The sequence below is a fragment of the Phoxinus phoxinus genome (assembly GCF_949152265.1).
Source record: "Phoxinus phoxinus genome assembly, chromosome: 25".
NCBI lineage: Eukaryota > Metazoa > Chordata > Actinopteri > Cypriniformes > Leuciscidae > Phoxinus > Phoxinus phoxinus.
In genome coordinates this window covers 921,155-1,052,288 of record NC_136900.1, presented here as the reverse complement: position 1 = coordinate 1,052,288, position 131,134 = coordinate 921,155, and the positions used below count along the sequence as shown (strand labels likewise).

Here is a 131,134-nt window from a genome sequence, read left to right as displayed (position 1 = left end):
CCCCTGCCCTCCCCACCCCACACAGACAGACACACACACACAGAATGGCAGAGAGACAGAGAAAGACACAATCCACATTCAAACCACAATATCTGACTTTCTGTTGGTCGGAGCTAATGACTGTAAATTAGAAAGTTGTTCGGCTTGATAATATCAATATACACGCTGAGTTTTGTAACTGTAGGTAAAACTATAACTAAGTTATAACACACTTTATGCATCCTTTTTTAATCATAAATTTGTTTCCTTGCCACGGCCAAACCGTTCGAGATATCAAAAATCCCCTGGCAATTTAGCATCTTCCATGTCTTGACTTCATGTTGACCGAGTTTCGTGGTCATTGGATGAATTCTCTAGGAGAAGTGTTTCAAATGCGAGAGCAAGCGTTCTCCAATCAACCCATAATAGCTGACTTCCTGTTGGGCTGGCGTAAAACTTGACCCAGGGAAAGTTGTTCGGCCCGATTAAATCTATATGTGTACCGAGTTTCATATTAATTCATGCAAGCGTGTTTGATATATGGACCAAGTTTCGTATCCCGTTCAAGGGGGGCGCTGTCGAGCCCCCCTGCCACGCCCGGGTACCAGCTTTAGCCCGGCCCTGATGGCCGTAGGTTCTGACCCGTGTGCAAAGTTTCAAGAGTTTTTGAGCACGTTAAGGGCCCCAAAAGACCCTGAAACCTTGAAAAACAAACATTAAATCCCTCACACCCCACAGAGACAGAGAGAGAGAGGGAGGGGGGGAGAAAATCTGCCAGAAATTCACATTCAAACCAAAATATCTGACTTCCTGTTGGTCGGAGCTAATGACTATCAATTAGAAAGTTGTCCAGCTCGAGGAGAAGAATATATGTACCGATTTGTATTACTGTAGGTAAAACTAATACCCCATTTTTGACTAAAGGTGGCGCTACTTAGCCCCTTACCACGCCCGTTTCTGAAACGTTGCACATGTCTATTAGACAATAAATGTAAAGTGTCTGTCGAGTTTCATGCAATTTCAAGCATGCTAAGAGTCTCAAAAACATAAAAAAAGAATATTAAAGTTTGATGCGTTGCCATGGCAACAGTATTTAAGATATCAATAATCCTTTCACAGGTCTACATCTGCCGTGTGTTTACATTATACAGATGAAGTTTGAAGCAAATCGGGTAAAAATAAGACGGTGAATACAAAGCATTTTGAAAGTGACACACTTCCTGCTGCCAGTTGGTGGCGCTATAACGTTGACTCACAATAGTCAAATCCATGTGATCGGCCTCTTACAACAAACACACTGCTGAAGTTTCATCAAGATCAGTTAATGTATGAGGATGTTATAACACACTTCCTGTTTCCAATATTCGCCATAAATTTGTTTCCTCGCCACGGCCAAACCGTTCGAGATATCAAAAATCCCCTGGCAATTTATCTTCCTCCATGTCTTGACTTCATGCTGACCGAGTTTCGTGGTCATCGGATGAATTCTCTAGGAGAAGTGTTTCAAATGCCAGAACATGCGTTTCCATACAGCCCATAATAGCCGACTTCCTGTTGGGCTGGCGTAAAACTTAGAGCACGAAAGTTGTTCGGCCCGATGAGATCTATATGTGTACCGAGTTTCATATTATTACATGCAAGCGTGTTTGATATATGGACATGTTTTTGAATCCCATTCCAGGGGGCTCTGTCGAGCCCCCCTGCCACGCCCGGGTACCAGCTTCAGTCCGGCCCTGATGGCCGCGGGTTTTTGAGTTTTTGAGCACGTTAAGGGCCCCATAAGTGGCAAAAACCTTGAAAAAAAAAATAATAAAGAAGAAGAAGAAGAAGAAGAATAACAAATAATCCTTAGAAGAACTTCTCCGGTTACTTAACTGTAACCTTGTTCCCTGAGAAAGCGGAACGAGATGCTGCGCTGCTTAGCGCATTGGGAACGTCTTTAATCGTGACCTGCTGTGAATATAGTGTGTAAACACGTCGATGGAATCGACCGGAAGTAATATAGCCTCGGTCGGTGACGTCATCGCCGCGCCCCCGCGACACGAGGCTATAAGTAGATGAGCCACAGGTGCAACGTCAGGATATTTTGTCTGAAGAGCAGTCCTGGGACATCATCAGCACGGCAAAGTAGCGCAGCATCTCGTTCCGCTTTCTCAGGGAACAAGGTTACAGTTAAGTAACCGGAGAAGTTCCCTTTCGAAAGCTACAATCGATGCTGCGCTGCTCAGCGCATTGGGAACGAGAATACCCACGCCGCCGTGCTTGAACATGTCTGGACTCCCACGGTTGTGCAGGTGTGTTTCACAAGAACGTAAGAAGGCCTAGACATTAGCTTGCGATGTCGACTCAAGGACATGAGAGCCCGGAGTGGCATGAACATCCAAACTATAAAATCTTATGAATGTGTGCGGAGAGGACCAGCCTGCCACATCACAAACAAACTGCAAGGGGGCACCTCTTGCCAAGGCAGCAGAGGAGGCGACCCCTCTGGTGGAGTGAGCCCTTAGACCCGTTGGCGAAGCTTGGCCGCGCGCCTCATAGGCAAGAGCAATAGCATCCCTGACCCAATGTGACATGGTCTGTTTAGTGGCGGTGGCAGCACCCTTGTTGCTGCCCCCATAACAAACGAATAGTTGCTCTGACTTACGTCACTGGCTAGTGCGGTGGATGTAGGCCTGAAGAGCACGGACTGGACACAGTCTGTGAGATCTCTCCTGCTCCGGCGTTGTGAACGGTGGAGGGCAGAAGGCCTCTAGAGTGACCAGATGTACAGCCGAGAATGGTACCTTAGGCAGGTAATCAGGATGAGGATGCAAAATCACTTTCACCATTCCTGGGGCAAAGTCTAAGCAGGATGGCGATATTGACAGAGCCTGCATGTCCCCGATTCTTTTTAATTCAATTCAATTCAATTCAAGTTTATTTGTATAGCGCTTTTCACAATACATATTGTTTCAAAGCAGCTTTACAGAAAATGCATTTCAAAAATATACATACAAAAATACAGTTAGTTAATCATAAAATTTAGGGCATAACATATCGCCGGCGTTGGGTCGTCTCTTCACAGGCGTCGAGTCGTCTCATCACAGGCGTTGGGGCATCTGAAGTCTCCATGAGGGGCTGGATACATAACTGGAGCTGACGAACTCTATTTGAGTTAACAACAAAAAAAGGCAGATGGGAAATAATTAGCGTAGCTGCTGTTCATAATATGAATGCATTTGATCTGATTTAACTGTAGTATAAAAGGTATGAGATGCATCATGTGAATGCTTGGCTAAAGAGATGCGTCTTTAATCTAGTTTTAAACTGGGAGAGCGAGTCTGAACCTCGGACAATATCAGGAAGGCTATTCCAGAGTTTAGGAGCTAGATGTGAAAACGCCCTCCCTCCTTTAGTGGACTTAGTTATCCTAGGTACGACCAGAAGCCTCGAATTTAGCGATCTTAAAGAGCGCGATGGCGATAGAAGATCTCTTAAATACACAGGAGCTAAACCATTTAGGGCTTTATAAGTCAGTAACAATACTTTGTAATTGATACGGAACTTAATAGGTAACCAGTGTAGAGATGATAAAATTGGTGTTATATGATCATATTTTCTTGACCTAGTAAGAACTCTTGCGGCTGCATTTTGGACTAACTGTAGCTTGTTTACGGAGGATGCAGGACAACCAGCTAATAAAGCATTACAGTAATCTAGTCTCGAGGTCATGAATGCATGAACTAACTTTTCTGCATCAGAAACTGATAGCATATTACGTAGCTTAGCAATGTTTCTAAGGTGGAAAAAGGCTGTTCTTGTGACATTTGAAATATGATTTTCAAAAGACAAGTTGCGGTCTAGTATAACACCCAGGTCTTTTACTGTAGAGGATAAAGTAACAGGACGTCCATCTAGATTAAGGTTGTATTGTAAGAGGTTTTGTGGGCAGTTTTTTGGACCAATCAGTAATACCTCCGTTTTATCTGAATTTAATAGAAGAAAATTACACGTCATCCAATATTTTATATCTTTAACACACTCTGTCATTTTAGATAATTTAGTGTTATCATCTGGTCTTGATGAAATATATAATTGAGTGTCATCAGCATAACAGTGGAAACTTATTCCATGTTTTCTTATAATATTACCAAGTGGCAGCATATAAATTGAGAATAGCAGGGGGCCTAATACAGATCCCTGCGGCACTCCATAATTTACTGATGTTATCTTTGATTTTTCCCCATTTAAATGGACAAAATGGTAACGGTCTGATAGGTACGATCTAAGCCAGCTTAATGCCTGTCCCTGAACACCAGTGTAATTTTGAAGTCGATCTAAGAGTATTTTATGATCTATAGTGTCAAACGCAGCACTAAGATCGAGTAAAACTAGTATTGAGATACAGCCTTGGTCAGAAGCTAAAAGTAAATCATTTGTAATTTTAACCAGCGCAGTTTCTGTGCTATGATGTGGCCTGAATCCAGACTGAAACTTTTCATAGATATCGTTTTCTAGCAAGAAAGAGCAGAGTTGAGCGGACACAACTTTTTCTAGTATTTTAGACATAAATGGAAGATTTGAAATGGGTCTGTAATTTGCTAGGTTATTTGGATCTAATTGTGGTTTCCTAATAAGAGGTTTTATAACTGCCAGCTTGAATGTTTTTGGAACATGTCCTAAAGATAGAGACGAGTTAATAATATTGAGAAGAGGCTCTTCCACTACAGGTAACACTTCTTTCAGTAGTTTAGTGGGTATTGGATCTAATAAACATGTTGTTGGTTTAGATGCAGTGATAAGTTTATTTAGCTCTTCCTGTCCTATAGTTGTAAAGCGCTGTAGTTGTTCTTGAGGGGCGATAATTGAGGCTGAATCATAAGACGCTGTCAAAGATTGTACATTTACAATTGTGTTTCTGATGCTTTCTATTTTCTCAGTGAAGAAATTCATGAAATCATTACTATTAAAATGTAACGGAATATTTTGTTCAGGTGATGTCTGTTTATTTGTTAATCTAGCCACAGTGTTAAATAAAAACCTTGGATTGTTTTTGTCACGGGGTGACAAATAATCCCCGGAACTAATTCCACAAGAGAAGTGTTCCCGCCGGGGCGCTTTCAGTGTAACACTGTCCCCGGGCCGGTGTGTGTGTCTGTTGTCATGACAACTAAACGGCAGATTGACAACAGGTGCGGGGACTTCACTTTGAGTGCCTGATTGAGGCCGCGCCAGTGTTTGGAGAGGATAAAACACAAGAGAAAGAGAAGGCTGTGTGTTCTCTCGCCGTGTGGGCTTGTTGTTTTCTTTGTCTTCCCCCGTCGATCTGGTGTGGTTCTCTCCCGTTGGGAAATGTTTGTAGAGTGTTGCAGCTGAAGGATTATCGTGAAAGAAGAGGAGTGTCGCTTGTGGGATCCGAGGGCAGTTTTGAAGAGTGGAATTCGTCGCCTGGACTGGAAAAGAGTGAGATGAGTGATTGACAAATTGAATCTCATAAACGCATGTTTTCTACACTAATTTGGATACTGGTTTGGAGTGCTCGGATCACGTTGTATACATCGCACTGAGTGAAATATACTGATTCCTTGTCGATCTCTAGCCTCCCCCTCGGCCATTGAAACCAGCGAAGTGAAGCCGCTTGTAGTGGTGAGGAAATTATTCACCGCATCTGTCCCAACTCTGACTATCATCGGCTCTTCAGATCGAGACCTCTGGGTGAGTGTTGGCCTTATTGTGCACTTTGAAGAGTGGATTTGCAGTGCTGGAATTGACGTTTCCCATCACGTTGCATGTTTGGAGTTAGACTGTCGTGTGTGTGTGGAAGATTTATCTTTGAATCGCCGTGCACTCCCCAAGTGTCATGCTGGTCTACCGTTCATCATAAGAGCCTAGTGAGATCGATTGTAGTCACCTGTTGGATGTCAGAAGGAAAAGCCCCCGTGTGCACACTACACATTAGAGCTGTTCACCTCGATCTGCAGTGTTGATTCTGTCTGTTCCAGTGAAAGCCCTGCTCAGCTTGTGACGCTGTCTCCTGCCACCCATGTGAGAGCTGTTCACCTCTATTTGAAGTTTTATGCTGTCTGTCCCAGTGGAAGCCCTGCTCAGCTTGTGACTCTGTCCCCTGCCACCCATGTGAGAGCTGTTCACCTCTATTTGCAGTGTTGGTTCTGTCTGTTCCAGTGAAAGCCCTGCTCAGCTTGTGACCCTGTCTCCTGCCACCCATGTGAGAGCTGTTCACCTCTATTTGAAGTGGTGATTCCGTCTGTTCCAGTGAAGGCCCGCTCAGCTCGTGACTCTGTCCCTGCAACACACGTGAGAACGGTTTACCTCTGCTTGAAGTGTTATGCTGTCTGCCCCAGCGAAAGCCCCGCTCAGCTTGTGACTTGAGTCTGTTGTAGCTCTGCAATCCACCTGTTCGTTACTCACCACTGTGAGTCTGGCACCAGCGCCAGAAGGAAGTGAGCTCCGACCGTCTACTCACCTGGGATACCCACTTGTTCGTCACTCACCACTGTGAGTCTGGCACCAGCGCCAGAAGGAAGTGAGCTCCGACCGTCTACTCACCTGGGATACCCACCTTGTTCGTCACTCACCACTGTGAGTCTGGCACCAGCGCCAGAAGGAAGTGAGCCCTGTCCATAAACTTGCCACGGCGTTGCCTTGGATCATTGGGAAGAGGAAGGAAGAGGAAGGAAGAGGATTTTAGATAGGATTTTCAAATTGTTTTTAGACATTAAATAAAGTTGTCATTCTTTCATTTCTGTCTCCTGCCTCCTCCTTTGACGCGCTCCTCAGGGTGATCCTGGTCCAGGGGTGGGTGCAGTCTGGCTTGGCCCACCTCGACCTGTGACATTTTGGTTATTTTCTATTAGTTTGCGGAGATGCTCAGCCCTGGCTGCTTTTAGAGCCTTTTTATAACGTGACATACTGTCTTTCCACGCAATTCTAAAGACCTCTAAATTTGTTTGTTTCCATTTGCGCTCTAAGTTACGAGTTTCTCTCTTGACAACATGCGTAGCACTGTTGTACCATGGTGCTTTAGTTTTCTCTCTAACCTTTTTTAATCTAATTGGTGCAACAATTTCTAATGTACAAGAGAAAATGGTGCTCATACTGCTAGTCATTTCCTCTAGCTCATCTGTTAGTTTGGGTTCACTGAGGAGCGGAGATAGATCAGGTAAGCTATTCAAGAATCTATCTATAGTAGTTGGAAGGATTGTTCTGCCTGGTCGATAACGCGGCGCAACATGACACATTTCAGCCGTACGTAGTATGCAAGTTACCATGTAATGATCAGTGACATCATCACTTTTAGAGAGGTTATAGCCATAAGAAAAAACATCTTTAGGGTCAGAAGTTTATCAGACGCTGACTCTAGAGGTTCAAAAGGGGGTCTCAACCAGACCCTCTAGGACTATTGCTAAGTCCCACGACGGGATCTTTGGTTCTTACGGGAGGCCTCAGTCATCTGGCCCCAATATTGAAGCGAGTGAGCAGAGGATGTCTCCCGAGTGGCACCCCGTCAACCAAGGCGTGGCAAGCCAAAGAGCGACCACATAAACCTTGAAAGTGGCAGGGCATGTGCCTGTTGATAATTTCTCCTGCAGGAAATCCAGAACTGAAGCAATCTGGCAGTTGACCGGATCTGCATTATGTACAACACACCACCTTTCAAAGACACCCCAATTGTTGGCATAACTCTTTCTAGTGGAGGGAGTCCTAACACTTAGAATGGTCTCAATAACGGCAGGCGAAAGCCCAGTGTCCCTCAGTTGGTACCCATCAGGGGCCAAACATGAAGATTCCACCGGTTGGGCCTGGGATGGAATATCATACCCTCCGCCTGAGAAGGTCCCTCCTCTCCAGAATCGCCCATGGCGAGCCGTTGAGGAGAGAAATACCTCCGAGAACCATACTCTGTTCGGCCAACTCACCGCTATCAGTAAGAGGCAAGACCCTTGCTGGCGAACTCTGGCTAGAACTCCTGGGAGCAGAGCCACTGGAGGAAACGCATACAGGCGCATTTTGGGCCATGTGTGCGCAATCGCATCCAGACCCAGGGGGCTGGGTGACTCAGAGAGAGAGGAGACATTGCGCTGTCCGCTGGGCGGCGAAGAGGTCCACCTCCGCTTCATAAAATCTGGTCCAGATCTGTTTTACTACATCTGGGTGGAATTTCCATTCCCCCATTGGTAATTTCTGTCCGGACAGTAAATTTGCTCCCACATTCAGATGCCCTGGAAATGTACACTGCCCTGAGTGACAGGAACTTTTCCTGGGCCCAGAGAAAATCTGCCTCACTATTCTGTACAGATTGCGTGAGCGTAGACCTCCCTGGTGATTTAAGTAAGAGGCTGCCGCTCTACCACTAGGACATGACAGCCTCTCAACTGAGGGAGAAAGTATTTCAGGGCCAGAAATACATATTCCATCAACTTGAGGCAATTGATTTGCTAGTCAAGATGATGCCTCCCCAAACCCTTGGGCTGGACGATCACTTAAGACCGCTACCCAGCCCGACAGGCAGGCGTCTGTCGTTAGCATTATGCGACGAGAAGACGCACCAAGAGTGGGACCCAAGGTGAGGAACCGGGGTCTGAACCACGTAGAAAAAGAACGAAGCTACAGCGCGTAACCCCTACCATAAACATGGATTTTAGAAAGAACACGAAGCGTTCAGCGCGTGACTTACCATAAACATGGATTTTTAGAAAGGACACAAAGCACCAGACGCGTGCTCTTGCCTCTATTTGCCCTTGGGAAATTTGAGCCACAAATTAAGTGGTCTCATGTGCAAAAGGCCCAGAGGGATCCCTGTGGACGCAACTGCCATGAAACCTATCCTGACCTATCCTGACATAGCCAGATGTTGCTTTAGGGTGTTTAAAAATTGTCTTGACACGCGGGGGACAGTTGTGCTCCTGATGGTGACAGAGTCCCATTTAAACCCCAAGCACGTTGGAGAGTGAACTCTCTTCTTAGCGTTGCAACTCAACCCCATAGAGAGAAGCGTGGATCGATATTGATGTCGAAAGCACAAGCTCCTGAGACTGTGCCAGTATCAGTCAATCGTCTATGTAACATGGCTAGGTCGAATGGAAGAACCCGATATTGGTAGGCTTCGCCCCCAAAAGCAAACCTCGGGAACTTCCTATGTTGTGGCAATATTTCTATGTGAAAATATGCATCTTTAAGATCGATCGTGAAGATCCAATCCTGATGATGAATTTGCAACACGATCTACTTGATAGTTAGCATCTTGAACTTGAGCGTTCTGACGGAACGGTTCAAGCCTCAAAGACCTAAAAACAGACGCAGTTCCCCATTTCTTTCTTGTGACAGCAGATGCGCATACTTCTGTTTTATGGTAGTGGGAACACACCGTTAAAACGAGGAGGGCAACATATTCCTTTTACTGTCTTTAGGACACAAAAAGAGATACTCGGCAGTAGCTTTCACACTGCCAAAGTCTCTTTAAAGGGTACCAAATTTAATATTTCGAATTGGGGGAATGTTAACTGTTCTGTGTCCTGGGCGATAACAGGAAACAACAGAACCTTCAACATTTCGCTGGAAACCGCTACCCCCTGAATCACCAAAGGTGGCAGGGATGTAACAGTGGTTTCGTGAGGGTGTCCGGTAGGAGCTGATTGATGTATTTACATGCCCTGTCCCAAAGGGACACACCCCCACAGACCTGGGACAAAAAACTCAGGATTTCTGTCTCTGGAATATTATGAGGCTGCTGAGCGCGACGAACCGGTCCCCAGTCCTTACGAGGGGGAACGCAACTCACCACACTCTGCTTTTGAGCCCTCTTTTTTTTTAAATCAGATCAGCCTGGTACGCCTGCAACACTGCCATAGTGTGCAGAGCAGCACCAGTCTGACCCCCACCACCGTGCATGTCATTATACACGGCATGTTGGGGAGTGCTGACTCCTTAAATGATGATGAGCCACAGAGAAGAGATAGCCAGCGAGCGTCTCTTCGGACTGGCACATCATCGTATGCACATGCCCCATGATAGTCTAATAAGGTTAAAAATAAATAAGGTTTTCCCCATGCACGAGTTAACGTCATGGAGATCCTCAAGGAGGACAGTCTAGCTGTAATCTGGCCACTGCACGAGTCACCAACTCGAGTAACCTCTCACACGCTATATCATAACGAGAGAAGTGCTCGGAGTCGGTACTCTCAAAGTCCATCATAATTATTTAGATGGCTTTTTCAATATCAGAATTAAATGTGGCCAAAGAACAGCCAGACAATAAATTATTACAAGCATTTGATATATTGCATTGAATATCTGATTTCTCATCATCATTCAATTCATCAGCAATAAATACAGCCAAATATCAATCAGACACGGTCTGGATGACAGGCTGTATTTAAATCTTTCATAAGATCAGCCTGGTATGCCTGTAATGTACAGCGCGGTACCAGCCTGACCCGCTGAAAATGCATGTGATAATACGATCCCAGGGGAGAGAAAGCCCGCGCGCGTCTCTCCAATCTGAGACAGCATCATATAATCGCGTGCCTTTGCACCCGCGATAGTCGAATTGGTCGACGTCGAGGGCACAAAGACACGTCATGTATATATATATATATTATATTTACATCTTTATTTATAATCTTCGAGTGTCTTTTTGTTGTGATCAGTGTAACGTTAGTCTGGCCACTGCACGAACGATCGCCCCGAGCAGTTCTCCTTTTATTATCACGGGAGGAACGCTCGTAGGCGGCAAACTCACGAGATTAAAGTCCTCTGCCCGAGCCAAAGAAGCGCTGAGGCACGCTTCGGTAGTCAGGCAAAAGGACATCGCGATCTGGAGAGAGAGCAAGCGAAAAGGACGCACCCGTCTCTCGTTCCTCAGCCAGATCGACACGCGAGCCCCACAATCGCATTGTAGGTGCCACCCCTTTGACATAAGCAAAGCGAACGCGAAGCACTTTAACTGTGAACATTCCACTGTGCTCGAATTCACCATGCTCAAACGCAAGGGCAGCTGCTCTTTCCCCAAACAAACAAAGCAGTGAGCGTGTGTATCCAGTTCTGAATAGGACGAGAACATGGAGGGACACAGCGCTTACTCTGTTGACACATTTCTCTTTCTCTTTTACTTTTTCTAAACTCATTTTTAGATCGTAGAGAGATGAGAAAGAGAAAATCTGCACACTGTCAGTGATAAACTAAATAACTCCTAAAAAATATCTGTAGTAGATAGAGAGGAGATAAATGCTTGCACACCAAACACAGAGAGATCTCTGAAGACAAAAGAACTGACGTTGCACCTGCGGCTCATCTAATTATAGCCTCGTGTCGCGGGTGCGCGCCGATGACGTCACCGACCGAGGCTATATTACTTCCGGTCGATTCCATCGACGTGTTTACACACTATATTCACAGCAGGTCACGATTAAAGACGTTCCCAATGCGCTGAGCAGTGCAGCATCGATTGTAGCTTTCGAAAGGGAACAATAGGGCTCTGCGCCCTTTCAGGGCTTGGGCCCTAATTATTTCAGAAATTGTCTAACGAATGATTTTAAAAACCCTAGACAATTTAGGAAACAGGTTAATAATGTACTTGGGAAATCTGGGCGGGTTATAACTAATTTGAACCTAAACAATGAAAGTACAGATGATCCAGCTAACATTGCTAATGCTTTTAGTTTGCATTTTTAGTTTGCAAGTTCTACTTTTCAACTTGATCTGGCTCCTTGTTTCCAGCCAGGCAGTTCTACCAGAAAGACTCGGGAGAATTATTTTAACAATCATACATTTATTGACAGCTCAGCAAGCTAATAATATGCAAAGTCATTTGGCGTAGGCCCCGTCCGTAGTGCATAATCCGAGGGTATCGGATCTGCAATTCCTGCCTGAAGATGAACGCAGGGGCGCAGCCGACCCCCCGGGAGGTATGGACAGGACCATCCTGGTGGTGGTGGGGAGGATGGGGGTAATCGTCGCTTCAGTATCTGCGAACTCAAACATGTGTAAGTACCGAGCTTTTATGCATTGAGCGTGAGAATATGATTGGATAGAAGTGAAGCGAAAGTTGACGTAGTAATTGAGTCTTCCCGGCAGAACTTGCGCTAAAGCTTCCATTTCTTTCTCATTTACGGAGGTCAGTCCAGCTGATGTGCAAAGGGCCAGAAGTGAACTGTCCTATTAAAATTGGTTCTCATGTACTAGCAGTGCCATTGGCCTCACTTTTCAACTTATCGTTATCTTCTTGTAAATTTCCTCTAGCCTGGAAAAGTGCTAAAGTTATCCCACTTCACAAAGGTGGCGATCCTGGATTTAGAAAATATTTTTCTACCACTACAGCACTTCTTAAATTTACCAATGGTGTGTTTTCGAGTTTTGATAATCGTATGTGGACAGGTGCATTAATCTTAGATCTAAGCTTTTGACTTAGATCTATTTTCGATATTTATCAATGATCTTCCGTGTAGCTGCACTGAATGCAATATCCAACTTTATGCTGATGACACGGTTATTTATTGTCACAAACCTAATATTTATGATATCAGCACTACACGTCAAAATGGTTTTGATTCAGTCCAGCGGTGGCTATTGTCCAACAAGCTTCTACTTAACAAATCCAAATCATATTCAATGCTTTTTCAAAAAAAGCAGAATCCTTCATCTGAAAATTCACTAAAAATTTAATTTCTTGATCAAACTCCCATAAAACCTACTAGGCAGGTCAAATATATTGGCCTTTGGCTTGACTCTGATCTTTCTTTTAGCACTCATGTACATAATATAACTAATAAGCTAAACTGCTCACTTAGAATTCTTTACCAATCAATTAACTGTTTTAATCTTCCTGTCAGAAAAATAATTGTTTCCCAACTTTTATTGCCAATCTTGGATTATGTTGACATCAAAATACTACAGCCTCCTGCCTTCAGTCTCTTAACACTGCCTACAATAGCCTGTGCAGATTTGTCCTCCGCTGCCCCTACAGAACACACCATTGTGAAATGACCATCAACTGTCCTGGCTGACCCTACCAGATAGAAGGCGTTTTCATTGGTTACAATTTATTTATAAATGTATTTATATGGACTATCCTTTCTATTTAAAACAATATCTAATTCAATTTAGCTCATTTTATAACTTGCGACACAATAACCAAATCTATTTTCTCATTCCTCAAATCAATAAAGAAATAGGAAGATATGCATTTCAACATAAAGCACCGTATGAGTGGAATAATCTTCCAATTTCAATTTGCTCTTTGACTTCCTTTCCAATGTTTAAAAATGCCCTGCTCAACATCTTCAGAATACATGCAATTGTTTTTTTTTGTTTTTTGTTTTTTTACTCTGTGCTGGTTTGAGGGCACAGGTCAGGACAGATGCTGGAGCATCATTATTATTGGTGGTCACTACTGCACTATTGCTCTACAGTGGTTACCACTGATAGAGTTGATACCCTTAAACGGGATTCAATTAAACCTTTTTTAAGCATGGTGCATTAATCCTTTACACTTTTGTGGGCTTACGTGTTTACTGGTGTCTAGATGTATGTTTCGGTACATACATACTACATGTGTTTACTCTGTTGAGGGATGAGTGAGCAACCTTTGGAGAGTCTTGTATGAGTGAATGTCTTGTTTGTATTATAGTTATGTATTATATATTTCTGTACTTACTATTATTGAAAAGTAAGTTGTTGTTGTTGTTGTTTTCTGTTTTATTTGACTGCTGCTGTAAGGTCAATGTCAATTTCTGTACTTGGACTCGAGGATCCCCTCGAAAACTAGATGGTTCATCTCAAGGGGTTTCCTCTTCAATAAATAAATGTCAAATAATGTGCAGATAAAACCATATGAAGCCTTGAGGCTTTCATTCATGATGCCAAGCAAACAAATCAAAGCTTAAATACATTGCAATTTGTCACCTTAACGCCATCTTGTGGTGGACTACAATTATTGCAGACACTGAAATTGGTGACTTGCAGAAGCACTAGTAGAACAGTGCAGCAAATTATCAAACCAAATATGTTGTTTTGTTTTTTTCTATTTCTGATATTCATGCTTCCATTTTTAAAAACCTGTATTGGTTATACGCTGGGATAGGCTCCAGCATCCTGATGACCCTGTGATGGATGGATATTGATGTTACCTGAAACATCACCCTTTAAAAAGGATTCCCTTTGTTTTTACCAAAAACACAAAATTAACCCTTTCATGCATAAATTATGACAACCTCAGTCAATATTTTTTAAATGTTTCTATTGCACTTTGGGCACGAAAACCAAGATTTAAAAAAATTTACACATATTTTCAAGAGATTTTCATGTTTGCATGTCTTTGATATCAGAACATGAGGTCATGATTCTATCAAAGATTTACCCTTATTAGCTGATAATTCTGATTATGTTCAAAAAATTTTTTTTTTAGCTCTCCTCTCTTAGAAAAGCTCAGACTGAAATCTACATTGATCTATCGATGTTTTCAGGCTGTTGAAAAACTAGTGATCAGGTGTTTTTAAAGTACGGGTAAAGTAACGCATTACAAGTAACATCATTGGATCATTTTCTCATCACATTTACAGCTGAACTTACCCTCTCAACCATCAAGACATCACGTCATATCACTTTTCGCAATATAAAAAACATTAATCCAGCTACTCTAACTACAACTATTGACTCGTCTTCAATCACAAACATCCACAATCTCTTCACCCCTGATGATTTTGTTTCTCATTACAATACTGGACTTTTAAACATTCTCAACACCCTCGCTCCGTTGAAAACTCGTCCTGTTTCATTCACTGTTTCCGCCCCCTGGTTCACCGCTGATCTTCGCCTTATGAAAGCAGAAGGACGACAACTGGAAAGACTGTATAGGAAATCTGGTCTCACCATACATAAAGAACTATACAATAACCACATTTTGCATTATAAGGATTCCATAGCCACCACTAAAACTCAGTACTATTCCAGTTTAATTACTGCTAATCATGGAAACTCAAAGTCACTTTTCAATATTTTAAACAAAAACACCCAACCACAGGATTCTTTGCCTCCCCATTTGTATACAACATACTTCTGTAATTCCATCATGTCATTCTTTAATGCTAAAATTTACAATATTCACCAACACCTTGACTACACTCCACACCATCTCCACAGCTTTTCTGACCCCCATCCACCCATACACACACTCTCTTCTTTTCACCTGCCCTCTCTCTCAGAACTCAACGAACTCATCCAGAAATCCAAATCGTCCACATGTCAACTGGACCCTCTACCTACACATCTTGTCAAATCCTGCCTCCCTTCTCTGCTCCCTATCATCTCTGCCATCATTCACTCATCTCTTACCACTGGAACTGTCCCCACATCCTTAAAAACTGCTGTCATTACACCTATCCTGAAAAAGCCTGGTGCTGACCCTTCCATTTTCAACAACTTCCGTCCTATATCCAACTTACCCTACATTTCCAAAATTCTTGAAAAAGTAGTTGCCACTCAAATACATTCTCACCTTTCTCACAACAATCTCTATGAACAGTTCCAGTCTGGTTTCCGCCCACTCCACAGCACAGAAACAGCACTAATAAAAATCACCAATGACCTTCTCATGGCAGCTGACTCTGGACTACTCACCATCCTCATCCTCCTTGACCTGAGTGCGGCCTTTGACACCATTTGTCATACCACCCTCCTCAAAAGATTGTCATCCATTGGTATTACCCACACTTCACTAAACTGGCTCACATCCTACCTCTCTGGCCGCACTCAGTTCATTCAGCTTAAGTCATTCAAATCCACTTCCTCTCCCGTCACTACAGGTGTGCCCCAGGGCTCTGTCCTGGGGCCCCTTCTTTTTATTATCTACCTTCTTCCCCTTGTAAATATTCTCCGTAAATTCAATGTTAATTTTCACTGCTACGCGGATGACATCCAGCTCTACCTCACCACAAAGCCCACGTCCACTCTTCCACTCACTACCCTCACTGATTGCATTACAGAAATAAAATCCTGGCTTACCCTCAACTTCCTTAACCTGTTAGCCTTCAGCGCCACTTTTGAAAAATCCCCAGAAATAGCATACCCAACCTAAAAAAGATTCAATTAATTGACCCTTTGTCCTAAAAGCTCAAGTACGGTCTCATTTGAAAGCTGACACCTGCCACTTTATTGGAAATGTAGAATGAATTATTGTCATAATGAAAAAAAAAATTATGAATAGCTTCAAAGTTGTGTAAGTTATTAGAAATTTATTTTTATGAAACATCTTCATGAAAATTAAATTGAAGTTGGCCCGTCAGCACTCTAGAAATGCACTCCAGCTAAAGACACATGTCTGACCATGTTATATTTAAAATTTGAAGGTGATAAGTCTAAAACTCTGTATTTTGTTAAATGTTTTTCAAGATCATCTCAAATGACTTTATTTTGAATTGACTCTAAAATGCAAACTTGTGTTTATTGTCATCTATTAGCATCTATTCAGTCTATTGTCTCTATTGTTTTGTGGTGCAAACGAGCCCCATTCAGTGTCACTCTCTCCTGCACACATTTACACCTTTCCAGCCGGCTTATGGCCATAAATATTCTTTTCCTTTGTCTCCATTATAATCGCTAACGACTGGCTAATCACGGTGTTTCACCCCCTAATTTCTTTCATAATCTTCACTTCACATTTGAAACTGTATCAAATGCCTTTCTTAAATAAAGAAATATTTCAGTAAGCATTCCGATTTAGAAAAAAAATCATAAAAAATAACAGCTAGATGTAGGGTTGCCAACTTTGTCACTATGAAATGAGGGACAAAAGGTGGGCTGGTTTTGTGCGAAAATACAGTGTATGATTTTTAGCCATTTGTCATAATGATAGCTAACTTAATAAAATATTAATACATAACTCTCGTGCCATGGCAAGAACAGTAGGTTTAATCTTAGTTTGTTCATTTACAGCAGTGTTAACACAGACAAATAGTAAAGGTAATAGGTAATGGTTCAATTAAAAGACTAAGACAAAACACTTGTGACTCCTTCACTATAGGTTAGAAAAATTCATGTTAATCTTGCATGTGACAAACTAAAAATAACATAGCGTCTGTATGCTGTATTTTTGCAGCATCAAATAGGAATCAAATAGCAGACTCAGAACATGCAACTTCTGTGCACACAAACAGTGGTGGGGAATAAATGCTTATGAATAAATGATTCACATTCTTATTTCATTCAAACTATATATGAGTTGAAAAACAAAACTTTACAAAATAAATAATTTAAATGCAAAAGAAGAAAAGAGGGGCATGCCTCTGGTCACTAAGTCTACTTTTTCCATGGATATTTTTGGCTGCCCTTGACCGATTCAAGCAGTCTTTTGTCCTTTTGTGCAGTCAGAGAAAAGTCCTTACATGACAGGTCACAGTTCACAGATATTTGAAGTTCATTTTTGATGAGCTCTGTGCTGCATCTGTTTCTTGAGTCTGACCATTTAACGGTCATCAGAGAGAAAATCCTCTCTACAAAGGCATTTGAGCCTGGCACACTGAGGATAAATGAGACAATCCTGAACATGTTGATCAAGTTGGCTTTCCCTAGAATTTGGAAAACTGTGACCCACTTCTCACTGGTGGATTTTGTGGTATCCTGTGAGGCTTTCTTTATTTCTTCCTTACTAGCACAAAACTCTTCATAGAGTTGGTCCATACTCACAGTCTCTGTCATTTTGAGGGCAACCACCACCTGCTCCAGGTCAGTGAAGGAAAGCTCCTTATGTAGGCCAATTGGTTTCAGTTTCATCATTACATTTTCTGGTGAGAAATCAAACCATTTGTCAATATATGCAATGACAGAGTCATAAAACTTCAGAAAGTCACATTTTTGCTTTGATCTCTGTGCTGCTGACACTTGTTTGTCCATCAGCTGCTTGGTCTGGTATCCAAAAAAGCTGTCTTCTTTCCGCTGAAGCATCTTCAATTTGAATTTTTCCACCTCCTCGTAAACATCTGTGATGCAGAGCTTTGTTTCTTCCAGCTTTCTAACGAGTGTGTCAAACACACACCCCACGTTGTGGAAAAAGCACAGATAAATCTCAGCAGCTGCAGTTTTTTCTTCGTCCTCAAAAGTCCTCCTCAGTGCCAAAGGACAGGTCTCCCCAAGGGACCTGAAGTATGAGGTGAGAGCTGGCCAGCTCTGCAGGAGACGATCAACAGCTGGATGAAGAGACAACCATCGCGTGCACACATGACGCAGAATTTCACGCCACTCAATGTCAACAAAGGCAAAAAATGCACGCAGTTCCTCTCTTCTGGAAGCAGATACTGAGAAGTGGCTGTAGACCTTTAAAACCAGCGACTCAATGTCCACTGAGAGCTGATCACAGGCGTGCTTGCAGGCGTTATGAGCTATATGAGCCGGGCAATTAGCTTTCAAAATGCGACTGTTGGCACTGCTCAATAACTGGTAAACAGAGTGGTGTTTTCCAAAGTTAACATTCGCATTATCTGCCGCATATGCTGTGATGTTTTTTATATCCAGTTCATACATTTCCAGGCAGTTCATCAGAGCTCGATGAATACCATTTGCAGTTTCATCACTATCTTCGTAAAAGTCAAGTAACTTGCACTGCACTCCATCAGAGACAGAAAAATATCTCACGCACACAGGAAACATTTTTCTATTTCCCTTGTTTGAGGCATCGGTGGCAACAGAGTAAAACACAGGCTCACCTTCAGATGGAGACAGATCATTCAGGATATCCCGCACAGTCTTTGGTCCTAAAACATTCATTGTGATCATCTCTGCTTTCGTTCTCCCCAAGCGCATCTTCTTCACAACATTTGAGTCTTGAAACAAAGCACCGTTTAGCTTAACAAGACAGTCGTTGCTGTTGTAACTGAGTCCATGTTTGACGGTGTGATACACGTATGAGGCTTCGCTTGCCGCTATTTTGTCAGTTTCCACAGTAGTTACCCCGAAGAATCCACAGATATTGCTTGCACCTTTAGCTAGTGTGGCCTTCTTGTGCATTTCTGTGGAAGCATGTTTAGTCAAGTCATTCTCACCTCCATGGGCAACTGAAAATTCCCTGCGACATAAAGTACAGAAGGCTTTTGTTGAGTCACCGCTGACTGGCTTAATCCATATATTTTTTACCTCCCAATTTTTATTGTAGCTGCACAGTCTTTTCTTTTTTGCAGGTTTATCCATATTTTATCCACATGCCAAATCGATTATCGACTTTTTTTTTGTGTGTGTGGAAGAATTGGCGCATTTACAACGGTATACTGATGCGCGTGAGAGGAGGGGGGCTGTGATTGGATGATCATGATAGGTTAGGTGTGACGTGTTGGGTGTGTGTGTCTGTCAGCGACGGTGATCATTCTCAAGTGTCGTGATCAGCCCTGCTCGCTGCTGTTGTATCAGTGGTTAGATCAGCGTAGTAGTAAAAAACGGGACAAGTGAGGTCCCGTACGGGACAAATCAATTAGGCTCAAAATACGGGACGTCCCGCCTAATTCGGGACAGTTGGCAACCCTAGCTAGATGGCAGGTGCAACTAGAGAGCTAGCTAGCATGTTAGCTTAGCACACCATCAATACACGACAATTTATGAGATTAAAACCCTGTTTGAGCTCAAAACTTACTTTATAGTGCAAGTCGAGTGTTTTAAATAATCTTCTATGAGCTTATTTGGCTTCAGAAAAGAAAATCAGACAGAAAATATATGATTTGATATTATTCTGCACTATTGTAAAGTCTATACCGATTAGCATTACATTATACATATAATCTATTATTATAAAAATACCTGACATGGCTCGAATAACACAGGTAAATCAAATATCATTGCAATCCTGTTTATTGTCTTCAAAACATCTTTATCTGCATGTTACAGCCATAGACATGGCGATCTCTCTCTGTTAGCTGCTTTGTTTATGTTAGTGGTGGCGTCCAGAATTGTCATGTTATGTTCTTCTTCATGTGCAGTGCACGGAAAATACTGTGTATCTCTGGCGCCCTCAGCCTGCTGTATGGATTGAAAACACAGTACATCAGAGTATCCAGCGCTCTTTATGTATACATCGACGCATTTGGATATAAATTCAATAAATATTATTCCTGTCTATAGAAATATGATGTAAACCTATGATAATATATCAATATTTCTCCAAATCTGCACATTTTTGAGCCAAAAGCCCTGAGGAACGTTGTTTTGTCACGCGTTCTCAAGACAACAGCACCGGAGTTTTTTTCTGAATGGAGCAGCTGACGCTCATAATTCATATTAAAGGTATCGACTCATTTTTTCATTACATAAATCCTGACACAAATTAAGACATAACTGTCACTATAAGTTTCTCAGAATACAATAGTGGTCAAATACTGAAACGTGAGACTTATATATTTTTAATGATGTATAGTTTGTCAAGGTAATAACATTAAATCTGATAGTAACTTTGAACTATTTAAAAAAAAAAACGCTTCAGAGCGTCCTCGCTCTGGTGAAGGTTAACAGGTTAAACTTAATAGTGATAAAACCGAGGTTCTCCTCATTGGTACCAAATCCACATTAGCCAAAACTAACAGTTTCTCCATCAAAATTGATAATTCCTCCATCACACCTTCCTCTCAGGTTAAGAGTCTGGGTGTCATCCTTGACAGCACACTATCATTTCAACCACACATCAATAACATCACTCGGTCAGCCTACTTCCACTTACGTAACATTAATCGTCTTCGTCCCTCCCTCACCCCCCACACTGCTGCCATCCTGGTCCATAGCCTTGTCACCTCCCGCCTAGACTACTGCAATACACTTCTTTTGGGCCTCCCTCACAAATCCCTCCGTAAACTTCAACTAGTCCAAAATTCAGCTGCCCGAATCATTACCCGAACCCCCTTCATACATCACATCACTCCAGTCCTCCAACAGCTTCACTGGCTCCCAATTCAGTTCCGGATCCAGTTCAAGGTCCTCTTACTGACATTCAAAGCCATCCACAACCTCTCTCCCCCGTATTTATCTGATCTCCTACATATTTCCACTCCATCTCGTATTCTCAGATCTTCCTCCACATTACACCTGTCTGTCCCACCTGCCCGTCTCGTCACAATGGGGAGCAGAGCATTCAGCCGCTCTGCTCCCCACCTTTGGAATTCCCTTCCACTTCATCTCAAAAACATGGATTCTTTCCCTCATTTCAAAACTGGACTCAAAACATTACTGTTTAAACAAGCCTATTCGTTGTAGCACCCACTCATCTGTAATTATACTTGATTTTAAATTGATTTTAATCTATTTTTGGTATAATTTTATTATTTGTTTATTGTAACTTTATGTATGCCTGTACGGTGACCTTGAGTGTCAGAAAGGCGCCTTTTTAAATAAAATGTATTATTATTATTATTATTATTAACATGCATTATGTTATGAAATTACTTTTTGATGTAACGAGTAAAGTATTGTGCATTTTTATGAGATTACTTTTTTATGTAACAGGTAAGGATACATTTAAGGATACAGGTAAGGATAAAGGTAAGGATACAGGTAAGGATACAGGAAAGGATACAGGAAAGGATACAGGAAAGGATAAAGGTAAGGATACAGGTAAGGATACAGGAAAGGATACAGGAAAGGATACAGGAAAGGATACAGGAAAGGATACAGGAAAGGATACAGGTAAGGATACAGGTATGGATACAGGTAAGGATACAGGAAAGGATACATGTAAGGATACAGGAAAGGATACAGGAAAGGATACAGGAAAGGATACAAGTAAGGATACAGGTAAGGATACGGGTAATGATAAGGGTAAGGATACAGGAAAGGATACAGGAAACATTACAGGAAAGGATACAGGTAAGGATACAGGAAAGGATACAGGTAAGGATACAGGAAAGGATACAGGAAACGTTACAGGAAAGGATACAGGTAAGGATACAGGAAACGTTACAGGAAAGGATACAGGAAACATTACAGGAAAGGATACAGGAAAGGATACAGGAAACGTTACAGGAAAGGATACAGGAAACGTTACAGGAAAGGATACAGGAAAGGTTACAGGAAACGTTACAGGAAAGGATACAGGAAACGTTACAGGAAAGGAAACAGGTAAGGATACAGGAAACGTTACAGGAAAGGATACAGGAAAGGTTACAGGAAACGTTACAGGAAAGGATACAGGAAACGTTACAGGAAAGGATACAGGTAAGGATACAGGAAACGTTACAGGAAAGGATACAGGAAAGGATACATGTAAGGATACAAGAAAGGATACAGGAAACGTTACAGGAAAGGATACAGGTAAGGATAAAGGAAACGTTACAGGAAAGGATACATGTAAGGATACAGGAAAGGATACAGGAAATGTTACAGGAAAGGATACAGGAAAGGATACAGGTAAGGATACGGGTAATGATAAGGGTAAGGATACAGGTAAGGATACGGGTAATGATAAGGGTAAGGATACAGGAAAGGATACAGGAAACGTTACAGGAAAGGATACAGGTAAGGATACAGGAAACGTTACAGGAAAGGATACAGGTAAGGATACAGGAAAGGATACAGGAAAGGATACAGGTAAGGATACAGGAAAGGATACAGGAAACGTTACAGGAAAGGATACAGGTAAGGATACAGGAAACGTTACAGGAAAGGATACAGGAAACGTTACAGGAAAGGATACAGGAAAGGATACAGGAAACGTTACAGGAAAGGATACAGGAAAGGTTACAGGAAACGTTACAGGAAAGGATACAGGAAACGTTACAGGAAAGGAAACAGGAAAGGTTACAGAAAACGTTACAGGAAAGGATACAGGAAACGTTACAGGAAAGGATACAGGTAAGGATAAAGGAAACGTTACAGGAAAGGATACATGTAAGGATACAGGAAAGGATACAGGAAAGGATACAGGAAAGGATACAGGTAAGGATACGGGTAATGATAAGGGTAAGGATACAGGTAAGGATACGGGTAATGATAAGGGTAAGGATACAGGAAAGGATACAGGAAACGTTACAGGAAAGGATACAGGTAAGGATACAGGAAACGTTACAGGAAAGGATACAGGTAAGGATACAGGAAAGGATACAGGAAAGGATACAGGTAAGGATACAGGAAAGGATACAGGAAACGTTACAGGAAAGGATACAGGTAAGGATACAGGAAACGTTACAGGAAAGGATAGAGGAAACGTTACAGGAAAGGATACAGGAAAGGTTACAGGAAACGTTACAGGAAAGGATACAGGAAACGTTACAGGAAAGGATACAGGTAAGGATACAGGAAATGGATACAGGAAAGGATACAGGTAAGGATACAGGAAAGGATACAGGAAACGTTACAGGAAAGGATACAGGAAACGTTACAGGAAAGGATACAGGTAAGGATACAGGAAATGGATACAGGAAAGGATACAGGTAAGGATACAGGAAAGGATACAGGAAACGTTACAGGAAAGGATACAGGTAAGGATAAAGGAAACGTTACAGGAAAGGATACAGGAAAGGATACAGGTAAGGATACAGGAAAGGATACAGGTAAGGATACAGGAAACGTCACAGGAAAGGATACAGGAAAGGATACAGGAAAGGATAGAGGAAAGGATACAGGAAAGGATACAGGAAACGTTACAAGAAAGGATAAAGGTAAGGATACAGGAAAGGATACAGGAAAGGATACAGGAAAGGATACAGGGAACGTTACAGGAAAGGATACAGGAAAGGATAGAGGAAAGGATAGAGGAAAGGATACAGGAAACGTTACAGGAAAGGATACAGGAAAGGATACAGGAAAGGATACAGGAAACGTTACAGGAAACGTTACAGGAAAGGATACAGGAAATGATACAGGTAAGGATACAGGAAAGGATGCAGGAAACGTTACAGGAAAGGATACAGGAAACGTTACAGGAAAGGATACAGGTAAGGATACAGGAAACGTTACAGGAAAGGATACAGGTAAGGATACAGGAAAGGATACAGGTAAGGATACAGGAAAGGATACAGGAAACGTTACAGGAAAGGATACAGGTAAGGATACAGGAAACGTTACAGGAAAGGATACAGGAAAGGATACAGGAAAAGTTACAGGAAAGGATACAGGAAAGGATACAGGAAAGGATACAGGAAACATTACAGGAAAGGATACAGGAAACGTTACAGGAAAGGATACAGGAAAGGATACAGGTAAGGATACAGGAAAGGATACAGGTAAGGATACAGGAAACGTTACAGGGAAAGGATACAGGAAAGGATACAGGAAAGGATAGAGGAAAGGATACAGGAAAGGATACAGGAAACGTTACAGGAAAGGATACAGGTAAGGATAGAGGAAAGGATACAGGAAAGGATAGAGGAAAGGATACAGGAAAGGATAGAGGAAAGGATACAGGAAAGGATATAGGAAAGGATACAGGAAAGGATAGAGGAAAGGATACAGGAAAGGATAGAGGAAAGGATACAGGAAAGGATAGAGGAAAGGATACAGGAAAGGATACAGGAAATGTTACAGGAAAGGATAGAGGAAAGGATACAGGAAACGTTACAGGAAACGTTACAGGAAAGGATACAGGAAAGGATACAGGAAAGGATACAGGAAAGGATATAGGTAAGGATACAGGTATGGATACAGGTAAGGATACAGGAAAGGATACAGGTAAGGATACAGGAAAGGATACAGGAAACGTTACAGGAAAGGATACAGGAAAGGATACAAGTAAGGATACAGGTAAGGATACAGGAAAGGATACAGGAAACGTTACAGGAAAGGATACAGTTAAGGATACAGGAAACGTTACAGGAAAGGATACAGGTAAGGATACAGGAAAGGATACAGGAAAGGATACAGGTAAGGATACAGGAAAGGATACAGGAAACATTACAGGAAAGGATACAGGTAAGGATACAGGAAACGTTACAGGAAAGGATACAGGAAACATTACAGGAAAGGATACAGGAAACATTACAGGAAAGGATACAGGAAAGGATACAGGAAACGTTAAAGGAAAGGATACAGGAAAGGTTACAGGAAACGTTACAGGAAAGGAAACAGGAAAGGATACAGGAAACGTTACAGGAAAGGATACAGGAAAGGTTACAGGAAACGTTACAGGAAAGGATACAGGAAACGTTACAGGAAAGGATACAGGTAAGGATACAGGAAATGGATACAGGAAAGGATACAGGTAAGGATACAGGAAAGGATACAGGAAACGTTACAGGAAAGGATACAGGTAAGGATAAAGGAAACGTTACAGGAAAGGATACAGGTAAGGATACAGGAAAGGATACAGGTAAGGATACAGGAAATGATCCAGGAAACGTTACAGGAAAGGATACAGGTAACGTTACAGGAAAGGATACAGGTAAGGATACAGGAAACGTTACAGGAAAGGATACAGGAAACGTTACAGGAAAGGATACAGGAAAGGATACAGGAAACGTTACAGGAAAGGATACAGGAAACGTTACAGGAAAGGATACAGGTAAGGATACAGGAAACGTTACAGGAAAGGATACAGGAAACGTTACAGGAAAGGATACAGGTAAGGATACAGGAAACGTTACAGGAAAGGATACAGGAAACGTTACAGGAAAGGATACAGGTAAGGATACAGGAAACGTTACAGGAAAGGATACAGGAAACGTTACAGGAAAGGATACAGGTAAGGATACAGGAAACGTTACAGGAAAGGATACAGGAAAGGATACAAGTAAGGATACGGGTAAGGATACGGGTAAGGATACAGGAAAGGATACAGGAAACGTTACAGGAAAGGATACAGGTAAGGATACAGGAAAGGATACGGGTAAGGATACGGGTAAGGATACAGGTAAGGATACAGAAAAAGGATACAGGAAAGGATACAGGAAAGGATACAGGAAACGTTACAGGAAAGGATACAGGAAACGTTACAGGAAAGGATACAGGAAAGAATACAGGTAAGGATACAGGAAAGGATACGGGTAAGGATACGGGTAAGGATACAGGTAAGGATACAGAAAAAGGATTCAGGAAAGGATACAGGTAAGGATACAGGAAACGTTACAGGAAAGGATACAGGAAACGTTACAGGAAAGGATACGGGTAAGGATACGGGTAAGGATACGGGTTAGGATACAGAAAAAGGATACAGGAAACGTTACAGGAAAGGATTCAGGAAACGTTACAGGAAAGGATACTGGAAAGGATACAGGTAAGGATACAGGAAACGTTACAGGAAAGGATACAGGAAACGTTACAGGAAAGGATACAGGAAAGGATACGGGTAAGGATACAGGAAAGGATACAGGAAACGTTACAGGAAAGGATACAGGAAACGTTACAGGAAAGGATACAGGAAAGGATACAGGAAAGGATACAGGTAAGGATCCAGGAAAGGATACAGGTAAGGATCCAGGAAAGGATACAGGAAAGGATACGGGAAAGGATTCAGGAAAGGATACAGGAAAGGATAGAGGAAAGGATACAGGAAAGGATACAGGTAAGGTTACAGGAAAGGATACAGGTAAGGATACGGGTAAGGATACAGGTAAGGATACAGAAAAAAGATACAGGAAAGGATACAGGAAAGGATACAGGCAAGGATACAGGAAAGGATACATGAAAGGATACAGGAAAGGATACAGTTAAGGATACAGGAAAGGATACATGAAAGGATACAGGAAAGGATACAGTTAAGGATACAGGAAAGGATACAGGAAAGGATACAGGAAAGGATAAGGGTAAGGATACGGATAAGGATACAGGTAAGGATACAGGTAAGGTTACAGGAAAGGATACAGGTAAGTATACAGGAAAGGATACAGGTAAGGATACATGTAAGGATGCAGGTAAGGATACAGGAAAGGATACATGTAAGGATACAGGTAAGGATGCAGGTAAGGATACAGGAAAGGATACAGGTAAGGATACAGGAAAGGATACAGGGAAGGATACAGATAAGGATACGGGTAAGGACACAGGTAAGGATACAGGTAAGGTTACAGGTAAGGATACAGGAAAGGATACATGTAAGGATGCAGGTAAGGATACAGGAAAGGATACAGGAAAGGATACAGTTAAGGATACAGGAAAGGATACAGGAAAGGATACAGGTTAGGATACAGGAAACGTTACAGGAAAGGATACTGGAAAGGATGCAGGTAAGGATACAGGAAACGTTACAGGAAAGGATACAGGAAACGTTACAGGAAAGGATACAGGAAAGGATACAGAAAAGGATACAGGAAAGGGTACAGGAAACGTTACAGGAAAGGATACAGGAAACGTTACAGGAAAGGATACAGGAAAGGATACTGGAAAGGATGCAGGTAAGGATACAGGAAACGTTACAGGAAAGGATACAGGAAACGTTACAGGAAAGGATACGGGTAAGGATACGGGTTAGGATACAGAAAAAGGATACAGGTAAGGATACAGGAAACGTTACAGGAAAGGATACAGGAAACGTTACAGGAAAGGATACAGGAAAGGATACGGGTAAGGATACAGGAAAGGATACAGGAAACGTTACAGGAAAGGATACAGGAAACGTTACAGGAAAGGATACAGGAAAGGATACAGGAAAGGATACAGGTAAGGATCCAGGAAAGGATACAGGAAAGGATACAGGAAAGGATTCAGGAAAGGATACAGGAAAGGATAGAGGAAAGGTTACAGGAAAGGATACAGGTAAGGATACGGGTAAGGATACAGGTAAGGATACAGAAAAAAGATACAGGAAAGGATACAGGAAAGGATACAGGCAAGGATACAGGAAAGGATACAGGAAAGGATACAGGAAAGGATACAGTTAAGGATACAGGAAAGGATACATGAAAGGATACAGGAAAGGATACAGTTAAGGATACAGGAAAGGATACAGGAAAGGATACGGGTAAGGATACGGGTAAGGATACAGGTAAGGATACAGGTAAGGTTACAGGAAAGGATACAGGTAAGTATACAGGAAAGGATACAGGTAAGGATACATGTAAGGATGCAGGTAAGGATACAGGAAAGGATACAGGTAAGGATACAGGAAAGGATACAGGGAAGGATACAGATAAGGATACAGATAAGGATACGGGTAAGGATAGAGGTAAGGATACAGGAAAGGATACAGGTAAGGATACAGGTAAGGTTACAGGAAAGGATAGAGGTAAGGATACAGGAAAGGATACAGGTAAGGATACAGGTAAGGATACAGGAAAGGATACATGTAAGGATGCAGGTAAGGATACAGGAAAGGATACAGGAAAGGATACAGTTAAGGATACAGGAAAGGATACAGGAAAGGATACAGGTTAGGATACAGGTAAGGATACAGGAAAGGATACAGGTGAGGATACAGGTAAGGATACAGGTAAGGATACATGTAAGGACGCAGGTAAGGATACAGGAAAGGATACAGGAAAGGATACATGTAAGGATACAGGAAAGGATACATGTAAGGATGCAGGTAAGGATACAGGTAAGGATACAGGTAAGGATACAGGTAAGGATACATGTAAGGATACAGGTAAGGATACAGGTAAGGATGCAGGTAAGTATACAGGTAAGGATACAGGTAAGGATACAGGTAAGGATACAGGTAAGGATGCAGGTAAGGATGCAGGTAAGGATACATGTAAGGATGCAGGTAAGGATACAGGTAAGGATACAGGTAAGGATGCAGGTAAGGATACATGTAAGGATACAGGTAAGGATACAGGTAAGGATGCAGGTAAGGATACATGTAAGGATACAGGTAAGGATGCAGGTAAGGATACAGGTTAGGATACAGGAAAGGATACATGTAAGGATGCAGGTAAGGATAGAGGAAAAGATACATGTAAGGATACAGGTAAGGATACAGGTAAGGATACAGGAAAGGATACAGGTAAGGATACAGGTAAGGATACAGGAAATGATACATGTAATGATGCAGGTAAGGATACAGGAAAGGATACATGTATGGATACAGGTAAGGATACAGGTAAGAATACAGGAAAGGATACAGGTAAGGATACAGGAAAGGATACAGGAAATGATACAGGTAAGGATAAAGGTAAGGATACAGGAAAGGATACCGGTAAGGATACAGGAAAGGATACAGGAAAGGATACCGGTAAGGATACAGGAGAGGATACAGGAAATGATACAGGTAAGGATAAAGGTAAGGATACAGGAAAGGATACCGGTAAGGATACAGGAAAGGATACAGGTAAGGATACAGGAAAGGATACAAGAAAGGATAGTGGTTATGCATGATGATCAGAGTTTCCTCCAAATCTAAAATCAATACTTTGAAGATTTAACAATGATATGACTCTTTGGGCCCTATCTTGCACCCAGCGCAATTGACTTTGAACACCGACGCATGTATCATTCCTATTTTGCACCCGCGCACAGCGGACTTTTCCCTCCACAGACGCACGTCGGTAAATTAGGGAATGAACTTGCGCTCGCGGGGGCGGTTCAGCGCAAAGAGAAGGCGTGTTCCGGCGCAAAACTTCAATGGTGCTATTTTCCAGTTTTAGAAAGCAATTCCGCCTCTGACCAGGAAAAAAACAGTCTAAAGACAGTGGCGCGTTGCGCGTTAGTGATGTGGTATTTTAAGGGCGCGTGCTTGGCCATAATGTTAACCCGCATCCACTTAGATTCTCTAATATAAACAGATGCAGCAATTTTCATTTTTGCAAATCATACATTATTACAAGGAAAAATATTAACACACGAGGGAAATCATTGTTGTGTCCGTGAAGATGTGAAAAAGATCTATCTAGATAAAAAAAATAAAAAAATCTAGATTAGGCTACAAATTTACCCAAATTATACGCCTGTTTAACCTAATTTGGGTGGGTTTCTCCCATCATCCCCAATGTCACTTCTCTGTGTTTTACAGCCCTGACGAGAACGTCGGTTTCCTCGGCTGTGAACTGCTCCTGGCGTGCGCCGGCAAATCCGCCGTTATAATAGCGATCCGCCATGGAACAAGCGCGTCTGCTCTTAAAGGGAATGTGAGAGGACGCTCTGATTGGTTTATTTCACGTTACGCCCAAACCACACCTATGAATAATGAAGCTACTTCAGACCAACCCCTTTTAGATTTGCGTCGGGCGCAAGAGTCATTTATCCCGCCGGGAAAATAGCAACAGCGCCGGGATCCGCCCACAAAGTTACTTGCGCTTTGCACTTTGACACTTGCGTTTCAGATCGTTAAAATAGGGCCCTTTAGATGTTAGATGTTTTTAGATCCAAGTGTCCTTGGATAGAAGGAATGAATGGATATTCTGGAGCAACTAGGCATTTCTCTTTCTTGGTTTGGAGAAGCAAAAGTCCACATACAAAGGCTTGCCACTGGGTGGCAGTGAACAGGATGATCCACTAGGGTCCACTGTAGGGGTTGATGTACAACTATGCATATCAAAACCCATGCATACACAAGAAAATGGCTTTTTGAATAGCTGTCCACTTTAGTGACCTCTATGCGTGAAAGGGTTAAATTACTCAAGTGCAAAGGATTATGGGTATTCACATCAGCCACAATGTTTCTCCAATGAGTGTGCTTAGTAATACTGTAAATGCAACAATGCGAGGTTTAAAGTGCTTAGCCTTTATAGCTTTACAAAAGCAAACTCAACCTGTCCACTTTACAGAAGTCTGGAAGAACAGATAAAAGCGTCTTTACAGGCGGTACTTAAAGTGCTTAATCAGAGTGTGTAGTGGAAAACAGTTTGTCCATAACATCCTTTCCCTTTTAATATCCAAATTGTTTAAAGGGGACCTTTTATGCAAAATTCACTACTATATAGTGTTTGAACATAAATGTGTGTTTGCAGTGTGTATACACAACCACCCTGTAATGATAAAAATCCCCATTAAATCATAAGCAGTGTTTCAGAACAAGCTGTTCACAGATTCTGAAAAAAGTTACATCACTTTGCACAGGCCCCTCCCATGACTGTTGATTGACACTGCCGTATTAGCATAGACCCGCCCTGAGTGAGCTGGACACAGTCCTTGCTTTGACCAGAGAATGTCTAATAAGGGAAGAACTGACACTCTCAGTAAACTTCCGGCTTCTGAACTGGTTGCAGTTCCACTCAGGTTCCATATGAGGGCGCTCACAGGACGAGTGCAGAATGAATGGAGCTCTATGGAGCTATACCCCTCACAATCCACTTTTCTCAGGATATCATTTTTTGTCTAGTAATTTGAATGTTGTATTCGAAAGGAGATGCAAAGAAATTACACATTTCTGAGGGGACACAGGTAAACACACAACACAGCTGACACAGGTAAACACACAACACAGCGGACACAGGTAAACACAACACAACTGACACAGGTAAACACACAACACAGCGGACACAGGTAAACACACAACACAGCTGACACAGGTAAACACACAACACAGCGGACAAAGGTAAACACACAACACAGCGGACACAGGTAAACACACAACACAACTGACACAGGTAAACACAACACAGAAGACACAGGTAAACGCACAACACAGCGGACACAGGTAAACACACAACACAGTGGACACAGGTAAACACACAACACAGCGGACACAGGTAAACACACAATACAGCTGACACAGGTAAACACACAACACAGCTGACACAGGTAAACACACAACACAGCTGACACAGGTAAACACACAACACAGCTGACACAGGTAAACACACAACACAGCGGACACAGGTAAACACACAACACAGCTGACACAGGTAAACACACAACACAGTGGACACAGGTAAACACACAACACAGCTGACACAGGTAAACACACAACACAACGGACACAGGTAAACACACAACACAGCTGACACACGTAAACACACAACACAGCGGACACAGGTAAACACACAACACAGCGGACACAGGTAAACACACAACACAGCGGACACAGGTAAACACACAACACAGCTGACACAGGTAAACACAACACAGCTGACACAGGTAAATACACAGCACAGCGGACACAGGTAAACACACAACACAGCGGACACAGGTAAACACACAACACAGCTGACACAGGGAAACACACAACACAGCGGACACAGGTAAACACACAACACAGCGGGCACAGGTAAACACACAACACAGCGGACACAGGTAAACACACAACACAGCGGACACAGGTAAACACACAACACAGCGGACACAGGGAAACACACAACACAGCGGACACAGGTAAACACACAACACAGCGGACACAGGTAAACACACAACACAGCGGACACAGGTAAACACACAACACAGCGGACACAGGTAAACACACAACACAGCAGACACAGGTAAACACACAACACAGCGGACACAGGTAAACACACAACACAGTGGACACAGGAAAACACACAACACAGCGGACACAGGTAAACACACAACACAGCTGACACAGGTAAACACACAACACAGCAGACACAGGTAAACAAACGACACAGCTGACACAGGTAAATACACAGCACAGCGGACACAGGTAAACACACAACACAGCGGACACAGGTAAACACACAACACAGCAGACACAGGTAAACACACAACACAGCGGACACAGGTAAACACAACACAGCTGACACAGGTAAACACACAACACAGCGGACACGGGTAAACACAAAACAGCTGACACAGGTAAACACACAACACAGCGGACACAGGTAAACGCACAACACAGCGGACACAGGTAAACACACAACACAGCGGACACAGGTAAACACACAACACAGCTGACACAGGTAAACACACAACACAGCAGACACAGGTAAACAAACGACACAGCTGACACAGGTAAATACACAGCACAGCGGACACAGGTAAACACACAACACAGCGGACACAGGTAAACACACAACACAGCAGACACAGGTAAACACACAACACAGCGGACACAGGTAAACACAACACAGCTGACACAGGTAAACACACAACACAGCGGACGGGTAAACACAAAACAGCTGACACAGGTAAACACACAACACAGCGGACACAGGTAAACGCACAACACAGCGGACACAGGTAAACACACAACACAGCGGACACAGGTAAACACACAACACAGCGGACACAGGTAAACACAACACAGCTGACACAGGTAAACACACAACACAGCTGACACAGGTAAATACAGAACACAGCTGACACAGGTAAACACACAACACAGCGGACACAGGTAAACACACAACACAGCTGACACATGTAAACACACAACACAGCTGACACAGGTAAACAAACGACACAGCTGACACAGGTAAATACACAGCACAGCGGACACAGGTAAACACACAACACAGCGGACACAGGTAAACACACAACACAGCAGACACAGGTAAACACACAACACAGCGGACACAGGTAAACACAACATAGCTGACACAGGTAAACACACAACACAGCGGACACGGGTAAACACAAAACAGCTGACACAGGTAAACACACAACACAGCGGACACAGGTAAACACACAACACAGCGGAGACAGGTAAACGCACAACACAGCGGACACAGGTAAACACACAACACAGCGGACACAGGTAAACACACAACACAGCGGACACAGGTAAACACAACACAGCTGACACAGGTAAACACACAACACAGCGGACAGAGGTAAACACAACACAGCTGACACAGGTAAACACACAACACAGCGGACACAGGTAAACACACAACACAGCGGAGACAGGTAAACGCACAACACAGCGGACACAGGTAAACACACAACACAACGGACACAGGTAAACACACAACACAGCTGACACAGGTAAACACACAACACAGCTGACACAGTTAAACACACAACACAGCTGACACAGGTAAACACACAACACAGCGGACACAGGTAAACACACAACACAGCGGACACAGGTAAACACACAACACAGCTGACACAGGTAAACACACAACACAGTGGACACAGGTAAACACACAACACAGCTGACACAGGTAAACACACAACACAGCGGACACAGGTAAACACACAACACAGCGGACACAGGTAAACACACAACACAGCTGACACAGGTAAACACACAACACAGTGGACACAGGTAAACACACAACACAGCTGACACAGGTAAACACACAACACAGCGGACAGAGGTAAACACAACACAGCTGACACAGGTAAACACACAACACAGCGGACACAGGTAAACACACAACACAGCGGAGACAGGTAAACGCACAACACAGCGGACACAGGTAAACACACAACACAACGGACACAGGTAAACACACAACACAGCGGACACAGGTAAACACACAACACAGCGGACACAGGTAAACACACAACACAGCGGACACAGGTAAACACACAACACAGCTGACACAGGTAAACACACAACACAGCGGACACAGGTAAACACACAACACTGCTGACACAGGTAAACACACAACACAGCGGACACAGGTAAACACAAGTGCTAGAAGAGTTTCTGCTAGAAGACATTCTGGTCCCGCTTTGGATGCCACGATGCCATCAAGCGGTATCTCTGGCCGTAATCAGTCCTTCTCTGACCAATCAGCGATTACTAGCAGAATGCTAGCGTGTTATGGGCAACAACAACTCAACCTGTAAGAAATCGAAAGGACATAAGTACTTGTTCATTCAACTCTCGACCTATAACCCATGTTGACCTTGCAAAACCTACAATCAAATCTGAGATTTCTCAACGGCAATCGGGTGAAAGAGACAAATTTAGCCGTCTAGCTCCATAGACTCCCATTCATTTTGCACTCGGGCGACCGCCCCCAGTGGAACTCTGGTGGAACTACAACCAAAATTCGGTACAATAGGACTTAGTGGGGAGTGGCCAGGCTCTCCGTAGACGGGCTCAGCTGTAGACAAGACTGTCTCCTTAGCGATTGAGGTGTTTTGTTGTTGGATGTAAGAATGAACATCAGTCGTCATGTACTCCCGACATCTGAGCCACTGAAGACGCAGTGGATTACTTTTGTGTTTGAAGGGAATGCGATCTAAATGTGTTTATGTTTGCGTAAATCATTTTACACCAGACTACTTTGTGAAAGAGGGTCAGTACAAAGCAGACTTTGCTAAAAAGTTGTTACTCTTCTTGAAAGGGGCCGGGAGTAGCAGCTCATTTGCATTTAAAGGGATACACACACAAACAGCTCGTTCTAAAACTTCACATACACACTCAGGGGACATCAGAGACTTATTTTATCTTTAAACTAGAAGATGAGTTACAGTGATGTAGCAATATATGAAATGTAATATATAAAAATATAATTTAATTGAGAAAACATATTGTTTTTGTACTTTTTTTATGTGAAATGTACCCCCTGATTATAGACCGAGCCGCCCAGCCTCCATCCTCATTGCCGTGTGTCTGAACAGGGGATCACATAACAGACATGAAACAAGAACATTTAATAAAAACAAATGTGACAGATGTACCTGTCCAGATCAGCCTTTCCTCAGCTAGTCCTGACGTTTGCCACTGGCTCTGATGTCTCTAGTATAGTGGTTAAACATGAGATATAACTCGTCTTGTGTATATATGGCAAATCGTTTTGTCTGAAGTTTGCGTACTTGGTATTGAGAAGCGGCCCTAGTCCCTGCAGACACCTTGTTTGTTTCCTTAGTGACCTCAGTCTCACGTGTTCCTCGTTAAGTCTTCAGTCCCATCAGGTCAGCCTGTCCCTCCTGGCTCCCCGATCTGTCTCTTTTTCTAGTCTTGCCTCCACTACACGGCCTGGCCCTCCATCCCCCATCCCTCCATCCTCCCATCCCTCAGTCCTCCCATCCCTCCACCCTCCCATCCCTTCATCCTCCGTCCCCCATCCCTCCATCCTCCCATCCCTTCATCCTCCGTCCCCCATCCCTCCACCCTCCCATCCCTTCATCCTCCGTCCCCCATCCCTCCACCCTCCCATCCCTTCATCCTCCGTCCCCCATCCCTCCATCCTCCCATCCCTTCATCCTCCCATCCCTCCATCCCCCATCCCTCCATCCTCCCATCCCTCAGTCCTCCCATCCCTCCACCCTCCCATCCCTTCATCCTCCGTCCCCCATCCCTCCACCCTCCCATTCCTTCATCCTCCGTCCCCCATCCCTCCACCCTCCCATCCCTCCATCCCCCATCCCTCCGTCCCCCATCCCTTCATCCTCCGTCCCCCATCCCTCCATCCTCCATCCCCCATCCCTCCGTCCTCCCATCCCTCCATCCTCCCATCCCTTCATCCTCCGTCCCCCATCCCTCCATCCCCCATCCCTCCATCCCCCCATCCCTCCATCCCTTCATCCTCCGTCCCCATCCCTCCATCCCCATCCCTCCACCCTCCCATCCCTTCATCCTCCCATCCCTTCATCCTCCCATCCCTCCATCCCCCATCCCTCCACCCTCCCATCCCTTCATCCTCCCATCCCTCCATCCTCCCATCCCTTCATCCTTCGTCCCCCATCCCTCCATCCCTCCGTCCTCCCATCCCTCAATCCTCCCATCCCTCAATCCTCCCATCCCTCCATCCTCCCATCCCTTCATCCTCCGTCCTCCCATCCCTCCATCCTCCCATCCTCCCATCCCTCCATCCTCCCATCCCTTCATCTTCCGTCCCCCACCCCTCCATCCCCCATCCCTCCGTCCTCCCATCCCTCCATCCTCCCATCCCTCCATCCTCCCATCCCTCCATCCTCCGTCCCCCATCCCTCCATCCTCCCATCCCTTCATCCTCCCATCCCTCCATCCTCTGTCCCCCATCCCTCCATCTTCCCATCCCTTCATCCTCCCATCCCTCCACCCTCCCATTCCTCCACCCTCCCATCCCTTCATCCCTTCACCCTCCCATCCCTTCATCCTTCCACCCTCCCATCCCTCCACCCTCCCATCCATTCATCCTCCGTCCCCATCCCTCCATCCCCATCCCTCCACCCTCCCATCCCTTCATCCTCCCATCCCTTCATCCTCCCATCCCTCCATCCCCCATCCCTCCACCCTCCCATCCCTTCAACCTCCCATCCCTCCATCCTCCCATCCCTTCATCCTTCGTCCCCCATCCCTCCATCCCTCCGTCCTCCCATCCCTCAATCCTCCCATCCCTCCATCTTCCCATCCCTCCATCCTCCCATCCCTTCATCCTCCGTCCTCCCATCCCTCCATCCTCCCATCCTCCCATCCCTTCATCTTCCGTCCCCCACCCCTCCATCCCCCATCCCTCCGTCCTCCCATCCCTCCATCCTCCCATCCCTTCATCCTCCCATCCCTCCATCCTCCGTCCCCCATCCCTCCATCCTCCCATCCCTTCATCCTCCCATCCCTCCATCCTCTGTCCCCCATCCCTCCATCTTTCCATCCCTTCATCCTCCCATCCCTCCACCCTCCCATCCCTTCATCCCTTCACCCTCCCATCCCTTCATCCCTTCACCCTCCCATCCCTTCATCCTTCCACCCTCCCATCTCTCCACCCTCCCATCCCTTCATCCTCCCATCCCTCCACCCTCCAATCCCTTCATCCTCCCATCCCTTCATCTTCCCATCCCTTCATCCTTCCACCCTCCCATCCCTTCATCCTCCCATCTCTCCACCCTCCCATCCCTTCATCCTCCCATCCCTCCACCCTCCCATCCCTTCATCCTCCCATCCCTCCATCCTCCCATCCCTTTATCCTCCCATCCCTCCACCCTCCCATCCCTTCATCCTCCCGTCCCTCCATCCTCCCATCCCTTCATCCTCCCATCCCTGCATCCTCCCATCCCTCCATCCTCCCATCCCTCTATCCTCCCATCCCTCCATCCCTTCATCCTCCACCCTCCCATCCCTCCATCCTCCCATCCCTCTGTCTTGCCATCCCTCCATCCTCCCATCCCTCCATCTTCCCATCCCTCCATCCTCCCATCCCATCCCTCCATCCTCCCATCCCTCCATCCTGTCATGTGCCATCCCATCCTCCATTCCCCCATCCCTCCATCCCCCATTTTCTCAAATTGTCTTTTTTGTCACACTTCACGCACGACACACAACCATAACATCAAACCAGGGACAGAAATGGCAGATGTAATCATGCATTTCTACATATACACATATATTGCACCAGTGTCACTGGTTTTTCATGTGCGGCGGGGGAGTTTTCACCGTGAATCGACAGAGATCGAGATGATGCACCTCCATTGTTCCTGCATCTGTTTTAAAAGCAATGTCACTTACGTGCGTAATGACGTCGTTACCAAAGCAACCCATGCAGATAGATTGATTATTTCTGGACACACAAATCTTATTTCATCACTTGCAATTAATAGAGCGGACAGTCTGCTTGAAAAAAAAAATCAGATTTGCCTGAAGTCTGAAAATAACCATAGACCTATTATAATGGGTTTATGTGAATTATTATGTGAAGTTCATTACAATCAAAAGATGAACGCATCGGTATTGATGTATTAGTATCAGTGATACTGGCCTTTCTCAGGGTAATCCTTTAAAAAGATGCCATAAACAAACATTATAAATACTGTCTTTATGTTGTTTCCACATTCATTTGGAGATTTGATGTGAAAATATATTTTGGATTACAAATTTTAAGATTAGGTGTGATTAATCATAAATAATTATAGAAATCTTTTATTGACAGTTCCTGCCCCTGCCCCAGGGGGACCATTATAGCTTCATTGGGCTTTAATGCGTCTTTAACACATCAATCACTTGTCATGCCGGCACTCGAGGCTCAAGCTCTTCATACACTGCTGTCAATGAGCGGTATATAACAGAGCTCCCTGACCACCCCCCCCCCTCTCTCTCTCTCTCTCTCTCTTTCTCTCTCTCTCTCTCTCTCCCTCTCTCTCTCTCTCTCTCTGGCACTCGAGCTCTTCATACACTGCTGTCAATGAGCGGTATATAACAGAGCTCCCTGACCCCCCCCCCCTCTCTCTCTCTCTCTCTCTCTCTCTCTCTTTCTCTCTCTCTCCCTCTCTCTCTCTCTCTCTCTGGCACTCGAGCTCTTCATACACTGCTGTCAATGAGCGGTATATAACAGAGCTCCCTGACCACCCCCCCCCCTCTCTCTCTCTCTCTCTCTTTCTCTCTCTCTCCCTCTCTCTCTCTCTCTCTCTGGCACTCGAGCTCTTCATACACTGCTGTCAATGAGCGGTATATAACAGAGCTCCCTGACCACCCCCCCCCCCTCTCTCTCTCTCTCTCTTTCTCTCTCTCTCCCTCTCTCTCTCTCTCTCTCTCTGGCACTCGAGCTCTTCATACACTGCTGTCAATGAGCGGTATATAACAGAGCTCCCTGACCACCCCCCCCCCCCTCTCTCTCTCTCTCTCTCTCTTTCTCTCTCTCTCCCTCTCTCTCTCTCTCTCTCTGGCACTCGAGCTCTTCATACACTGCTGTCAATGAGCGGTATATAACAGAGCTCCCTGACCACCCCCCCCCCCCCCCTCTCTCTTTCTCTCTCTCTCACCCTCTCTCTCCCCCATCCCCCCCCCCCCACCCCACCCTTCTCTCTCCCTCTCTCAGACCAAAACAAATGAGCAATAAGCCAAAAAATACTGAAGAATATCCAAAACAATGTAAACTATTTTTCATATGTTCATATATGGGAGATTTGAAGTAGGAGTGCTTAATATAATCTCTAAGCTTAAAGTTACCATTACTATCCTCTTGTCTTATAGTAAAGCTTTATCCTGCAGCAGTAAAGAGACCTCATGTAACCTCTAACAATGCTGTCTGAAAATGAATGGAGGATGGATGATTTATATGTTTTTGTTCATGCCACATATGAACACAATTATTCAAATCAAATGCAATATGCAGATAAAGTCGACCCTACATCAGGACATAATCGTGCTGCTGATAGTTGGATGAAGAGGAGTTACACTTTTTTTTCTTTTCTTTTTTTTACCTACATGTATTATTGTTTGTATTGCCTTTACCTTTAACGTTCAGATGAAATGTTTGAACTGATAGTTGTTTAATGATTTAAATGTAGTTTGCATAATGTGTTAGATTTAGTGTAAGCGTGTGTTATGTTCACATTTGCATAAATTCGCGTGAATTGTAGCAGTGCCACTGATCCACGTTGGATTTATTTACCCAATATTCTATAATTCATTAACGAAGGAATAGGCCAACAAAGTACGATATGATTCGTATAAATATGCCAATGTACCGATGGGAAAGCTGCTCCACTCCTGACCTGTGTCGAGGGCAGATCGCAGGAAACCGGATGAACGAGATTGTAGAAATTCACGAACTCGCTAAAACACTGATGCACCTTCTGCTCTCTTTCATTCCCTCATCTCGGACTCTGAACCCCGACTCCACGCGTATTGCTGTTCTATAAGTCAGTAACATGTGAGTTATGAAGGAATGAGTGTTCGTGATGAATGTGAGCGGAATCCCTGAAGAGTGTGAAGACAGGAGGAGGCTGGAGTGAGGCGGGGCAGGAGGAGTGTGTACACACACAGCCTGTGTTCTCACTGAGGTAGTCTTCCTTCAGTGTGACTGTAGATGTGCTCGGAGCACCGGATTATCCAACGCAACGCACAACGCAGAGCGCGCTCCCGACGCGTCACATCCTCACCAAAGCGCATGAAAGAAGCCGAGCAAAGAGTGAAGAAAACCGCGACATTCAGCCGTTCCTGAGTCTTCCAGGTCGACAGGTGAGCGAGAGCTGTTCAGGCGGTGTGCGTGTGTGTGTGTAGGCCTACGTGTGTGTGTGTGGGGGGGGGGACAACGTGTGTAGCACCTGTTAATATGTCATTCAATGATTCATACTTGCATTAACATTTATTAATGTGCTCAGTCTGACTTATCTTTCTTTCTTTCTTTGTTTCTTAATTTATTGATTTATTTAGCACGCAATCATAAGAAAACTGGTCCCGCTTTATATTAAGGGTCTTTAACTACAATGCAATTGCATTTAAATTCATAATTTGCTACAGTGCACTTGTTGTGGACATACATGTATTTAAAATTGTACTTATATATAAAAATACCTGCGTGTAATTACATCTGTAATTAATTTCTGTAATTACATCTATAATGACATTGTTAACCCCTGAAACCAGTAAACCTGTGCTAATATTACCGTATCCTCCTCAATAACAGCACACGTGGTTTACAACATCAACACTATAAGTACATTTAACGTAATTATTTTAAGTAGTTAAAGACACCTAATATTGTGTTAAAAAATCAGCAACTAAATGTTAAAATGAACTAAATGAGAGTTTAAGTCGTCATTAATTGTGCTCGCGTACATTCAACTGTTAACAACTGAAGATATGAGCTTCTCTAGGCAGCGCTGCAGAATTCCTGTAACTATTAACTGAATAGCAGTAAGAAGAAGCAGAAACGTCAGGTTATCCAGTGGGATCTGGGGTCATTCCGTGTTGGTATTTAAATCCTGCTTTATTTATTTCTGACCAGGACCGCTTGACTAATGTGTGATTTTAAGAGGAGTGTGAGAGAGCCTTCATGCAAATAATCCATTATGTTCATTCTGCTGGAGTTCAAAAGCCTCCAGAGCGGCAGAACGTTCAGTACAAGCCGTTCATTCAGTGTGTGTGTGTGTGTGTGTGCGCGCGTGCGTGCGTGCGTGTGTGTTTGTGTGTGTGTTATTTTTATCAGCTACACGCAGAATAAAACGTTTTTTGAAAGTACCTTTATTTTAGCTTCATTTCTGCAGGTTGTTTCGTACTATGATTTGGCGACATAATGGATTCTGAAGCGCTGTGTGTGTGATGTCCTCCCCCACTCGTGTCACATCAGTGCTGGGGTCAAAGGTTACGAGAAGGCAGGTGTGATGGGCTGAGCGGAGCGAGGGGGGGGTTGGGGTGTCGACTCAAAATCAATGTAAAGTGCATCCCAGGGAGATCGAGCGTGCAGTAGAGATCCGTCAGGTACTGTTCTCCACACGGAGAGATCTTCAGGTTATGGGATCGCATATATTGAGGAGGTCGAGGAACTGGGCTAGGTTTGTGTTTCTGGATACCATCAGCGTCTCACACACATTCTGAACACATTCCCGTCACTGAGCGGCTCACAGAGGAGGAAGAAATGAGCTTATTAAAGTGAATGAGAATGCCGAGAAAGAGTGGATGATGGTGTGAGAGAGAACTTTAAAACAGCTCAAGGGTGTTAGAAGAGAAAAGATGAGAGGAAGAAAGGCTGAGCGACAAATAAATGTGTGTGTTTTTCGGCGTGAGTAATCCTCCTGGGAAAACGCCGGCGCTGCCAAAGTGCCATCCAACTCCTTTCTCCGTGCGCTCTTCATCACCCCGTCCCCCTCCCCCTCCTCCTCCTCCTCCCCTCCCCCTCCCCCTCCTCCTCCTCCTCCTCCTCCTCCTCCCCCCCCTCCCCCTCCTCCCCATCCCAGCCTGTGGACCTCGACACATGTGGTCATAAGAACAGGTGAAGATGCTCTTCATCACCCCGTCCCCCTCCTCCTCCTCCTCCTCCTCCTCCTCCTCCTCCTCCTCACCCCAGCCTGTGGACCTCGACACATGTGGTCATGAAAACAGGTGAAGATGCTCTTCATCACCCCGTCCCCCTCCTCCCCCTCCTCCTCCTCCTCCTCCTCCTCACCCCAGCCTGTGGACCTCGACATATGTGGTCATGAGAACGGGTGAAGATGCTCTTCATCACCCCGTCCTCCCCATCCCCCTCCTCCTCCTCCTCCTCACCCCAGCCTGTGGACCTCGACACATGTGGTCATGAGAACGGGTGAAGATGCTCTTCATCACCCCGTCCTCCCCATCCCCCTCCTCCTCCTCCTCCTCACCCCAGCCTGTGGACCTCGACACATGTGGTCATGAGAACGGGTGAAGATGCTCTTCATCACCCCGTCCTCCCCATCCCCCTCCCCCCCCTCCTCCTCACCCCAGCCTGTGGACCTCGACACATGTGGTCATGAGAACAGGTGAAGATGCTCTTCATCACCCCGTCCCCCTCCTCCTCCTCCTCACCCCAGCCTGTGGACCTCGACACATGTGGTCATGAGAACGGGTGAAGATGCTCTTCTAGCGGCCCGTTCTCTCGCTCTGAAGTGCTAGGATCATTCCCATGTGTCATTCCCACACCGGATTCCCATCGCTGTGAATGAGCCGGAGTCTCAGACAGTAGAGCGCTGTTCTTTACCATCCTTCTGAACTCAATGTCTTTGATATTCAGTGCACTCTTCCAGAGGGTTTTTCCCAGCGATGCCTTAAGAACCGTGTCTGGTTCTCCATAAAACCCTCCAGTTTTCTCAGTGTGAAGAACATGTAAATGAGCCAAAGAACCCATTCTACTATAAAGAAGCTTTTGATTCCATGGATGTTAAAGGTTCTTCACTGAACCAGCGATGCCCAGACAGAACCGTTATTTGTAAGAGTGTGTTTTCTGTAGTGATTTATTTAGCTTGTTCTGTGTAGGGTCTCAGGATGATCAAATATGGACTAATCATCAGCATGTGGACATTATTTTGGCGTAAACAGTATTTTAAGATTTCCTTCATTGTGTTGGATACAGCTTTGAATAATTTTTGAATTTGTGCTTCACATCATATGATAATTGTGATTGTGAATTGTTAGCGCTCCAGCTGAGTCAGTGTGATCGATGGGATTGTTGATCAGTCTCTCGGAGGAATTCAGGAAAGAGTGAATGAACTCAGTCTCACGATCATCTCTCAGGTTAGGAGAGGAAGGCAGTGTTGTGTTGTGTAAAGTCTGCCACACACACACACACACAAACACATGCCCAGAACAGTGTGAATCAGTGCGTGTGAGATTCTGTTTGTTCATTGTGCAGCGATTATCAAAAGAACATTAGCATTAGGATCCATATATCACACACATTTCCTCTTCCGAGTGTGTTTTGTTCCCCGTCCCAGCCTCGGACGCACGAACCCTCGGCCTCCACTCAAGCTCTGGCTTTGTGAGTATCTTTGTGTGCACTGTCGGAGATCGCGGGCCATTAATTTCACTCTTGAGAATGTAAATAAGTAAATGTGTGGGAGCGCAGAGCCGTTACTCACTCGATCCGAGAGAGCTTTATCACCCTCTGCTTCTCTGAAGGGACACGCATGAGAATCCCAGCGCGCACACAATGCCAGCTCCCACAATGGCACCCTATGCCCATCTCCCTCCGCTTCCGTCTCTGTCCTCGCGAGCTCCGGGAACACTGGCCGCTGTGTGTTTACCTCCGGCTGAGGCCAACAGAGCACAAAACAATCCCCTTCACTGCCGGTTTGTCAGCCCTGAGGCTTTTGAAAGCCGGCGGAAAAAAGAGAGATGGGAAAACAATTAAAAGCCCCTCCTGAACGCTGCACTAACATTTTCCCAGCTCAGGGAGCCTGTGAACAGGGACAGAGCCTCTAAACGCTCCATTATTCCTGCGCTCTTGGCTTCAGCGAGACTGAGCGAAACACTCACACAGAGAGCTTTTGTGGAGGAACTTGGCAGAACACAAGCACTGGTTAATTAAGATCTATCCATCCATCTATCATCCATCCATCTATCAGTCTATCATCTATCTATCCATCTCTCTATCAGTCTATCATCTATCTATCTATCTATCTATCATCTATCTATCTATCTATCATTTATCATCTACTGTATCTATCTATCTATCCATCTATCTATCATCCATCCATCTATCATCCATTCATCTATCATCCATCCATCCATCTATCATCTATCTCTCTATCAGTCTATCTATCTATCTATCTATCTATCTATCTATCTATCTATCTATCAGTATATCAGTCTATCATCTATCTATCCATCTATCCATCTATCAATCTATACATCCATCCATCCATCCATCCATCGCACTATCCGTCTATCTATCTGTCAATCTGTCCATCCATCTATCCTGATATTTAGTGGCTCAGCTGATGGCCGTGTTCCACCTTTATGAGTGTAATAGTGTACAGCATAATGTTGTAAATTCAGTGTATTAATCTGTACTTGTGAATTCTAATCAAACACAGAAGACTAGCGTTGCGTTTCTGCGATTCACACATCTTTTTTGTCAACAAGATTGAATGTTGATATAGTCACAGTTCGTGTTCAAAGACACTGATCGTCTCTTCGTCTCATCTCAGTCTTATCTTTTCATCACTGCATGTACTGTATACATGCAGATGTGCAGATTCTTTTTCTGTGTACTTTTAAGATTTAAGCAAGATTTAAATTGAAATTACCATGACGTTAGTGCTTATGGACTACATCAACCTGACTCGTCTCTGCACTTCAAGTGAATGGCACCAACAGTCCAACTCGATTATAAAGTTCGATCAGTTCTTTCTCACTTCCTGCCAACAGACTCGAGTGAAATCGCACTGCTCTCAAGCCCCGTTCACACCGCCAGCGACACGCAGCGACAAAGCGACAAGATCCCATTCATTTCAATGGAGCGCTGGCGACTTCCGGCGACACGAGCGACAGTGACCGTTGGCGACAGAATGTGGGCGTGTCAAGCGACAGGAGACAAGCGACAAAAGTTCAGAAATTTCAACTTTATGCAAATGAGAAGCGATTTTCGCGAGCGACAACCAATAGGAAAGAAGACTTTCAGTGGAGCTCACGTTACGTCACCGTCTCGAGTGCAGGCAAGACAGAGTTCGAGGGCGATTTCACTGTTTTATATGATTTGACTAACCACATTCATGGATATAATAAAAATGATGCATGGAAAAGAAACTGTCGACAGTGAGTTTAATTCATTTATAGTTCGAGTGTTGTACGTTTTTGATGCAAGTTTAGCACTGCTGCAGTTCACTTTACAGTTTCCCCTGCATTGTGTTGACTATTAGAGACAAGAAACTGTATTATTTGTCAAATACGAATGACGTTTTAATCATTTATGACCGTATGAGTGAGTTTAATTTGTTGCTTGATCGATCGTTAATCTAGTAAATGATTTAATCCACTGAACACTGCTATGGGAATATAAAAACACTATCCCAACAGCATATTGTTTCTTTTGAGCCTATAATTTCTAGTCAAATTAAAATAATATAAAGTTAGTTATCACTTGTGATGGTATTTAGTATAGATATGGCCAGACGTCCAGTCAACCAATAACATTAGAGCGACAGCACTACCAACGCCCACAAGCGACTTCACAGTACAGAGACTAGCGACACACAGCGACAAAATCGCTGGCGGTGTGAACGGGGCTTCAGTGTACGGTGAGAGGGTTTCAGTGGTGCATATGCAAACTAAGTCAGTATCAGTATTATTCAGAGTGTGTGTAAAACTGGCCACATCATGTAATTTCAGCTAACCAGGCTTCAGTGTGTAATACAGTGTCCACCCTTTGTTCATGAAGCACATGTGTTGGCCTCTACAGCTAAAGACTGATCACTTCTTCATCTAGAAGCGTCTGACTGACACAGGGATCCGTCACAGTCACAGTCACAGTCGCTTTCGTTCCACATCATGTTTAGGGGCCGATATGTGATGCTACAATTACAGACAATCTACATTAAACACCTGACAAAGGAGTTAGAGTGTGTCAAATACAATGTCTGTAAAGGCTTAACTGCAATAAAAGAATTGTAGTTCATCTAAAACTGATAAGCAACGATTATTTCAACATTCATGCAAAACAAAAGCATATATTTATATTCAACCTTTTTACGTTCAACTGAGATCCTTAAGGTCAGCATGAAAGGGAAGTTGTGCTCTTCTTCTCTTCCCTGTGATGACGTATGTCCGAGTGAACAGACTCTGGAAAGAGAGGGATGAAGGGCGGGGCTTGATTTTGTCTGGAGGGAGTTGATTGGATGGTAGGAAGTTGGGCGTTGGAGGCGGATCTGAATGGCATTAGCAGTCAGTTGTGGAGGTTATTAGTACGTCATGAAGAGAGACGGCGTCTGGAGGAGGAGGGGGGGTTAACGAATCTGAGGAAAGATTACCAGTGCACTTTACTAAGAAAAATAACAATGTGCACAGATAAATCGTAAACACTGCAACATTATTTTCATATTATTTTTGCATTACTTTTATCCGGCAGTTGAGATGCAAGAAGATAAATAAGCGAATAAATTGCACCAGAAGAGATGTATGAACTCTGTAACATTCATTTGTTAGTGAATGTCTGTGGGCGATTTTTCACATAATCTGACAGAATTTTTCAGATTCATGAAAGTGCTTGTATCTTTTTAAATAGGTAGTGGGTTGGTTGGTTTTTTTGTTGGCAGACTGATGGCACTGCATCTTGATAACAATATTCACAGTCAGACTTTATATAAGCTGTCTTAAACTATGAACTGTGTAAAACAATAGATAGATCACAGGTTTATTGTGTTGATGTTGTACTGTAAAACACTTGTGCTGTTATTGAGGAGGATACAGGTAAGATTAGCTCAGGGTTACTGTATGTGTGGGTTTAAGGGGTTATGTATAGATATGTAGAATGACATTCAATTCAGTAAAATAAGTGTATTGTATCAATTGATTAATTTAAATGTTAGAACATAGTTAAAGACACTTAATATAAAGCTGGACCCTATTTACTTTAATGATATATAATAACAAAAATAAATAGTTGACCAATTGGTTAAATGTGAGAATATCCCCCTATTTACATATGATTGGAGTTCATTTACATACACATGATTAACTATAAAATATACAAGCTTGTTTGTGAATCTGCCGGAGAGTTTTAGGAAAGGTCCATGGTAGATTCATGAATGATTTTATCATTAGTCTTTAAGTTTTAGGCATTTGTTCAGTCATTTCTACAACTTGTTTCCCGTTTTTTACCTTGTTGAGTTCAAATGAGGTGGCGGTGTAAAGAAACGGATGTCCATGTGTTCTGGTGGAAACCGTAAAGCTGTCCGTGTTCTCACATCACCGCTCAAATGATTACGACACTACAACTGAAATTAAAGTCTATATGGCATGCAATTTTTTTTTTTTTTTGCATATATTTAATATATGCAATATTTAATACCATATTATTTTCTCTACAATAACAGTGGCATTTTACCTGCATTTTACCTGTTGGTGATGTGGCCTTGAGGTCAAATAATATTAACTATAGAAAGTATTCAGATTATGCTACTGTCATGTTGTGAAATTTGGATTAGGTTACTAATGCTGTTTTTAGGCACAATAATATGCTGGAATAGATTTACTCTTGGTGCAGTAAAATGTGTTTTGTCATTCTTTGTCTTTCCTGACAGACATTATAGAAACTAATCCTATGCTTAAAACACAGTTGTACGATAAATCCACTGAAGGCGAGCTTGAGAACCCATGTGCAGTTTATTAAAGTATACCTGGATAGAATTGAACCAGACGGTGACTTGACATAAACTTGACCAAACTTATCCATAATAAACCATGAAACAAAGATTCCCTGACAGCAAGTTACATTTAACAAAGCTAGACATGAGGGCTAAATATACTTGGAGTATATAAGTATGTATGTAAATATAAAGGACTAATGACATAAGACACACCTGAAGTAATCAACACAATGAACCAATGGAAAAACACAACTAAATACCACATGACAAGATACCACATAAACCAATGAGAACCAGACACATGAGCCAAAGGAACCAACCAGAACATGAAGCAATGGAAGCACATGACAAAAACTGGAAACATGGCTGACAAATTACAAAATAATAGACAAGGAAACATGAACTGAGTATTAAATCATTATTGTCATTATTATCAAACTATTTATGGAATCGTCTTGTTTTGTTGGAATTTGCTGGAGAAAACTAGTGTGTGAAGAGCTTGGTAAAAGTATACTGAATATACTTTTTATATAATTATATAAAATATAGTATATCGAAATTTGAGAAATCTATGTAGCCCAAAAAAAAAAAGAAAAGAAAAAAAGATAGTCACACGATTAAATCAGAATCCTACAACAGATTGTTTGAATTTTAAGTTTATTTTAGGGTTGCTGCTCAAACACTAACTAGAATAAGCATGGGATTTTTTAACCAACAAAATAAATGCCTAAAGCCTACAAATATAAATCCTCTTTTCCACAAGTAGTTTATAAAAACAAGGAACTTTTGTTGCATCTGTCCCCCTGTTTGTTAATGTTACAAATCTGATATTATCCTACATTTCGCTAAAATATAATGACAATGTTTATACTTGTTTTTATTTTTTTTTACATTTTAAATGTAATATGTATATTGTATCATTTCAGTATTTTTGTGAATTTGTGATGGATACACATTATCCTACCGTCAGTGCAGTCAACTGTTAGCACGCATATAAAAACACTCATTTTAAAAAGCCAAATCAATAATGAAATCAGGCGCAGTTTGTATTCGTGATCAGACAGGAATAACAATCTATTTACAGCAATGAATGAATGAATGAATACAATTAAACACATACAGCACCCTCCAAAAAAGTATTTCTCATATTTCCTTGTAGGAATGTGACTCTGTGCTGTCATTTTTCCACGCAGAGGATGCTACTGTGAATATGAGCATGAATGATGGCAGTGCAAGCATGAGAAGATAATTCTCCTGTTACAGCGGTACTCATTATATAGCTCTGCAATTACAGTGAATGGGAGAAACTGTAACACCTAATATGGGGAAGTAAATCCTGCCTGACAAACATGATATATATATTTGAGATTTTGGTATTCCCAATTCAATTAGATAGGAATTGTAGTTGCATGACTGAAAGTATCTGCCCGAGTGCGTTCCCAAGACGGCCAGCTAATGAACGGATTGCCTTGAAAGTAACGTGTTTTAATTGGGCTGTGAGAAATTAGGACCATCTATCTTCTGTCCTGTTGTTTCTTTCACAGTCTCTTTGTTTTGCTGAGTGTTTGATTCTGCTGGTTGTGTGTGTGATGGTCTGTTGTGTGTGGGGATTCAGGAGTGAAGCGTCTCTCTGTCGGTGTGGAGGACGAGACGCGGGGGGTTGGGCGCTGGGTTTAATAAGCTCCTCTGGGGTTCGGACTGAGAGATCAGATGCTGCTCTTCACTATAGTCAGATAGCAGAGGCTCTGTGTTTAATGATGGCTGAGCTCAATAGAGCTGCTCTAACTCACTGGATACCTTTACATCTGCACTAATAATGCTAATATTGCTAATAATTAATATTAAGACTTAAAGTCGTCATGAAAGGGGAGTTGCACTGGCCTTTTATTCTCTATTGTTCCGTATATCCGAGTGAAACGCTTCTGGAAAAAGAAAAAATGTGGGCAGAGATCAGAGATCAGAGAAGAGATGCTGCAAGAGGGAGGGGAAGTTATTCTGATTCAAGATTATTAAAACAATAATGACGTGCACCGATAAATCATTTATTTTCGAATAATTGCCAACCAATGCATTCAACAATTAGATATTTGCCAATATTTACGTTGTCTATGGCAACACTGTATACCAGACTGATAATCCAGGTAACTGAAACCGTCTCTCATATAAAGTCAAATCACATCACGTCAGGTTTATTTGTATTGCTCTTTTCAAAGCAGATTAAGAGTCTGAATTACTATACATGCATCATTATCATATCTCTCCATAGAGTCACTCTCTTTTGTTTCATATAGACGTAAATGCCGGCATCCTGCAATCTCATTTGTTTGTTGTTGTAAAAATGACCTCCAAGGACTTCATTCTTAATATTATTGTAATATTATTGCTGTTCATCTTGTTGCTTGAATTCTTTTGTACTTTGCAATGGAGTATGTTTTTTCTAAGTGGGAAGTTTTATATACAGTATGGCTCATTTTGAAATATAATTGAACCTTAAATCAAGATTTCATGGCCACATATTTACGTATTTGGTGAGAAGCTGTGCAATAAGTGGTGTAATGTGCAAAATAAACTCATTCCGGGTGATACGGGCACTGATTACCCTGTCTTTACATAATTGATTGAACATCATCTTTACTAATGTTTGTCATGTTTTTGAACCATCATCCACGTGTAGCACTAGTACACACACACTTTGATCAGAGTGGAAGAAATGTGATTAAAGTTTATACACACATGTTTGATGTGATTAATATCGCAGTACTCCACATTTTTTACCCTGATTATGGTTTCTCTGATTATGAGCATAATTTCATTAAAGTTACCCTGAAGTCAATATTTTTATCCCTTAAAACTCATCTTTGATCACTAAAATGACATATTTCAACGTTTTTTTCTCAAAAAACTCAAGCGATCCTAGGTGTATATGACTTTCTTCTTTCAGACGAATAGAATCGGAGTTATATTAAAAAATATCCTGGCTCTTCCAAGCTTGATAATGTGAATTGATTGCAGTGAATTGCAACCAACAATTTTTTGCACAAAAAAAGTGCATCCATCCATCATAAAAGTGCTCCACACGGCACAGGTTTAAAAATAAAGCCCTTCTGAAGCAAAGCGATGAATTTGTGTGAGAAAATGTTTTATATTTAACATGCTACAAAGTAAAAGTTCTAGCTTCCGGCTAAAGCGCAACTTACGCAACTTTTGCTGTCATGGCGTAGCGTAAATATCAGCAGTAGGTCGCATTACTCGCATAAGTTGCGCTTTACACTTTTCTTACACAAACTCAATGCTTTGCCCCAGAAGGCCTTTATTAACCCCCTGGAGCTTGTGGAGAAGTTTATCGTGGATAGATGCACTTTTATGATGGATAGATGCACTTGTTTGAGCTTCAAACTGTTGGTTGGTTGCAATGCAATGCCATTATAAAGCTTGGAAGAGCCAGGATATTTTTTAATACAACTGATTGTGTTCGTATGAAAGAAGAAAGTCATATACACCTAGGATGGCTTGAGGGTGAGTAAATCATGGGCTAATTTTCATTTTATGTCATTTTCATTTTTTCAGAAAATACTCAGCAATACTGTCGACTTATGAATTTACACATGGTTTGTCTTATTAGCATATTAAAAACACCACATAGACATTTAAACAACATTAAAAGCTGGATTTTCACCACAGGAGGACTTTAACATAATTAGAAGGTTTACGTGAGCTACAGTACTGCCATAAACACATTATAATCACATTATGAGGGCACATCCATTGATTTATGCCGTTTAATGAGATGAGAGGATGACATCACAGAACAATTTCAGGAAAAATCTTTACAGTGAACAACATTACACCTGGAGCAGTGTGTTGTCATTGGTATGTTTGGGAAATGCCCCGCCCCTTACCATAACCACCAGTTTCAACACACGACTAACTAACTCAACCAGCCCCCACCCCTTTATTCTGCGTATTAAAGGGTAACTCTCGCCAAATTGCAACCTAGGCTATTTTTGTCAATCTACCCGAGTCAAACTTTCGTTTAAAAGCATAATTAGAATGGAAACACCACTTTTAAGATTGACCGTATTTTCGCTTTCGGTCAAAATGCCTTTTGAATGGGAGTGCATGGGGCACTTCTATGATAGCATCAAAATCGCTATAGCCTAATGCGGCTCGACACAATGAAACTGTGCTGGGAGTGTCACCAGGGGCTCTACACATGAACTCCAGCATTGACTACATTGTTTGTGTACACAAAGCTTACAAAAAAGAAAGGCTTTGTACGACTCACTTAATCAGTTTCCGGTGGCTGGAATTTTGTCAGTCAAAAGTAGTCGATCTCCGAATGCAACTTAATAAACTGACTTGTTACGTCCCCCAGCTTTGGTGTCTGTTGCTACAGGTGTTTGAGTGCATGCAGTGTGTGTGTGTGTGTCTTAATTACAGATGAGCCACACCTGAGCGCAGCCTGCTTGCGCTATAACAGGCTACTGAGAGCACACCGAAGTGCGCACACAGAGCCTGGGAATCAAGCTGACAAGTTGCTGTCCTGACGTCCACCCGGCAGTAGAAACGTTCCGGTTCAGCAAGATCTTGGTTATAGTAGCATAACCTACCTAATCTTTGAGATCTTTTCTGTTAATAAATACCCCTACATTTTTATACGAGCCGATCTGTGTGCGTCTCTCCTTTATGTTAAGGGTGGTGTCCGTCCGCCCGTAACATAGTGAAGGCTCGTCCGAGATCAATATTTGATTTAAATCGGACTTTAGTGTTAAATTGCGGAACTTCTGAACGCTACAACATTTTGGTGAGTTTTCTGGTGGGCAATTATGGTGATCTGTTCATTTGTTTAGTCGAAGTTTATTTTATTTTGGTGGATATCTCAGGAGGGGGTACCAAGATGCCTCGAGCTGAGTAAGCCACTGAAGATTGCGTAGATATTTAGGATTTTTGTTTTTATTTTTCATAATTAGTTAGAGTAGTTGGACAACATTTTGCCTATCAGAATACCTTTAAGTTAAGTTGTAGCTTGTGAAATATTGTGGCATATCGCCTATTTAGTGAGCGCTGGTACTAATTACACTAGCATATTGTTTAAATTCGTGGGTGGATAAAAAAAAAACGTGGTCGTTTATAGCCTATTGTGCTTTTTGTTTGACCACTTTAGATATTAGCTACCTTGTAGCTTTGTTGCAGTGAAACTGCTTTGGTGAGTTTTGTTTTTTTTCTTCTCCCTCATTATTATTTGTACTCGACTTTAGTAAGTATTTTAAACGTTTTCTCGCGTTTAAAAAAAATATATTACTTGATATTGTGCGCGTTCTAAACGTCTGCTAGCGTTAAAATGGCAACAGAGGAAGCATTTATTAAAGAACCATCTAATGAATTGCTTTTGAAATTTTCGAAAGAGCAGTTATTCAATTTAGCTGTAACTTATAAAGTTGAGCTCACTTCTGTTGAAAAGCGTACTAAAGACACAATCAAGGCCGTCTTACAAGCCGCTTTGGTTAGTCAGGGCATTTTGCCTGTAGAGAAACAAACTCCCGTGACTACAGAAGCATTACAACTGCAGATTCGGTTGAGAGAGTTAAGTATTAAAGAAAAAGAAATCGAGTTTGAGCGTGAGCGTATGCAAGCTCAGGCACGTGAGTATGAACTTGAAAATCGACTACAATTAAGAAAGTTAGAAATCGAGGCTCAGAGGGAGGGTGTCGTTCCTTCTGACCCTACTTCATTTGATGTCACTCGTCACATTCGACTTGTGCCACCTTTTGTGGAAAGAGATGTGGAAAAATATTTTCCACACTTTGAACGTGTCGCGACCAATTTAAATTGGCCAAAACCTGCGTGGGCATTTCTCCTGCAATGCATTTTAGTGGGGAAGGCACAGGAGGTTTACTCGACTCTAACAGTGGAGGAGAGCGGTGATTATGAAATCGTGAAAACGTCAGTTTTGAGGTGCTATCAGCTGATCCCTGAAGCATATAGACAGAAGTTTAGGAACTTAAAAAAAACTGAGCGACAAACTTTTGTTGAATTCGGTCGAGATAAAGCAGCCTTGTTTGATCGTTGGTGCTCATCACAGCAGGTTGATAATCAGGAGAAATTGCGTGAATTGATTCTTTTAGAAGAATTTAAGAACTGTCTGCCACCTGCTGTGGCGACCTATTTAGCTGAGCAGAAAGCCAAGTCCATTTCAGAAGCTGCTATACTCGCTGACGAATATGTTTTAACGCATAACATCACCAGAGAACGTTTTTCGCTTGAAAGTTAACCCCTCTATGACCACTGAAGTAGATGCGAAAAAGAGTGTAGTAAAACAAGAGGACAGACACTGTTTTTATTGTAAAAAGCCTGGCCATGTTGTGGCAGATTGTTTAATATTGAAGAAAAAACAGTCTACAAAACCAATGGGTCTCGTTAGTTCTTCTAAGAAAATTCCGCCCGTCCTTCCTGCAGAGTTAAAGTTGGAGAAAACCCAGTCCATGTACGAGCCCTTTATGACAAACGGTACCGTATCTGTGCCTGGTGAGGAGGCTGTGCGCATCTTGCGAGACACAGGCGCTGCACAGTCTTTTCTCCTTCGCGGCTTATTACCATTGTCTGAAAAGACTGCAACTGGAAGTAGTGTCCTTGTTCGGGGAATCGAGATGGGTTTTCTGGATGTTCCCTTACATTACCTCCATCTTGATTCAAGTTTAGTGTGTGGTGACGTCGTTGTGGGCGTGCAAGACTCTTTACCAATCCCCGGTGTCACGTTTCTTCTTGGCAATGACCTAGCCGGTGGAAACGTGTGGAGCCGTGGTGATGTCCCACCTGAAGTTACGTCGGTGCCGCTCACTCAAGAATGCGCCGATGAGTGTGCACAAAAATTTCCTGACGTTTTTCCTGCTAGTGTCGTCACTAGGTCGCAGACTAAGAGCTTGCAGAATGCTATACCTTCCGATGACGTCGATCTGAGTGACAGTTTTGTCGCTCACCCTGCAGAGTGTGAGAGGCTCTGCGAACCCACTTATACTCAGAACTGTAGTAGGCAGGTGCCTGTAATGAATGAGATAAAAGAGAAAAAACAATTAGATGTGTCGTTGTCATTAGAGAAACTTATTAATGCTCAACAAAAAGACCCCACTCTTGTTTCATGTTTTAATGCTGTTCAAACTGTTTCAGATTGTGCAAACGAGAGCCCGAGCTACTACATCAGAGATGGTTTGCTTATGCGGAGGTGGAGACCTCAGAGAGGTAATGAGTGGAATGAAATTTAGCAAATCGTTATACCATCCGAAAACAGATGCGCTATTTTGAGTGTCGCGCATAATGCTGTTTCTGGCCATTTAGGCGTGACTAAAACCTTCAACCGTGTTCTTCGTCACTTTTTCTGGCCTGGGCTGAAACGCGATGTGCGGCAGTATTGTAAAACGTGCCATATCTGTCAGGTTAGTGGTAAACCAAACCAGATAATTCCACCTGCACCGTTGTACCCTATACCTGCCATGGGTGAGTCTTTTGAGAGGGTAATTATTGACTGCGTCGGCCCTCTACCGCGGTCAAAAGGTGGTTATCAGTACTTATTAACCATTATGTGTACTGCGACTCGCTTCCCTGAGGCAGTTCCTCTGAGGAAGATCACTGCTAGAATTGTGTACAGGGCTTTATTAAAGTTCTTTTCTTTTGTGGGGCTACCGAAAGTCATTCAAAGTGACCAAGGAACAAATTTTACTTCGCGTGTCTTTTCTCAAGTCCTGAAGTCACTCCAAATTAAGCACCACCTTTCTAGTGCATTCCATCCGGAAAGTCAAGGTGCACTTGAACGTTACCACCAGACGCTAAAATCTATGCTGCGCGCGTACTGTTTGGAAGTGGGTACAGACTGGGAAGATGCGGTTCCTTGGATGCTTATGGCCTCTAGAGAAGTTATACAAGAATCAACTGGCTTCAGCCCTGCCGAGCTAGTGTTTGGTCACAACGTTCGCACGCCTTTAAGTGTCATTAAAGATCAGTGGTTGAGCAAACCTACGTCTCATAGCGTAATACAGTTTATAAGCGAGGTTCACTCCCGACTAAACAGGGCACGTGAACTCGCTAGAGAGAATTTAGAAAAAACTCAGTATAACATGAAAACGTGGTATGATCGAAAAGCAAGAACCCGTTCGTTTAAGCCAGGAGACCACGTGTTGGTTCTCTTACCCGTGCCTGGTTCTGTGTTTCAGGCACGCTTCAGAGGACCATATACTGTGGAAAAGAAAATATCAGACCTTGATTATGTCATTTTAACCCCAGATAGGCGACGACATTCTCGCGTCTGTCATGTAAACATGCTCAAACCGTATCACACGCGTGAATGTGTTAAAAATGACTTGCGTAATCTTGACTTACCCGGTCCAGTCGAGTCTTCAGTGTTACTTTCTTCACTAGTAGAGGATGATGACGAAGTTACTCCTCCGTCGCGATGTGTGATTGAAGGTCGACTCAATAACTCTGTTATGCTGTCGGATATGGCAAACCATTTACCACATTTAACTCCCCCTCAAACAGCTGACATATTATCTGTACTAAATGATTTCCCTGAGTTGTTCGGAGATGTTCCAACTGTAACTACGGTCCTGGAACATGACATAAATGTGGGTGATAATGGCCCGATTAAACAGCACCCATATAGAGTAAACCCAGAGAAGCGCGCTATCCTGCAGCGAGAGGTTGAGTATATGGTAAAGAATAAGATAGCTGAGTCTAGCTCTAGCCCTTGGAGCTCTCCGTGCCTTTTAGTTGGCAAACCTGACGGCACTTACCGGTTCTGTACGGACTACAGGCGGGTTAATTCCGTCACACTGCCCGACTGTTATCCGTTACCGCGGATGGATGACTGTGTGGACCGTGTTGGTTCCGCCTCTTTTGTCACTAAGATCGACCTACTAAAAGGTTACTGGCAAGTGCCCCTTTCACTTAGAGCCAAACAGATTTCAGCTTTTGTGACCCCAGATGCGTTTATGCATTATAATGTGATGGCTTTCGGAATGCGAAACGCTCCTGCCTCATTCCAGCGTTTGGTAAACATCGTTTTAGCAGGAATGTCAAATTGTGAGGCATATTTGGACGACATAGTCCTATATAGTACACATTGGTCCGAACATGTTACACAGCTTCGAGAGCTTTTCTGTAGACTATCCAATGCCAATCTCACAATTAATCTCGCTAAATGTGAGTTCGGAAAAGCCACTATCACTTATCTAGGGCGTGTAGTGGGCAGAGGACATGTTTTGCCAGTAATGGCTAAGGTGGCCGCTATTCAGGAGTTTCCTGTGCCTTGCGATCGGCGCGCGCTACGCAGATTCTTAGGAATGGTAGGCTACTACCGCAGTTTTTGCAAGAACTTCTCGACCGTGGTCTGTCCCCTCACTAACTTATTGAGCCCAAAGACTAAATTTGACTGGACTGAGTCCTGTAATAGAGCCTTTGAAAATGTCAAAGCTCTCTTGTTGACTGCTCCCGTGCTAGCTGCGCCAGACTTTAACAAGCCGTTTCAGCTTGCTGTAGATGCCAGCAATGTAGGCGCCGGTGCCGTACTTTTACAATCAGGCGCAGACAAATTAGACCATCCTGTGAGTTTCTACTCTAAGAAATTTAGTTCGGCCCAGCAAAAGTACTCCACTATCGAACAAGAGACTTTGGCCTTAGTTCTAGCCATTCAACACTTCGAAGTGTATTTAGGCTCTACAGTACATCCAATTAAGATTTACACTGACCATGATCCACTCAAGTTCCTCAGTCGCATGTACAATTCGAACCGTAGGTTAATGCGCTGGAGTTTGTTGTTTCAACCGTTTAACCTCCAAATTGTGCATGTGCGAGGAATTGACAATGTTGTCGCAGATGCGTTATCTAGGGTGGATACTTAATAAACTTAAAGTTTATATAGATTTGTGTTTATAAAAAAAAAATTTTTTATAATTTGAAAGTTAACTTGCATGGGACCCTTTTGGGTTGAAAAATTACCTATATGTTAAGGTGTTGTTAATAATACCTTTCTATTAATTATAATTTATTTTCACATGCAGGTAAGCCTTACTTTGAGGTAATGATTATGTGTAGCTGGAACTCTATTGTCTGGGTTGGTTCGAACAGTGAGCTGAACACAGAACAGAAAGGGAGTTGTCATATTCAATATATGGCGACAGGTCACCATTTTGGGGTGGGGGTGTTACGTCCCCCAGCTTTGGTGTCTGTTGCTACAGGTGTTTGAGTGCATGCAGTGTGTGTGTGTGTGTCTTAATTACAGATGAGCCACACCTGAGCGCAGCCTGCTTGCGCTATAACAGGCTACTGAGAGCACACCGAAGTGCGCACACAGAGCCTGGGAATCAAGCTGACAAGTTGCTGTCCTGACGTCCACCCGGCAGTAGAAACGTTCCGCTTCAGCAAGATCTTGGTTATAGTAGCATAACCTACCTAATCTTTGAGATCTTTTCTGTTAATAAATACCCCTATATTTTTATACGAGCCGATCTGTGTGCGTCTCTCCTTTATGTTAAGGGTGGTGTCCGTCCGCCCGTAACATGACTCAAGTCACAAACTTGTAATTCCATTGAAAAGCATGATAACTTGGACACTTAGAATTTATATGGAAACAAGCTTTAGGAGCTTTCCATCTTTATTCTCCTCATGTTACGTTGCATTCGGAGATCGGCTACTTTTGACTGACAAAATTCCAGTGTTTTTTCTTCTTAGTGTTTTAAAAATAGCTATTTTGATGCTATCATAGAAGTGCCCCTAGTGCCCGGTCCATCTTAAAAGTGCCATTTCCATTCTAATTATGGTTTTACATGAAAGTTTGACTTGGGTAGATTAACAAAAAGAGCCTATGTTCAATTTTGACGAGTTACCCTTTAATTATTGAAATGAGGAATATTGTGATGTGTTCGTTCCTGGAAGAAACTCAAGACCACAATGGAGGCGTTTCAGGGAGTTCAGAAACACTGACACGGATCTAGAGAATAACTCCCGCTGGAGGGACTTTGGAGCTTTGTGGAGCTTTTTCATGCGCATACAGCAACATTACACACTAAAGAAAGATGAACACGATGAAAAGCAGTATAGGTCCACTTTAAAACACTTTGCATTCTTCAGATAAAAATGTTGGTTGGTTGGTTGGTTGGTTGGTTGGTTGGTGTGTTGCTTGGTTGGTTGGTTGGTTGGTTGGTTGGTTGGTGTGTTGGTTGGTTGGTGGGTTGGTTGGTTGGTTGGTTGGTTGGTGTGTTGCTTGGTTGGTTGGTTGGTTGGTTGGTTGGTTGGTGTGTTGGTTGGTTGGTGGGTTGGTTGGTTGGTTGGTTGGTTGGTTGGTTGGTTGGTTGGTTGGTTGGTTGATTGGTTGGTTGGTTGAATTATTGATTGATCTGTGTAGTTGTGGGATGCACTTGTGGTTTGGTGTAATTCTTGTGGCTTCATGTAAACCGTGTTTTATGGATGTGTCACATCTCTTTATGGTTTCTTCACGTAGATAATGTGCCAAGCAGAAGTAGCCATGGTTACTTTTTAAGCCGATTATGACATGAGATCAGACATAATTTTACACAGAATTCTACCAAAGTAGACTCATGTTAACCTGTGTCTTACTGTTACACTGTAGTTGAAACATTCATAGTGCATGCTAGACTTCCATTAAAACACATTCCGTTTATAAATACAAAGAGATGAGGGAATTATTTTCGGTCGCACTCCACAGAATGGCACAAATGATCTCTGTAAACATTGTGTTGAAAATATTCCTGTGGAAAAGCTTTGTGGAATCTGACAAAACACTTGGCACGCAAGCCAGTGCACAGTAGTTACGTGAGAAGGAATCTGGACAAAATAAAGTATAGAATGAAAGAAAATAAGTGAGAAAGAGAAAGCATGTGAAAGAGAGAGAGATTGCGGCGGGCCTCGGCCCCTGAGGGCCCCTCTGTGTGCTCACTATAGATGAATGAAGGCCTGCTAACCCTTCAACCAGAATGATCTGAGCACATCATTACCGCTCGCGTCTGAAACCTGTGCGCAGAATCCCTAATCACTCGCTCATTACAGCCGGAGCCCGTTCCCCACACTGTACGAGTGCGTCCATGCACACTGATGGAGTGCACATATGGGTCACTCATGTGCGTATAGCTCACCTCACAGCATCACGGAGGTGCAGGGCTCAATGACACCATCACACGCTCCGGTGATTTCTCTTTTCTACAGTAGATGGAGAAAAGGATGCACTGGTAGTTGTGAAAGTTGCTACTTTTCAGAAGTTGACACTATACGTGTATTTGACTACTTTTTATGCAGTAATAATTATCATTTAAATACTTTTAAATATGAATTATTTGTGTATTTTGAAGTATTTTCATTCTTTCCTTTGCATTAATTTTGCTCTAAAGATTCTATATTTTAATCAAATTATAATATTTATACACAGTGATGAAGAGTAACTAAAATAAGCAATGCTAGACATGTATGTGAGACAACAGTCCAGAAGATTCCTGTAGAGCAGGGCTTCTTACCTCCAGCCTAACCCTAACCCTAGCCCTAACCCTAACCCTGATCACACACTCCTGAACAAGCTGATCGGGGTCTTCAGGGTCACTGCAGAGATACAGCGGAGTGTGTTCAGGGCTGGAGCTAAACTCTGCAGGACAGCGGACAGAATTCAGATAGTTTGGTGTTAAATTGCATTGTGCGAGTTAGTGTGATTCAGTTATTAAAACTCAAAAACGGAAACTTTTTTCCCCTTGCTCTTTGATTTGACCCAATGGGATGCACGTGTGTGTCCTTGTGTGTGTGTGTCCTCCAGCACAGATCTGACCTCTGTCTGGACACTCACTGTTGCCCCGAGTCTTGACCCCAGACTGTGTGTGTGTGTGTGTGTGTGTGTGTGTGTGTGTGTGTGTGTGTGTGTGTGTGTGTGTGTGTGTGTGTGTGTGTGTGTGTGTGTGTGTGTGTGTGTGTGTGTCACCGCAGTCGTGACTCTGACCCATACTGCCTGGTTAGGACACTATGATATGATTAAGATTCAGGTGGTATTTCTCAACCACAGTTCACTATGAAAAGAAAACCTTGATTGTGATTGATTGTGTATTATGCTTTTAGTCTTTAGATTTTATCTTTAGATTTTAGTTTTAAGCTATAAGACCTATTCATGAAATAACATACAAGAGAGATTTATCTAAATTCACAGCATCACACAGATTCTGGAAGTATCTACAATACTGCAAGATCATGTGAACATTCCTGTAAATGTAGTTTGTGTCATTCTGTCTCACTTGAGAAAGAAAATAAAGGTTCCAAATGGTTTTTTTCACAGGGATGCCATTGATTAAACATTTTTGGATCACCAAAGAACCTTTCAGTGATCAGTTCTGAAAAGAACCATCTTTTTCTTTGTGTGAAGAACATTAAAAAAAAAAATCTAAAGAAGCTTTTGTGCAAACGACAGATTCCAGGGATGTTAATGGTTCTTCATGGAGCTAGTAAAGAAAATAACTTTTATTTTTAAGAGTGTGAGCAATAAGAACTAGCAAAAGTCTGAAAGCAAACTGAGTGTGATATTACATCAGCACTGGTATTATCGACATTGACTAAAGATATTATAGTCTAATGAACGTGTGTATTGAACATTTGATTGCAGTGATGTTTATTTTATCAACATCTTTATTTCAGATGTTTAGGTGCTTTTCATCTATCTTTTACTGTGTGTGTGTGTGTGTGTGTGTGTGTGTGTGTGTGTGTGTGTGTGTGTGTGTGTGTGTGTGTGTGTGTGTGTGTGTGTGTGTGTGTGTTAATTCAAGAAGGGCCAAAAGGTTGTAATAGCTGTCAGAGAGAGACACAGGGAGAAAGAGAGTCAGAGGGAGAATCTCTTCACTCTGGACAGTAGCATAAAATTGGGATAATCGCCATCAATTGTGCCTCACAGTGGGCTGCCATTCCTGAAAGAGTGATTCATCCCGATAGAGAGCGGATTGAGCGAGAGGAGAATGGGTCCTGCCCCCCTCCGAGTCCATCCGCCGCTCTCCCACGGTGGGCATATGCATGACATCAGCGGGCTGAATGGGGCTGGCATCCTCCGGCATCCCTCTCCATGCCAGATTAAACCCAAAGGGAGGAAGAAGGGGGCACTGACACTTTGGGGAAGGACAAAAGCCCTCAGATGGGTAGCCGGGAAACTTCACATGGTCCTGGCCAAGTTAGAGAGAAAAAAAGAGTGAATTCTCTGTTACCTTTCACTGGCCTCCTTTGGCATGGCCACATCAAACACACATACCCACACACACAAACACACACACACACACGTTATGTTTTCATGTTTTATGGGGACTTTCCATAGACATAATGATTTTTTTACTGTACAAACTATATATATTCTATCCCCCTATACTAAACCTACCCATCACAGAAACTTTGTATGATTTATATGCTGTTTTCCTCATGGGGACCAAAAATGTATTGATTGATTGATTAAAGATTTGTCCCCTAACCCCTAACTTAGGGTTTACCTGAGTCACACACATACACTGCATATCACCTATGATGTTATACTAGGAATTATAACTCAAGGGATTTCCTTTTAAATAGGAACTCACACTGAGTTCACAGACATTTTGTCCGTTTTGAAAAACGAGACAATGCCATTGGCCTGCGACAGTGGTGACATCACTCTAGTGCGACCGTGAGTATAAAAGGCCACCTAGAGTGCACGTCATCAGCTTTTTTGTCTTCAGGAGACCATTTGTTTTGAAGCGTGTGAAGGCGAAAAACAATGGCCAAACAATGGCAGAAAAACTCTCTGACAAGTGTTTCAGGAAGTGCGTTCCCCCGTGTACGCATTATCTGACGCTGGAGAATACACTCTCCATGCACAGACTGTGAGAGTTTTTCCATGAAAAATCCTGGGACCTGATGCAACTGAGGCCCAGTGGAGACTGAGATCCCGGGGCTCGCAGGTCAAGCTAGCAGAGGATTTCGAGCGAGGTATGTTTCTTTCTCATTCCTCTGCTGCCAACGTGAGCGATCTGCTGGATGCGGATGTTCTCTCGCTTGAATCCTCTGATAGCGCTCTTCTGGCGTCGAGCCAGCAAGAGCAGGATGTGGCTGTTGAGGGTGAAGATATGGTAATGGAGCCCGCTCAACCTGCCTGCCCTGTGTACAATGAACTGTTAGAGGTAATGGCCCTCGTGTCTGAGAGATTAGATCTTGCTTGGAAACGCGAGAAGCCGCAGATTCACAGCGAGGTGGAGAGGTCCTGGAAAAATATATATTCTGCTCGCATTCATCTCTGTCAACATGCAAATTATGTGAATGTGGAGGGGATGCAAAAGCGTGGATATGCATCGATGCCTCTCATCTGTCTTTAAATCGGGGAAACATTGATGTTAAAGACTCCAACCCTGCAGTCAAAGCCATTATTAGTAACATCAAAGCTCAATGGCAGGACATATGCAGATGTGGGTCAGGCCGGTGGGGCTTTTCACTCAAAGGCAGTGTTGAAGGCCTACCAGGCGAACCTGCTTAAAGACCTGCATGTCGGCAAAGGACTGTCCCTGAAGCGGTCACTGATCTTACTCTCCGGGCCTCCAAACAGACAGCCGTCGCAATTGATTGTGCAATGGTGGCCATGGAGAGACATCTGGGGATCAATCTGGCTGACATCGTGGAGAAAAAGAAACACTTTCTTCTCGATGTACCAGTCTCACCCTCTGAGCTCTTCGGCACATCTGTCGAGACGGTGGTCGATAAGTTCAGATAGGAAAGGGCACGGTCTGCAGCTTAGAAAAGATTAATACAGGTCTGTGCCTCAAACCTTGGTGGACCCTGAGCCGTCTGCGTCTGCGGACCACAGGCAGACCCAGAGGCAGAGTGTCGCCACTCAGGCTCCTCCCCCTGTGAGTATCAAGACACGAGAGGCGGGACTTGAGGAAAACAAGAAAGGATTTGTATTGAGGGAGGTTATTAAAGCCAAGTATGCAGTTAAAAAAATTCCTCAGTTCCTCCCCCCCTCCTTCTAAGACCTTGAGTGGGGGGGTTTGGAGGTGCTTTTAAAGCAGAACATCAAGTGTGTCGGCTCACTGGGGGCCGCTGTGATGGCTGTCTTTTAGGTTGAGTGTGCGTGGCCTCTCTTTCTGGAAAGTAACTCTGTTGGGCCTCCGCTCACCTGAGCTGCGGGTGGGCAACGGCAACAAGCGTGTCAGCTCTCCGCGGGCCGCTGTGATTGCTGTCTTTTAGGATGAATTTGTCTGGCCGCTTCTCTTGCTAGAGAATAGTTCTGTTAGGCCGCCGCTCATCTGAACCGAGGCTTGACAGTGACATCAAGTGTGTCAGTCCACCATAGGCTGCTGTGATGACTGTCTTTTAGGTTAAGTGTGTCTGGCCTCTCCTCTTTGGCTCTCTCTTGGGCCGCTGTGATAAGCTGTCTTTAAGGAAAAGTATGGTTGGCCTCTTATTTCTAGAGTGCTGTTTGGCTGAGACCAGCTAAGCAGTATATCAAGTGTGTCAGCTCTTTTTGGAGTCGCTGTGATGAGTTGTCTTCAGGTTTGAGCTTGGTTGGCCTTCTCTCAGGCCTCTGCTCTCTGGAGCCCATCTAGACAGTGACATCAAGACCACTGTGACAAGCTGTCTTTAAAGTGAGTGTATTTCAGTCTCTTCTCATCATGAGAGTTGTATTTTAGGTCTTCACTCTCCTGAGCTCCAGCTAGATGATATCAAGTGTCTCGGCTCTCTTTGGGCTGCTGTGATAAGCTGTCTTTTATGTTAAGCGTAGCCTAGCCTCACCGGAGCCGCAGCTAGACAGGAACACCAAGTGTTTAGACCCTCTGTGAGGCAAACTTGGTAAACTATCTTTGAGGTTGAGTATGGTTGGCCTCATCTTACTTTAGTGTTACTAGAGTGGTTTTGCTGAGGCCTCCGGAGAACCCGTTTCGGGCCGTATTAGTAATATTTGACCCAGAGATGCTGACTTCGAGTCAGGCAGGGTGGAGCATTTCTTTAACATCTTCAAGTGTTTTTTTAGGGGTTTAACCAGATCCCCCTAGTATAGTGACACTCGAAGGAACTTATGTTTCTTTTTGGCAGTATTATCTTAAAGGTAATACCTGTCAGGAAGGCTGGCATTATCAGACCTTGGAGCTGTGTCCTTGGGATGGGCACTGGATGCCCGCCCCGGTAAGGAGGAATTAACGGCAGGCAGGTTCTTCCTTGCATAGGGCTTGGAGCTTCGGTTGTGGCCATAGGGAATAGAGTCACTGACAGTTCCATGTTTGACTGGAGTGAGGGATTGGTCTACGGCATCTATGTCCGTGGAGCCTTTCTTTGTGCTTGTCATAGCCATTTATTCTCTCAGCATGGCAGAGTGGGTACTCGTTCCCCAAAGTGTCTTTGGACCCAGTGCGAGTTCCCATTTAAAAGCACACGTCACACCTCTCCTCATAAAATTGCATTGGTTGCTAGAAGCCGCAAGCATCAAATTCAAGGCACTGATGTTTGCCTACAGAACAACCACTGGCTCTGCACCCCTATACCTGAACTCATCACTTCAGACCTACGTGCCATCCAGAAGCTTGCGATCTACAAGTGAACTGACTGTCTCAAGCTGGTAGAATGACCTGCCTAACTCCAGCCGAGCTGCTGAGTCTTTAGCCATTTTCAAGAAACGGCTGAAGACGCATCTTTTTCTGCAACACTTGACCCATTAATACTAACATTACTATTTTTAAAAAAAACTGCTAGATGTACTGTGCTGGACTAACTGGGACTGGTCATGGCACTTGCATATTGTTGCCCTATTGTTGGTTTATTTGCTTCTATTGCGCTCCTCTTTAGTTAGTCACTTTGGATAAAAACGTCGGCTAAATTATTAAATGTGATGTAATGTAAATGAAAGGGAACATCTCAGATATGCATGTAACCATGGTTCCCTGAGAAGGGGAACGAGACACTGCGTCTCACTGTCATGCTTTGGGTATTCCTGGTCACGTCCCCTTCAGACAAAAATACTGATGATGCGTACTTTAGATGGCCTTTTATACTCACGGTTGCACTAGAGTGATGTCACGGCTGTCGCAGGCTAATGTCATTTTCGCATGTGATGGATGTACTTCAGACATCGTAATGCTGGAGGCATTCCCCAAAGTGTCTTTAAACGCAGTGTCTTATTCCCCTTCTCAGGGAACCATGGTTACATGTGTCACTTGAGACATTCTGTCATCCTTCCCGAATGAGTGGATTCCCAACAATGGTAGAAATGGTAGCAGGTCTTCATAATGCTAGCTAGGACAGTTGATCTGACATTTCTGTATTTTGAGAGGCTGCATAAATGGAAGATCCTGAATAATCTCTCTGTTTAGATGCTGGGATAGAACTGAATCCCAGTTCAGTCAGGCTTGTGTATTCTGTACGTTAACCAATAGGCAATTCATTCTTAGTCAGCTCAGGTTTGTTTGTATAGTGCTTTTCACAGTGCACAACATTCCAGAGCAGCTTTACAGATCCTGTCTTAAAGGGATAGTTCCCCCAAACATTTTAATTAGCCCATGATTTACGAATACAATCAGAGTTATATAATAAAATGTCCTGACTCTTTCAAGCTCTTCCCATTGACTCCCATTATAAAGCTTGGAAGCCATTTTTTAATATAACTCTGTTTGTGTTCGTCTGAAAGAAGAATGCCATATACACCTTGGATGACTTCAGGGTGAGTAAATCATGGGCTAATTTACATTTTTGGAGAACTATCCCTTTAATGCCTTGATGATGTTGATGATCAACTAGATTATGTTTTACTTTATTAAATATGTTGCTTTCGGTAAATGACGCAGCCGTATAGTATATGTGCTATATTTCAGTGGTTAAGACTGCATGAAGGTGTTCACGTCTGAGAGCGACAAAGAAATCAAATATATTTTACGCTAGTTAAGTTTTCTTTTGTTTCTCTACTTATTCATCCAGCATTACATTTGTTAATGAATGTTACTTTCATTTTTTTGGTCACTTGTTTGTTTGCAATATTATGAACATGATGGCGACCCTAAAGGTGCATTCGCCAGAGTTTAGTTCAAGTTCACAGTGACTAGACATGACAGATCTGACCCTGCTGTTGTTTTTACCTTTTGTCCCGCAGCTGGACGGTCATCGCTGCGCATTGTTTAAATGATATCGGGATTGCCTGTTGTCTCACACTCAGTAATTTTAGATAATACACAACACTATAAATCTAAATGAGATGATAAGGGGATGGTGGTTTTACAGATATTTGTTGTGTCATTTTATTTTCAACAAGGATGAACTTTCAACAGAACTTTACTGTTATAGTAAAGACTGTTTTGTTTCTCTACTCCTTCGTCATAAGTTCTCAATACAACCTACGCCTCACATGTTAGATATCAGTGTGTATTACGAACTATAAACCTCCATTGTTAGTAGGTCTTTGCATTTTGAACGTTGTTTGAAAACACTGAAAGTTTGTGGTTATATAAATGCTATATGAGCGTGTCAGTCTCTGGCAGAGCATGAACGCTGATTTGTGTTTAGCAGTCTTGTAAGTGTGATCGTATTGTGACAGGCATGGTTACAGCGTTTCAGAGGGCTGTAGTTTATGGACCCCTGGCCTAAAAACTGTTTGGCAGAGAGCAAGAGACAAGCCCGTTTAGGTCTAGGACGACTGGAATCCTTGACAATGGGAACTTGGACATGTTTGTAGCTCACTTCCTTGGCTGACTGCATCACCTTCTGCTGTGTTGTGCCGTCGTGAATGAAGCACTCACAGATCTGGCTCTGACGCAGTCACACTGCATTAGCAGAGCATTGGTAGAACTTGTCTGAATATGCCATATTTCCACACAGACTTTTCATTTGCCCAATGCTATCCTTGAATATAATGCTTGCTCGGTGTGTTAAACATGAATATATAAGTGTGAGTCTTAAGTCTTTTCATAATTTCGGTAACACTTTACTTGAAGAGGTGTGCATAAGACTGACATGACACCTTCATAATCATGATGACACATGTCATGAATATGAAGGAGGTTTTATGCAATGACAACTGCCATTAAGTGTCATTCGCTCAATTATGACATTTTGAATGCAAATATGACATTGTTTGAGATGTCTTTGTAATGACAACTTGACATAAACCAATATATCATAACCTGTCAGTGTCTTGCACAACTTACCAAGACAACACAACCTGTCATAAATATGTCATAAACATAGCAGATTAATCATCAAACTTAAGAAACCCCTTAGCTTTATGGGTTAACATTACATTTGACTGTCATGTGGTTGGTTTTGACATTGGCCTCATGAGGACATTATAACATTTTAATGATGAGTTAAATTTGAACCACAGTAGTTGAGGTCAAGAAAAATATTCATGACACAGTTATAATGTCTCAAGCAGAGATCTGACCTCTGTCTGGACACTCTCTGTTGCTGTGTGTGTGTGTGTGTGCGTGCGTGCGTGCGTGTTTGTGTGTGTGTGTGTGTGTGTGTGTGTGTGTGTGTGTGTGTGTGTGTGGTTCAGGTAAACCAAAGCCATTTAACAGAACAGGAATCATATATCAGTGAACAACACAACAAACTTGAAAACGATAGAACGTTTGGATGATAAATTTTCACTTAGACGTCAAGAATTGCAAAACTTCTTGATCTCCATCTGTGTTCCTTGAAGCTGGCGAGGAGATCTGCCCGTTGGGAAACCGGCATTGCCTCATTAAGACAGACACATGTGCCATTCTGCCAGTTCCTCTAAACACGCATCCAATTAAAAATGTGTAATTACACAAGATCACACATGACCAGCCAACATGAACATCCGAGTGTCGCGTCTGTCAGAGGGAGCCGTGCTAATGCGTTTGCTAAGTGTACGTGTACATTGCTTATTTTCACACCATATATTCTGACCTAATTTTATAATTTTGAATTTTTCTCAAATTCAAAGTAAACCAATATGTAGATTAAACAGGATTTTAGGAGAGGTCGTGTTAAACTGATATCTGACATAAACTGTGGATGTACACCGACTCATTCAAGAACCCTGTTAACCTTATAGCAACATTGTTTAGCTAGAGGAGTAATAACAGGGCTTTAAATTGTATTATTAGAAAACTTAATTACTTTTAATTTACTTTAAAAGACAAACTAACAAAATAAGCTATCCAATATGAAATAAGACAAAGGAGAACTCCAGTATTTAGGCCTGGTTATAATTTTATACTAATAACCTGTTATTAAATAAGTGTCCTTAGATGTTCATCATACATCACTTGATTTGCTGAACAAAAACTGTATAAATATAGTTGCTATTTGTCGGAACTTGAACACAGGGTGATGATGCCATGGCAACACATCAGTGCTATAGAAACGTGTCAATTCATTGGCTGATGGCGCTAAAACAAAACTCATACGGAGCTTCCTTATAAGTACACACATGGTGCCATTGTGTCTGATTTTTCTTTCTGCAGTGCACAGTTTGTCTCAGCCCGTTGTCCTACAACTGAAGTTAAATAATTCCACTTTTGAGTGGTGGTTGTGTGGCTTCAGCCTTGCACACTATGACGCTTGAAAGTCTTTCAAACTCATTTCAAGAAGCCCTTGGATGAAGGCACAGCAGTGGATGCCGAGGCTTGACACTGAGGACTACCAAGCGTCTGACGAGTGATTGAAGATCCTGCTGGTTCCACACTGAATTGTGTTCAGTAGCATCTTCAGATGCAAGTCCTTTGACACTGAAGGTGTATGTAGTTCCTGCTTTAAGATCTGGCTTTGCCTAATAGAGTCGGTGCATTTTCTAGTGCTTTGGTGGCACGTGTGTTGCCTTCCCTGGGCATTCGGGCTGAAAGTCCAATAAGTTTGACCTCTGGATCACAAGTTCTTATCGCTTGACAGGTCTACATTTTATGTATAGCCTATTGGTGAGCTACTATGTTACACATGGGCTGCATATCATTCCCATTGCGTCATCATGCAGCGTTGAGTTCCAACAAATTGTAAAGTGTAGGTTACTGATGTAACCCTGATTCCCTGAGTTGGAACAAGACGCTGTGTAGCTTCTTGGGCTTGTGCCCTTTGCAGAAACATCTAATGCAGTGGTGCCAAATATGGGCTAATAAGGCTCCTTTTGGGCGTCATCCATCAGCCAATGAACTGGCATGATTCTCAACGGCATGTGTTCCCATTGCATCATTACGCAGCGTCGCGTTCCCACAAAGGGAACGTCTCGGTTAAGCATGTAACCCTTGTTCCCTTTTAGTCAGTCATGTCCACCGTTACGCCAGAACAACTGACGACTCGGGATCCCAATTCATCAGTCGTTCTGATGTAACGTCAAACGTTAAGGGAGCGTTAAAGAGAACCAGGGTTACCTCATTAACCTAGATGTTTTGTTGTTATCTGTATGATTTTTTTATGTAAATGCCAGCTGCCCCTTCATATGCTCATGCCATGATTCCACCTATTTACTCTTTTGTCTGTTTTTCTCTGCAGTTCTGGAAACATGCCGAAGCACGTGGAGGTCAGAATGCATGAAAGCCACCTGGAGCCCATTGAGGCGAGGCCAAGCTCCAAAATTGCCACGATATGCCAGAAGCTGCGCAAGAACCTGCTGCTCACACTGACTGTACTGGGTGAGTGTTCTTCCACATCTGACCGTGATGACCGGGGACAGCTTGATCACACACACAGCTACTACTGGACATCTGGACAGTAGAGGCTCAGAACACCACAGGACACAGCTGACTGTAAATCCTAGTCTTTGTTTTAAACCTCCGTCAAATAAAGTGAAATTAATTGCGGGGAATGAATATTTCTGCAGAGAAAAGATGCTTTCATTTACGAAGCATTGTTGAACACAGAGTGAATACAGCGGAAGTCATTGTTACGCTGTATATTTGAACAGGTGAATATGCGATTAGCTCTAGAGAGTGTGTAAGTGTGTCTGAAGAAATCCAGCGTGGGCGGGTGTGATACATGTGCGATGTGTGTGTGTTTTAGGACGTAACAAACAAACTTCTTTGCAGGGTTATAAAGCCAGAAAGTAATCTGGCTCCGCAGGGCTGCATTAGCGCTGTAAAGAGTGTTAGGTACATGTAGAGCTGGACGGCGAAACACTGCACTATTCCCAGAGCCTTCACTACACACAGATATGGATAATGACGCCTCACACAACACAATATCTGGAAACATCCCGTATGTATGTCATGGTACATATGACTACCCAGACCTGAATTTCAAGACTTAATAAGACTTTTTTATTTTGTGTCTAATTCAGCCCACTACACATGATCAGTCTTGCATTATTGCAATTTTTTCACATTTATTTAGTTGGTTTCAGGGGACCTTAACTGGGTGGTGAGATTATTTGTTTGGAATCACATATGTTCAGGAATACTTTGTCCAAATGATTCTCTTTCCCCCGTCCCAGGTGTGGTTTTGGGAGCGGTGTTCGGTATGCTGCTGCGTGTCGCTTCTCCGATCGATGACAACATCGTCATGGTCATTGCCTTCCCTGGAGATATTCTAATGAGAATGCTGAAAATGCTCATCCTTCCCTTAATCATCTCCAGCTTAATCACAGGTAACTCAAACATCCTCTTTTAATGAGCTGTCGACTGTTAGAAATGGTGAATCCACATACTGTACAACAAATTCTACTGATAAATAACGCATAATGTTGTGTTATTACACTAACAAACAGAGGGAGAGAGATATATACTGTACATACAAGCTATATATCAAGACATTTGAGCTGGTGAATATGAAACAATGACATGCCCATTTCCCCAACCAAGGTCTGGCTGGTCTGGATGCAAAGTCAAGTGGTCGTCTGGGTTCCAGAGCCATGATCTATTACATGAGCACTACTATCATTGCTGCGGTGCTGGGCGTGATCCTGGTGCTCCTCATCCACCCTGGAAATCCAAAACTCAAGGAGAATCTCGGAGAAGGAGCTAAGAATGATGAGGTTTCCAGTCTGGATGCCTTTTTTGACCTTATCAGAAACCTCTTCCCTGAGAACTTGGTTCAGTCTTGCTTCCAGCAGGTACGACGCCACGGCTGTGTGCTGAGATTCAAAGTTGATGCCGCATACGTGTTATGTATATGGCTGGGGAAAAGAATGCATTAGTTTCTGCGAATGTTTATATTTGCTGTTTAAGAAGTTACAAATAATTGATGCAGCATCCGCAAAGTTTCCACATTCATTTGGATATTCAGTGTGAAAATATAATTCATTAGTTTCTTACGTACATACCTGCATGTAATTACACTGTTGACTGACTGAACACTTAAACACCAACATCAACAGCTATATGTACTGTGTCAGCACACTACGCAGACTGTATTAAATGCTTAATGGTTAAAGTGGGACAGGAACTTGCAAGAAAATGGTGAATTGATTGAGGTGATGTTCTACAATGTACAGATCCAGACCGTTGTGAAGAAGGTAGAAGTTCAACCTGACCTCGACGACATCAACAGCACTATGTCTGAGTATCTCTCTAATGCCACCAAGCCACCGCCCATTGTCATAGTCAAGAAATCTCTCGAGTTCAAGAGTGGAATGAATGTGCTGGGTAGGGCAATCATTCTCTCAAATATCTTTAGATAAATCCTTACCTTTTCATTTATTTATCTTTTTTCATCTTTGTCTTTCAATATGTTCCAGGTCTAATTGGATTCTTCATTGCCTTTGGAATTTGCATGGGCAAGATGGGAGAGAGAGCTAGGCTTATGATTGAGTTCTTCAACATTCTCAATGAGATTGTGATGAAGCTTGTCATCATGATTATGTGGTCAGTCGGACTTTGCATGTCCTCTAGCTGAATAAGAAGTCTAGTGATTATGTTTTATACCGATGGACTCACATTATGGACTGACTTTATAGGTACTCACCCTTTGGCATCGCCTGCTTGATCTGTGGAAAGATCATCTCTATTAAAGATCTGGAGGTGGTGGCCAGGCAGCTGGGGATGTACATGGTGACGGTTATTGTTGGTCTGATCATCCATGGTGCCATATTCCTCCCTGCCATCTACTTTGCAATTGTGAGGAAAAACCCCTACACATTCTTCATGGGAATCTTCCAGGCCTGGATCACGGCTCTGGGCACAGCTTCTAGGTATGAAGTTACACTACATGATCTACGTTCTATGTAGCCATACATTATATATATATTTACATTTTGAAAACATATTGCAACATAATCACAAGCATCATTTATTAACCGTGTAATTAACTGTGATAATTGTTGTCTTTTCTTCTTCTAGTGCTGGCACTCTGCCTGTAACTTTCCGTTGTCTTGAAGAAAATCTTGGTATTGACAAGAGAGTTACACGTTTTGTGCTTCCAGTTGGAGCAACAATTAACATGGATGGAACAGCCCTCTATGAGGCAGTAGCTGCCATTTTTATTGCCCAGATGAACGGAATTTATTTAGATCCTGGTCAGATCGTCACTGTCAGGTAATAATAGGTTGGTTCGTAATTATATTATGAACCAACATCCACCTAATAATTCATGCACTGTGCACCAACTAAATGTTACAATTATTTAATGTTTTTTGTAGGAAATGTTCAACAATATGCATTTGTTCCTCCCAAGTTTTTTTCCCCCAAAACCCCCAAATGTAACATTTCCCTTACCAGAAACTGAATTATGCATATCAAATAAAAAGGGATTTTCTCATTAGCTGTCAATTATTCTTGTCCTCTGCTGAGGCATACAGTAGCACCAAATCTTGACTAAAGTATAAATAAGTTAAAAACACCTAGCCCACTAATAAAAATTGTGTAATTTTTCAACTGAGGTCAGTTGTTGATCCAGTTCTGTTTCAATAACTGTGTAATGTTAATCAATTATTAAATGAGTTCAATTCAGCCATGAAGCAGCTCTGTAGAATGAGAGTGGTCATCATACAGCTCAGATCAGTTCTCATCCAATAGTATCAGTGCAGTCAGATCAATAATATTACCAAAGCAAGGCAAGGCAATACAACAGTTAAACACCAATGTGCTGTACAATTCTTAACCATGCAAACATACAGTACACACCAATATTACACAACACAGCAATAGTAGTAGTAGAGGTGAAGGAGAATGGAGGGGGCTTTGCAGGTGGCTGAGGCGATGACACAGGGAAGACCGGAGATGAAGAGGGGATGGTGCTATACGGACGACGAGACCCCGGCGACGATGATGAAGGGCGTCTGACGGCACAGACCCAGAGATAACAGTCCATGGTGGAGACGAAGGAGGAAGGAGCCAAGGGCCAAGGTAGCGTGGAGGCAGATGTCAACTGGGTGACGACCGACGGAAACGGAGCCGATGGATCCCAGGGCGCAGGCGGAGAGCCGATGGATATGTGTGACATCGCTGGCACAGGAGGCCTGGGCGATGCTGCGGCGACGATCAGCTGAGGTGGAGCCAGACTGCCCGAGAACTGAGGCGATGGCGGTGTGATGGAGGACTGAGGCGTAACCAAAGGGAAGGAGGAGGCCGCTGCAGCCATAGGGGTGGAAGGTCCGCATGTCCATGGCATAGATGGAGTGATGACTGACCAAGGGGGAGCCGGTGGGACGAGGGAACCCAGTGGAGCCGTAAGGCCAAGGGTGTCTGGAGGAGCCAAGGTGGAGCCGATAGGTCGACGGGCCGAGACGGAGCAGGACGATCTGAGTCCGGAGGCTGAGCCACTGGATCTATCTGCTAAGGGTCTGATGATATCGGATGATACCGGATGATATCCCTCCAGTCCCTCCAGTTCAGCCAGAGATGTCTGGGAGGTCTACGGGGTGATGGTAATTCGCCCGATCCAGAACAGTGACTTCAGGGTCTCGACGTCAAACGGGCTGGTGACGGCAAGAAGGCAGAATGTCTCCATGAAAATTCTCCACTCTTCTGAGCCACAGCAGCAAATTTTGCGGTGTATTCCATTTTTGGGTCCGGTACTCTGTAACGCTAAGTCCAAGGAAAATTAAGCGGATATAATGCAAGGTTTATTCCTTCTTCAGGAAGATGGTTTATCTGCCCATGATTTATTTGCTTTGAATCATTGGATTCATTGTGTTTCAGCAACCCACATCGAGTGGAATGATTGTTGAAACATGATGGCTTTATGGAAGTATGTATCTCTGTGTCCTTACGAGTAAGAACATACACGGTAAGTGTGTGTAATGTTTGGTCATTTGCCATGTGCCAACTGTTCTTGAGTGGACCTGTTGAACTGGCTGCACTTTTAAAATGAAAGTGTTTCTCCCAAGGTTCATTTCGATGAAAGAAGGGCAATCTGCTATCACCCATCGCTCTAATTCTGGGGTTCACAAGGTGCTGCATGAGCTAGAGTTTTGGGGATTCGATGTTGAGCTTGAGGCATTTGACAGAGATCAGACAGTCTCTGCTTCTCTCACTCTGTGCAGTGTATTCTCTGAAGAGTTTGTACTCAAGTCTGGAAACTCACAATGCAACTTGTATTATGTCTCAATTTCCTATTTAGCACTTTTGGCTACCAAACATTATGTTAACACGATCGGTCACTCCATGACTTTGCATGGTCAGGTTACATTGTGTTACACATTTCAGATGACAACAGTTAAACTGTGAGTTTTTGATACATTAATTTCTCATTCATGCTCCACAAAATAATGCCGTTGGAGTATAGGAGCAGTGCTCACGACCACAATGTCATACTTATTATTCATATACACACTAAGCAATAATGGACCTATGAAGCTGTGAGGATCACCGTTATTTCCGTCTCTGTTGCTGCTGCATGTTGATGTGGATGTGGAACAGAAGGTAATGTCCCAGATGTAATTACAAAGGGAGTGTACTAGCTGGAGGTATTGGAATAAATCCAATGCAGTTAGTGTACTTGCCTTCATTTAGGTGACACCCACATGACCCAACATTGTGGGATTGGCACATTGTAAGGGCAAAGTACAATGTCAGGTGACTGTAGGGGAAGAATGACCTGAAGATGAAGGCGGATGGGGAAGTTTACTGGAGGTGATCAGGATGGAGGAGTAGCATTTGATCATCATCTTCGTCCCCTTCTTCCCTTAGGAATTATGATATGTGTTGTACCTGTCATTTGTCATACTGTTTAAGTTTGCTGTGAAGCTGGGCCATGTCGGCAGCCTCATCTATCTCCTTGTCAGATATAGACTTGAAGAGTTTCCTCAGTGTCTGTGGAGCTTGAAGTCTATGGTGTCTGTGGCCGAATGCTCTCCCTGTCTGGAGGCAGGCTCTGCTTGGGATTCCCCTAAACATGAGCTACGACTGTAGTGTCTCGTTCTCTTATAAAGGGAACCGGGGGAATATCCATGACCTGAAAGTTTTACTTTAAACTGTACTAGTTTCGATGTTGAAAGGGACATAATGACCTATGCTGTTTATCATTAATATATAAGAAAAGTAAATCTATTTAATCCATTTCCAATCCAATGACATAATATATATTCAATTTAAATAATGCATAATACAGTTTCTTTGCTTATTTTAGCTTCATTTTTTTTACTTTTGTTCTTCCCAAAGTTGATGTACCACATATTTTATTCTACAAAGAAAAGTCTCTTATACTACATATTGGAGAAATGTGCACTGGAGAAGTGTCTGGCTGCTTGCCCAGCCTCAATTACCTAGTGGGCCGTATATTTTGTACATAACCAGTCATGTCTTTTGTCGTTTTTCACTTGCTCTGGACAAGAATGTCTACTAAATGCTTTGTATGTAAATATGAATAAAACTTAAGTGCTTGCATTCCCATAATTTAGTCTTACAGCAACACTTGCCAGTGTTGGAGCGGCGAGTATCCCCAGTGCTGGACTGGTCACCATGTTACTCATCCTGACAGCCGTCGGCCTTCCTACTCAAGACATCAGTCTGCTGGTGGCTGTCGACTGGCTTCTGTGAGTATTCCTAATCTAGCTTTATTTGATCCTGATTAGGACGTTTAATGTTAACTGAAGGCATTTCTTGAAGCTGTCAGTAGCCGCGTTTCCATTATCATTCAAATTGCAAATTAAAAACTGATAATCCGCCCGATAGAAACACGTAAATTTAGCAAAAACTCCCATATATTGCACAAAAGTTTTTATACTCACATGAGGTCGTTTTTCAGGCAATTTGAAAAAGGAATATTTTCCAAAACTGCAATGGATACAGTTGATGGCGCGGTATGTTTGGACAGAAGACGAGACAGAGTTCTTTATTAAACTCATAAAAGACAAAAGAGTAACAGGAATACTGGATTCTAAACCACAAAAAAATTCCACAATCAAGACCTTGATGCAGATATGAGGAAGAAACACCTCACATGTGGCCGCTCCCAAGTATAAGGGGCTTTCTTTGCCATTAATGATTGGATAACATGCCTACGTCTCATTTGATTAAATGAACTGAGAAATCAAAATTTCCTTGAGGTTTTGATATAAGAGGTCATCATATTATAAGAATATCCTGAAAGTTTCAGAACTGAAAACTTCTTTGTTATTCCAAAATCAGCTTTTATTGTTACCAGGCCCAGCGAAGACTCGTCCTGGAATGTGCCTGTTTATGATGTAATAAGTGAAAGACCGCCTCTGCAGAAGAAAATCAGCTTAGGCCCCGCCCACTTAACCAGATGAGCTAAAAATAGCATTACCTTTAGGAGGATCCTGATGCTAGGAATGTGGATATTTATTTTCAACAATGTGAATGTCTCAGTTGAACATTATTTATTCGTATTCGGTACATTTCACTGGTTTCTTTGGTAAATCAGTCCGCAAACTCGGCACCGGCTTTTACGATATGGACTCGGCAGTATTGCCACATATGTAAGTAACCCTGTTCATCCTAATGCCTGATCTGTGTCCAGTGATTTCTACTTACTTCACAATGTTTCTCTTAGTAAGGTGTAAATAATCTGTTATTAAACCTGTATATAGAAAGTGATCAAAGAACTCTCCATTTACTCCATTGTTTATCAGTGAGTTCTGGACGTTTTATTTGCATAACATCAGATAATGGAAACGTTGTCATTTCGCAATAGTTTTTTATCGACATTAAGAAAATATTGCAAAAGTTTTGTGCAAATCTGTAATGGAAACACGGCTAGTGTTGTTTTTAAGCTCATCCTACTCTTGTTAAGGAAATTCTTTGTGATTGCTGAGCGGATCTTTTCGTCTGGTGTTTTCTTTCTTTCTCTCAGGGATCGTTTCCGCACCTCAGTTAATGTGGTTGGAGACTCGTATGGTGCTGGCATCGTCTACCACTTGTCCAAGGCAGAGCTGGACGCTCTGGACGCCCAACATGGGAAGACTGATGACATAGAGTTGATGACCAAGACCCCATCCTACTATGATGACCTCAAAAACCATCATGAAAACAACTCCAACCAGTGCGTCTTTGCCGCTCAAAATTCAGTCTTATTAGATGATTGCAAGGTACAAGTCACGCTTATGGACGTAGAGACATCTATTTAACACATGCCTGCATGCGCTGCACATCTCTTTACTGATATCTTTTGCATGTTAGCATATATGTATATCCACACATATGTGTGTCTATACATATATGGTATGTACAGTATAATTGTGTTTGTGCTACTATTTATTTGCTTATTTTCTTGGAGCATATTTTCTGCATTTTACAACATAGGATTCATTGTTGTGAACAAAGTACATCAGAATCTATATTAAAAAAAACTAAATTATAATTTTTTACCATAAATTCTGCAGTTAGTATTTATTTATTTTTTTTACCTTACATCAAAAAGTTATACCATGACAGTTACAGTAATTGCACATAAATATTTGCCGTCTTGAAGTGATTCTTCAGATAGATATTCCATGCTTCAATGAATTGTAAATATTTAAAAGTTATCTTTAAAAGTTTTTTCAGTTGAGATACATGTGTATAATAATAAACTACAAACTAAAATAATCAAAGTGCTTTTCCACCGGCGGGAAACCTTGCTGTTAGCAAACCATGCTGTGTTACACCTGTAGTGACGTGTTCATGGGCTTCTAGTATAGTACAGTGTTATTCTACAAGCCTAGCTAGCTCATTAAAACGCTCATATATCAATATATTACTCATATAATATTGTGTCTACAATTGTCCCTAGTAGCTAATCTAGGAACCGTTCCCTTTCTACATGATGTGAGCATCCTATAAAGCACACGCGCTCCAATGTTTGCATACAGTATCATGCCACCACCAATTCTTTTGTGACCGAGTTTACATACATCATAATCCTGAAAAGAAACCATAACCATGGCAACTGGCCCAGATCAGCATGAAACGGCATGGTTTGGCAACAAGACCCTTCGGCCTGATGGCGGAAAAAAGGCTTTATTCAGCTCTGATGAATGCTCTATTGAGTGATTCAGTTTAAGTGATTATTCAGTTAGGCCAGTAAATGAAATAAAATTCCCTGATGATCAAGTTTGAGAGCATCAGCAATGAACCATTGCCTGAGACTAACCGAACGTTTAGGGGAATTAAGAATGAAAGGGTAGAAGCATCCTCCTGCGTAGACATCTTCATTTTCTAGTTTTGATTATGCTTTCACAGCAGGTCATTATTACCGTAATCACGAGATGGCACCCTGTGACGTTCTCCTCTGAGCTACGTTTCCATGGAAACACCAACAATGCAAAAGTGAATCTGCAGTGGTCAAGTCGGAGCTCTTACAGAAGTTTTGGGGTTTCAAAGTTGTAATTACGAGGATGAGAGTGCTTTTTACAAGTCAGAATCTTGTAATTACGGTCATTCCGACATGGTGTGAACATTATTAAGCTTTATTTTATGTTACAGAGATTTAAACATATTTGGTTCATGGATTCTGTTATTAACTGTTGTCTAATAGACAGAAAATCTGCTCCTTTTATTCTGCTGTCTGTTGTGCTTTCATGCTCTGGATACAAATCCATAAAATAACAAAAACTAACCCAGTTTTTGAAAAATGCAATCCATTGTAGAAGCCTTGCAAAATAACCACTCATAAATGCATGTATGAATGTTGTACCTTGTTTGTTTGTTTGTTTGTTTGTTTATTTATGAATTGTAATGAAAGACTGTGTTTTGTTAAATATTGTAGAGTAGTATGTGTATTTGAAATTGAATATTCTCACACAGGTAAAGCAGTCAAATGGTTTAAGTGTCAGTTTGTATTGTTAAATGCGGAGACTTTAATCTTGGAGCACAGAATTCTGAATAAACACTGGATTAATATTTCCTGAGTGAAACTGAAAATCTAAAATGAGGCAAAAAGAAGAAGGAAGTCAAAGGAATGGAGCATAGAGAGGAGATAAATAATGATAACCATAATGATAACTTTGACTATAAAGTTGCGTCATGTGTCATGGTGTTGACGCTAAGGGGCCGCTTCTGCTTGAGCCAGTGCCTGAAGCATGTGTCTAAACACGGCAATCTGATTGGCTGAACATAGGAACGTCATGACGTAGCGTAGCGCATCACCATGTCCATAAATAGACACTAGAAATCTGCGCCGACGGCTTCTTTGTCTTCAAAAGCCTTGTGTTTGATGAAAATTTGTATTGTGTGTTTGGAAAATCTTTAGACCATGAGTTAGTCGATATAGTCCATATGTGTGTGTGTGTTAGGGTCCTTAGACACATAGTTTTAAGTTTGCTTTGGGGGCAAAGCATTCTGGTATGGAGTCGTCCTCGGCCTGACCCAGGTTTGGCCAGAACATATGGCAGCGATTTCTCTGGTGACTCAAGAGCAGAGACTTCCTAAGTCCCTGAGAATATCCCTTTCCTTCGGGGCTCTCAGGGGCCGTCTCCACTTATCCCGCCACTTCTGGTGATTCGGGAAGTGGAGGTGTCCGACGGGCCATCTTTGCTCACAAGCGAATCCTCTCTTCAGTTAGGATGTACTCATACTAGGTATGGTTGTCTTGTACCGTGCCCTGGAGCGATTGTCCCCACTCCCCCGCGAGCCTGAACTCACAGTGCACTTAACATTCAGGGCCGGAGCACGCTTACGTCATTTACAATGAAACGTTTTGTTTTGAAGAAAACAGGAAGAAAAGCACTTTTGCTAATAGACTGTGCAGCGATTTTCACTTGATTGTACTGCACGAGTGCACTTATCAGAAGATTGTTACGGAGGCAGATGACATTGATGGAGGAATTTGCAGCTTTACTTGCTTAACTACTGTTCATCAATAAGGTGAGAACCAGACCCGTTGTAAACTTAAATATAATTGATTTAATTAAATTAATTGAAAAGTATACTGTCAAAGTAGTAACAGAAGATGTTTGCTGTCATAATGATGACAGTAGCGCACAGCTGTTCCGTGCTCCGGCGTGGTTAGCGTTCACACTACATGTGTACCGGGGGACGGTACAGAGCGATCACACTAGTCAAACGAACCAGACTTTGGGGGTCAAAGTTCGGGCACGGTTCAGATCGCCTAGTGTGAGTACACCCTTAGTTCGGGCGGTCCCTGCCAGTTCATTGCTTCAGGGACCGAAACAGACTTCTACTATTACTGGCAGCCCTCCGCAAGTCATAAGGGTTACGCATAGATGTTTTATTGCATTTCTCTGTGGAAGACCCTGGAGTTTCCTAGGGTTCCACTCTTGGCAGGACTCTCACTACAGATGGCTCTTTCACAGGCTGGGCTGCGGTCTTGGATGGCGGCCCAGTTTACGGTCTCCTGATAGGCCCCCAGCTCATGTGGCATAAAATCACCTGCAGATGAGGGCTGTATTTCTAGCATGGAAATACTTCTACATCTGAGGGTCTAACATGTGTTGGTCTGGACAGCTAACACACTAGTAGTCTCCCATATGTTCAAATATATTGGTTTGCACTCTCAAGTTCAGCGGACAATATTTTATCCCTGAGATCTGGAAGCTTTCGGTCTGCTCATAGATTCTGGTGTTTCGGCTGAGGTCACTGAGACAATCCTCAATCGTAGCATTGATCCTAAGAAGCCTTAGCAGAAGCCCTATTTCAGTCATTGGAGTCGTTTCCATTAAAGTGTTATTAACATTAACATGACTAGGTAGGAGACCGCCAGGCTCTTTAGACTTTGCACGAGGTGATGTGTTATTTTGCATCACAGACCGGACTACATTTCAAAAGTACCTTCTGCAGCTCCTCAGTCGGTCACTTTTCTTTCCTCCACCCCATGAGATGCTGCAGAAAGAAAGCCTCCACCTGCGAAGTCCCGTCCGTGCTCTGAGAATCTATGTCCACTGCTCAAGCCAGTGGCGTAGATCCTCTCAGCTTCTGGTATGCTTTGTTGGTCAAAATAGAAATAATGCGTCACCAAGAAGCATATGTTGCATTGGCTTAAAGATGCTATCAACCTATCCTATAAGGTGCTTGGAATGGCTTCGACTCTAGGGCCCAGGGCCCTCTCCACTAGGAGTGTGGCATCTTCCAAAGCTCTGTGAGGGGTGCACCTTTATATGATGTTTGTGCTGTGGCAGGCTGGTGTCAAAAAAGACTTTCATCAGATTCTACAGTTTGGATATGGATTCAACCCCAGGATCCCCAGTCCTTCAGGGTTGACCCAAGTCCAGTCTATGCCTATAAACAGCCTTGTGGGCAGGCTCTGTTTCTTTAGGCATGGCGACATTGGAATAGAAGTTCCCAAAGCGTCAATGGCATGACATAGCGTTGAGTTCCACTCGAATGGGAACGTCTCGGGTTACTATTGTAATCTAGAATCTACGTCATGTTGCCACACCACGGTTATGCCTGTGTGTCTTCAGACAAATTGAATCTGTCGACACACATTTCTGGCGTCTATTTATGGACTCGGTGACTTACTACATTACATCATGACGTCCAAACATTCAGCCAATCATATTGGCATGTTTAAGCACATGCTTCAGACACAGTCTCACGCAGAAGCCTTCCCAAAGCATCAACGCCATGTTGCCATGTCTTGTTACCCCTTCAGGAAACTAGGTTACATACGTAACCTGAGATGTTATCAAAAGGAGTCAGTCAAAAGAATCTGGTTGTTATGCCTGAAGACACCCCGAAAGCAAACAACTCACAGTGTGCTTTAGTACTACTGAAAATCTCCATACCAAAATCTCACTTGGTCAGACTGGGATTCATCTTTTCTGAATCATCAAAATATTGGTGTCCGGGACTTAAAGTGTGCTATCAATGAATAGTGCTGATAAACGGCAGTTGAGATTATATTCTCACTTAAAACAGAGTAGAAGCTTGGACCCAGAATTAGTATTATCTGAAGGTGCATCACAACAACAATAGCGGACACCATAACAATAATGTAACGACACAAAGGAACAATGTTGTTACACTATTGGGATCTTTTTCAGAAAACTGAATTATGAAAACAATGACAGCTAGTCAACATTAGATTTTTTAACTTGCACTTTGCAAAGGCTATATTAATCGAAAAGGAAAGGAAAGGAATGTTTACAATTTTGCTAAAAGACCCAGAATTCTTTGCTCCAAAGCTTCAAAGAGTATTGACATTAATTGTTGAACATACACGTGGATGTGCACTCAAATGTGTCGATAACTGTTGCAGGTAACCTTGGCAGCCACAAACGGCTCAACTGCGGAGTGCACGCTTGTTGAGGAAGAACCTTGGAAAAACAATTAATGCAAGCACACAGACCCCGGCACCCAAACCGAGAGAAAAGCCAACCTATATCCATGCACATAGAACAAATGGGTTTTGTAGTTTATTCCTATGGTTTCTATTCTTTTCTAACATGTTTAACAATGCATATGTTCTCATGTAACACAAGAATGTGAGGCCAAAAGCTCACACATGCAGCTGAGGCAGTTAGGGAAATTATTTGTGATGCTAATAAATATATACATAAACTTCCAAACCTATGAATTTAGAGGAGAAGGGGTGTTTTTAGATTCTGTTATTCACCCACTGCTGTGTCTATGAGAATATGACAGAAACCTGCTTTCAACACTGTAGCACCTCTTCGTCCGATCGCATCTTAAGCCACTTCTGGAAAGGGTAATATGGTGTTGCTAGGATACAAAAGTAGGGACGGCGGCGACAGCACACAGATGGAGCGGCGTTTATGTTGAGCCCCTCCTCCTCTGCATCGCTCACAGGGGAGGATCGGCTCTGTTCTGTCAAGCTAACGGATGAGAGGCTGTTGCTCGTATGTGTGTTGGTGAGTCTGTGGCACAATAGCACAAAAACCTTTCAGGCACATTGCCATTATATTTACCATTCAGGTCGTACGAGAGCCCTTTGCATCATGAAATACACTGAAATATGCAATGCACACCTTTTCTTTAGTTCATTTTAAAGCACAAATTGTCTATTTATGTTGTACAACCAAAACAAGGCCTGAACATGTGTCAGTCATACAATGAACATACAGATGATGAAAAATCGTGAAGTCCAGAAGTGCATCTTCTGAAATGACATGGCTATTTTTCTATGCTTTGGTGTGGTGGTTTGCTAAACCCGGTTTGGCATTATTAACAATTCTTTTTAGATTAATATGTCAAGCACAACCCATCTAAAACATCGACATCCTTTTGCCCCGATACTCTATATATCCCATTTGTATTCTATATTTCGGCTGTTTCTCCTTCCACCGATGAGATGTAGAGATATACTCAGGCATATAAACTATAAATATAATCATATTGACCAGGAAAAATTTTGTCAGGGAAAAAAAAAACATTCCTAATGCAGACAGAGATGATTTGTATGAAGGCCCTGTTAGCATGCTGGAGAGAATTTTTTACCGGTTTTTATAATCCAAGTAGTTTACACATTTTTAAAGACCTAATGCCTTCGTCTTTCACTGCTGACGTTTCACTTTTTATTAGAGTTATCTTTTTTTACGCCCCTTTTAAACAAGCTGAAGTTCTTACCTCAAAGAGACATTGCCAAGGCTATTGTAACTATTTTTAAGCAATTTTGTTTTTGAGCTTTGAAAAAAAAAAACTGAAATAACTACAAAAGCAAGTAGTATTACAACAGAAGGGTTTAATCGTAATTAAAAGGAGGATTTTATAACGAAGCTGTTATAAACACTACCTCTGGATGTACCATCCTCTTATCCATCTCTGATAGCGTCCTTCCCTCATTCTGCAAATGACTGTTTCTGAGCCCCGCCATGCTGCAAAACCCTGATAGGCTCACCTTTACACCACTTCCTGTCAGACTGACCAATCAACAAAACACTTCCTGTCAGGCTGACCAATCAACAAAACACTTCCTGTCAGACTGACCAATCAACAAAACACTTCCTGTCAGGCTGACCAATCAACAAAACACTTCCTGTCAGACTGACCAATCAACAAAACACTTCCTGTCAGGCTGACCAATCAACAAAACACTTCCTGTCAGGCTGACCAATCAACAAAACACTTCCTGTCAGGCTGACTAATCAACAAAACACGTCCACATACCTCACTACGCCAGTCAGAGATTCCCACAAAACTACATTTTCTTTCGAGTGAGTGATAAATCCAGACACACTTTCATTCTTCCCTGTGTGTGATATTTATCAGATGATGCAAAAAAAATATATTTAATATGCGTCTTTTACAAAGCTAAACACAGATATTGATAGAACTCTACCCCTAATATATTTCTAATGATCTCGCTAAGATGCTTTGCAGACTAAACGGCTCTCTGACGATCCAGTGTTATAACCTTTGCCAAGAGAATAAATGCCATATGAACACACGTTCATTTGCCACATTATATAGTGTGTGGAATCATAATGTGAATTTTAAATGTTGTGAGTGTTGCCCATTACAAAGGCAGACATCTTGACACTTGAGATTGTTTGGTCATTGAGCGTTGAGCCACTGTTGTGTTTTATCTCACTGTTAGATGCATGGACCGTTTCTTAAAAAGCATGACTTGTAAAGTGCCTCCCTGCACTTTGTGTATATATTGAAGGCAGGGGCGTCGCTGGGACTGAGTACAGCGTCCCCCCTCGAGGGCCCCCACTAATTCCACCATGGGGAACCTGGGAACCCCTAAACTACCGAGGGATATTGACCCAGTGAAATGTACTGTGCCGGGGGCCGGGAAACCTAGCGACGCCACTGATTGTTGGTGACATTGGTATTTTATTTTTCAGTTATAGAAATATTGAGATAGTGTTTAATTGATGTGACAGTTTTAATTGAAGTGTTTTGTAATACTGTAGAAACATATACCCTCGTTGTGCTGCATAAGATAAAATACTATAGCGAAATGTATAGAAATGTAGGATTTGAGTTTAATTCAGACTAGCTCTCTCAGCAAATCCATATCCATTATTATATCTGATCTATGTTTGGAATGTTTTTCCCTACTTAAATTGATATGTCCCTGCATTTCTATGTAAGAGATTACATTTTAAATCTAACACAAAAAAAAGGATATTTGTATATTATATAAAGCATCTCAAAATATTCAAACTATATTTTTGAAGATGGTATACAATAATCATATTGTCTTTATGTGATAGTCTTCTATGTACATCAGAAAATATGTAACATCTTAAAAAGCTCTGCTGAGATATGATCTTGATGATGTAAAGCACACTGTATTACGCCACATCCACAGTATCTGTACAACTTCATTTCTCCGTCTCATGATGTCTGTTCTGTCTTGCACTTGACTTTCCAATGTTTCTTTTCTGACATATTTTGTACACGCACACAGATACACAAAGAAATTTACAGGCACAATTTTCATTTGAAACATTATTTCTAGAATAACCCAGATTTATTATTCTTACTTAATTGAGTACATCTGAAACCATCATTAGGAGATGGTTTACGTTTCTTACATTGATCTTATATGTAAAACCCATCAGTTCTGCTCCACTTTTCTCTCATCCTTTTTGTGATGATTTTTGTTTTTTATGTAAAGGGAGGGGAACCTATAGTCAACAAGGAAAGTGGTCAAATAAATGATTTCCTGTGTCATAGCTGTGAAATAAAATTGTGTTTATGCATATCAATGTGTTGTACCATTGGTGTACATACAGTTATTATAACTAATAAATGTTGATTCATAACTAATTCAAGTGTTTAGTTTTATTAAGTTGTTTCTTGACTGACAGTTTTATGAATACAGACAAATAAGTTGAGGAGGTAATTCAGCTGGGTTAAATATCAGAATCAGAAGAGCAGTATTGCCATGTTTGCACACACAAGGAATTTGTTTTGGTAAGAAAAGAAGCTTCCAGAACATCGGAACAACAACAGTTGTAATGTCTGTCAGAGTTCGAAGTCGGCCCAGATGAAGAATAGGAAAAGACAGTGCCACCGGACTGGTAGTTCCACGAGTCTTTCATATATTTCCTCTCAGTTAAGCACACTCTTCACATACATGTCAGAGAGCGAATGTTAACAGGGAAAAAGAAAAAAATACTCTGAAATCAAAGTAAACCCAGTAAAATAACAGCGGTGAGCAGTAGAGCGGCCATCTTCCTCTGCGCGAGCCTGGGCGTGCACGCTCACATACGAACAGCGCGCATACAATAACGTACGCCATAGAAGTCATCTTAAAGACATATTAACATTCATGTCATGAACACTACTTAACACTAGGTGGCCGTTACACAGTACACAGATAGTCAAATAAAAAATAAAGAATAAAGATATGTGGATACGATACACACACACATGTGCAGAGTTGAAGGGAATAAAAAGAGGTAGGTTATTGCCAAATAAATATAAGTGTAATTGCACATGTGAGGTATCGAGGTAGATGGCCAGAGTCTTGTGTCTGGCTGCTGTGGGGCTCTGTCGCGCTGGCCAGACGGCTACAGTTCAAATCACTCTTTAATTATGAACATACATCTCTCTATTTTTACAGCGATTGATTCCTGCCGGTTCCATAATGAGACTGGCGCGGCCAGATACACTTTGGGTGCTGCGGCATGTGAAATATATTATAAATAGTTTTTCGGCGTGAGAAATACAATGTGTGGCGAGAGGACGTGACAAAAGACCGAAATGAGTGACTGTCAAGTGACACTCGAGAGCCCTGACTGCACTGTAGCAGTTACACTGTTTAACCTGCAAGCTAGCTAGCCTGCTAAAAACACCAAGCTTACATTAGCTACTGCTACTATTCCCCACCAATTCACAAGCACAAGAGAAAAAATATTTTGTACTTACATTTAATACCCCTGGAACTCAATGGAAGTTGATTGAAGATGGCATAGTTGGTAGTGTTGTTATAACCAGTCAACTGAACCAACAATCTTTTCACAAAACTGACAAAACCTTGTCAAACTGTCAAAATCCATCAACATTCCGTGCATGAGCAACTGTCTGACATTCTCACTGAAAGTGGGTGAGTATCAAAAGACATTTTGTTAAACCACTTACAAGTGTTATGTTGACAACACTATTGTAACAATTACTTTTTATTACAACTGTACATGAATAAATAGGCAATTTGGCCCGGGACTAATAGTGTATTCTATTTGTCCATTCTATTGGCTCTATTCTATTTTGAAGACTTGTGCTGGCTGCAGTCTAATTTAAGGCTCTCATGAATAAATTGTATGGGTATATTATACATGTTCTGAGTCTGTCATGATTCTGCCCTCGTATCCTTGATTTTCTCCAGTCTTGAGGCAGGATCATGACAGACCCATGTTTTGGCCTGTTTGGGTCATGTGCTTGTGTTGTCTCGTTACGTAACCCCACCCCCTTGTTATCCTCGTCTTGTGATTATTGTCTAGTCAGTTTCACCTGTCTTCGTCATTAGTGTTCCCTATATTATCCCCATGTGTTTGCTGTCCTGTGCCGGTTCATTATTTGATGTTGTGAAACCTAGTGAGTATTCTGTCAAACGTATTGTCTGGTGAAAGTTCTGATTCTGTGTTTGTTTGTTTGTTGTCTTGTAATCTGTATAGTCCTAGTCAAGTTTAGTCACCCTTGTCCAGTCTATGTTTTGCCCCCTCGTGGGTTTTGTTTTTCCCTGTTTTTTGTCATCAATAAACCTTGTGTTCTGCAAGCTGTCCGCAATTGGGTTCATCCTGAAAATCATAAAAGAGTCCATTTTCTGAAAGCCTAAAAGGTCCCCCTTCCAACGATACCAAGCACCATATTATAGAATATTGACAATATCCCTAGCATGAGCCTAAACCAGATATACACCAGATTTCAAAAACAGAATTTATCTTAGGGGGTTAATAACTTCATGAGCTGAAGAAAGTGATTTCGCTACCACCCCTGCACTGCTATGCGCTACGTACAGATTTCAGTCACTTGCAAGTATGGATAATCTGAGCAGTATCTGGACAGTTTCTGACTGTTTAAAAACCTACAGGTGAGTAATCCAGCAAATGCGCCAGAGATATACTCCTCAAACGGATGGCAGCATGCACTCAGCAGAACAAGGTAATCCATCAATCAATCGGGTAATCAATCGGGTCCTTTTTCTGAATGAGATTCAAATCTCTCGAACACCGGAAAGCCAGTTCCTTGTATGGTAAAAAAAAACACGGTATAATTCCTGTTAGGGTGACGTGGCCTCACGAGAGGCTTCCTGTTAAAGGTCACGAGAGAGATCTTGCGAGGATGGATATAGAGGTCAAGGACACACACATAAGGGTGAAATACAGCACAGAGGAGATATGCAGACTTGTCACTGTTGTGTATGAGGCCGATGATGGTAGTGCCGTCTGCAAGCTTCAGAAGTTTGACAGAAGGGTCTGTGGCGTGCAGTCATTCGTGTACTGGGAGAAGAGCAGTGGGGAGATAACACACCCCTGGGGGGTGCCAGTGCTGAATTTTCTCACTAGCTGCTGCCTATCTGTCAGAAAGCTGGTTATCCACTGACAGATAGAGCTAGGCACTGCGAGCTTGGTAAAATTGGTCTGGAGGAGTGCTGTGTTGAAGGAAGAGCTGAAGTCCACAAACAGGATCCTCACTTAACCCTCTAGGCGCCACGGTCGAGTTTACTCGACAAGATGCGGCACTGAATAAAACAGCCAATTTTGTCAAATAGGGTGTCAAATTTCCTTCGACCTCCCATCCACTAGTTGGCAGACATGTTATACTTCATCCCCGACTCAAAAAAACGTCATGCTTTTATACAAAATCTTCGAGCTAGAGCGCATTGAATCAGCGCGAACAAAAGCGGAGCTAGTTTGCGAGTGAGCCATTTTATCAGAGCAATATTGTCAAAGTCAGTGAGTATTTGCATTAGATTATTATTATTATTATTATCTAATTGCATCAATAAAGCTTACCCACAATGAAGTGTTGGGTCTTCTATTCACGGACCCTGGTTCTGAAGGGAAATATCTGCCTTCAGAAGTTGACGGTGATTATGAAAGTGAAAGTATAGCCCGTACGTTACACCAAGCACAAACGGTGAATCTTTTGCCCAATGTAGATGGTCCTTTGCCCAATGTAGATGGTCCTTTGCCCAATGTCAGTGGTGGGAACAATGTTTCCCGGGGTCGGAGTGTTCATCGCGAAGTTAGCAGGTGTGTTATTGTTGTGGGGAACGAGGCGGGAGATTTTTTTCCCTGGTTTGTCCAGATGTCGCAGGATATAATGCAGCCCCATGTTGACTGCCTCGTCCACTGACCTGTTTGTTCGATAAGCAAACTGCAGGGGGTCCAGCAAGGGTCCTGTGATGTCCTTCAGGTGGGCCAACACCAGTCTTTCAAATGACTTTATGACTACAGACATGACAGCGACAGGTTTGTAGTCATTCAGTCCATTGATTTCGGGGTTTTTTTGGAGGGGAGGGGGGGGGGGGATAATGGTGGAGCGTTTGAAGCCAGAAGGGACTTCGCACAGCTCCAGTGATCTGTTGAAGATCTGCGAGAAGATCCCCTGGACAGCACAGGTTTTCTCCTCACCATCTGGGCCTGGTTGTTTCCTGAGGACCTGACGCACATCCTCTGAACGGATCTGAAGTGCAGAAGAGGAAGGTTAACTTGAGGTGTTGTTTGTTGTGCAGAGAGACTATCAGAGTGGGTGTCGGGTGTGAGACGGGGATTTTCAAATAATTCAGGTCATCAGCCAGTTGTTGTTGATGGGGTCTTGTAGTCTGTCATGTCTTTCAGGCCATTTCACAGAAAGAATGGCCGAAAAGCCACAGTTTTAACTTATGCACTGCATGCCGAAGTACAACAGACATCAAAGAAGGAGAAGCCCAAAGCCAAGTCAGAGAAAGACCTGCAGCTGGCCCTATTGCAGGTGGTAACGAAACTAGAAGACCAGCCCTCTAACCCTCAGCAACACATGGGAGGGTAGAGGGGACGTGGAAGAGGACACTTTAATCGAGGAGGCGGTAATTTCAGCAGAAAAGAGTGCTGGCTTTGTGGGGACGACACTCACATAGGCAGACAATACACAGTGTAGATGGTGCAAGCAAAATGGACACTGCGCTTATCAATGTCCGAATAAAAAGGCTTCTGCTAACACCACCGAAGTGACCCGAACAGCCAACTTAGAAGAAGAAGAGGGAGGGGTTCGGGTAGACTGCCAGCTGCCAGTCAACAGGGAAGTGAAAACTGCAACACACACACATACACTGATAACTTTGCTCTCTGCAATGAAAACTCAGCTTGCTTTCCTACTGCTGACTCTATACGTAATGTTTCTTCGAATGACTGTTTAATGATGTACTATAGTGAGGGACATACTTACGTATGTCAAGAGACCCACTGTTAGTGGAGGGTACAGGGTCGATCCACATTGCGACCATGTGATCTACCGTTCAAACCATTATTGTCTGAAGCCACATTGATAACTCGTTCAGCCTCAGGGCACCAAATTATGGACAGGTTTACTGTCTCTTTGCAATGTGAAACTGAGCCAACAAGCCAATGCCTACAACATGCTTCTCTTTAGAAGCATAGCGCTTTTAACAATGTAGATTGTTTCAAAGCGGCTTTACAGAGATAAACGGATAATTTAAGGTAACAGATTGTTTTGGCTTTATAGCGGTTCTTGAATAATGTTATTTTCAGCTAAAGTTAGTTTTGATTGATTCACTTCCGTCGCAACGATCATTAGTTATTAAATTAGAGACCGCTAAGACGATACCGTTCTCTCTACACAGACTTTAAAGTCTAGGGATCCTCCATAGGGAGAGGCTAGTTGGCACTTCAGCGCTGCGGTGTCATCGGGTCCAGGCGAAGGTCCTTCCTCAGATCTGGATCCGGCCTGGATACGGCAGGCTGCGGGAAAACCTCGGGATAAACAAAGACACTAAAATTAGCGTAGATGCCATTCTTCTTATGATGTAACGAGTACATCAGGATTTACGAGTCTAAATCCGGACTGAAAATCCTCGCAGATATCATTTCTTTCAAGAAAGGAACACAGTTGTGAGGATACTGCTTTTTCTAATATCTTTGACAGAAATGGCAGATTAGAGATCGGCCTGTAATTGACTAGTTTTGTAGGATCAAGTTGCTGTTTTTTAACAAGCGGTTTAATCATAGCTAGCTTAAAGGTTTTTGGTACGTATCCTAGAGACAAAAATGAATTAATGATATTAAGAAGAGGATCTATGACATCTGGAAGCGTCTCTTTCAGCAGCTTAGTCGGTATAGGGTCTAACATACATGTTGTGGATTTAGATGATTTGACGAGTTTGCAAAATTCTTCCTCTCCTATAGCAATGAATGAATCAAATTTTCCCTCAGGGAGACTACAATGCACTTCCTGATGCGATACTGTATTAGACGGTTGCATAGTTATAATTTTGTCCCTGATATTATCGATCTTATAAGTGAAGAAGTTCATAAAGTCATTACTGCTGTGTTGCTTGGAAGCTTCTATATAGCACACAAATAAATACCTAGGATATGTGTGCTATATCAGTTTGATTAACAAAGACACAATTGTCTTTTTATCTAGTACAGTCTGTTCCACATTTATCTCAGTCTAAAGCCTTGAATCAGTCGTGGGCTCCAATGGGCCTGTTTGTGAAGGACTGTGTTGAACAAAAGACTGGTATGATGTGGGTCTGGCGTAAAGCACAGCGAAAGGTTGGGGGCGTTCATGACTGATTGCAGATATGAAGTGTTGGCACAGAGAATTGACCACCTTGGTTCCTTGCCACTGTTGCCTTGGCTTTTGGCTTGCTTAGTTGGGGACATTTAATATTCAACAATAGGTGGATGATGATGATGATGCAATTTTCTTGTTGTATTATTTTCATGTTATCACTGTGAAGCTGCTATGATACAATCTGTATTGTAAAAAGCGCTTTATAAATAAGGGTGACTTGACTTGACCACCATTGATGAGATCTGACAGAGGAATTATTGAATGGCAACAGTTTGCGCCTCAGATATCCACCCTGTGTTGGCAGAGGTGCCTTCCAGATTGTGGGCTGAACACAAGTATGATGTGGGGTTAATCAGGGGATGTGAACCAGTTATAATCACCCCAAAATCTGATTACAGGCCATGCCAACCGCAGTATCCTCTGAAAACAGAGGCGATTCTGGGCATAACACCAGTGTTTGAATCATTTTTGAGGGAAGGTATCATAGTGCCATGCAATGATTCTGCTGTGCACACTCCAATCTTTCCTGTTAAGAAAATAAGAGCTTGGCCCAGCCTAGCGGGTTTTGTGACATCATCACGTACAATAGAAGTCCCATTTCATTGGCTAGGCGCCAACCAATAAAACGGCTCCTTTGAACACCCCTGCTCCCGCCCCCCTTTCGCTCGTGCCGCCACTGAGTTGCAAGTGCACAAGTCAGTTTTGCATCTCATATATTGCGAAAAGATTTGCAAAAGTCAAGGCCCGAACTTTTAAATTGCAGGGATAGATTTGAGAAGTTGCACTTGCCTAATTGAAGTTGTACTGCGAGTGTGAATGTAAAAATACGTGCAAATACATATTACAAGTTTGTGTCTGTCATTGTATTTCTGTGAATGGCATTTTACACATTTGTGACTACTTGTCTGCAGCTTAAAGTGGGGGGTTGATTATGATTTCACTTTTCTAAATGTAGTTAGTGTGTAATGTTGCTGTTTGAGCATAAACAACATCTGCAAAGTTACAATTATCAAAGTTCAAAGCAAAGGGAGATATTTGCTTTTAAAGAAATAGTTTTTTAAGAACTACAACAAACGGCTGGTAGGGACTACACCACATTCCTCCCGGGTTAGTGACATCACTAATCCTAGAATTTACATAAACCCCGCCCCCGGGAACTCGATTTTTAGATTATCAAGACAGAATATGCTAATCAATGACTAGAAGATAACTACACATTCATAAATTCATCAACTAACCATTCAGAAATGTCCTGTTGCATTACATGTTGTCACTTCTTGAATCTCTCCATTATTGTCTGAATCTGGTTTGAACATAAAAAGCTACATAAAACATAACATTTTCAGTGCATGTGGCTGTGAGTGCAAACTGTTGTAGCTCCGCCCCCTGTGCCGGGAGCAGCAGCTCTTTTGCATTTAAAGGAACAGACACAAAACGGTGCGTTTTTGCTCAAAAAGTGAGAATTTTAACATGCTATATAAAAATATCTGTGGGGTATTTTGAGCCAAATCTTCACACACACACTCTGAGGACATCAGAGACTTATTTTACATCTTGTGAAAAGGGCATTATACCCCCCCTTTAAAATTCAGAATACAGGTTTGTGACTATTGTCTGCAAGTGCAAATTTCAACATTCAATACATTATTAATCAATGTCATCCGAAGTTTTAAATAACAAAAGAAACATTTAAAATGGTAAAATCTTTCAAAGGATCAAATGAAGTGTCTCCTATTTCAAAAGGATCTGTACATTTGTTACGTCCCTTAAATTTCTTTATGTTTGGCTAGAAAAAGGGAGTACACTCTTAGAAGAAAAAGTTCTATATAGAACCTTAAAAGGTTCTATAGGTGCTTCGTATTTGGAACCCCTAAAAGGTTCTATACAGAACCCTTTTTAAGGGTTCAATCAAAAGGGGTTCATTTAGGGGTTCATTCTTTCTTGTCATTATAGAACCTTTTTAGCATAAAAGGTTCTTTGGAGTGGAGTAAAGAACCCTATGGTTCTATATAGAACCCCAATGAACCCTTTTTTTCTAAGAGTGTAGAACCTTTTAGGGGTTCCAAATACGTAGCACCTACAGAACCTTTTAAGGTTCTATATAGAACCTTTTCTTCTAAGAGTGTATAACATTAAATAAAGATGTGTATGTAACTCAATATGAAGGTCAGGGCGATACAAGAAAAGGATCAAGTCAAAACTCCACTCAAAAGTGTTTATTCTACAGTGCCAAAAGTGAAAAGGTGAAAAGAAAAGAATATTTACACAGGAACAAATAACGATACAAAAACAAGGTGGGACGGCGAGCACGAGAGATGCCAAATCAAATAAATAAATCAAACAAAGCAAAGCTAACCAGGTTTAATCAGCTAAGCTAACTACCAAAAGATAAATGTAGAAAAGAAAAGTGTTCAGTGTCAAGACACCCAAACTGAACTGCGCTGACTAACCGGATAGCAGAACTACAGGTGTGGCGCTCTCTCCTAAACCTAGATGTTCAATACCAACAGGATTTCCTATGTGGTGCAGCAACAACAAGCAAGAGTGAACAAGCACCAGCAAAGTGAGCAAGAAGCTGGGGACGTGGAGGACGTGGAGGACGTGGAGGACGTGGAGGAGATACGGGTGTGAAGAAGGCGGCGTAACGTGATCGGCACTGTGAACCGGTACACCATCTTCCTTGATGAAGACTGTGGAGGAAACTCTGAAACACAAACACAGCACAAAACACTACCCACACATACAGCTCAAATGTGTTAGTATAATCTCTGTATAATATCAGTCTTTAAATAAAAGATATTTAAAGTGTATGTTTTTTTAGTTGGACCTCAGCACTATTTCTGGATACAGTGCATTTAGTTCAAAATTAATTTAGCAGACTTTAAGTATTCCAGTTTAGTATACCAACAGTACAATTGCAGGGTATTTATATTAAGTACATGAATATGTAAATGTATTTGTAGAATGCTTAAAATAAATGTATTTCAAATGCATTTTAGTATATTTATTGTTCACTAGGACAAGCAGTTTGTTTAATTACAGAGGTTAAGAGAAGAGCTCTTTCAGGTAATAAATACTTGATAATGAAACGTCAAACATTTTTGAAACTGTCAAAACAGTTGCTGTTTTTAAAGAATTTAATGTTCATTTGGAAAGTCATATGTGTCAAAAAAAACATTGGGATGCCTGTTTAAGTGATGACCTGCACTACTTCTGGCTGGTTTCAGAGATGTTAACAGAAATTGTATTTTGTGTGGTCTGTGCTACACATATTTGAACCTCTGTAGCACCGGTGCTATGTGCAAAAACAGTTAACCTACAGTCACACAGTAAAACTCCAGAGATGTGACGGGCAGACACAGTCTTCCTGAAGAAGAGGCTCCTGTGATGTGAATCAGCCAGTTAACTGCTGGGATTTTATACGGCAGGTCTGGGCAACTCTGGCCATTGAGATCCACTCAGAGTTTAGCTCCAGCCCTGATCAAAATTAGTCTGGTCCTACCAGACTCTCCTACATTTCATTTCTACACAGACTCTGGCCACTCTCCAGTGACAAGCGTTAACTTCCTTGAAGGCGGGAACTCTGTTGAAGTTTAAAGGCTTGTTCGGCTTGATTTATGACATCAAAGTACCGCGGGAGCGAATAGAGAGCAGATTATGCTTATGAATCGCTCTCGCGGTACTTTGATGTCATAGACCGATTGGTCTGTGCAGCGCCGGTTCAAGTCGAACAAGCCTTAAAACTATTGGATCTGCGCAGAGCCACTCTGGATCTGCCATAACCAAGCGCTAGCGTTTGGTCGTGACGCACACGACTAGCGCCTGACCTCAACATCATCGTTCTCAGCCACTCCCTCTGTCCGCTGATTGGACTGGTGAAAATTGGCTGGAGAAAACCCGCGAATATACCGCAAACCCAGACGACGTACTGAAGGAAAATTAAAATTAGTACGTAGGAGGACGGAGCCAGGCTAGATCAAATCACCTGTGACCCTGAAGACCTCGATCCGCTTGTTCAGGTGTGTGTGATCAGGGTTGGAGCTGAACTGTGGAGGACAGCGGCCCTCGAGGGCCAGAGGTACCAGCTCTGCTCTACAGGCTTCAGACAATCGTCACACCTGGAGGTCGGTTTTAATCATTTCTATCTCGCGCTCTCTCTCTCTCTCTCTCTCTCTCTCTCTCTCTCTCTCTCTCTCTCTCTCTCTCTCTCTCTCTCTCTCTGTCTCTCTCTCTCTCTCTCTCTCTCTCTCTCTCTTGCTCTCTCTCTCTTGCTCTCTCTCTCTCGCTCTCTCTCTGTCAGAAAAAAAGCAGATTTTGGCAAAATCTGTCGTTCAAAGTCAACCCATTGTCAAGTGAACTCTGGCTTATCTTGGGTCTGCAGAAGAGCAGAAAGCAGGAGACCGAGTGATGGTAACACAGAATCTCACTTGTGTCCTCATCTGACCAGCACTGATTTCACCGGTGTAATTATACCAAGCAAAGCCACTTAAAAAAAAATGACTTAATCACAAATATACTAGTGTAAAATTAAAAATCAATTAATACTGAAATATAAAATGAATACACATGCGCACACACAAAGACAGCAGGTGGTCCTCAAGCACTCAGATTTGCACTCAGTCTCAAGTCTCTTATTTTCGTTTTCGTTCCCAGGTTGCTTTCTCCGGTCATTTTTTTATCATGTTTTGTCGGTTCTCCAGATCGATGTTGATGTTGATGTTGGTCGTGATGTGTTCAGTTGACGAGTGTGACCATCTCCGGCTCCTGAGTGAATGACGCTGACGCACCGTTCTCTTTACCGCTGCTCGTCTTGGTGATAATCAGAGTCTTTTTCTTGCCACAACATCTGTGGATAAATAACACATGCACATTCAGTTAAACCCAATAACACTGGAAACGTATCAAAATAGCTGCCAGTAATTCATTTTTTTAAAGAAATACAACAGTTTGAAAGTTATCCGAGCCACTATAGATTCTGTATTGCCATGCAGACCTTAAATCCACACGCTGCCTCGGCAGACCTTTATTTGGGACAATTCTTATGGGACAAACAACACCAAATAGGACGGACAGTTTGACACAGAGCGCTTGCTGAAGAGCAGAAGCTGACGCTGTTATGATCCGCCGTTCTTTATAGCTTTCGCATCGCCGTCACATGCGACGTCACGAGTGACGCGACACCAATCAGGATTGGACTAGTGCCATACGGGCTTCAGACGCGCCGCGCTGAAGGCGTTCCCAAAGTGTCGATTCTCGACGCAGCGCGAGTCCCTCGAAAGGGAACCGCAGGTGTGGGTGTTGTGACAGATATGTATTTTAATATATATATATTTGTAATATCTCCATTAAAAAAGACGTACCTTTTTCTGGCTGCTACAATGCCACAGATAAGCAGAATGAGGAGAACTGCCAAAAGCGTAAGTAAAAAGATCAGCAAGTCTGTAAAAGAATTATAACAAATGACATGTTATTTCAAACAAACTGTATAATAACTTCAACTGACTGTATAAACTGACCGAATAATTTCGGTCATGACATAGTGACTTTGGCAGGAGCTTTGAGCGATGAGACCTCACATGACAAAATATATATATTTATGCTTTTCCCTCCTCAAATATGTGAGGAAAACAACTTGGAAATAACTTGTTTGTCTGCTGTCAGCAATTAATCAAACTCAGAGTGAGATATCGTGGAGCATTGCTTGCTGGAAGGAAAAAAGATATTCCAGAAAGTGCTTTGGTTGGTTCTCAGTCATAAACAATTATGGTGGGAAAATCCAAGGCACTGGTTTGCAAATGCATTCATAGGGATAAAATCCCACTTCCTCAATTATGAGACTCTTCTTGACTGGGAATGTGTTCCGATTTCTGTCAAACCCATTACTAAACCTGCTCGTGTCAATAATATAGAGTGTTTCAGTGGTGGTTGAAATGATATTTTAACTTAATTCAGAAAAAACTGTTAAAAATGTGTAGTATTAAGATTGCACATGTATTTTGAAAATACCACAACCATTCACTTTCCCCATCCTTTAGGGATGGAGATCTACGGTGGCCCAGAGAGCTCAACGCGCTGCAACTGAAGTAAACACATGCAAATAGAAAAACACCCGCAAATTAAGAAAGCATTTTTATCAGTTTCACAACACACGTGTGCTCCAAATACTCACAACACAACCAAATACTCACAACACATGTGTGCTCCAAATACTCACAACACAACCAAATACTCACAACACATGTGTGCTCCAAATACTCACAACACAACCAAATACTCACAACACATGTGTGCTCCAAATACTCACAACACAACCAAATACTCACAACACACGTGTGCTCCAAATACTCACAACACAACCACATACTCACAACACATGTATGCTCCAAATACTCACAACACAACCACATACTCACAACACATGTATGCTCCAAATACTCACAACACAACCACATACTCACAACACATGTGTGCTCCAAATACTCACAACACAACCACATACTCACAACACACGTGTGCTCCAAATACTCACAACACAACCACATACTCACAACACATGTATGCTCCAAATACTCACAACACACGTGTGCTCCAAATACTCACAACACAACCACATACTCACAACACACGTGTGCTCCAAATACTCACAACACAACCACATACTCACAACACACGTGTGCTCCAAATACTCACAACACAACCACATACTCACAACACATGTATGCTCCAAATACTCACAACACAACCACATACTCACAACACACGTGTGCTCCAAATACTCACAACACAACCACATACTCACAACACATGTATGCTCCAAATAATAATAATAATAATAATTCATTACATTTATATAGCGCTTTTCTGGACACTCAAAGCGCTTTACATAGAAGGGGGGAATCTCCTCAACCACCAAATACTCACAACACAACCAAATACTCACAACACAACCAAATACTCACAACACACGTGTGCTCCAAATACTCACAACACAACCAAATACTCACAACACACGTGTGCTCCAAATACTCACAACACAACCACATACTCACAACACACGTGTGCTCCAAATACTCACAACACAACCACATACTCACAACACATGTATGCTCCAAATACTCACAACACAACCAAATACTCACAACACAACCAAATACTCACAACACATGTGTGCTCCAAATACTCACAACACAACCACATACTCACAACACATGTATGCTCCAAATACTCACAACACAACCAAATACTCACAACACAACCAAATACTCACAACACAACCAAATACTCACAACACACGTGTGCTCCAAATACTCACAACACAACCAAATACTCACAACACACGTGTGCTCCAAATACTCACAACACAACCACATACTCACAACACATGTGTGCTCCAAATACTCACAACACAACCAAATACTCACAACACAACCAAATACTCACAACACACGTGTGCTCCAAATACTCACAACACAACCACATACTCACAACACATGTATGCTCCAAATACTCACAACACAACCAAATACTCACAACACAACCAAATACTCACAACACACGTGTGCTCCAAATACTCACAACACAACCACATACTCACAACACACGTGTGCTCCAAATACTCACAACACACGTGTGCTCCAAATACTCACAACACACGTGTGCTCCAAATACTCACAACACAACCACATACTCACAACACACGTGTGCTGCAAATACTCACAACACAACCACATACTCACAACACACGTGTGCTCCAAATACTCACAACACAACCACATACTCACAACACATGTATGCTCCAAATACTCACAACACAACCACATACTCACAACACACGTGTGCTGCAAATACTCACAACACAACCACATACTCACAACACACGTGTGCTCCAAATACTCACAACACAACCACATACTCACAACACATGTATGCTCCAAATACTCACAACACAACCACATACTCACAACACATGTATGCTCCAAATACTCACAACACACGTGTGCTCCAAATACTCACAACACACGTGTGCTCCAAATACTCACAACACAACCACATACTCACAACACATGTATGCTCCAAATACTCACAACACAACCACATACTCACAACACACGTGTGCTCCAAATACTCACAACACAACCACATACTCACAACACATGTATGCTCCAAATAATAATAATAATAATAATTCATTACATTTATATAGCGCTTTTCTGGACACTCAAAGCGCTTTACATAGAAGGGGGGAATCTCCTCAACCACCAAATACTCACAACACAACCAAATACTCACAACACAACCAAATACTCACAACACACGTGTGCTCCAAATACTCACAACACAACCAAATACTCACAACACACGTGTGCTCCAAATACTCACAACACAACCACATACTCACAACACACGTGTGCTCCAAATACTCACAACACAACCACATACTCACAACACATGTATGCTCCAAATACTCACAACACAACCAAATACTCACAACACAACCAAATACTCACAACACATGTGTGCTCCAAATACTCACAACACAACCACATACTCACAACACATGTATGCTCCAAATACTCACAACACAACCAAATACTCACAACACAACCAAATACTCACAACACAACCAAATACTCACAACACACGTGTGCTCCAAATACTCACAACACAACCAAATACTCACAACACACGTGTGCTCCAAATACTCACAACACAACCACATACTCACAACACATGTGTGCTCCAAATACTCACAACACAACCAAATACTCACAACACAACCAAATACTCACAACACACGTGTGCTCCAAATACTCACAACACAACCACATACTCACAACACATGTATGCTCCAAATACTCACAACACAACCAAATACTCACAACACAACCAAATACTCACAACACACGTGTGCTCCAAATACTCACAACACAACCACATACTCACAACACACGTGTGCTCCAAATACTCACAACACACGTGTGCTCCAAATACTCACAACACACGTGTGCTCCAAATACTCACAACACAACCACATACTCACAACACACGTGTGCTGCAAATACTCACAACACAACCACATACTCACAACACACGTGTGCTCCAAATACTCACAACACAACCACATACTCACAACACATGTATGCTCCAAATACTCACAACACAACCACATACTCACAACACACGTGTGCTGCAAATACTCACAACACAACCACATACTCACAACACACGTGTGCTCCAAATACTCACAACACAACCACATACTCACAACACATGTATGCTCCAAATACTCACAACACAACCACATACTCACAACACATGTATGCTCCAAATACTCACAACACACGTGTGCTCCAAATACTCACAACACACGTGTGCTCCAAATACTCACAACACATGTGTGCTCCAAATACTCACAACACAACCACATAGTCACAACACACGTGTGCTCCAAATACTCACAACACAACCACATAGTCACAACACACGTGTGTCCAAATACTCACAACACAACCACATAGTCACAACACACGTGTGCTCCAAATACTCACAACACAACCACATACTCACAACACATGTGTGCTCCAAATACTCACAACACAACCAAATACTCACAACACAACCAAATACTCACAACACACGTGTGCTCCAAATACTCACAACACAACCACATACTCACAACACATGTATGCTCCAAATACTCACAACACAACCAAATACTCACAACACAACCAAATACTCACAACACACGTGTGCTCCAAATACTCACAACACATGTGTGCTCCAAATACTCACAACACAACCACATACTCACAACACAACCAAATACTCACAACACACGTGTGCTCCACATACTCACAACACATGTGTGCTCCAAATACTCACAACACAACCACATACTCACAACACATGTGTGCTCCAAATACTCACAACACAACCAAATACTCACAACACATGTGTGCTCCAAATACTCACAACACAACCACATACTCACAACACATGTATGCTCCAAATACTCACAACACACGTGTGCTCCAAATACTCACAACACAACCAAATACTCACAACACATGTGTGCTCCAAATACTCACAACACAACCACATACTCACAACACACGTGTGCTCCAAATACTCACAACACACGTGTGCTCCAAATACTCACAACACACGTGTGCTCCAAATACTCACAACACAACCACATACTCACAACACATGTGTGCTCCAAATACTCACAACACACGTGTGCTCCAAATACTCACAACACACGTGTGCTCCAAATACTCACAACACAACCACATACTCACAACACACGTGTGCTCCAAATACTCACAACACAACCACATACTCACAACACACGTGTGCTCCAAATACTCACAACACAACCACATACTCACAACACACGTGTGCTCCAAATACTCACAACACAACCACATACTCACAACACATGTGTGCTCCAAATACTCACAACACACGTGTGCTCCAAATACTCACAACACATATGTGCTCCAAATACTCACAACACAACCACATACTCACAACACACGTGTGCTCCAAATACTCACAACACAACCACATACTCACAACACACGTGTGCTCCAAATACTCACAACACAACCACATAGTCACAACACACGTGTGCTCCAAATACTCACAACACACGTGTGCTCCAAATACTCACAACACAACCACATACAGAAACTCACTGCAAATAACAGACCACAATGGAAATGCTTTCTTAATTTGCGGGTGTTTTTCTATTTGCATGTGTTTTCTTCAGTTGCAGCGCGTTGAGCTCTCTGGGCCACCGTAGAGATCAGAAGACAAGCTTTAGCTCCAGTCCCGCTGAGTCCATCTCTAACTCTATAACTGAACACGCTGAACACGCTGAACACACTGAACACACTGAACACACTGAACACACTGAACACACTGAAAACGCTGAACACGCTGAACACGCTGAACACACTGAACACACTGAACACGCTGAACACACTGAACACACTGAACACGCTGAACACACTGAACACACACTGAACACGCTGAACACACTGAACACACTGAACACACTGAAAACGCTGAACACGCTGAACACGCTGAACACACTGAACACACTGAACACGCTGAACACACTGAACACACTGAACACGCTGAACACACTGAACACACACTGAACACACTGAACACACTGAACACACACTGAACACGCTGAACACACACTGAACACGCTGAACACACTGAACACACTAACACGCTGAACACGCTGAACACGCTGAACACACTAAACACACTGAACACACTGAACACACTGAACACGCTGAACACGCTGAACACGCTGAACACACTGAACACACTGAACACTCTGAACACGCTGAACACGCTGAACACACTGAACACACTGAACACTCTGAACACGCTGAACACGCTGAACACGCTGAACACACACTGAACACGCTGAACACACTGAACACACTGAACACTCTGAACACACTGAACACTCTGAACACGCTGAACACGCTGAACACGCTGAACACACACTGAACACGCTGAACACGCTGAACACACTGAACACACTGAACACACTGAACACTCTGAACACGCTGAACACGCTGAACACGCTGAACACACTGAACACACTGAACACACTGAACACTCTGAACACGCTGAACACGCTGAACACGCTGAACACGCTGAACACGCTGAACACACACTGAACACGCTGAACACACTGAACACACTGAACACGCTGAACACGCTGAACACACTGAACACACTGAACACGCTGAACACGCTGAACACGCTGAACACGCTGAACACACTGAACACACACTGAACACACACTGAACACGCTGAACACGCTGAACACACACTAGACACACACTGAACACGCTGAACACACTGAACACACACTGAACACACACTGAACACGCTGAACACACTGAACACACACTGAACACACACTGAACACGCTGAACACGCTGAACACGCTGAACACGCTGAACACGCTGAACACACTGAACACACACTGAACACACACTGAACACGCTGAACACGCTGAACACGCTGAACACGCTGAACACGCTGAACACGCTGAACACACTGAACACACACTGAACACACACTGAACACGCTGAACACGCTGAACACACACTAGACACATACTGAACACGCTGAACACACTGAACACACACTGAACACACACTGAACACGCTGAACACACTGAACACACACTGAACACACACTGAACACGCTGAACACGCTGAACACGCTGAACACGCTGAACACGCTGAACACACTGAACACACACTGAACACGCTGAACACACTGAACACACAACACACTGAACACACACTGAACACGCTGAACACGCTGAACACGCTGAACACGCTGAACACGCTGAACACGCTGAACACGCTGAACACACACTGAACACGCTGAACACACTGAACACACTGAACACGCTGAACACGCTGAACACACTGAACACACTGAACACGCTGAACACGCTGAACACACTGAACACACTGAACACACTGAACACACTGAACACGCTGAACACACACTGAACACACACTGAACACGCTGAACACGCTGAACACGCTGAACACACTGAACACACACTGAACACGCTGAACACGCTGAACACACACTAGACACACACTGAACACGCTGAACACACTGAACACACACTGAACACACACTGAACACGCTGAACACACTGAACACACACTGAACACACACTGAACACGCTGAACACGCTGAACACGCTGAACACGCTGAACACGCTGAACACACTGAACACACACTGAACACACACTGAACACACACTGAACACGCTGAACACACTGAACACACACTGAACACACACTGAACACGCTGAACACACTGAACACGCTGAACACGCTGAACACACTGAACACGCTGAACACACTGAACACGCTGAACACACACTGAACACACTGAACACACTGAACACACTGAACACACTGAACACACTGAACACACTGAACACACACTGAACACGCTGAACACGCTGAACACACTGAACACACTGAACACACACTGAACACGCTGAACACACTGAACACACAACACACTGAACACACTGAACACGCTGAACACACTGAACACGCTGAACACACACTGAACACACTGAACACACTGAACACGCTGAACACGCTGAACACACTGAACACACTGAACACACTGAACACACTGAACACACTGAACACACTGAACACACTGAACACTCTGAACACGCTGAACACGCTGAACACGCTGAACACACACTGAACACACTGAACACACTGAACACACTGAACACTCTGAACACGCTGAACACGCTGAACACGCTGAACACACACTGAACACACTGAACACACTGAACACGCTGAACACACACTGAACACACTGAACACACTGAACACGCTGAACACGCTGAACACACTGAACACACTGAACACGCTGAACACACTGAACACGCTGAACACACTGAACACACACTGAACACACTGAACACGCTGAACACACTGAACACACACTGAACACACTGAACACGCTGAACACACTGAACACACTGAACACACTGAACACGCTGAACACACTGAACACGCTGAACACACTGAACACGCTGAACACGCTGAACACACTGAACACGCTGAACACACTGAACACGCTGAACACACTGAACACGCTGAACACCTTGAACACACTGAACACACACTGAACACACACTGAACACACACTGAACACACACTGAACACGCTGAACACACTGAACACGCTGAACACACTGAACACGCTGAACACACACTGAACACACTGAACACACTGAACACACGCTGAACACACTGAACACACACTGAACACACACTGAACACGCTGAACACGCTGAACACACTGAACACACTGAACACACTGAACACACTGAACACGCTGAACACACTGAACACGCTGAACACACTGAACACGCTGAACACCTTGAACACACTGAACACACACTGAACACACACTGAACACACACTGAACACACACTGAACACACACTGAACACGCTGAACACACTGAACACGCTGAACACGCTGAACACACTGAACACACTGAACACACTGAACACGCTGAACACACTGAACACACTGAACACACTGAACACGCTGAACACGCTGAACACACTGAACACGCTGAACACACTGAACACACTGAACACGCTGAACACGCTGAACACGCTGAACACGCTGAACACACTGAACACACTGAACACGCTGAACACACTGAACACGCTGAACACACTGAACACACTGAACACGCTGAACACACTGAACACGCTGAACACACTGAACACGCTGAACACACTGAACACACTGATCTGGCCGCTCAGAGCGGATTGCAAATTGGGATTGGTACTTAATTCTTCAGGACAATGTAAAGTCTCAAAATAAATACAAGTGGTTTGGGCATGATGTATATTATAAAGAGTCTTTCTAACCTGATGATCTGCTCCTGTGTGATCCTGGAGAGCTGTCGTTTGGGCCGACATGTCCTGGAGTAATGAAGACAGAAGCACACATACAAGTGCAAATGAGATGTCAGAAATCATATAATGTAACTGTAAGAATTCTTATAACAGGTTCAAAAAGAGAGGTTTCACAGTGATGCCATAGAAGAAGCATTTTAATAATGAAATATCACCAGTTTTATGAGCTGTCGTTGTGTCATGAGTGGACGTTCTCTCGGCCGTTGCCATCGCTGTGGTGTTTGCATCGGGTAGTAAGGTTGTGGACTCCTCTGTCTGGTCGTTCTCATTGTGTTCCTCTGGGGTCAGTGTGGCACTGGTCTGTGTCCCGTCAACTGGAGGAGACACTGATGGATCTCTCCAAGCCTCAGATGTCGAAGGTCCATGCTCTTCCGCTCCAGTATTGTGTTGGCGTGTTGTGACTTCTGTGAAATGATAATTATGCAGAACTTTGTATATATGCACACCAAACATTGATTGGGCCTTTTTTGACAAATGTTCAACCTGCTGTCAGTAAGTAATCTTACAGATATTACAGAACACTAGACAACTAGTGTTATTAACCTGCAGAAAAACGAGATGTTCTGAGATCTTGTTGCTCAACTGATCATTCATCACATGTTAAGAAGCGGGACAGCACAATAAATAACACACAACATCACAAACAAATGTCATTACTTATTCAAATATTTACTTTGATATTATTTTCATATTCTTTTGTGTATGTATATTTAATGTTACTCATGCTTTATCAATGTTAAGATTTTTTTGAATATGCCAAAAAAGTATTGCAGCTTATCACTTTATTAAAATTATGCCAAACAAAACCACAGTAACTCTTTATTTCAAAGGATTCTACTCACTATAAGTAACTTTGTAACTACATGTCAACTAACAAAATGGTTTTCACAGAATAAATTTTAAGTGTTAAAGCTTACTAATAATACCTAACTTATGATGATTTACAAAACATGGGATGGGGGAAAGCTAAAAACAGTTAACAGGATATTACACTGTAAGATCCTTCAGATAAAAGTGTCTTCGTTCTGAATGTATAGATGTGAAAGGCTTTCATACCTGTGCTGATGTCTGTAGATGCGGTGACAGGGTTTGAACTGTCAGGGATAATCTGAGCTGTACAGTTCTTCACTGACAAATCTGTTTCAAATACAGTGTTTTGTTAAAAAAATAGTTGATCATGCATTGACCAAACACATACACCATGTTGCACAAATCAAACCTTTAGCATCGTAACATAAGGCGTCATATTTATTTCCGTCTGGAATCATGTTGATGATTCCTGTTTTGTTGCCAGCGCAGAGATCTTTTGCCGTGTGACGGAGAATCACCAGCTCTTCGCCGTCTAACCAGCCATACCTGCAGAGAAAATCAACATCTGTATTTAGTTTGATGGAGGTCATTAGGTGATGTTCAGTTGAATGGAAGAACTCGGGTGATGTCTGACCTGCACATCTGAAATCCTGCGCTATAGGCTTCCTCCACCTGTGTCATATTGGCTAATGAAGACGATAAAGCCTCGCACAAGCTCTTGGCCATCTCAAACGTCAGACTATAGCGTTCCTTCCCCTCTACATGAAACACTCCAACATAGCTGCAGCTCCGTGAACGCACCGCTGGAAGACAAACAGGGCAGAAATAATAGAAATTTAAAAAAAAGAAATTAAATTACAGCATTTATCGGGGTTCAAGCATTTAAGGCCTTTAAGCACATACGCATTTAAGACATTACGTTTTATTTAGCAAGCTTTTAACCACTGAAATAACACATAGAAAAGTCCATTTACAGCCAATACAGGCAATTTACCATAGGAAATATCCCACATAGCAACATTGTGTCGGCCCAGATCCGGCCCAAATCTGGCACACGTGGAAAGATGATCTGGCCCACATGCAGCGTGGAATGACGGCCCTTGGGTGGCCCACTCCTGTTTGCCAGATCTGGGCCACAAGCAGGCCATAGCAATGCCACATGTCAGCCAAGAGCAAATAAATAAACCAGAACTGGAGCTTATCTGAGCCACAAAACCTGCGTATATTAAATATGAAGTCATTTCAGCCTTAATAAAGCCTGTTAACAAGTAGAATCACTGAAGGAAATAAGAGAACAGAAAAAAAGACAAGCAGAAACACAAGAACTAAAACTGACTTCAGTCACAGCCTTAGAAGAAATCCACTGAAGAGAAAAGAAGACATTAAATCTGTGAAGATCTCAGCAGAGGAGGATTAAACAACTCCACAAACAGCATTACCAGCTTCACTTATTACTAACCAGACTGACTTTATTTCTGTCAGACGTCTACAAAAGTTTTATTGAGAATTAACAGAGGTTTAACTCTGTTTAATTTAAAGTTACCGTAATGGTGATTAGTGTTTCCATTAGTTGGGTTCTTAACTCTTAAAATATCTCTTGTCCATTTTGGCTGTTGTGACAGTGTGTTTTTCAAACACATTTGCAGCAGCAAAGATAGCTAAAGTGAAACGAGATCAGATGATAATGGTGATCTGTTGATGGTTATATACTAATCAAGAAATAGACTGATTCACTAATGTCATTTGACTCTAACAATTGTGTTGTACCATTAATATATTCATATCTCAAACCCTGTGTTTCTGCTGCATGAGATCTGGCAATATTACAACAATCAGTTAGAAGATTTTAACAAACACGAGGACAAAAATCTGATCAATCATAACACACAGAGACATCAATAATCAGCGTATGAATATCAACAATGGTGACAATAAAAAGTACCTTGCTGAAATGCATGCTGGGTACCAGCATTGAACAAAACTCCCAGCATGCATTGCAACATGAATAAATTATGCAGCTGAATTGTCCTATTATTTTGTTTAATTCTAAATATTTGCTTTTATTTTGTTGCTGTTGGTTTTGTTGTGACTTAGTAGATTTTCAGTGATGTTCTGAAATTATCTGTTTATCTACATATTGTTGATTGTCACCATTGATGAGATTCATACACTGGTTGTTGATGTCTGTGTGTGTCATTGCAGGCTAGTTTTGTGTGATCGTGTTTGTTAAAATCTTCTAACTGATTGTTGTAATATTGCCAGACCTCATGCTGCAGTAACACAGGGTTTGTGATGTGCAATCACTAATGGAACAACACAACTGTTATATTCAAAAGACATCAGTGAATCAGTCTATTTCATGATGATTGTAAAACCATCAACAGATCACCTTCATCACCTGACCTGATTCACATTAGCTTTCTTTGCTGCTGAAAATGTGTTTGAAACACTCTCATAGCAGCCATAAAGACATAATAAGAGTTAAGAGCCCAACTAATGGAAACACAAATCACTGTTATGGTGACTTTAAATGAAACAGAGTTAAACCTCTGTTAATTTTCAATAAAAACTTCTGTAGACGTCTGACAGAAATAAAGTCAGTCTGGTTAGTAATAAGTGAAGCTGGTAATGCTGTTTGTTGTTTGTGGAGTTGTTTAATCCTCCTCTGCTGAGATCTTCACAGATTTAATGTCTTTTATCTTCAGTGGATTTCTTCTAAGGCTGTGACTGAAGTCAGTTTTAGTTCTTGTGTTTCTGCTTGTCTTTTTTTCTGTTCTCTTCTTTCCGTCAGTGATTCTGCTTGTTAACAGGCTTTACTAAGGCTGAAATATTTTATTTAATATACACAGATTTTGTGGCTCAGATAAGGTCCAGTTCTGGTTTATTTCTTTGCTCTTGGCTGACATGTGGCATTGCTATGGCCTGCTTGTGGCCCAGATCTGGCAAACAGGAGCGGTTCGCCCAAGGGCCGTCATTCCATGATGCATGTGGGCCAGATCCGCATTCCACAAGTGCCAGATGTGGGCCGGATCTGGGCCGACAAAATGTTGCTATGTGGGATATATGGATTTCAAAGCTTTTTGAGTTATAGCGCCACCTATGGTCTGATCTCCATAAAACGTTGCAAGCTTGTTTGGAATGTTATGACAATTTTCGTGAAGTTTTGAGTTTTCGTTTAGGATTTATAGGCTTTCGACTGTATTTTGCCATGCCCATTTTCTAAATGACCCTGTTATAGCCATCCAAATGCAAAAGTTCAACTTTTTTTCAATAATTATGAATCTAGAGAGTCCAGAGAATTGTCCTAGACTGGTTTGGTTCTGATCGGGCAAAAAACCTAGGACTAGTTTGCAAAAGTAGGTTTTTGACATAATTGCAAATATTTAATGAACGATTTGATTGACAGCAGTAGTTTTAGAGGCAAAGTTGTTCAGTATGAGAGGATATATCAAATGATATGCATATTGTGTGGATGTGTGTAGCACCACGTGATTACAGAGCCGTAAAACTCGTTAGCGTCAACTAGTGGCCGAATTCTTTCAAAACTCTTACAGACCTCTAGGGCCAAGAGTCGAACGTGCACACCGAGTTTCGTTCCGATCGGCCTCCGTTAACCTGGTCTAATAGGTGCTCAAACTTCATTGGCTGATGACGGCCATGATTTTTTTAGATATACCAATGTCCTGATATACATACATGGCACCTTGGACCAAGACACTGCATACCAATTTTCAAGTCAATCGGACTAACGGTCAGGTGGTCATAGGCATTTTTATGTTTTTCTAAAGTTATAGCGCCACCTAGTACTCAAACATCGCTATTTTTTTTTACTGTGACCTCAGATTGAACTCATACATATGTCTACCAAGTTTGGTGTAGAAGGTTTTTGACTAAATAAAAAATGGCGGAACAATTTGCATACCGGAAATGAAATCGGAGATATACGTCTTTCCAATGATATAAGACACTTGAGTCTACGCCTTATGGTCTAGGAGTTATGACCAGTTTCGCGCAATTGATTGTTGTAGCGCCGCCTATGGGCCAATCGGGGGTCATACTCTCTCAACCTCTCCTTGATTTTTGGACTACCTACTGGCCAAGTTTCAAGTCTCCAGCACTTACGGTTCGGGCTGCACGATGCGTTTTAGGGGAGAAGAAAAATAATAAAAATCCTAACAATTACAATAGGTTTTCAGCACTTCATGCTTGAACCCCTAATAAATGAATTATATGTACATAGTGCCATTCTAGAACACAAGAACTTCACATTCATCTGTTCAAGTCTAGATGTCACGGTGCTGGGTGGATGGAGTAATCGAGTCACGGATCTAATCGCAGGCTGATTTATTCAAACAATACAAGATGAAGACATTCCAGAAAAACAAATAACATTTACATTTATTCATTTAGCAGACGCTTTTATCCAAAGCGACTTACAAATGAGAACAATAGAAGCAATTACACTAGCAGTAGGACAACAGTGTGTAAGTGCTATGACCCTTCGCAGTTCAATCTAATGTAGTACTTTTTTGTTGTTGTTGATAGAATCGAGGAGAAAGTGTTATTAATACTGGATCAAGTGCTGCCGAAAAAAGATACGATAAAAGAAATAAGGTACAACAGTTTAAAGGTTAAAACTAAAACCAACACAACACACATTAAACACAGGGTGATAATTGCACAGAATAATGAGGAACTGAAGACACTGAGCTGACCATAGTGTGTAACCATGGGAACAGATCAAACCAGGAAACAAACATACGAAATGCAAAGTAGATGATGCTTTTCAATACTCAAAATGAGGTTTCCTCGCTCCTCCGTTCTCCAACCTGTGACCCAGAAACCAATCAAACAAAGCCATCTTGAAGAAATACTAAATATACAAACAAACATACCAACAATAAACATGACAAGTCTATTCTGATAACTCCTGTGTATGCCCAATTTAATTTTAAAATGCCAATAGCCATGGTTTTGAATTAATCGAGGAATATGGAAATTAACTAAAAATGTATTTTAGAGCAGATGAGTTTGTTATGAGAAAATTGTTTGGCTACATCTGCGGGGACAAAATAATGTCAAACCATTTTTATATATTAAACAATGCATTACACTGTATATTGTATTGTACACAGTTTTGGTAGTAATGGACTACATATTTTAAGGCGAGACACTACAGGTGAATAGGGTACAATTTAAAAATAATAGATATCACCATGAAACTTCCTCAGTTGATTACTTACATAAGTTCATAAAAAAAATGTATTACAAGTTTTTGAAATTTGTATGTTTAATTATGCAAATTAGGTATTATCTCATTAAATATGCACACTTTTGCATATATTTTCGGTAGATAGATCTGAACATATGATAAAGCCAGGTGCAAAATTATTTTTTTATTTTGATTTCACACAAGATGAAAAAAGATGTTCAGAGGGATTTCAGGATATATGCTTTCATAACCTAGGAAATCTACATTTACTGTCCATAGCCTTAAAAAATCGATTTTCGCCATATTTTTTGGATTAAAATTTCCCATAAATCAGGCCAGGAATGATTTATTAACAAATCCCTCTGAACATATCTTCAGAATACTGCTAAGTGTGTAACTGGAAAGTTTGGTGTACATCGGTGCTACATAGGCTGAGATGTTTCTACTGGAGGATGACAAAAAACCCATTTTGAGAAAAAGGCATTTAAAGATTTGTAATGTAAAAAATCATACTTTTTTAGTAGAAACAACTATTTACTGACACAATATCTCATCACATCATTAGCAACAACAATACGAACCACCTAAATCACATCAAAACTTATAAACACATCATTTATGGCAGGGATGTTCAACTTCAGTCCTGGAGGGCCACTGTCCTGCAGAGTTTAGCTCCAACCCTAATTAAACACACCTGATTACTAGAAAAGAGCTTTTGTCAGGGTTGAAGCTAAACTCTGTAGGACAGTGGCCCTCCAGGACCGAAGTTGAACATCCCTGATTTATGAAAAAACACACATATGAATGTCAGAGCGGGTCACGTGATGCATCTGAACCAATCGGGTTGTAAGAAATTGACATCAGCCAATGAGATTTCGCTTTTAGGGTTAAATACCCATTTTACTTTCACGATTGGTTGCTGATTAAAAGGAAATGACCATATTTGGATGCGACAGCATTGTACAGAAGAGAGAGAGCTTTCCAGACGTGTGTGTGATTAAAGGAAGAACACAGAGATCGCGGAGCAGCGCGTTGATTTAGAACGCCAACTTTTGTTGAATTTCGGAGAAATCTTCAGATGCAAATTGACAAAGTGTAGTAAAATAAAGACCTAAATGTGTATTTTGGACTTTTTTTCACCACAAGTCTGAAAGAAGACATGTTATTGAAGACAAATAGCCCAAAATCTCAAAATTGACCAGTGAAAAAAAAACTATGTTTTTGCCTGCCGTGTTTCGCCTTAAGATGTGAAAAATCTCACTTTCGGTATGGTTTTGAGAACCGACACTAGGGGTCGCTCTTGAGAGCCCCATTTACATCTGATGTATTCAGAAAAGGCCAATACAATTGGCTTCAAAAGTAAGGCTTCAATACGGACCTGACCTGATCTAATCGCCCCAGGATTGGGGACAAGCCTTTCTGCCGCTGGAGGGACGGAAGAAGAGCATTTGTTTCCTATGGCCGGCAGACGCCCCCAGGCAGACGGCTACCACAATGTCAGCAAAAGAGCAATTTCTTCTTTCCCTGGGTCACACACACACACTTTACGCATGGCCCTTGTTGTCACATCAGCCAGGCATCGAACACTGGCACCAGAGCCTGTATGGACACAGACGCTTAGCCTCCTCACGTTCTGTTGCAGCAGGTCCGCTCTCAGGATCAGGTCGGCATGACGAGCCATGACGAGGCCAAACTTCCTCGACCGCCACGACCTCCTCCACAGTGGACCCCCGGAACAATGTAAGCGCTTCAACACATTTTGCACCATGAACATCAATGGACACAAGGTCTCCCGGTGTGGTAAGCCTTGTTCCACAACGCCACAGAAACCCCACCTGAGGTCCACCTCACAGAAATAGACCTGAAGGACCCTTACTTTCATGTCTCGATCCTTCCTCGGCATAGGCTTATGATCCACCGGTAGCCGCTCGCATCTCAGCCTGACAGACATCTCTGGCTGGATGAAGGACCACCACCTTCAACTAAACCTTGCGAAGACAGAGCTACTTGTAATCCTGGCTAACCCAGCACTTCATCACAACTTCACCATTCAGCTCGTCATCCATAACTCCATCAAGATCAGCCAGGAACCTTGGAGTTGTAATTGATGACCAATTGAATTTCACTGACCACATCGCTAGCACTGCCCGGTCCTGCAGATTTGCCTTGTACAACATCAGACGGATCAGGCCCTTCCTATCAGAGCTACACAACTCCGTGTTCAGGCGCTTGTTCTATCCAGACTGGACTATTGTAATGCTCTCCTGGCCGGTCTCCCAGCTTGCACTGTCAAACCTCTGCAACTGATCCAGAAGCAGCAGCTAGAGTGGTCTTCAACGAGCCGAAGAGAGCACACGTCACTCCTCTCCTCACCAAATTGCACTGGTTGCCGGTTGCCGCTCGCATCAAATTCAAGTCAGTGACGTTTTCCTACAGAACACCCACTGGCACTGCTCCCCTGTACCTGAACTCATTACTTCAGACTTATGTGCCATCCAGAAACTTGCGCTCTGCAAGTGAGCGGCGTCTGGTGGTGCCATCCCAAAGAGGCTCTGGATCTCTCTCTCGGAGCTTCACCATGACTGGTCCTGCTGGTGATGATCTAACTCAGCCAGAGCCGCTGAGTCCGGAGACATCTTTAAGAAACTGCTGAAGACGTATCTTTTTCGGCAGCACTTGATCCAGTACTACTAACACTTTCTTCTCTATTCTATCTAAAAAAAGTAAATTAAAAAAATTACGTTGGATTGTACTGAGAAGGGTCATAGCACTTACATACTGTTGTCCTACTGCTAGTTTAATTGCTTCTATTGTTCTCATTTGTAAGTCGCTTTGGATAAAAGCGTCTCCTAAATGAATAAATGTAAATGTAAAGGCTGTTTCACGAGTTCACTTACAAATAATCAGATAGAGTAAGGTATTTGGCGTGCTGTCCGAGGCAAGGGATCCGAGCTCGGTATTTTGCCCTGAACCCAGAGTACTCCCCACGTATTTCTGGTTGGGAAAGTAACCAGGCGAGTGCGAGGAGACGGGGTGGTGGAGGGATGCTGAAAACAGTCGAGGAACATAGGTGAGTTGACTGTGTGTATATATATAGGCCTCCACTCATTCGTCTTTCAGAAGATGGTGCTAATAACGGCGCCTGGGTCGATGCATTTGCTTCAGCATTGGCTTCATGGCTGAGTTCTGAGATGGGCATGGTGCCGTGCCAAAGTCTCTAGGGGCGTGCATTTCTGTTGTGCTCAGTGCACGCTTTGCACATTTCCCTGGATCACACACAGAGCTTTAGAAGATCAGATCAGCTCTTTGTCTGTTTTGGAGGACAGCAGAAGGGGAAGGCTCTCTCCAAGCAACGGATAGCCCACTGGATTGTGGATGCCATTTTCTTGGCCTACCAAGCTGAGGGTTTGCCGTGTGGTTGATAGTCTCTCCCCCTAGAAGTGGGGCACTCCACAGAGACTATTCCCTAAGTATTACATCCCATTGGTAAGTCCATAGGATGTATTTTCCTTTGCACTCTTAGAGCCCGTAACGCAGCTCAGTAGTTGTGGCTTTAGTATTGGGACACTAGTGGTGGTTTTCGACACAACGTTGAAACTGACCCACAGAAAGTCTCGGTAACCCTTGTTCCCTGATGAAGGGAACGGAGATGTTGTGTCCCTCCTGCCACAACTCTGAACTGCCGCTGACTTGGTCGAGATGTTGTCTTGGCTGCTCAGCACAAACCTGCATTACTGATGCTCGCTGTCTATACCCTCTTCTATACCCATATGTCCAGGGAGTAGACAGACATGAACATTTTACTTGCCAATTCACTTTCAATTCTTTCAATTCGATTTCAGGATATATGCTTTCATAACCTAGGAAATCTACATTTACTGTCCATAGCCTTAAAAAATCGATTTTCGCCATATTTTTTGGATTAAAATTTCCCATAAATCAGGCCAGGAATGATTTATTAACAAATCCCTCTGAACATATCTTCAGAATACTGCTAAGTGTGTAACTGGAAAGTTTGGTGTACATCGGTGCTACATAGGCTGAGATGTTTCTACTGGAGGATGACAAAAAACCCATTTTGAGAAAAAGGCATTTAAAGATTTGTAATGTAAAAAATCATACTTTTTTAGTAGAAACAACTATTTACTGACACAATATCTCATCACATCATTAGCAACAACAATACGAACCACCTAAATCACATCAAAACTTATAAACACATCATTTATGGCAGGGATGTTCAACTTCAGTCCTGGAGGGCCACTGTCCTGCAGAGTTTAGCTCCAACCCTAATTAAACACACCTGATTACTAGAAAAGAGCTTTTGTCAGGGTTGAAGCTAAACTCTGTAGGACAGTGGCCCTCCAGGACCGAAGTTGAACATCCCTGATTTATGAAAAAACACACATATGAATGTCAGAGCGGGTCACGTGATGCATCTGAACCAATCGGGTTGTAAGAAATTGACATCAGCCAATGAGATTTCGCTTTTAGGGTTAAATACCCATTTTACTTTCACGATTGGTTGCTGATTAAAAGGAAATGACCATATTTGGATGCGACAGCATTGTACAGAAGAGAGAGAGCTTTCCAGACGTGTGTGTGATTAAAGGAAGAACACAGAGATCGCGGAGCAGCGCGTTGATTTAGAACGCCAACTTTTGTTGAATTTCGGAGAAATCTTCAGATGCAAATTGACAAAGTGTAGTAAAATAAAGACCTAAATGTGTATTTTGGACTTTTTTTCACCACAAGTCTGAAAGAAGACATGTTATTGAAGACAAATAGCCCAAAATCTCAAAATTGACCAGTGAAAAAAAAACTATGTTTTTGCCTGCCGTGTTTCGCCTTAAGATGTGAAAAATCTCACTTTCGGTATGGTTTTGAGAACCGACACTAGGGGTCGCTCTTGAGAGCCCCATTTACATCTGATGTATTCAGAAAAGGCCAATACAATTGGCTTCAAAAGTAAGGCTTCAATACGGACCTGACCTGATCTAATCGCCCCAGGATTGGGGACAAGCCTTTCTGCCGCTGGAGGGACGGAAGAAGAGCATTTGTTTCCTATGGCCGGCAGACGCCCCCAGGCAGACGGCTACCACAATGTCAGCAAAAGAGCAATTTCTTCTTTCCCTGGGTCACACACACACACTTTACGCATGGCCCTTGTTGTCACATCAGCCAGGCATCGAACACTGGCACCAGAGCCTGTATGGACACAGACGCTTAGCCTCCTCACGTTCTGTTGCAGCAGGTCCGCTCTCAGGATCAGGTCGGCATGACGAGCCATGACGAGGCCAAACTTCCTCGACCGCCACGACCTCCTCCACAGTGGACCCCCGGAACAATGTAAGCGCTTCAACACATTTTGCACCATGAACATCAATGGACACAAGGTCTCCCGGTGTGGTAAGCCTTGTTCCACAACGCCACAGAAACCCCACCTGAGGTCCACCTCACAGAAATAGACCTGAAGGACCCTTACTTTCATGTCTCGATCCTTCCTCGGCATAGGCTTATGATCCACCGGTAGCCGCTCGCATCTCAGCCTGACAGACATCTCTGGCTGGATGAAGGACCACCACCTTCAACTAAACCTTGCGAAGACAGAGCTACTTGTAATCCTGGCTAACCCAGCACTTCATCACAACTTCACCATTCAGCTCGTCATCCATAACTCCATCAAGATCAGCCAGGAACCTTGGAGTTGTAATTGATGACCAATTGAATTTCACTGACCACATCGCTAGCACTGCCCGGTCCTGCAGATTTGCCTTGTACAACATCAGACGGATCAGGCCCTTCCTATCAGAGCTACACAACTCCGTGTTCAGGCGCTTGTTCTATCCAGACTGGACTATTGTAATGCTCTCCTGGCCGGTCTCCCAGCTTGCACTGTCAAACCTCTGCAACTGATCCAGAAGCAGCAGCTAGAGTGGTCTTCAACGAGCCGAAGAGAGCACACGTCACTCCTCTCCTCACCAAATTGCACTGGTTGCCGGTTGCCGCTCGCATCAAATTCAAGTCAGTGACGTTTTCCTACAGAACACCCACTGGCACTGCTCCCCTGTACCTGAACTCATTACTTCAGACTTATGTGCCATCCAGAAACTTGCGCTCTGCAAGTGAGCGGCGTCTGGTGGTGCCATCCCAAAGAGGCTCTGGATCTCTCTCTCGGAGCTTCACCATGACTGGTCCTGCTGGTGATGATCTAACTCAGCCAGAGCCGCTGAGTCCGGAGACATCTTTAAGAAACTGCTGAAGACGTATCTTTTTCGGCAGCACTTGATCCAGTACTACTAACACTTTCTTCTCTATTCTATCTAAAAAAAGTAAATTAAAAAAATTACGTTGGATTGTACTGAGAAGGGTCATAGCACTTACATACTGTTGTCCTACTGCTAGTTTAATTGCTTCTATTGTTCTCATTTGTAAGTCGCTTTGGATAAAAGCGTCTCCTAAATGAATAAATGTAAATGTAAAGGCTGTTTCACGAGTTCACTTACAAATAATCAGATAGAGTAAGGTATTTGGCGTGCTGTCCGAGGCAAGGGATCCGAGCTCGGTATTTTGCCCTGAACCCAGAGTACTCCCCACGTATTTCTGGTTGGGAAAGTAACCAGGCGAGTGCGAGGAGACGGGGTGGTGGAGGGATGCTGAAAACAGTCGAGGAACATAGGTGAGTTGACTGTGTGTATATATATAGGCCTCCACTCATTCGTCTTTCAGAAGATGGTGCTAATAACGGCGCCTGGGTCGATGCATTTGCTTCAGCATTGGCTTCATGGCTGAGTTCTGAGATGGGCATGGTGCCGTGCCAAAGTCTCTAGGGGCGTGCATTTCTGTTGTGCTCAGTGCACGCTTTGCACATTTCCCTGGATCACACACAGAGCTTTAGAAGATCAGATCAGCTCTTTGTCTGTTTTGGAGGACAGCAGAAGGGGAAGGCTCTCTCCAAGCAACGGATAGCCCACTGGATTGTGGATGCCATTTTCTTGGCCTACCAAGCTGAGGGTTTGCCGTGTGGTTGATAGTCTCTCCCCCTAGAAGTGGGGCACTCCACAGAGACTATTCCCTAAGTATTACATCCCATTGGTAAGTCCATAGGATGTATTTTCCTTTGCACTCTTAGAGCCCGTAACGCAGCTCAGTAGTTGTGGCTTTAGTATTGGGACACTAGTGGTGGTTTTCGACACAACGTTGAAACTGACCCACAGAAAGTCTCGGTAACCCTTGTTCCCTGATGAAGGGAACGGAGATGTTGTGTCCCTCCTGCCACAACTCTGAACTGCCGCTGACTTGGTCGAGATGTTGTCTTGGCTGCTCAGCACAAACCTGCATTACTGATGCTCGCTGTCTATACCCTCTTCTATACCCATATGTCCAGGGAGTAGACAGACATGAACATTTTACTTGCCAATTCACTTTCAATTCTTTCAATTCGATTTCAGGATATATGCTTTCATAACCTAGGAAATCTACATTTACTGTCCATAGCCTTAAAAAATCGATTTTCGCCATATTTTTTGGATTAAAATTTCCCATAAATCAGGCCAGGAATGATTTATTAACAAATCCCTCTGAACATATCTTCAGAATACTGCTAAGTGTGTAACTGGAAAGTTTGGTGTACATCGGTGCTACATAGGCTGAGATGTTTCTACTGGAGGATGACAAAAAACCCATTTTGAGAAAAAGGCATTTAAAGATTTGTAATGTAAAAAATCATACTTTTTTAGTAGAAACAACTATTTACTGACACAATATCTCATCACATCATTAGCAACAACAATACGAACCACCTAAATCACATCAAAACTTATAAACACATCATTTATGGCAGGGATGTTCAACTTCAGTCCTGGAGGGCCACTGTCCTGCAGAGTTTAGCTCCAACCCTAATTAAACACACCTGATTACTAGAAAAGAGCTTTTGTCAGGGTTGAAGCTAAACTCTGTAGGACAGTGGCCCTCCAGGACCGAAGTTGAACATCCCTGATTTATGAAAAAACACACATATGAATGTCAGAGCGGGTCACGTGATGCATCTGAACCAATCGGGTTGTAAGAAATTGACATCAGCCAATGAGATTTCGCTTTTAGGGTTAAATACCCATTTTACTTTCACGATTGGTTGCTGATTAAAAGGAAATGACCATATTTGGATGCGACAGCATTGTACAGAAGAGAGAGAGCTTTCCAGACGTGTGTGTGATTAAAGGAAGAACACAGAGATCGCGGAGCAGCGCGTTGATTTAGAACGCCAACTTTTGTTGAATTTCGGAGAAATCTTCAGATGCAAATTGACAAAGTGTAGTAAAATAAAGACCTAAATGTGTATTTTGGACTTTTTTTCACCACAAGTCTGAAAGAAGACATGTTATTGAAGACAAATAGCCCAAAATCTCAAAATTGACCAGTGAAAAAAAAACTATGTTTTTGCCTGCCGTGTTTCGCCTTAAGATGTGAAAAATCTCACTTTCGGTATGGTTTTGAGAACCGACACTAGGGGTCGCTCTTGAGAGCCCCATTTACATCTGATGTATTCAGAAAAGGCCAATACAATTGGCTTCAAAAGTAAGGCTTCAATACGGACCTGACCTGATCTAATCGCCCCAGGATTGGGGACAAGCCTTTCTGCCGCTGGAGGGACGGAAGAAGAGCATTTGTTTCCTATGGCCGGCAGACGCCCCCAGGCAGACGGCTACCACAATGTCAGCAAAAGAGCAATTTCTTCTTTCCCTGGGTCACACACACACACTTTACGCATGGCCCTTGTTGTCACATCAGCCAGGCATCGAACACTGGCACCAGAGCCTGTATGGACACAGACGCTTAGCCTCCTCACGTTCTGTTGCAGCAGGTCCGCTCTCAGGATCAGGTCGGCATGACGAGCCATGACGAGGCCAAACTTCCTCGACCGCCACGACCTCCTCCACAGTGGACCCCCGGAACAATGTAAGCGCTTCAACACATTTTGCACCATGAACATCAATGGACACAAGGTCTCCCGGTGTGGTAAGCCTTGTTCCACAACGCCACAGAAACCCCACCTGAGGTCCACCTCACAGAAATAGACCTGAAGGACCCTTACTTTCATGTCTCGATCCTTCCTCGGCATAGGCTTATGATCCACCGGTAGCCGCTCGCATCTCAGCCTGACAGACATCTCTGGCTGGATGAAGGACCACCACCTTCAACTAAACCTTGCGAAGACAGAGCTACTTGTAATCCTGGCTAACCCAGCACTTCATCACAACTTCACCATTCAGCTCGTCATCCATAACTCCATCAAGATCAGCCAGGAACCTTGGAGTTGTAATTGATGACCAATTGAATTTCACTGACCACATCGCTAGCACTGCCCGGTCCTGCAGATTTGCCTTGTACAACATCAGACGGATCAGGCCCTTCCTATCAGAGCTACACAACTCCGTGTTCAGGCGCTTGTTCTATCCAGACTGGACTATTGTAATGCTCTCCTGGCCGGTCTCCCAGCTTGCACTGTCAAACCTCTGCAACTGATCCAGAAGCAGCAGCTAGAGTGGTCTTCAACGAGCCGAAGAGAGCACACGTCACTCCTCTCCTCACCAAATTGCACTGGTTGCCGGTTGCCGCTCGCATCAAATTCAAGTCAGTGACGTTTTCCTACAGAACACCCACTGGCACTGCTCCCCTGTACCTGAACTCATTACTTCAGACTTATGTGCCATCCAGAAACTTGCGCTCTGCAAGTGAGCGGCGTCTGGTGGTGCCATCCCAAAGAGGCTCTGGATCTCTCTCTCGGAGCTTCACCATGACTGGTCCTGCTGGTGATGATCTAACTCAGCCAGAGCCGCTGAGTCCGGAGACATCTTTAAGAAACTGCTGAAGACGTATCTTTTTCGGCAGCACTTGATCCAGTACTACTAACACTTTCTTCTCTATTCTATCTAAAAAAAGTAAATTAAAAAAATTACGTTGGATTGTACTGAGAAGGGTCATAGCACTTACATACTGTTGTCCTACTGCTAGTTTAATTGCTTCTATTGTTCTCATTTGTAAGTCGCTTTGGATAAAAGCGTCTCCTAAATGAATAAATGTAAATGTAAAGGCTGTTTCACGAGTTCACTTACAAATAATCAGATAGAGTAAGGTATTTGGCGTGCTGTCCGAGGCAAGGGATCCGAGCTCGGTATTTTGCCCTGAACCCAGAGTACTCCCCACGTATTTCTGGTTGGGAAAGTAACCAGGCGAGTGCGAGGAGACGGGGTGGTGGAGGGATGCTGAAAACAGTCGAGGAACATAGGTGAGTTGACTGTGTGTATATATATAGGCCTCCACTCATTCGTCTTTCAGAAGATGGTGCTAATAACGGCGCCTGGGTCGATGCATTTGCTTCAGCATTGGCTTCATGGCTGAGTTCTGAGATGGGCATGGTGCCGTGCCAAAGTCTCTAGGGGCGTGCATTTCTGTTGTGCTCAGTGCACGCTTTGCACATTTCCCTGGATCACACACAGAGCTTTAGAAGATCAGATCAGCTCTTTGTCTGTTTTGGAGGACAGCAGAAGGGGAAGGCTCTCTCCAAGCAACGGATAGCCCACTGGATTGTGGATGCCATTTTCTTGGCCTACCAAGCTGAGGGTTTGCCGTGTGGTTGATAGTCTCTCCCCCTAGAAGTGGGGCACTCCACAGAGACTATTCCCTAAGTATTACATCCCATTGGTAAGTCCATAGGATGTATTTTCCTTTGCACTCTTAGAGCCCGTAACGCAGCTCAGTAGTTGTGGCTTTAGTATTGGGACACTAGTGGTGGTTTTCGACACAACGTTGAAACTGACCCACAGAAAGTCTCGGTAACCCTTGTTCCCTGATGAAGGGAACGGAGATGTTGTGTCCCTCCTGCCACAACTCTGAACTGCCGCTGACTTGGTCGAGATGTTGTCTTGGCTGCTCAGCACAAACCTGCATTACTGATGCTCGCTGTCTATACCCTCTTCTATACCCATATGTCCAGGGAGTAGACAGACATGAACATTTTACTTGCCAATTCACTTTCAATTCTAGACTTTTTTAGGACTCAGAAGAGCGAACCCTAGTGTCAGTTTTCGACACAACGTTTCTGTTCCCTCCATCAGGGAATGAAGGTTACTATAATAACTGAGACGATTCAATTCCCAAGGAACCCATGCTGACAAAAAATGCTAAATATATACCTTAAATGCACTGAAAGTCAGTTTGGATAAAAATACAAATTTATATAATTCTTCGAAAGTACCTTTTAGGCATAATTAAAAATATTGTTAATTGGGGAAGAATGACTTAGAAGGAAACATCATTTTATTCTAGTCCTTATTAGCAGGTTTTTAGCAAAAACATAAATTATCTTGATATAGTGTCAGCTTGTGGCCGATTCTCACAAAATTTGGTCAACACGCTAATATAAATGTACCAAATTGTATAAGGGTCAGTCATTCAGAATTATTTTCAGCATAACTATTACCTGCTGGGATTTTTTAATATTTTGATTAAACTCCAAAGAATCTTCCTGCACAACTTTTGTTGATTTGCCAAAAAAAACAGGGATTATATTGCAAAAGTATAGGTTTCCATGACACAGAAAATAATATGGGACATTTGTATAAAACTTCTCAGAAATGCTCTTATGAATAGTCTTAAACTTTGATTTGAGTGTCAAAAAGTCTCAGTAAAAAGTAAGACTCTTGTAGGAGTAGGATCCTCTTCACACAAAAAAAGTTTAAGACTCACTCTAAAGCAAGTAAGTGACGTGACAGCAACAGGATTTCTACTTGTGTTCAAGAGTTTAAAGCCGCAGCCACCACTTTTGTTGGCGATGGCCTAAGACTAATGGACATTTTCCTGTTTTCTTTTCCTGATGATGAAGTCAGGATGCGTGTGGATGTGGGAAGACTTGTATCTAGAGAGATGGATAATCATTTGATGGGCTGAGAACAAGCTCGCAATCCATCTCTGCTACACACAGAGATGCTAACAGGAGGATATTTACATCAGCAAAAATCTGGACAGTCCTTTTCGTTCACTTTTGATACTCCTCTGACTCTCGCTGGTTTTCTTTTGAAATGCTGGAATTTACAGCGGCCCAGTAGCATGTCTCTCCAGCCAACATCCCTCAACACAAACACACACACACGTCTTACTTTGGCATCTATCATGCTGAGTTTTTACACAAAACACCTCAAAAAAACCCACACAAAGTGAGAGAAAGTAAGACGGAGTGACTGTGGGATTGACTATCTTTGTTAGGTTCTCCTTTTAGGTTTTTATTAGTATTTCAACAGTTCAGTCACAAAAAAAGAGGTGCTTTAAGATGTGAAAAATGACATAAAACAATACAGCACAGCAGCAAAGCACAGATTTATCCATCCAACTTAAGTCAACTGTCAAAGTTGTCTTTAGAATAAAGTGTTACCACAGTAACCGCCGAGTCTTGCGAAAACAGGGAGGCGGGGGGGTGAGGTTTCGTTTCCTGCATATGCGGTACAACACAAAAAGTGATGCTCAAAAGCTTCATGTGAGGAATAATCTGGAACCAACATTACACATTCTAGACGGTTAAATTTCTCTCTCGTTTATTTAGCCTTTGACTCAGTTTTTAAACAGCCTAAACTCTTCTTGCTGGTTTGCCCTGTTCTCTTCGGGAGCCGTTGATCTGTATTCAGACAGCGCGGCTCCATTCATAGTCAGTACGCAAAGACATGATCCCGCTGAAGAGTTTCTCACCTGTGGTAGACTGCGATCTGGATGAGGCCAGTAGTCCTGACAAGAGTCCGAGCAGCACCATCCACATCCTGAACGCCGCTGAGGGATCTGTGTGTGTGAGAACAGAAATGCTGTGCGTTTGGAGTATTGTGAGGTGAGATTTCAGTGGCAGAACTAATAGAGAGAGAGGAAAGGGTGGTACACGTTTGAACACACCCTTCTACGCCTCCCTCAACCGCTCTCTCTCTCACTCTCAGTGTGTTTAGAAGAGGGAACCTGTGTATCTGTACCTCACTGACCGCCATGTTTCCGGATTCCTCCTTCACCTCTAAATCACCCCCATCATCTACTTCATCCACTACATGCCACGGCTTTCTCTCGTCACAGATCACGGACTGCATGTGGACCGCCACGTGAAATAAGCAGAGCACCAAAATCAAACTGTAGTGAAGGACAGTCAGATTGTAGTTGGAAAATCTAATTTTGGAAAGTTGAATGTCAAAGTTTCCGAGAACTACATGTGCCGGCTGCTTACAAAATGGTAGCATTAATCTCACAAAAAAACAACATATCCAGGTCACTTTAAAAAATATATTATGCCTGTGTAGTGATGATTAAGATTTGCTGCATTGACATTCAATTTCATAATGCATTGCCCCCAAATTCTCATTGCAGTAATACATGAACTCTTCAATGTATTACAGTGAATTTTCTTTTATTTATATAGCAGCACATCGAATCCCAGCAGTCATCACCCACGTAAATTACATTAAATAATAGGTGTTCAGGCTTCTCACAATCTCATATCTCATGAAAAATAGTTCTGTACATGTAGAGTTTTGAGTACCGGACATGCCTCATGGACATCACTGCTGTTGTGTTGTGGTGTTGTTGTTATGACACTGAGTAAACCTCATCATAACCTATTGCATCTTCACAACTTCTCTCCTCTCACTTCCTGTGCAGAGCTGTTGCTGTTAATACTGTTATGATTGCTACCGTTGCTGTGGTGACGAGAGCTATAAACACAAAAACAAATGTTCATAAATGTTTTTTTTTAAATCAGATTCAGTAAAGATAATTCTACTTACATTTATTCTATGAAGCACTTTCATTTAATTCTAACACTTTATGTCTCATTTGTTAAAATGTCCCCTATACGCTCATGCATTAGCTAACTAACCATGCATTTTCACAGAATTTATGAAGACTTGTTAAAGTGGATGTCACACGAGGTTTCAGGAAACACAATGAAGATGAAGATAAGAGTCAAAAGGCTTGAATATTCCACACAGACGATATTCAAAACTGGCAGGAAAACAAAACCTCAGACATAGACGGTGAGTCAAGAGTGACTGAGGGTACAACACTTATAAAGCAAACACGAACGATATGATGATCACGCACAGCTGAAGCACAGAACCCATAGTGACGTACCCAAGGATAAAAACCAGTGGCGGGAAACTTAGGCCCTGTTTACACGAGAACGCTCGCGGGTGAAAGCGTAAAAATATTTTATGTGATGTGCACTTCGTTTACACAACAACAGCGTTTTTGTGGCTTAAAAAAGCAAAAAAGTGAAACCCACACTCCAGGAAATCTTAAAAACGCTCCACCATCGCGTTCCCGTCTAAAAGGTAAAAACGGTAAAAATGCAAAAGTCTGCTAGACAGTGAAGGTGTCGCATACGCGTTTATGTCACAGGCATGCGCCAGTACAGGAAAATAACAAAACATTATCAAACTCAAATATAGCATTATTTAATTGAAAAAAAAATACAGCTTTACCGTATTATAGCATTATTTAATTGAAAAAAAAAAAACAGCTTTACCGTATTATAGCATTATTTAATTGAAAAAAAAATACAGCTTTACCGTATTAAACATGACAAACTGTGTCAGTCTCTTTCACTTTCAGTGCTCCACATCGCCATCTAGTCGCCTGGAGTGCACACTACATCCAATCTCACACACTTTTGTGTCACCATATGCACGGAGATTTCCCCCCATAACGCTCGTCTAAACGCAGAATAAAAAGTGATAACGCAACGCCACTTTTGCGTTTTCTCTTCAGATCGTTTCCGTGTAAACATAGCCTTAGACAAAAGGAGAACATGTGACTGAGAAAAACGAACTAAAAGTCCATGAAAATGAAACTGACAGTTAATTAATAAAATTACACTTGTTCATGTTTGTTCAAATTGCATTGACTAATGTAAGTAGAACTTTTGATCGATGCTAAGACATATCTACAATATATATGAACATAGTACATTGAGTTTAATTTGTCATTTAATGAGATCTACTAACATATATTGTTAGTGCCGAAAATTTTCACGTGAATGAAGCTTGTGTCCTTTCATGGTCTGGTGGCAGAACTTTTGCCAAGCGTGTCAGAGGTTGTCAGAAACAGAATCAGCTTTATTGGCCATGTTTGCAGACAAACTAGGAATTTGACTTGGTAACAACAAGGCTCTCAAATTATAACACTCATTGACTGCAACAGTCTACAACACTCACTTGACATATAAACACAGAGTATGAAATGTATGTTAAAAACAGAATACTGTTGTATATTTAGTTCTGACAATACAGTGGAGATTACAAAGTGCAGGAGGGGGATAGTGCAATATCAGTATTGTCTTAGAATTTGAAGTAAAGTAAAATAGAGCAGTGCAGGTCCGCACACTGATAATATATTAATTAGTGCATTCAATAGAAAGATTGAAGTTTGCATGAGGTAGATGAGTAGAATAATATTGGTTGACTATGTCCAGTACAAGGGTAGGGGCAGTTTCTGAGTATTCAACAAAGTGACTGCTTGGGGACAGAAGCTGGTTTTGGCATACAGTGCCTAATATCGTCTACCAGAGGGGAGAAGGTTGAACAGTTTGTGAGCAGGATGAGAGGGGTCTGCAGAGATTACCCTTCTCCTGTACCTGGACCGGTGCAGGTCCTGGACGGAGGGACGGTCAGCTCCAATGATCCTCTCCGCAGCCCTTATTGTCCGTTGCCGTCTGGCCCTGTCCCGTGCGGTGGCTGACCCACACCAGACAGTGATGGAGGTGCAGATGACAGACTGAATGATGGCTGAATAGAATATGATCAGCAGCTCCTTTGACATGTTAAACTTCCTTAGCTGTCTGAGGACACAGTCAATGTGGGTAGACCACTTCAGGTCCCGTGAGACGGTAGAGCCCAGGAACCTAAAGGAGTCCACAGGGGACACTGGGTCATTCTGGATGGTGAGTGGAGGGAGTGGGGGGGGGCTTCTCCTAAAATCCACTGTCATCTCCACAGTCTTCTTGGGATTTAACTCCAGATGGACTGCACCATTGGACAAGCTGCTCCACCTCCCGTCTGTAGGCAGACTCATCCCCGTCCCAGATCAAACCAATGATGGTTGTGTCATCAGCAAACGTCAAGAGTTTGACAGACGGGTGCTTTGAGGTGCAGGCATTGGTATAGAGGGAAAAGAGTGGGGAGAGGACACACCCCTGAGGAGCGCCGGTGCTGGTGGACCGGGGTTTGGACTATCGCTCAGGAAACTGGTGATCCACTGGCAGGTGGAGGCAGGCACTGAGGACTGGGTGAGCTTGTGATGTAGGAGTTCAGGTATGATGGTGTTGAACGCTGAGGAGAAGTCCACAAACAGGATCCTAGCATACGTCCCTGGGGAGTCGAGGTGGTGCAGCATCATCTGCAGACCTGTTTGTCCTGTAGGCAAACTGCAGGGGTCCAGCTGGGGCCTGTAATGTCCTTCAGATGGCCCAACACCAGTCTCTCAAAAGATTTCATGACCACGGATGTCAAGGCGACAGGCCTGTAGTCATTTAGTCCAGTGATGGAGGGTTTTTTGGGGATTGGAATGATGGTGGACCGTTTAAAACAGGAGGGCACTTCACACAACTCCAGAGACCGGTTGAAAATCTGCATGAGAATCGGCGCCAGCTGGTCCACACAGGCACACAGGCAAACGCCGTCAGGGCCGGGGGCCTTTTTGGGCTTTTGCTCCTGCACACATCATTATCACAGATTATCAACATAGGTGGGGGAGGGACTGGATTGTTGGGGAAAAACCTTGTGTGCGTGAAGGATGTGATAATGGGTCCCTTTTAAACCTAGAGTAAAAGTCATTCAGGTCATTAGACTGAGATTTTCTGCTGGGTGATGGGATGCGCTCTTGTAATCTGTGATCTGTCTCAGTCCCTTCCAAACTGATGCAGAGTCGTTGGCTGAGAGGATATTTGCTAGTCTTGGCTACCCTGATCTCCTTCGTCAGATTGTTCCTGGCCTGCCTATATAGATCCCGGTCTGTAGGCTTCCACTTTCGCCTGGCGCAACTTCCTAAGATTAGGACTGAACCAAGGTTTGCTGTTATTATAGGTGCAAAATGTCTTGGTTTGTACACAGGTGTCCTCACAAAAACTGATATAAGACGTTACAATATCAGTGAAATCGTTGAGGTCTGTAGCTGCCGCTTCAAAAACACTCCAGTCAGTGCAAGCAGGGGTTCAAATGTGGGTTCTAATCAGGTTCTAATCCGCACACTCGGTGTTTACTTTTTTTACTTTTTAGATTACTTTTTTTTTTCTCATCAAAACCGAATATGTGAATCAGTGATGTACATCAATCAGTGACACCTTTGTGTGCGTTTTGTTTTGTGATTTCACCGTAACGAATAGAAAGTCCGCAACGGCGATAAATTGAAGCGCTGTGTAAAGACCGCGCGAGCCACAAGAGAACTCTGTCCCCGTGCCACTGATAGCA

At 42.7% G+C, this 131,134-nt stretch overlaps 2 protein-coding genes across 3 annotated transcripts; one reads left to right on the top strand and one right to left on the bottom strand.

Annotated features, from left to right (window-relative positions):
- Positions 1–40,057: 40,057 nt before the first annotated feature.
- On the top strand, positions 40,058–87,120 carry slc1a2b (solute carrier family 1 member 2b). 2 transcript variants are annotated; one of them, XM_079603409.1, is made up of 11 exons: positions 40,058–40,537; positions 70,603–70,742; positions 71,540–71,692; positions 71,907–72,157; positions 72,539–72,689; positions 72,782–72,908; positions 73,001–73,234; positions 73,383–73,577; positions 76,883–77,017; positions 78,298–78,486; positions 83,641–87,120. In XM_079603409.1, the coding sequence occupies exons 2-11, from the start codon at positions 70,613–70,615 to the stop codon at positions 83,642–83,644; spliced, it is 1,569 nt and encodes a 522-aa protein (XP_079459535.1). In that variant the 5' UTR covers positions 40,058–40,537; positions 70,603–70,612; the 3' UTR covers positions 83,645–87,120. The 2 variants fall into 2 exon arrangements, with proteins under 2 accessions (XP_079459535.1, XP_079459534.1); XM_079603408.1 differs by having other exon boundaries at positions 40,306–40,537; positions 78,298–78,532.
- Positions 87,121–97,250: 10,130 nt separating this feature from the next.
- Positions 97,251–126,620, bottom strand: cd44b (CD44 molecule (IN blood group) b). Its single transcript, XM_079603417.1, has 8 exons — positions 126,387–126,620; positions 109,068–109,236; positions 108,843–108,979; positions 108,680–108,760; positions 107,779–108,027; positions 107,576–107,629; positions 98,459–98,537; positions 97,251–97,944 (listed from the first exon to the last, which is right to left on the bottom strand). The coding sequence occupies exons 1-8, from the start codon at positions 126,451–126,453 to the stop codon at positions 97,833–97,835; spliced, it is 948 nt and encodes a 315-aa protein (XP_079459543.1). The 5' UTR covers positions 126,454–126,620; the 3' UTR covers positions 97,251–97,832.
- Positions 126,621–131,134: the final 4,514 nt, after the last annotated feature.

Bases quoted from the DNA above. Each gene is read 5' to 3' on its own strand.
- slc1a2b (XM_079603408.1), top strand. From the start codon at position 70,613: ATGCCGAAGCACGTGGAGGTCAGAATGCATGAAAGCCACCTGGAGCCC. The intron at 70,743-71,539 runs GTGAGTGTTCTT...CCCCCGTCCCAG, and splicing joins GCTCACACTGACTGTACTGG to GTGTGGTTTTGGGAGCGGTG. The intron at 78,533-83,640 runs GTACAAGTCACG...TAACTGTTGCAG, and splicing joins TCTTATTAGATGATTGCAAG to GTAACCTTGGCAGCCACAAA.
- cd44b (XM_079603417.1), bottom strand. From the start codon at position 126,453: ATGTGGATGGTGCTGCTCGGACTCTTGTCAGGACTACTGGCCTCATCC. The intron at 108,761-108,842 runs GTTTGATTTGTG...TATTTGAAACAG, and splicing joins CTTATGTTACGATGCTAAAG to ATTTGTCAGTGAAGAACTGT. The intron at 97,945-98,458 runs GTACGTCTTTTT...ATTTATCCACAG, and splicing joins ATTGTAGCAGCCAGAAAAAG to ATGTTGTGGCAAGAAAAAGA.